The sequence below is a fragment of the Mastigoproctus giganteus genome, chromosome 9 (assembly GCF_048544385.1).
Source record: "Mastigoproctus giganteus isolate SK-2022 chromosome 9, ASM4854438v1, whole genome shotgun sequence".
Classification (NCBI taxonomy): Eukaryota; Metazoa; Arthropoda; class Arachnida; order Uropygi; family Thelyphonidae; genus Mastigoproctus; species Mastigoproctus giganteus.
This window is the reverse complement of record NC_143583.1, coordinates 68,521,704-68,653,954: the sequence shown is the minus strand read 5'-3', so window position 1 is coordinate 68,653,954 and position 132,251 is coordinate 68,521,704. Positions and strand designations below refer to the sequence as shown.

General features: G+C 36.2%; 1 protein-coding gene across 1 annotated transcript; it reads left to right on the top strand.

The window, feature by feature from the left end:
• Positions 1 to 16,064: 16,064 nt before the first annotated feature.
• Positions 16,065 to 115,679, top strand: LOC150080422 (toll-interacting protein-like). Its single transcript, XM_090381275.1, has 8 exons — positions 16,065 to 16,144; positions 25,750 to 25,920; positions 46,723 to 46,856; positions 52,017 to 52,065; positions 59,964 to 60,116; positions 83,388 to 83,466; positions 101,710 to 101,786; positions 115,354 to 115,679. The coding sequence occupies exons 1-8, from the start codon at positions 16,082 to 16,084 to the stop codon at positions 115,468 to 115,470; spliced, it is 843 nt and encodes a 280-aa protein (XP_090237401.1). The 5' UTR covers positions 16,065 to 16,081; the 3' UTR covers positions 115,471 to 115,679.
• The last annotated feature ends 16,572 nt before the right edge of the window (positions 115,680 to 132,251 follow it).

The window sequence follows — 132,251 nt, the reverse complement described above, 5'->3', positions numbered from 1 at the left end:
CAAAAAAGGGAGGCAATACTCTCGATCTGATTATGAGCAGCGATTCTTCGTGCATTAAGAACCTGCAGGTAAAAGGTCATCTCGATATTGCTGATCACAGGGTGCTGATGTGGGATTTGATTTCCTTAAACACATAAGTACTGTCCGTGCGACAGCACTGTTACCGTCCTCTCCAATCTCACACCTTGTGGAAATGGGCGGGTTCGAATCCCGTCAACGACTCAAGGAATTTTTATGGGCTTTTTTCACTCCGTGTCTGAGTTAGTCGGTCTCAGGCGTAGATAGAAAAGTTTTTCCCTCAGAAACTGGAGTTGCTCGTCCAACAAAACAGGCAAATCGACCAGAGAACACACTCAATTTATTGACACAATAAGCCGTCTGGGCGGTAGCAGTGGTATCGTCACCGTCCTCCCCACACCGGGTGGAAAAGGCCTGGGTTCGAATCCCGTCAACGATGCGAGGAACTTTAAGGGGTTTTTTTCATTCGTGGTTCAGTAAGTCGGTCTCAGGCGTAGATAGCAAGGTTCACCCCCCCCCCCCAGAAATTGGGGTTTTTTTCGTCCAGCAAACAGGCAAATCGACCAGAGAACACGTAATTTACGGACAAATAAATATATAGGTAGATGTAAGAAATTACGGGTGGCCCTAATATAATAATTTGAATTTGAACTTTGAATTTTTGACACAATACACCTCGGTACATGAATTAACTTTCCAGGTGATTCTAATGTAGTAGTTTTTTATTTTGGTTTTAAACACATAACTACTGTCAAGGGTAAAGGGTATGGCTTATACTTTTGTATAGGTGACTAAAGGGGCAAACTAAATGTCTGCCAGGGGCAAAGGTTGATGACGTTGTAGAGCGGATATCATCTTTTAATGGCACAAAAGGTGATATAGTTGTACACGTTGGCACTAATGATATTAAGAGTAGGAGACCGGCGGAATTACTCAGCAAGTACAGGTCACTGTTGAAAAAAAGCCGTGAATTAGGGTTGAACTTGAAAGTGTCTGCAATTCTGCCCAGACACGATAGGAGGGAGTATATGATGAGAGCCTTGTCGATCAATTCGGCCCTGGAGGGATTGTGCAAGGCTCAAGGGGTAGAATTTTTTTCAGCCTGGACTGTATTTGTTAACAGGAGAGATTGCTTCTACAGGGATGGGATGCACTTAAATAGAAAGGGTGCAAGAATTTTTGCTGATGCTGTCGAGGCAGTGTTAGGTGGGTCGGAAAACTGCTAGTTGGGGGGGATACAAGGACTAATAGATTAACAGTAGCCAGTGGCAGAGGTGGAAGTGATTCTTGCACTGCTTCTATTGAAATGAGCAGAAGTCTGAAAAACAAGATGCAGGATATTTCAGAGACTGCTGGTAGTCATTGCGGTACAAGTAAACACATGGGTTGTGTTAGGGTAGCTAAGAATAGAAACAGGTGCATGTATACCTGCGTGTACACCAATGCTAGGAGTTTGGTAAATAAATTTGATGAATTTGAGGTATTGCTCAAAACATCAAAGGCAGATATTGTTGGGATATCAGAGACGTGGTGTCACACAGATATAAGTAATGCGGAACTGGAATTTGGGGAATACAATGTGTATAGAAAGGATAGACAGGACAGGAGGGGAGGAGGGGTTATGCTATTAATTAAGAAACACATAAAGTCCAAGGAAGTGAAGCCAGTCGACATCGATGGACAGGGCAGTGTCGAGTCAGTTTGGTGTGACATAAGCATAGGGAAATCAAAATTGAGAGTAGGAGTGTGCTATAGGCCTAATGACTCTGATGAGTATAATAAGATATTGTACAGGGAAATAGAGTGGGCCAGTAAATCAGAGAGTCTTATAATGGGGGACTTTAATTTCCCAGATATTGACTGGAATTTGTGGGTTGGTCACTCGCACACTAGCAAGGCCTTTGTGGATTTATTGGATGATTGTTTTCTACATCAGCATGTTCGTGAGGCAACAAGAGGGAGCAATACTCTTGATCTGATTATCAGTAGTGATTCTTCATGCATTAAGAACCTGCAGATAAATGAACCACTAGGTGGCAGTGATCACAGTGTGTTGAAGTGGGATTTACTCAAGGAGGTAACTACCATCAGGGGTAAAGGGAAGGGTTTTTGTTTTCGTAAAGGCGACTATGATGGTCTGAGAGAGTATTTAAGTGGGACCAACTGATGATGTTACCAACAGCAAACTCAAAATGGGAAGCATTCAAGGAACTAATCTTGGAGGCTACCAGGCTTTAGATACCAACTAAGAAATATTGTTCAAGGTTTAGGCCTAAATGGTTGTCAGATGAACTAATGAGACATGTGGCAGAGAAGAAAAATGCATGGGATACATACAAATTAATGGGTGACATGGAAGCCTATGATAGATATAAGTTGGTCTGTAACCAAGTCACAAAGGAGATTAGGCAGGCAAAGGCAGACTATGAAAAATCCTTGGCAAAGGATGCAAAGAAAAACAGAAAAGAGTTCTTTACACGCTTGAACTCGAAAAGGAAAGGGATGAATCAGATTGGTCCACTGGATATTGATGGTTCAACAGTTGAGGATCCTGCTCAGGTGGCTAACAATCTAAACGAGTATTTTGCATCTACATTCACGCATGAGGAGTTATTCAGGAAGGAGAATGATGTAGGTAAAGTAAACATTGGCAGTGAGCTGGATGATTTTGTAATAACTGAGAGGAAAGTGGAGGAGAGATTGTTGAGGATAAACATAAAAAAGGCACCTGGGGTGGATTGGATCTATCCAGTTATATTAAAGGAGGCAGCAAAGGAAGTATGCAAACCCCTAGCCATAATTATGAGAGCTTCTTTGGACTCAGGGGAGGTACCCATAGACTGGAGATGTGCAAATGTAACCCCAATTCACAAAGGAGGATCAAAGGCTGACACAAGTAATTATAGACCTGTTAGTTTAACTTCTGTTCCAGGTAAATTAATGGAAGCACTGGTTAAAGAAGCACTGCAGGATCATCTAGACAAGAATTCAGTTATAGCTCAGACGCAGCATGGTTTTGTTAAGGGCAGGTCTTGCCTGACCAATTTGATTGGATACTATGATGTAGTCACAAAAGAACTGGATGCAGGGAATAACTTTGATATTATATATTTGGATCTTAGAAAGGCTTTTGATACTGTTGCACATGGAAGACTGCTGCACAAATTGGAGCAGTGTGGCATTGGAGGCAAATTGCTGCTATGGATAAGGGGATGGTTGAGTGGCAGAAGACAGAGAGTGGTAATCAATGGACACTGCTCAACGTGGACTAATGTTATTAGTGGAGTTCCTCAAGGTTCAGTGTTGGGTCCGTTGTTGTTTTCGGTGTTAATGAATGATATTGATGATGGGATATCAAGTTTAATGTCCAAGTTTGCAGATGATACAAAGGTTGGCAGGGTCATTAAGGACAATACTGACGCTATGCTGCTGCAACAGGATCTGGAAAGGTTGAACAGATGGGCTGAGAGGTGGCAAATGAGGTTTAACATCGACAAATGTAAAGTGCTGCATATGGGAAACAGTAACCCCAGAGCAACGTATCAACTCTGCGGTACTACACTGACAGTGGTGGAGAATGAAAAGGACCTTGGGGTAATTGTGCAGGCAGATATGAAGTTCTCTGAGCAGTGCAGACGAGCTGCAAGAGTAGCTCATGGTGTCTTGTCAATGATATACAGGAATTTTTCTAGCAGGGATAAGGAGGTGATTATTCCATTGTATAAGGCAATGGTAAGGCCACATCTTGAGTACTGTATACAGGTCTGGAGGCCTCATTTCAAGAAGGATGTAGAGCTGCTGGAACGGGTACAGAGAAGGGCAACAAGATTAGTAAATGGAACAAAGGGTTGCTCTTACGAAGAAAGGCTTAAGTTTTGCAAATTACAGAGTTTGGAGACTAGGCACCGGCGAGGTGATCTGATAGAGGTGTATAAGGCTTTGAATGGTTTGAGCATGCTCAATGCCAATGGGATTCTTCATCTTTCTCAGAATAATCACCTCAGAGGGCATAAATTCAAATTGAGGAAGGACGGATGTCGGATAGATGTGCGGAAATTTGCCTTTGGCCAGCGGGTGGTTGGTTGGTGGAACCGACTTCCATCACTTGTTGTTGAAGTTGATAGCCTAAACAAATTTAAAGCTCAACTGGACAGGTATTTCGAACGAACGGAGGGGTGAAATGGGAGTGGGTTTTTTTTTTTTTTTGGCTGATGCTGAATAAGCTTGCTTTCTTGCATAAAATGCCTCTGCTAATGCTAATGCTAATGCTAAAGTGCATTCAGGCTTTTTTTAAATTATACACAGGGGGACCATCTAATGACATTACCAACAGCAAATTCTAAATCGGAAGCATTCAAGTAAGTAATCATATAGCTACTACGCATTTCATACATAAAAGTGCGCCAACAATAAGACCTTTTTCAATGCCTGATAGATCGCGGGGCTTCCCCATCCTGGCTTCAGATTACTACACTCGAACAGCCTGTACAGAATTTATAATCAACGAGGAAACACGTCATCACCCCGCTACACAATTTTCTTCGCATTCATTTAAATTTCACATTTATTTACATTTCTCCTCTCTGTGACTGTCTTAATTCAGAGCTTCGTATTTGGTCAGTGTGTTTAATTTACATGCAAGACTATTGTAGTTTCAGTTGAGTTTTAGGAGCATCGGCAACTGAGGCCATATTGTTCCATGATACATGAAGCAATATGGCCTTAGTACTGTCTATAAATTGCATGTGTTCCGAAATCGATTTTCTGTTTGCTCAAGAAAAACCCCTAGTTTCCGGAAGAAAAAACATGTTACCCTCGCCTGAGACTGACTTTGTTTAGCGGGCCCAGCGCGTAGCGAGGCACTTGGCACAGGCGCCGCCAAAAATAGGCGTGCATTGTTAATAAACTACGTTTTACATATAACATTTAATATTAAATTTCTACTTTCTCTCTACCCCAAATACAAAATATCTATTCTCATTTATTGTTGTACTGTTTTCAATATTTACAATTATACCAATATACAACAGCGATGGGTCCCATAAGCCATAATCCCTTAATGACGTCGAGTGCGGAATTGTTGAGGAATTATTAATAAACTATTATGTTAAGTTCTTTCTTTTAAAGGTTCTGTGGCGTGAAAACGCTTCTCTGTGGGAGCGCGGATAAATTTGAGAAGGCTTTTTTAAGTCGTCAGTAATTTTCTCCAGGTTAAACCTGCACACCAAAATGCTGGATGCGCTACTACATATACACTGGTGTTAAAAAAAAGAAAGTGCATAACCTAGGAATTTCACATTTTTTTAATTTTTTACGATAGTATGTTACATTAATCACTAGCATCACAAATAGAAATATAAACGAAAGATATTTATTAATAGTTAAGGCAAAGCTAAGTAATATTTGATAGGTTCTCTCAAAATATTCCAAAATGAGCATTTGCAACCTTTATACAACAATTTTGGTAAACACGACAATTATGGCTGAAACATTATCAGAGGCCCTCAATTTGCTTCGGTTTATCATTTTAAATGGAAAACAAAATGAAAAGTTCACCAAGTGCAAACTAATATTTAATTGAACCCCCTCTGGCCCTGATGACAGTAGCACCCCATCAAGGCATTGACAAGATCAATTTCTGAAGATAATCAACTGATAGTTCGTGGTCCCAAACAAGAATTATGACTTCCTGAAAGGTCTTTGGTTTCTTTCTGTCAACCGCAGATTCCAAATGATGCCAACATTTCTCTATAGGATTCAGTTGCGGGCTGTTTGTTGGCCAGCTAACAGTTGTAATGTACCGTTCTTCAAACCATTTTTTTCACCTGTAACAAATGTAAACACATTACTGTCAAACCTCTAATGCAGAAATGAAGCTAAAGTAACTACAGAAGTGCCTGCTTACACTTTTCGCCCAATGACAAGAAGCAGAGTCGTCTTGAAAGATGCATTACTTGGCAGGTTGAAACGGTCTCTAATGGTTGGCAGCAGTTTGCCTTCCAATATAGCCAGGTATCCATTGCCATTTACGGAACCTTTTATAAACTGCAGGTGACCTACTCCGTGATACGAAATGTACCTCCATATCATTTGGCTGGTAGGGAATTTCACTGTAGACGCCACACAGTCTGGATGGTATTCTTCACCACATCTACGGGGAATCGTTATTCTCCCATCAATGCCGTGCACGTTGAATTTCTTCTCATCCGAGAAAATAACTGACTTCCATTGCGCGGATGTCCAATTGACATGTTCCTTACACCAAATTAATCGGGCCTTTTTCATTTTTTGAGTGAGGAAGGGGCTTCTTCTTAGGACGATGGATTACAAGTCCATTTTTGAAGAGATGTCTTCTGACTGTTACTGCACTTGCTACCACTCCTGTATGTTCTTCCGATTCTTTTTTCAGCTCAGACGAAGAAGCTTTACAGTTTCTAAGGCATAAGCACCTCAAAACGCGGTCCTGTTTTTGTGTAGAGACTCGTTTGGGTCCAGTTCCTTTTTTCCTTTCAGCAGAACCAGTGTTCTTGAGATTGGAAAGAAATCTACTCACTGTCGACTGATTACAAGACATTCTATAACAGAGCCGGAATCCATTGGCATTCCGGCTCTGTTATAGGTTAGCGACAGGGGCGCCAGCCCCAGGTGCAGTATTTTAAGGGAGGCATTAGACCAGTTATATATTTTTAAAATTGCTTCATTTTTGATTTAATTACAGTCCGACCTGAGTTTAACGAACTACTTTAATGAATTTTTTAAATCCATTTTGGTAATTACATTTAAAAGTTTCTGCAGAATGAAGAAAATTTCCGTATAACAGATTACGAGAGACTTAACTTTGTATGCTTTGTTTCCACCTCTGGGCTTTAAGCAATTTAAGCAATAGCGCTAATTAAGGGTTAAAGGGAGTACCTTTCCACAATGCAAGTGGAACGTAAAAGATATGCAGCCACTATCCCACATATCGAGAAGTCATGCTAGTCAACTTCTTTCTGTAGCCAGTCAAAAGATTGAGGCATATTCTCGACACGGATAATAGCTTCTGGTCAAATCGTGTACTTTGTTTAAAATAAAAAATAAAAATTCTATTAAAAGAAATACTCCATTATTTTTGTACGTGCTACTTGTGATTCCAGAAATTTTTATGATTTTGTGAGAGAGAAAAAAAAAAGGGGGGGTTTATAATCACTTACGGGAAAAAAATGTCAGGGAGGCACAGAGCTTTTTGGTTGTCTTGCAGTGCTAACCATTAGAGAACGAACAAAATTTTTCAAATATTTGTTCATATTTCAAGAGATATTTGAAAAATCATGTTTTATCAATTATGCAGGATATAAAATCTGTAACCCCTTTACAATTTCTTCAATTCGTTCATGAGTATTGTCAAATAGAATCTTATCTAAACATAGAAATAGCACTATGAATTTTTCTTACCCTGCCTGTAACAGTAGCTTCTTGTGAAAGGTCCTTCAAAGCGAGAAAAATTTAATTAAAATAATACACCTTCATTGCATATTTTTAGTTTATGTTATAACGTTAAAAGTACTATATTTCCCAATCTCCCAATGCTTATGTCACACCAAACTGACTCGACAATTTTGTTTCTATGATTTTATACTAGATATATAAATATAAACTATCTGGTTTTCTAATTTTTTTGTAGCTATATGTACTTTCTTTTTATATAGAATTAAATTCTCTTTTTATATAGAATTAAATTCTCTGTAGATATAAACAAATATTTGTAAGTTTCTTTTCCTTTGATATTTTTGTTTTGTTATATTCATTGTATTATTTAAATTGTTTTATTAATAAATACATGCAAATTGTAGACCGTTACAATAGTGATTTTTATAAATTCATAAATATTGCAGGAGCGTAGCAAGGGAGATGCGAAGGGGGGAATTTCCCCCGGGCGCCGAGCTTTAGGGGCGCACTGAAGGAATTACCTATCACAATCAGGGGTGCTAGGAAGACATGTTGCCCCCGGGCGTCAACGACCCTAACTACTCTACTGAAAGATTGACTACCTGCATATCACAGAATATCTTACTTCACTGTGCTGCATATAATAGGTGCGTATTTATAACAGTTTTGTCCTGTTCGTGATATTTCACACATTTTGGACTTTGTGCTCGTCAGAGGGGGGGGGGCTGTTAAATTTCTATCTAATTGGCATCAAAATTTAATTGATTATTATTTTTTTTTTCATTTAGATTTTCTAAATTATCTTAGAGGGTTTCTGCTACAATATTTTTAGTAGTCTTGTTGCCCTTTTCTCTTCCCTCCCTGTTGGTTTGATTATTATGTTTAATTTTGACTATTTTCGCTCTACTGTTTTGCCATGCTGCTGGCATGATTTTTATTTAATTTTTATTCTAATTTCTTTATGTATATATATGTATATATATTATTTTATTTAAAATATTGGATATATATATATATATATATATATATATATATATATATATATCCAATATTTTAAATAAAATAAAATAAAACATAAGCCAGTAGTATGGCAAAAACTGTAGAGCGAAAATTAACATAAAAATAACCCAAATAAACAAACGAACGAAAAGAAAGAATAGACATAAATAGTAGCCCGGATACATCTTTCATGATTTGGTTCTAGCTGTTCGAAATTTAGTAGGGAGGAATTGCAAGTTGCTGCCTCTAATGAATGCTTAATGATTTATTTATTTATTTTATTATAATTTAACTTTCGTCAACATTTAATATAATTTAATAGTAATGGGTCGATATGCTAATTTAGCAACGCCTGTGCCGCCATCTATTTTCCTTTTTTTTCTATATAAGCTGATTCAGCTTACAGTATGTCAGTGGTGTGGTTTTACTTTAGAGCGATGTCTGTTCTATAGTTTATTTTTCGCTGCATAAGGACCACCGCCGTGCAAATCCTCTGCATTGGTGGATCGATCGGAGGAGGGAGGGTGAATTGGTACTTCGATCTTTTCACCATGGTGACGATTTGTATAGCGATTGAAATGCAGCGATTCCATGACCATTATTGGCCTCGTGGTCCTCTGTCGATATGGGGCATAATGGTCAGTCTATTTTATTTTAATTTAATTTGATTTTGTATTGTATTGTATTGTATTGTATTAATATCCATATGATGCAAGGAAGCCTGAGGCTTATGCTGCACCAGGAAAAAAAAAAAAAAAAAAAAAAAAAAGTTCCCGAGTAACCCTGAGAGAGAGAGAGAGAGAGAGAGAGAGAGAGACAAAAGTAGAAGGGAATCACCAAGAAAGAGAAGAATGATGATATCCAGCTCAGGACCCTGGGTGTGCCAAGCCCATACTCACCAGATGTGAGCCCCCGGGGTTGATTGTTATCGTTTTGTAGTTCCTTTTTTGGTGATATTTCCAGTCTTTTGGAACTGGTACCTCTCGGGAGGGGGGGGGGTTCCGTTAAATTAATATGTAATTGGCATCATTCTAAAATTTGTATAGTTTTTGTTAATTGGATTTAAAACTCGAAATTATATAAGGGTTTCCGGCCTACTATTTATGCTTATTCTTTCTTTTCGTTCGTTTGTTTATTTGGGTTTTATTTTTATGTTAATTTTCGCTCTACAGTTTTTGCCATACTACTGGCTTATGTTTTATTTTATTTTATTTTATTTTATTTAAAATATTGGATGTATTTCAGCTTCATATGGAGGAATTGCATATCGCTGCCTCTAATGAATGCTTAATTATTTTTATTTATTCACTTTATTATAATTTAACTTATGTTAATATTTAATATAATTCAAGGATAGTATATATATACAGGGTGATTCACTACCAGTGCGACAAACTTGCAGGAGATGTAGGGGCACAAAGACGAATCGGAATCACATAGCATTGCCGGGTTCGAAATGCCTTCGTTATGCGGTAGAGGAGGTTGAACGGAAGGTCGCGTGAACAGCGATCCCGCTGGAAGTCAGCATTTGCGAACCGTTTCTGTTGAAGAAACCAAGTAGCAAAACTCCTCCGGAGTGGATAATCCGCAGGCTCCAATGATTGGACGCGTTGCACATGGTATGAACTCATTTGGTTTGTTGACAGTATCCTCCATACAGTGGATTGGGAAATACCCAATCGTTGGCCTATCGCTTCAGTACTCGTACTCGGATTGCCTTCTGCAAGATGTAGGATATTCTCCTCATTGTCTGGCATCCTCGTCGTTCGCTCTCGATTCATGGTACCTCTTGTGAAACAACCAGTCTCACGTAACCTTCTGTGCACATGTGCGAAAATCGTATGATGAGGAGCACGCCTGTGCGGGAAACGTTCCTGTTGCAAGGGCAGAGCGGCGCGCCCGTTACAGTCCGCAGCTCCATACGCAAGGTGCATGTCGGCCAGTTCAACGTTTGAATACTCGTCCATCCTACTGCCTCGGGAACCGGTTCGCAAATGCTCACTTCCAGCGGTATCGCTGTTCAAGCGACCTCCCGTTCAACGTCCTCTACCGCATGACGAAGGCATTTCGGACCCTGCAATGCTATGTGATTCCGATTCGTCTTTGTGTCCCCTACACCTCCTGCAAGTTTGTTGCACTGGTAGTGAATTACCCTCTGTATATAGTTATTATTGTACTATACAGCAGCTGAACGTGTATATAAACACATCAATATACAGCTAACAGTAAACCATTATTGCCAAAAAAAAATCAGAATATTATGCTTTCATATTTATACTTATCCCTATTGTTCTTATATATATATATAGGGATAAAATGGGATGAAAAGCTAAGTGATAGTAGAGAGATAGCATTAGTAGAGGCATATGATGCAAGAAAGCAAGCTTATGCAGCATCAGCCAAAAAAAAAAAAAAAATAAATAAATAAAAAATAACCACTTCCACTTCACCCATCTGTTCGATCGAAATACCTGTCCAGCTGAGCCTTAAACTTATTTAGGCTACAACTTCCACGACAAGAGATGGAAGTCTGTTCCATCTACCAACCACCCGCTGGCTAAAGGCAAATTTCCGCACATCTATCCTACATCTGTCTTTCCTCAATTTGAATTTATGCCCTCTCAGGTGATTATTCTGAGCAAGAGGAAGAATCCCATCAGCATTGAGCATGCTCAAACCATTCGAGGCTTTGTACACCTCTATCAGATCACCTCGCTGGTGCCTAGTTTTCAGACACTGTAACTCGCAAAACTTAAGCCTTTCTTCGTAAGAGTACCACTTTGTTCCATTCACTAATCTTGTTGCCCTTCTCTGTACTCGTTCCAGCAGCTCTACATCCTTCTTGAAATGAGGCCTCCAGACCTGTATACAGTACTCAAGGTGTGTGGCCCGACCGTTGCCTTATACAAGGGAATAATCACCTCCTTATCCCTGCTAGAAAAATTCCTGTATATCATTGACAAGACACCATGAGCTACTCTTACAGCCTGTCTGCACTGCTCAGAGAACTTCATATCTGCCTGCACAATTACCCCCCAGGTCCTTTTCATTCTCTACCACTGTCAGTGTAGTACCACAGAGTTGATACGTTGCTCTGGGGTTGCTGTTTCCCATATGTAGTACTTTACATTTGTCAATGTTAAACTTCATTTGCCACCTCTCAGCCCATCTGCTCAACCTTTCCAGATCCTGTTGCAGCAGCATAGCGTCAGTAGCATCCTTAACAACCCTGCCAACCTTTGTATCGTCTGCAAACTGGACGTTAAGCTTGATATACCATCATCAATATTATTTATAAATACAGAAAACAATAAAGGACCCAATACTGAACCTTGAGGAACTCCACTAATAACATTAGTCCACGATGAGCAGTGTCCATTAATTACCACTCTCTGTCTTCTCTCCCTCAACCACCCCTTTATCCATAGCAGCAGTTTGCCTCCAATGCCACACTGCTCCAATTTGTGCAGCAGTCTTCCATGCGCAACAGTAACAAAAGCCTTTCTAAGATCCAAGTATATAATATCAAAGTTATTCCCTGCATCCAGTTCTTTTGTGATTGCATCATAGTATCCAATCAGATTGGTCAGGCAAGACTTCCCCTTAACAAAACCATGCTGTGTCCGAGCTATAACTGAAGTCTTGTCTAAATGATCCTGCAGTGCTTCTTTAACCAGTGCCTCCATTAATTTTTCAGGAACAGAAGTTAAACTCACAGGTCTATAATTACTTGTGTCAGCCTTTGATCCTCCCTTGTGAATTGGGGTCACATTTGCACATCTCCAGTCCATGGGTACCTCCCCTGAGTCCAAGGAAGCTCTCATAATTCATAATTATGGCTAAGGGTTTGCTTACTTCCTTTGCTGCCTCCTTTAATATAACTGGATAGATCCCATCCACCCCGGGTGCCTTTCTTGTGTTTATCTTCAACAATTTCTCCTCCACTTTACTCTCAGTTATTACAAGATTCTCTAGCTTACTGCTAGAGTTGAATACACCTCTGGCATTCCCCTCGCTGAATAACTCCTCATGTGTGAATGTCGATGCAAAATATTCATTTAGTTTGTTAGCTACCTGAGCAGGGTCATCAACAGTTGACCCATCGATATCAAGTGGACCAATCTGATTCATCCCCTTCCTTCTAGAGTTTACATAAGTAAAGAACTCTTTGCTGTTTTTCTTCGCATCCCTTGCCAAGGATCTCTCGTAATCTGCCTAACCTCCTTTGTAACTTGGTTACAGATCATCTTGTATCTATCATAGGCTTCTGTGTCACGTGTTAATTTGTATGTATCCCATGCATTTTTCTTCTCTGCCATATGCCTCATTAGTTCATCTGACATCCATTTAGGCCTAAACCTTGAACAATATTTCTTAGTTGGTATGTAAAGCCTAGTAGCTTCCAAGATAAGTTCTTTGAATGCTTCCCATTTTGAATTTGCTGTTGGTGACATCATCAGTTGATCCCACTGTATAGAATTTAAATACTGTCTCAGTCCATCGTAGTCGCCTTTACGAAAGCAATACCCCTTCCCTTTACCCCTAATGGTAGTTACCTCTTTGAGTAACTCCCACTTCAGAACACTGTGATCACTGCCACCTAGTGGTTCATTTATCTGCAGATTCTTAATGCATGAAGAATCACTACTGATAATCAAATCAAGAGTATTACTCCCTCTAGTTGCCTCCCGAACATGCTGATGTAGAAAACAAATAATATGACAGTTGCACCTGACCGTGCCAAGCAGCAGCAGCAAAGGATACAAAAGTTTATATATATATATATATATATGAGGTAGAAGTAATAAATCTATTGAAAAGTGCGAAGATGGAGGCGTAAATTACTCAAAATACCAAAACTAATAGGAGATGGATAGTAGAAATTGGAGATATTGAAGGCGTGAGAAAGAACGTGAATATCCTATATGATGTAATGAATTAAATAAAATTATGCAATAAATTGGATAGCCAATTAGAGAAAAGGGAACTGTAAAGCAAAAACTATTTCATTAATATATGGAGTAATAGCAAGCAACCGATAAGGGTGGAATTCTTTGGTTATAAGTCCAGGAAATGGGGGAGAAAAATTATAAAATTCTGATGTTAGCTAAAAATAAATATTGGTACATAATTAGATATTTCTTCAGGTATTTCTGCACATGATCATGTATGAAAAACTGCGTTTCTATACATATTCCCTACTTTTGGGAGAAAAGCAATTTTAAAAAATAAGTGAGTGCAAATAGGAAGGTAAAGCAGTACACTGAGTCGACAGAAATCATGGGATACCTAGTAATAGGTAGGCCCACCTTTCGCCCGGATAAGGGAAGTCGCACGGCGAGGCGTTGAGTCCACTAGTTCACGAGAGCATTCCACAGGTATTTCCATCCATGCTTGTTGCATCGCTGTCCACAATTCCCTCACATTCCTGGGTGGAGGATCCAAAGCACGAACGGACCTTTCTACAGCACCCCAAAGATGCTCCACAGGGTTCATATCAGGTGAACGGAGAGGTCATTCAATGGTGATAAAATCTGCGTAATACTCTTCGAACCATGTTCTAATCAGAACGGCTGTAGGAAGGTGCATTGTTTTGGTGGAGGAGTCCATTGCCCTGTGGGTGCACGATGACCATGAAGGGACGCAGATGGTCTGCAAGGATGGATACGTAAGATGGACTGTTCAGAGACGCGCCTAGACGTACAAGAGGTGTCCCAACGTGTGCCAGTTTATCACCCTCCAGACCATTACCGACCGCCTACCTTTCTGAACAGTTCCTTGTTGATATGACGAGTGTATAGCTTCGTGCGGTTTCCGCTAGATATGCCCCCTCCTGTGCGCTCTAAATAACTGGAAACGGGACTCATCGGAACAGGAGACCCGTCTCCAATCATCCAAGGTCCAGTGCCGATGTTCTTTCGCCCAGTTGAGGCGTAGAGTCCCGTGTCGCGGTGTTAGCAATGGGTCTCTGGTGGGTCGGCAGCTCCCATAACCTATTGCAGCTAATGATTGCCTGATGGTCTTGGTGGAGACGTTTCTGGCACTGCCCTCTTTGAAGTCGGCGATGATTTGTTCCACTGTCGCTCTCCGGTTGGCTGAAACAATGCGAGACAGACATCGACGGCCACGTTCATCCACTGCCTTTCTTCGCCCACAACCCTGTCCACGCTGAGGTGTTATTCCGGAAATAGCTTATTCCTGATACATTCTTTATACTATCGAACGGGGAAAGTGCAATTTCTGTACCACCTCCGCGATGAGGTGGTACAGAAAGGTGGCAGGGCCTGCCAGAGTACCATTAAAAATACTGGTATTGCTGGTCTGCCTCCAGGGGGCCAAGTGTGGGCAACGGTGGGCCACAACAGGGATCCAACGGCTAAATGAGCAACGGTACACTATACTACACTTAACAATATCCACACACTTTTAAATCTCTGGCCTCAACGGTGTTCTGTGTCACACGAAAATTATATTATGCAGAGATTAGTGGAACCATTGGTGCTGTTAGACACGAAAACACTTTACACTTTACCACATCCGCGATAGAGTGACCCATGCGTCGGGCACTCACTATTATCCCCTCTTTCAAAGTCGGTTAATTCACGATGTTTATCTATACTGACATCGAATTACCGTACTTATATACCTGTCAAGAGGTGGGTTTGTCTGCTAGCGAGAAGAGTGACAGCATAGCGTTGCCCAGGAACCAGGTATCCCATGAATTCTATCCTTTCAGTGTATGTTCTACAACATGCACTGCGTTGGGACTACCTTGTCCATATTTTTGTGGAAGCTCTACTGCATTATTAATTTTTACATTTTTTACATTACATAATACTGGTGTTAGATAGTATGAATCAGAGCTGCAATGCTCAATGCGTTCTACGTTGATATCAATATTTGTAAAATAATAAGAGGAGTTTACCTCAATATAGTACGTAGAACACTTCCTACGTCTACGTGAAGTGTTCTATGTACTATATTGAGGCAAACTGCTCTTATTATTTTACAAATACTGGTGTTTATATAAATATAAAGAAATAATATAAATGTATGTTACTTTTATATTGATAGCGTAGCAGAGATAGTCGGAAGGGGTGGGGGATGGTCGCCGAGTTATTATTATTATTATTATCCATATGGTGCAAGGAAGCCTGAGGCTTATGCTGCACAAGCCAAAAAAAAAATTCTGAATTACCCTGAGAGAGAGAGAGAGAGAGAGAGAGAGAGAGAGAGAGAGAGAGAGAGCGAGACAGAGAGAGGTAGAAGGGAATCACCAAGAAAGAGAAGAATGATGATATCAAGCTCAGGACCCTGGGTGTGCCAAGCCCATACTCCCCAGATGTGAGCCCCTGGGGTTACCAGAAAATTCTACCCCCAAAAATCCGATTTAAAAGAAGAAGAAAAAAAAGAGCTGTTTACTTTGAAAGTAGCGAATCCAATCCTCAGTTTCCCTTAAAGAAAAGTCCCTTGTGCTACTGAGCGAAAGAAATGTATAGTTTTACTTGGCCTCTTCTTTTAGCGTTCATCACAATCAGGCCGACTTTCTGGTAGGCACCTCCAATACGCCGTGATACATAATATTTTGATACGAGATGGCACTGCTGCTGCTGCGAACAGTTGTTATCGTGAAAACATGGCAACGTCGTCATCGGATGGAATTGAAAAAGTGAATAAGCGTGACGAGAGAAAGCAGCAGGTTGATATTTAATTTTCCGATATTTTTTTCATTTAAAACATATTGCACTGGACAGAATACTGAATAGTCTGCTAACTTTTAAAAATTAGACTTCAGTTTTATTAAGTTGCAATTTTGATCTTTATGTATTTGCATATTTATGTTTTTTTTTTTTTTTTTTTGTTTATCAAGGGGGTAAGGTGGTTATTTATAAAAGTTATTAGAGTATTATTATTCGAGCTTTTGCTGGCCAAAAAAAAAAAAAAAAAAAAAAACCACCTACGAGCAGGTTCGGATTCAGCTGCTGACCTTTGAATTCCCCCAGGCTGATTTACCCATCTGTGTAATATGTTACACACCGAAATTGAAGTTATATATACAATTTCCAGTGACTTGTCTCTTTTGCAGAACTCAACTATGGGAGGGAAAAGGCAGTGCCGAATTTAGGTAGTTGAGGTCCCTGGTGCACATATATTAAAAGCTAAAAAATTTTACTCATTCAGTAATTGCTTTGGTCTGGTTACCTAGCTTTAGTGCGTTTCGGTAAATCCGGCCTTGGGAAAAATGGACCATCATACCTTAACAATAAACATCCTTCATGGGGCCTCCAGATGAATTTTACCCTTGGGCATAAATATTTATCCTCCTGCTACATAAATTCAAACCCCAGGGGCTCACATCTGGTGAGTATGAGCTTGGCACACCCCGAGTCCCGAGCTGGATTTTTTGTTTATCAAGGGGGTAAGGTTATTAGAATATTATTATTAGAGCTTTTGCTGGCCAAAAACGAGCAGGTTCGGATTCAGCTGCTGACCTTTGAATTCCCCCAAGCTGATACCCATCTCTGTAATTCAGAGGCCGTGCAAATAATGGGGGGGGGGTTGCATTGCATGCGGCTCACCAGGGCCCCGATTTAGCGGCCCCCAATTATAGGAGCCATAAAAGTCTCAGAATAAATAAATGAGGCCAGTTAACCCCCTTTGCATCCAGACCCATTTTAGGAAGGATGTAGATTTACTTGAGCATGTACAGAGAAGGGCAACAAGATTGGTGAGGGGAATGAAGGGATCCTTTTACCAAGAGAGGCTTAAGTTCTGCAAATTGCAGTGGCTGGAGACTAGGCACCTGTGTGGTGATCTGATTGAGGTATCTCCTCGAGATTATCTGATTGAGGTATATAATGCCTTGAATGGGTTGAGCATGCTGAATTCTGATGGGATCCTTCCACTTGTTCAGATTACAAACTTAAGGGGGCATAAATTCAAATTAAGAAAAGACAGATGTAGAATAGATGTGCGGAAATTTGCCTTTAGCCAGCGGGTGGTTAATTGCTGGAACAAACTTCCATCTGTCGTGAAAGTTGACAGGTTAAATAAATTTAAGGAGGAACTGGACAGGCATTTGGAGGGAATGGTGTGATTTTTTTTTTTTTTTTTTTTGGCTGATGCTGCATAAGCTCATACACTTGCTTTCTTGCATCACATGCCAACACCACCACCAGCACCACCACTACTACCACCCCTAAGTACCTTTGCACGACCCTGGCTGGACATCATCATTCTTCTCTTTCTTGGTGATTCTCTTCTACTTTTGACTCTTGTTCTCTCTCTCTCTCTCAGGGTAATTCAGAAATATTTTTCTGGCTAGTGCAGCAATAGCCTTAGGCTTCCTTGCACTGTATGGCTAATAATAATGGTTGCTTTAATGAATTATGGTTTGTAGCAATTTATTGATAATGTAGATGTTATGAAATATATTGAAAGTATCAAGCCTTTGCAATATGAATTTATGTAAAAAGTGCCACATTACCTTATTAATAACAGTAAACAAGTGAATGCTACAAAGTGTTAAGTTCAGAGGCAACAGTTAATGACCAGGGTATTTGAAATAATCTCGAGGAGATTAGTTACTCCTTTCCCCATGATTATGCTAAAAGAATAGCATGTCCATTATTAAAGGGTATTCTTATGCAGGCTGCAATAGTAAATATGATGAAAGACACTTCTCTGCAAGATTTTTTTTTTTTTTGTTTGCTATTGTGGAAATAAATTTAATAAAAAGATAACCAGTTTTCGTAATTTAATGGTAGTTTTCTTATTAAATTTATCTATTTATCTTATTAAATTTATTTATTTATCTTATTTATCCTTTAATGAATGTGAACAGTTAATTTACAAATGTGTTTTATTTATTTATATATTTGACTTGAAATAAGTAATTTGGAAAAGCATGAAAAATGTATTTGCATCCATGGTGGAAGAGATGGAATTAGAAAAATTAAATTTAACATTCCACAATTTGGCAATTATTTTGGAAAGTTCCAGTGCCATATGATTATCAGAACACAGTAGTTTGCATTTTATATCAAATTTGTCTAAACAGTAAATGTCTGGAATATATGCTGCAGATTTCTTAGCTAATGTGTGTGAAAACTAAAGTGGTGTAACCAAAGATCCTTGCTTGCTTCTTTTAAGTGGCCGCTAAACAGTTAGCAATATTGTAAAAGATTTTAGTATTACAGTATACATGGCAGGCTCAAATCTCCATCAAGGAAAATCTACACTGAAAAGATTTTCTATTGGGCGGTTTTATAAAGTAATGTATTATAGTGAAAGATATTACTAATAAGCAAACTAAAGTTTCAAGCATTGTATCTAAAGGTTTTCTAATTTTTGTTTTTAAATAACTATTTGTTTTCTATTTTTTTTTTTTTTTTTTTTTGTTATTTCACCAGATTGCATAGATTTTGATGTTTCCATAATTTATAGTGTTTCTGGATATACTCTTAGTGCTAATTCTAAAAGTCCAAACCATTTTCACTTATTATTTATACAGCTTTTTTACAAACAGTATAAATTGTTTTTTTTGTAGATACCTGTTGCTGCTTAAAACTGTATGGTAGTTGTTCCCTATGGTAGGTCATTGTTAAAACCAGATAATAGTCATCCTGGGATGCATAACTCTTAGCCGACCTTGAACTTGACTTTGAAAGTTCCTCCTGTCTCGAGATGTCATAACCCAGGTTTGCATTTAAGGCTCTGGTGGCCTCAACCTGTAACTGTCCTGTTGTCAATAACTATATATCTACACATTCCATGTATACATGATATGTATACATGGAATGTATACTACTTCCTTTGTTACCAATAGCTATAGATATGTTGAGACCTGGAAGTCAGAAGTCAGGTAGCTGTATAAACCTTCAAAGTGTTTCATCTGCATTAGTGCTTTTCTGGTACAGTCACGCTAACTAGTATCAGCTTCTAACGTGATTTTTATATTCTGCCTTTGACAGTTTCAACTCATGTTTATGTGAACAATCCAAATATATATTTACCCCCCAGGGGCTCACATCTGGTGAGTATGGGCTTGGCACACCATGGTCCTGAGCTGGATATCATCGTTCTTCTCTTTCTTGGTGATTCCTTTCTACTTCTCTCTCTCTCTCTCTCTCTCTCAGGGTAACTCGGGAATTTTTTTTTGCCTGGTGCAGCATAAGCCTCAGGCTTCCTTGCACCATATGGATAATAATAATAATAATATTTTGTTACATTTGCAGTAACTGTATTATGGCAAAACATGCAAGATATAATATTATTTGTGAAAACGTGCTGCATATTTGGAATTAAATTAGCTGACCAAGGTAAAAGTTCAGCCCCATAAAGTGTGGGTCACTTGCAATTCTGGAAATGGGGTAAAAAGAAAGCCATAACATTTGCCATTCCCATTGAATGGAGGGAACCTCGGGATCATTTTAATGACTGCTGCTTTTGTTCCCTAAATGTAATAGGTTATAGCACGAAGAATAAGCAGAGCACTGTGTACTCCAAGAACATTACTTCAGCTGTAAGGCCAGTACCCCATAGACTTGAACTACTGGTACTACCTCTACCAGTTGTACCACAATTTTGTACCACAGCTGTTTATACAAAGTGAACTTGCTAATATCATGAAAGATTTAAATCTATCCTGAGGGTCTGCAGCACTTTTAGGGTTAAGACCAAAATCCAAGAAACTGCTGACCCCAGGATCTCTCTTTTCATGTTGACATCATGAAGAAGAATTGGTTCCCCATTTTTCTGAAGATGGTTCGATAATATATTGCAACAACATTCCTGCAGTTATGAACTTTTTTTGGAATTTCTACCAATCAGCGGAGTGGAGCCTACTTATTGACTCATCAAAGCAAAGCCTTAAAGGAATTCCTCTATAGTGGAAACAAGTATGCATCCATTCCTGTAGCCCATTCAGCATGCTTAAAAAAAAAACTATGAAAATGTTATGGCTCTTTTGGAAAATACAATAAAAATTAATTTATGCAAAAATGCCTTGCTTTCTGTGCAAGTGGGATAGTCAAGCAAGATATGATGGGGAAATGAAAGTGTGGCCCCCCTAGTGATAGGCACAATCAAGAGGTCACAATCATTCATTTCGTTTTATCTAATTATTCGATTATCATGTGACTATTCATTATTGATTCATTAATCAGTAATATTCATTATCGATTATACTCATATCATGTGAATGATTCATTCGATTATGGAGAATCATTTGCTCATTTCATTGAATTATATCATTCGAGTGATATAATCAATAGTTACTAATCATTTGATTATTTTAATTATTGAAATTTCTAGATTACCAATCATCTGATTATTCCTATCACTAGTGATCATCAAGATGAGCCTCTGACATGAGGTTTGAAGAACATTAAAGATGTCCAACTAGATTGTTAGAAATATAAAGCTAGGTTTAATGAGTAGTTCGTCCAATCCCTGAATAAAGAAGGAAATTTTTTCGCAAGAGTTTCAACAGATTTGCAGGATTTTATGTAAAGTGACCAGATCCTTAGCATTCCAATGTAGGACATCTGGGGGAGGGGGATTTTTCAACCCTCTAGAAACACTATACACGTTTTTAAAAATTTTTTTTATATAAAAAATATTCACATACAAAATATAAATTAAATATATTGACTTCTTTGAACTAAACTTATAAAATAAAATATATATATATTTAAAAAAAATTTTTTTTTTCACAGAAAGGCTGAAATTCAGAATACCGCACCCCTCAAGTTACACTACATAACGGACAGAGGGTTGTGTGAACTGAGAAAAATAATTGTAATTAAAAGGGGAAAAAACACTTATTAGAGGGGTTATTGGGTACATTTGAAAAAATCAAAGCAGAAATCTTTGTTGGACCTCACCTATTGCTAGACTATAGTTGAAGAATCCATGATTAAACTGAAAGAAACACTTGGATTGGCTTTAAAAATGTAGCATGCACTTTTTTTGGTAAACAAACACCCATATCATGAGTTGATTATGAATGACACGATGGACATGAGTGACATGAAGTTTAGAAGACAAAGCTACAAGATGTATGTTAAGGTACACTTCCTTCACTCTTATCAGCTTTTTCTCAGAAAATTTAGGTAGTTTTTAAGTGAATAGCAGGGGAGAAAATTATATCATAATATAAAAGAAATGGAAAAAGGTATGAAGAAGGATGGAATGTCAGTATGGTGGTTGACTAGTGCTGGGTGCTGAAAAGAGGTGCCTACCAAAACAGATGGTTAGCTGCCTGAGGAAGTTAAAAAGAGGCAAGTTTAATCCAGTCTAGTGTAGAAAAAATCGTTTGCATCCCTCTAAGCTTGAAAGTAGGATGTAACCTTAATATTTCTGTTTTTATATATTTTCATATAAAAATAACATATTTGTAAAATCTGTAAAAATACAAAATAAACCAGATTTATTTTTAATATTTTTATTTTTTCACATCAGAATTTTTTACAAATAAATTCATAAAAAAACTCTGACATGATAGAACAAATTTCAAGTAACTTTTAAAATTTCCACTTTTGCTTATCTGATTTTTCTTTTACTTTTGCTTATCTGATTTTTCAAAAGAAAATTTTCCATTTGAAAATTTTTCAAAAAATTGAAAAAATATTCAAATGAAAATGAATATTTTTCAATTTGACTTTATTGAAGAATATTTGAGAATGTGTACTGATAAATGTTAAGAGTCAGTTATAAGTTTTAATATTCTTTTTTCAAAAAAATGCATGTGCGAGAGAGTACTTTAAATCTTATCTGGTGGTACACAGTCAATTTAGTTTTTTATTTTCTAAAAATTTTTTACTTTTTTTTTTTTAACTGCCTCTAACTTCTTGGATCCATCTTGTCCATTGGAAATTCAGAATACTTAACAATAATGAAGTGGAAGTTGCACACCTTTTGTTCATCCTTCCGTTAAAGTTCTCTTAATTTTCCATTCTTCATCTAAAGTCATGACATTTAACTTTTGAGAAGGTTTTCATATTCAATCATTGGCAAATATGGAGGCTTTTGATTTTTGTTAGTTTTAACACTCAGATAAAACATCCTCTGCTAGTCATTTAAGACCTTTTTTTTTTATATATAATAATATAGTCAATTATATTTTTCTTCTTTCTGTTATGCCCCTCCACATAAATTTATGGTTATTTTTTATATTGAAATACTGTTTGTAATTAAGAGTGGATGACCTTCACAAAATTCTAGCAGCTTTTTACCATTATTTTTTAGATTTACCTTTCTCACAAAATTTTCCTAAAATATCTTTGAAGATGTAGTCTTATGTTATGTGAAAGACATACATACAACTAAGAAATGTAAATAAATAAAATACACTAAATGCAATTTCTTGAGCCTTAAAATATAAATAAATCACCTAGACAAGGCCCTGAAACCAAATCATTCAAGCATGAATTGTATAGTTCAGCTGTTTCTTAGATATTAACCCATTCACAAGTGAGTTGCCTGAATGTGTGTTGACTCCTTGTAATCAGTTTCCAATAGGGGTGGACTGTGGAATGAGTGTTTCTTCAAGAAATTTTCTAATGAAAACTAAATACATAAATGTTAATTTTTATGGTTGTCTCACATTTATATATATATACAGCATATATATTTTAAGCAGTAGTATCCTCTATGTCTATATATTATTTAATTAGATATCATGAACTTCTGGGTAATTCCCAAGAATTTCTTTGAAATTTGACTCTTACAAGCTAAAATCGGGCAACTGTTGACATCGCATCAATGGCCTGTCATGAATTTCAAAGCTATTTTCATGCTGCCATCTAATATAACTGTGGCTACTATTGGAAACGGATAAGAGATGGTGGTATCTCTGGATTAGATGAGAACATGTCAGTAACAGGAGTGCTCAATTCTCACTATTCTGTTAAAGCATACCCATTAACAGTTTGGTTTCAGAAAATGCATCAACATCACAAAGCTAGTGAGTATTACCAATTGGAGTAGAGCATATGGCAGTAAAGAGGCTTGCTATAAATATCTCAACATGACATCATCAGTCAACATGTGCATATAATTAGGTTTAACTCAATCAGTTAAACAGGCGCCTCTGTAGCCAGGTGGGCAGGAGCAGCAGTGCGTAGCACATGCTTCTTGATTACACCAGGGTTCGAGCTCGTGACCACCAAATACGGAGGATGCGGAAAAGTCAGGGAATGACCACCGCATATCCCCGGAGCAATATGGCCTTAGTTGCTAATGCTCCTAAAAACCAAACAACAACAACAACTCAATAAATTTTTCCTAATTGTGTTATAATTAACAGATGTTCTTTAAATTTTTTTGCAGAGAATTCAAAGAAAACATTTTCAAAAACAGCTGTTAGGAGTTTCAGCTGTATGGATGGAGTAGAGGAAGCACAAGAAGCACAATATTTTCAGTAAATTCAGGATTGGATAAACTTGACATGACTGATTTCAGGCTAAGTTCATTATGACAGTACAGGGTACCTAATTGAGAAAATTAGGTTTTTTTTTTTTTTTTTTATGAGAACCCCAAACACGAGAGGTAAACTTGCCCTATACTCAACAGTCAAGAGTAAAGAATAAAGTAATTCAGAAAAAAAAGAATAAAAAATAATATCAGCAGCTGCTGCCATTCTGCATTACAGTTCCAAAAAGGAGTTTAAATTTCACAAAAAATACAGTAACTAAAAAAAAAATGTATTGTTTATACTCTTTTGTGATCATATTAGTCAGAGGAGTTTACAACTAATCATTTTTTTGATAAGAATACAGCCGTATTTAGCAGTTGTGTGGGCTTGAACCATAGTAAATGCAAATATATGTGCTACTGCATTGCCACTTGACTGTCAGATGCAAAAAAAAAAGTGTTTTTTTTTTTTTTTTTTTTTTTATATACTCTTAACACTGTTTGTATCTGCAACCTTCAAACAAAACAAAAAAAAGAAAACAAACCAACAAAAAATTAAATTTGATGTATTAAGAAAATTTGTCTTAATTTTTTTATATATCAATATTTATGCAATATATCACTGGATCAACAATATTGATTTTTTTTTATCATATATAATTCACAAAAACTTAAAAAAACAAATAAATAGAAAAATGTAGAAATTATATTCATAGCTTAATATATTAAAATTTTGAAATTATTGTGAAAAAATTACATTAAAAATCTGAAACCACAAAATTATCTGAGACCTAGCTGCTTGTGGGTAACTCAAGAGTTTCTGCAGGTACCCGACCTGATGCAGGGCACTACTCTGACAAAGCCACCAGTAGAGGAGAGGAGTTTAGCACTGTTTGTTTTGGCAATGAATACAATCATTAATTGTATTTAGCATATGTGTTAAATATGATTAATCATATTCACATGGGCTTGAATTACAGTCAACTTGAACATGCATGCTACAGCACTCTAATGCTGACCATTTGGCTATGTCAGAGCATAAATCATTGATTATCCTATTATTGAATGTCTGACTTTTTATATTTTCCACCAATCACTTATGAGTTACACCAGGGCAATAATGGTTATTCATAAATCACATATGGAGCATATATATAAAAGCATAGATGGAGCATTTGTTGCTCAATATATGCTTTACATTCATAAAGTATATATAGAGCAGTAATATGAATGCACATCTGGTGTATTCACATTTATTGTTTATTGTAAAGACAATCTCTTATGTCTTATTTCATAAGACATAAGAGATTTCATATGTGTGTTCATATTTTTGTTTTAATGTAAAAAGCAAAATACATACCTGTACATTTTTCAGTTATTGTATATGTATTTAATTTCCCCAACTAATAGCATTTTTGTAAGGCAGTATTACTGGCAGTATGTGACAGATTGAAAATAAATACTCACTCAATTCACAATAAAAAGAATAAGTAAATAAAAAATCAGCTCACTCACAATGGCTTTTAAGTGCTATAGAAAGCTTTCTTCTACATTTCTTCTTGTTGATAGTGTTCCCCCCCCCCCCATATGTATGCAGCTAAGTGGATTTTTGGAATCCGTGGCTGAATCCTGAAAATTTTTAAGATTGATAAAATAAATTTAATATCTAGGTAAATAATTTATTTTGACTTATAAATGTGCCATGAGGTTTAAATGGGATTTGTTATTAAAAGAATAAGAAATACTGGTCTAGATAATATAATAAATTAATGTATTAATAGTAGCATGAGCCATAGCATTTCTTGTCATAGGTTATTTGTACAAATGAAATTTTATTTGTTGCATTCACTGGGTAGGTATTTTACTGCCATTTTTTAATTTTACTAGGTTATGCTAGGTGAATTGCCAGTGGACTTCTTACGTGTTAATATTAGTTCTGAGGAACAGCAACTGGAAGCTGATGAGCAGACTGCAGTGGCTTTGCAACAACATTTAACAGATGGTACTACTTCTATCCCAGCTAATGTTTCTGGAAGACTAAGTATAAGTGTTATTGAGGTAATTGTGCTAATAAGTATTTTATAACAAATCTTTTATGTTATAGTGTAATGAGCTTTATATATATATTTGTACTGAACTTACCCTAAACTAAATGATGTACTTAAAATAAACAGATGACATAAGTTGAGTTTAAAAGTATTATACTTGTAAGTTATAAGATATAGCAAAAAAATGTGTACACCTTCATTCATATTTCATTGATTAAAAAGATGTTATATAAAAAAAAAAATTAGCCAAGAAGCATAATGAGTTTAAGAAAAAGTTTTAGGAAAAAAGTTTAAGTAAAAATATGCGCATGAGAAAGTAAAAATGAAATTTTCAGAAGTCAGGTCATTTCATGTGGAATTTGTTATGTGTAATTGCTCCCCCCCTTAAAAACAATTGACATGGGCACCATATTGCAAGATGTTCACCAGGTCAAAAGGGTTTTGTTGGAATAATTTAATAGCTAGGGATTACATTTTTGTGATATGTTAACCATTACTGGAAATTTTGTTTTTCTAATTTTATGATTTTCTTAAGAATGATCTGATGCATAAAATTTATTACTAATCACAAATTGTTATTTTTTATTAAATTACATATGCAGATATTTTACATCATTGATGTTGCAGTGGTGTTGGAAAAATTATGACATGAATCATTTGTACCTTTGGCACTTGAAATGCAGATTGTGAAAAAATATGAGCTGGTGCAATTTATGCATCAAGGAATATTCTGAAAATACAATTAAAATATATATTAATTTGTATTTGGAGATGGTTGAATTTAAAAAGTTTATTTTTATATATGAAAAAAAAAAAAATAGATACATAGTACAAAGTAAAGAATAGTTATATAGTAACTATTTTTTACTTTTGTGAATATACTTTACAAAACTGTTTACATAGTACACAGTAAAAAATTAGTTACATAGTACTTTTACAAGTACATATGTATGCTCTGTACTTGTGAAAGGGTTTAACATAATTCTCTCTTATTTAACTCTATAATTCTTTATAATTTAATAATAGAGAAATTCTCTATTATTAAAGTAATAATAATTCTAAGTACTAATAATAATTCTATATTATTAGAGTAAATTAAGTCTCTCTTGGTAAGAGTACCCTTTCGTGCCCCAATTTATTATAAGCATCCTATGGACCTGGGAATTATAAAGTGTTTTTGAAAGCATATTATTTAATTTTCACTTTTAGGAAATCATTGCCAAAACTGACTTGGCTAATGAAAATGTGGAAGATTTTTGGAAAAAATATAATATTTTTTATTGTGTTAAAATTATTGGACAAGCTTATCTTTTCCATAACTTGATCTCAAAACTTTTCTCTTCTGATATCTTCCATTCTCAAAGTCCATGTCTCTTAATGAAGCATCACACTCCATATAAGACATCATACTAATCTTTTCCTTAAACCAATTCCTCATCTCTCATATAATATTCTTCTTAGCTTTCTTCTTTTCTTCTTAAAACTGCAGCCATTATCAACCCACTGCAGGATGGAAGTCTCCTCAACAATTCATGCTGAGGGAAATGGACCATAATCTGCCAGCTGGTCCAGTGCGGGTTGTTTGATCGACCATATTTAGCAGTTAGGGGCTTGAACCCTTGTCTATTCAAAGAGTGTGTGTGCTACTGCACTCCTGCTCTGACAACTCAGCTATGGAGGCTGTACCTTTTCTTCTTACCAATTGCTATTCTTATTTCTCTGCTGCTCTTGCTTCTTCCATCATTAGGCTTCCCAAATATGTACCCTGTTCTCACCTTGTGCCCTTCTCTTCCTCTTCTCATAACTTAGGTTTTCTCAGTATAGCGCAACCTCAATGTAATGTGGTGTCAGGCAACAACTTTAATACCTGTGTTAAAAGCGAAATGCATTATAGCCGAAAAATTTTACCATTTTTTTCCCAGATTTTTTAACATAAATACACTTTACTTAGTAAATGAATATTTTATTTACTAATGTTTTATGAGTATACAGACTAAAAGACAAAGTATTAAAGGTTATATAATTCTCTTTACATTCTATGCCAGGCCTGCCCAACTGAAATCATTTTGCAGGTCACCTTGATGAATTATGATTTTCCCTGGGCCACACATAAAATAAAAACAATTTTTTAAAAAATAAAAAATCAAATGCCATAAAATTTATTTTATCCATTCCTTTTTATTATATATATACATCAATGAGATATTTGCTTTCCTTGTGGTCACTCAGTTTTTTTTTAAATCTACTTTAATATTGGTAGTTGCACATCTTAATTGATTTTCCAGATTTTCAGCTCTTATTGAAGCTTGATATTTACTTTTAATAAATTTTACTTTTGAAAAGAAAGTTTCACACACGTGTGTGGATCCAAAGGTGCTCACAATTTTTTGTGCAAAAAACCTTAATTTGGGATACTTTTCCACTGTCACATACGTTTTGTGTAAAAGTTGATTTTTGATGTTGTAGCTTGAATGTGTTTTAACTCATTGTTGCACTGTAAATCAATTACTTCCATCTACAGAGTTTCCGGTTTGAAGAAGGGAAGGAGTGGTGGGGATTTGGGGAAGTACAGTTGGTCTAGTATTATATTTCTCGTTATTTATCATTCCTAGTGCAGCTAGTAAATGATTTCTTACTGATGTAGTCAGTAGTATAAAAATGATGTGGCAGGCCACGGGCTGGCCAGGCCTGTTCTACGCAATGCTATTATGGGCTTACATTTTATGCATCTATTCTGAAATAGTCATGTAATTTAGTTTGCCAGAACTGATGATGGCGTTTTTTTCGGTACATAATTCTTAATAGTGGTCAGATGCAATAAATGAAAACGTTCACTCTGATGTCCTAACCATGCCATCACCCCATTAATGTTTTCAATCACTTTTTTAATTTTTGGTGCTTTTTCCTTGCACAAGTCATCCATATTATCTTCTTATGTCATGTCACCTCTTGCAGATAATGACAAAAGAAATAATATTTAAGACTTTTTTAGAAAAATAATATAGTGGAAAACAGCAATTTCACAAAATAGAAATTCAAGGAAAAAAATTTTTTTAATTTCTGGTGCTTTTTCCTTGCACAAGTCATCCATATTATCTTCTTATGTCATGTCACCTCTTGTAGATAATGACAAAAGAAATAATATTTAAAAGACTTTTTTAGAAAAATAATATAGTGGAAAACAGCAATTTCACAAAATAGAAATTCAAGGAAAAAAAAACCAAATGCATAATAATAAATTCATTATCAGGAAATTGAAAAAATAATGCTCAATTGGTGCTTAACTTTCAAACTTTGACCTTTTGTTATCAGTAATTTCATTATTATTTCCACAAATGAAAGGTAACAATGTAACAATAACAACAGGGGCAGATTTAAATTATTTTAATTTGCTATTAAAACAAATAATTTTATAACAGTAGATACACACCACACAAATAATTTATAACATTCTACATTTTTTATAGGAAAGAATGTAACATTAAGTAATTTGGTCTGATTTAAATGTGGGGGGTTGTCAATTTCAATGTTCCATGAATTGCCATTTTCTCGCCTGCCCACTGGGAATGACAAATACCTTGCAGTACAGAATTTTATCCAAATATGGATACAATCTGACCTTTAAATTGATGCAACAGAATTCAGAATACACACTGGCACGTGGCAGAAGCATGTAATTTATATATCACGGTGGTGATGACTAAACTAAGTCAACATTGTGATATATGAAGTGTGCAGAGAAATTCATTAAAAACACAACTCCTTGGTGTTTATTTGGATGCACATTTATAAAATTGCATGAAAGCATGTTTTCTTAAAACAATTTTTTTTTTTTTTTTTTTGTTTTTTTTATGTAAACTCCAAACACGAGAGGTATTAGAACCTGTAGTACTTAGTACTGCTGAGTTGGAGGTTGAGAAGATGAAAGAAGATATTTTTTTGTTGATATTGGACTTCAACTTCTGTAGACTGCAATTTTCAGGAAATACGTATGAAGGTAGGTTGTTCCAGAAAATGGCAGTTGAATAAATGAGGAAGATGAAAAGTTGGGTTTGAAGTTGGACAGTAAATGGATGTTGGCTGGTGGCTGTACGTGTTCAGACTGCTTTGAAAGAGAGAGCAGGAAGAGATGGTATTACTGTATGGAGAGTGCAGATAAAATGCTAGAGCGACAGCAAGGTTATTAAATACGTTAATCCCGTGAACTTGGTATTTAAGGATGTGTCGCTTAAGTTTCATTATTGCTGAGGAAGTTAACGTATTTACTTATTTTATTTTATTTTTGTCTTAAACTAGTTTTTTTGTAAATAATCAATTTTTGTAAATATTATTTTACAGTCTTTTGTATCATTTTATTTTATTATTAAATCAGTTTTAAATGGTGCGTGTATCTGTTTAAATTTGTGGTATGAATAATCCCAACCTTAGAGGCCTTATTGCGGATATAGACCTGTTAATTTAACTTCTGTTCCAGGGAAATTAATGGAGGCACTGGTTAAAGAAGCACCGCAGGATCATCTAGACAAGACTTCGGTTATAGCTCTTACACAGCATGGGTTTGTTAAGGGAAAGTCTTGCCTGACCAATTTGATTGGATACTATGATGCAGTCACAAAAGAACTGGATGCAGGGAATAACTTTGATATCATATATTTGGATCTTAGAAAGGCTTTTGATACTGTTGCACGTGGAAGACTGCTGCACAAATTGGAGCAGTGTGGCATTGGAGGAAAATTGCTGCTATGGATAAAGGGATGGTTGAGTTGGAGAAGACAGAGAGTGGTAATCAATGGACACTGCTCTTTGTGGACTAATGTTATAGTGGAGTCCCTCAGGGTTCAGTGTTGGGTCCATTGTTGTTTTCTGTATTTATAAATGATATTGATGATGGTATATCAGGCTTAATGTCAGACGATACGAAGGTTGGCAGGGTTGTTAATGACATTAATGGCAGTATGCTGCTGCTGCAACAGGATCTAGAAAAGTTGAGCAGAGGCTGAGAGGTGGCAAATGAAGTTTAACATTGACAAATGTAAAGTACTACATATGGGAAGCAGTAACCCCAGAGAAACGTATCAACTCTGAGGTACTACACTGACAGTGGTAGTGAATGAAAAGGACCTGGGGGTAATTGTGCAGCAGATATGAAGTTTTCTGAGCAATGCAGACGGTTTGCAAGAGTAGCTCATGGTGTCTTGTCATTGATATACAGGAATTTTTCTAGCAGGGATAAGGAGGTGATTATCCCTTTGTATAAGGCGATGGTTAGGCCACACCTTGAGTACTGTATACAGGTCTGGAGGCCTCATTATAAGAAGGATGTAGAGCTGTTCGAACAAGTACAGAGAAGGGCAACAAGATTAATAAATGGAACAAAGGGTTGCTCTTACGAAGAACGGCTTAAGTTTTGCAGATTACAGTGTTTGGAGACTAGGCACCTGCGAGGATCTGATTGAGGTGTATAAAGCCTTGAATGGTTTGAGCATGCTCAATGTTGATGGGATTCTTCCTCTTGCTCGGAATAATCATCTGAGAGGGCATAAATTCAAATTGAGGAAAGACAGTTGTAGGATAGATGTGTGGAAGTTTGCCTTTAGCCAGTGGGTAGTTGATTGGTGGAACAGACTTCCATCTTTTGTTGTGGAAGTTGTTAGCCTGAATAAATTTAAGGCTGAACTGCACAGGTATTTGGAATGAACGGAGGGGTGAAATCGGAGCGTTGTTTTTTTTTTTTTGTTTGTCTGATGCTGCATAAGTTTGCTTTCTTGCATCATATGCCTCTGCTAATGCTATGCAATGCCAATTCATCTACTTTGGTAGTTTATTGCATATAAAAATTATTTGAATGCACTAACCCATATGTCACTAAACTCCTTCACAGTCTAAGGCTCTAGCCACAAAGATGCCCTTTGGTGTTATTCCCTTTTTTTTCTCAAATATTGAATGACTGATTTTGTCCATCTTTCCTTATTCACACAACTTTGTTGACTTCAGGACCTGTAATTAAAAAAGATGTTATTGAAACTTCATGAACTTGATGGGTTACTATTTGAATTTATACATTTTTTAAGTACAGAAATTTTTAACACCATACCACTACCCTTTTTACTCACACCATGAAATTTCAAATGCCCCTTGCATTTAAACTAATAAAGCTGATATCATGTGAAAAGGGAATATCCATGTATTTACTTATGAAGTCACAAAACTGAATAGCTGAACAGATGTTAATGACTAGACAAGTTAGGTGTACACTGTAATAGAGAGAACATATAAATAAACATATTTGAGCATAACAAGCTGCTAGAGATCATAAGAAAATTAACCTTGAGAGAATGTGAACACATGAAACTTTCCCAAAGCATGGAAAGTTTCACATTTTCACAGTGATTATTAAATACAGTTTTGAATCAAGATAAAGTCCCAGGTACTTATTTTTGTCTCGCAGAATAGGAAAGGATTTTAACAGAAATGAACAAAGCCAGTGTCACAGTACCAAGAAAAAACCTAATATATTTGGTTTTGATGGGATTTCCGAGTAATGAGTGTGGGTATGCAGTTGCACAGGCGTTTGAGTTGATCATTTACAGTTCAACTGGCACACGTTGGGGCTCTGGTACGTCTAGATGCATCTCTAAATTCCAAATTGTGTCCATCCTTGCAGACCATCTGCATCCCTTCATGGTCATTGTGCGCCCGCAGGGCAATGGACTCTTCCAGCAGGACAATTTGCCTCCCCACAGAGCCATGGTGACTAGAACATGGTTCGAAGTTCATTCCGCAGATTTTACCACCACGGAATGGCCTCCCTGGTTACCGGACATGAACCCTGTGGAGCATTGTTGGGCTGCTGTGGAAAGGTCTGTTCGAGCTTTGGATCCTCCACCCAGGAATGCGATGGAATTATGGACAGTGATGCAGCAAGCATGGATGGAATACCTTTGGAACGCTTTCTTGAACTAGTGGACTCAGTTCCTCACCATATGACTGTCCTTACCCATGCAAAAGGTGGGCCTACCCATTACTAGGTAGGTATCCCTTGATATATATATTAAAAAGCACTTTGTGTAGTCTTTTTTTTCTTTTATAACTTCTTATTTGTAGTAAGTTTGCTTATAATTGTATTACTCTGTAAATTACACTTCTCAAAAGGGAAATGGTTCCTGTTTATTAATAGACCGTTCTTGCAGTCTTTATTGATACTGCCATTTTGATGCTGCAGAGATAATTTGGTAATGTTGTTATGCCAGTTTTTTGTGTTTCCTCTTTCATCGCTATAAATTCCAAATAAACAGGAATTGTTGATATTGTCGGCTGTAATTTATATTTCAATATCTCCTGATTATTTTTGTCAGTATATTTAATCATTAATGTTTCCTATTTATTAAATAATTAATTTTTAAAATTTTAATTTCTATACAGGAATCCTTCCCCAACCATAGGTGTGCCATCTATAGATTTTGTAATAACACAGTTTCTTATTCCATACTAAAATTTTATAATCCACGATTTTTGATATATATACATGGTTCAATCCAGTCTCCTTAAACAAAATAACATGACAGTTATTTTCATTGTAATGATTATTGTTTCTACCTCCTATAGATCACATGGGCAGGTCTAGTGGGTAGAATGCTTTAGTTTGGTAATCTGGAACTCCTGATAGGCATTTTTAGAAACCCTAAAAATAAGGTGGTGTAAGTCCTGGATCTGGTGATCCCCAATGACCTTGGGGACTGGAGCAACTGTGCCACTGTATCCTCATAAATCTTCCTTTCTAGTGTGAGGCGCAGAGGCAGTGGATTTCTTTATGTAAATTCTGCCCTCTCACTGACTTTCTTCTTATCTGTATCATATATACCTATATATTATAGAGGTATATATGATATATAGGTATCATATATACCTATATATCATTATTATATGGTTATTATGATGTGGTTACAAAGGAACTGGATGCAAAAAATAATTTTGATATCATATATATGGATTTCAGGAAAGCTTTTGACACTGTTGCACATGGAAGACTATTGTACAAATTGGAGCAGAATGGTATTAAGGGTAAGTTGCTACAATGGATAAAAGGATGGTTAAGTGGGAGAAGACAGAGGGTGGTAATCAATGGGTGCTGCTCTTCGTGGACTAATGTTATTAGTGGAGTCCCACAGGGTTTGATGTTGGGTCCTGTGTTGTTTTGTATATTTATCAATGATATTGATGAAGGTATATCAGGCTTAGTGTCGAAGTTTGCAGATGATACAAAGGTTGGCAGGGTTGTTAATGACAGTAATGGCAGTGTGCTACTGCAACAGGATCTAGATAATTTGGGAAGATGGGCTAAGAAGTGGCAACTGAAGTTTAACCTTGACAAACGCAAAGTACTGCATATGGGTAGAAGTAACCCCAGAGAAACGTACCAAGTGTGTGGTACTACACTTAAGGTGGTAGAAAATAAAAAAGACCTGGGAGTAATTGTGCAGTCAGATATGAAGTTTTCTGAGCAATGCAGACAGGCTGCCAGGGCAGGTCATGAGGTTTTGTCAATGATATATAGGAATTTTGCTAGCAGGGAAAAGGTGATTGTCCCTCTGTACTATACATGTCTGGAGGCCTCATTTTAGGAAGGATGTCGATTTGCTTGAGTGTGTACAGAGAAGGGCAACAAGATTGGTGAGGGGAATGAAGGGATCCTCTTACCAAGAGAGGCTTAAGTTCTGCAAATTGTAGTGGCTGGAGACTAGGCGCCTGCACGGTGATCTGATTGAGGTGTATAAGACCTTGAATGGGTTGAGCACGCTGAATTCTGATGGGATCCTTCCACTTGTTCAGATTACGAACCTAAGGGGGCATAAATTCAAATTAAGAAAGGGCAGATGTAGAATAGATGTGCGGAAATTTGCCTTTAGCCAGCGGGTGGTTAATTGCTGGAACAAACTTCCATCTGTTGTTGTGGAAGTTGATAGGTTGAATAAATTTAAGGAGGAACTGGACAGGCATTTGGAGGGAATGGTGTGTTTTTTTTTTTTTATTTTTTTTTTTTGCTGATGCCGCATAAGCTTATACACTTGCTTTCTTGCATCACATTCCACTACTACTACTATATGACACAAGGGATACAATTAATTTTCTTTGTGGTCCATATTAGAAAATGTTACTCACTGCAGTCCAGGTCCCATTTTTGGCATGCAATTAATAAAAATCAAGTAAATATTATATTTTTATTCCCTTTTATTACGGAACATGAAGAGAGTTGCATCCATTATAATGCATGATTGATTTTTGAAATGTTACATATTAAAGGAACTTACAAAAAAGCAGTACTAAAATAATTACTTTATGCTCAAATTATTGACTTGGGTTCAGATCACTCCTGATCTGTGAAAATCTTTGTTGGTCTGTACACAGTCCACTAGTTAGTGACCCCTGATATATAGTTTTGCATTTGGCTGTGTTGCTGCCTCTCTAAAGGCCTAGGTATGTGGCTTTCCCTAACAATTGAACATGGATGACAGTCACTGTATTAAGTGCTGAAAGTGAAGACGTGTATCTGGTTGTGTCACCTTGTTATCTTGTCTTTCTTATTGCATTGTCAATATTTTCGTTTTTATGTTGAATAAATGGAAAATGAAATTTCCGTTTTTTTTTTTTTTTTACATATTTTATTGGTATAATCATTGTTTTTTCCCTATCCCTCAATTTTCTATAGGGCTTTAGTCATGCCAACTACAATTTTGCCAAGTGCAATATTTTTCAGGAGTATTCCCCCATTACTAGCAATTTTGGAGCCTTATAGATCTAAACTTATGGCTATAATGGCAAACTGAATTTGTTTGCACACATGAGATGTGTGCTCCTTTTATGTACTCACTTTGGCTTGTAATTATAGCTACGTACACAATCAGGCATTCACCTTTTAATTTTCATATTGGTGATCATTAACTTGGCAGGTAATTTCAAGGTTTAAAAGTTTATTTTTAATGGATTTTTTTATTAATTTAGAAAGAGGTTTTGCCATCCAATTACTGATCCATTTGTAATTGGATCAGTAATTGGATGGCAAAGATTTGTGTTCATTTGTAAAGCAGTAGTTTAAAAATAAGAAGAGAATGTCAATGAACTAATACCTGCTTCTGGAATCAGAATTGTGTGAGATTCTTTTGCTCTTCTTTTGGTAAAAATCAGAGGCATTAATCAGAATATATTTGATATTTAAATATATTGAAAGTTGATTTGCCAAGGCAGAAGAATGGTTGGTTCGGCAGAACTTAGAAGAATTGACACAAATGTCGATGAAATTTGGGCCACTCTTCATAGGAAATAGAAATGGAAAGTAAGGTTAGTTATTACAAATATAATATGAACAAAAAAAAAAAGAAAAAAGCAGGATAGTTGTTCACAGGGCTGGTTAATGAATTTAAAACATGGCATTTATCAGACAGCTTGAAGTCCATGGTGAAAAATTAAGTGGAGGCTAATCGGCAGTCACATTTACTGCAAATTTTTATGATTTTTGTGATCTCATTCCCTTAACAAATTTATAATGATGACAAGTCTAGCTTATTTTTGAACATTCTTTCTACAAAATGCTTCCTGCACAAAATTTAAAAACAAGTGTAAGTTGAACAAAGAAAGGATAACAATGGCATTTGTAAAAAAAAAAAAAAAAAAAAAGGAGAGGTACTCATAAATTGAAGCTGGCTATTTTTGGGAAAGCAAAGAAACCCAGGTCTTTCAAAGGGAACAGTATTAAATTTTTTCATGACTATCATAAACCAAACAAATTTTGAATGAACCACGATGTTTCTGATAGCTGGTATTTTTAATAAATTTAAAAATACCAGCCATCAGATATCTCACCCTAATCCATTGGATTTCTTGAAAATGCCTTGCTTGTCCATTGGAGTCAGAATATTCATATATAAAAAAAAAAAAAAAAAGGTAAAGTGCAGCCATTATCAACCCACTGCAGGATGGAAGCCTCCTCAACAATTCATGCTGAGGGAAATGGACCATAATCTGCCACGCTGGTCCAGTGCGGGTTGGCAGATCGACCGTATTCAGCAGTTAGGGGCTTGAACCCCGGTCTACTCAAAGAGCGTGTGCTACTGCACTCCCGCTCCTGACCACTCGGCTACAGAGGCCTATATATTCATATATCATATACTTTCATATGTAACTTCCTGAATACAGCCCATCAACCAAGGAATTGTTGAGTGTTTGTAGAGATAATATCAACAAAAATTTCTTTGTTTCATTGCAAAGGAAGACAACAATAAAAAAAGATGTTAAAAATGTGGACATTAAAAATGCAATATTTTCTGTCAAGAATGACTAGAATGACTTATCACTATCACTTGCTATTTGAGTGGTCATTGGAAAAAATATCAAACCAAAATTCAAGAGAGCAAGATGTGGAAATGGAAAGAGAATTAGTGTTGGGTCCTCTTCTATATCTAATTATCATAAATGAAATTAATGAGGGTATCCAAGATAAGCTGTCAAAGTTTGCTAATGATTTGAAGGTGGCAAGTGTGGTTAATAACCTGAGCCAGGCCATGTTGCTTCAAAAAGACTTGGATTGGTTGCTTATGTGGTTGAAAAAATGGCAACTAAAGTTTAATGCTTCTTAATATGTTTATGCATTTGGAAAACAGAAATCTTGGAGTCATATTGTTGTTGTTGTTATTTGGTTTGCAACTAAGGCCATATTGCTCCGGGGATATCTTGGAGTCATGTAAATGTTAGGAGGAGAGAAGCTGAAAGGGATTAAAAAAAAAAAGACTTTAGGTGTTATGATTCAGTATGATATGAAAAAAAATATAGAACTTCTTGAGAGGGTTCATAGAAGGGCAACCAGATTGGTGATAAATGCAAAGTGATGCACTTATGATAAATGGCCAAGAAGGTGTGGACTGCAAAGTTTGACAACTAGACATCTAAAGGGAGAACTAATTGAGGTGTATAAGGCAAGAATCTCTGAGTACGACCAGGCTGCCATGCACGGAAATTGAACTTGGCCTGTTATAACGTACGATCACTCATCGGTGAAGACAGGATATTAGAGCTGGAAAAGGAATTAGAAAATGTGAATTGGAATATCATTGGTTTGGCTGAAACAAGAAGAAGAAATGAATCACTTATAAGTTTATCAAGTGGAAATCTGCTGTACACCAATGGAAACAGTGAAAGGAGTGAAGGTGGAGTTGGGTTTCTGGTCCATAAAGATTTTAAAAACAACATTTTGGAATTCAAAAGTACATCACCAAGGGTGTCAAGACTAATACTCAAGATTTCTAAGAGGTACAAGCTAAAGATTATAATGATTTATGCACCAACATCGAGCCATGATGATGAAGAGGTTGAAGAAATGTACACCGAAATTGAGAGTCTTCTAGATGAGCAGAAAACCCACTACACTATTATTATGGGGGACTTCAATGCTAAGGTTGGAAAAAGGCAAAACAGCACAGAAAGAGGAACTATAGGAAATTTTGGAATTGGTGAAAGAAATAAAAGAGGTGAAAGACTTGTGGAATTTGCAGAATCTCAAGGAATGTCAGTAATGAACACTTTTTTCAAGAAAAGGGTGAACAGAAAGTGGACATGGAAGAGTCCAAATGGATTAACAACTAATGAAATCGACTTCATCCTCACTAACAGAAGATATATTGTGAATGATGTTACCGTCCTGAATAAGGTAAATGTTGGAAGTGATCACAGAATGGTAAGATGTACACTTGATATAGATGTAGGACAGGAAAGGAAAAAACTGACTCGAGTAAATAATACAAAGGTCTTTGAAATAACAGAGGAGGAGAAAAAGCAGTATGTACTGGAACTTAAGAACACGTTTGAGCTTCTGCAGACTGCTCAGGACCAAGATATTGATGAGGAATATTACAACTTTCTGAAAGTGATAAAGCCCAAGAAACCTATAGGGAAACAGAAATCCAAAGAAGAAAAAATTAGTCAAGAAACACTTGTCATGATGAACCAAAGACGACAAATGAAGAGCAAGAAAAACACTGACAGGGAGAAAATTGAGTATACTGAGTTATGCAAAGCCATTAGAAAGAGACTCAGAGAGGACATAAGAAGATTTAACACAAGAAAAGTAGAACAAGCATTAAGGGAAAACAAAGGATTTAAATCAGCAGCCATGAGCAATAATACAGAAAGACAAATGGTACTGAAACTGAAGAATAGCGATTGTATACTTATAAACAGCAGAGAAGGCATAATTCAAATAGCAGAAGACTACTATAGAGAACTATACAAGGAGCGAGGGAATGATACCAGCAGTGGGGAAGATGGATTGCAAAGTAGCAACACATACGACATACCCGATATTCTTCCTGATGAGGTAGAACATGCATTGAAGAAAATGAAGAATCGGAAAGCCCCGGGGGAAGATGAAGTTACTGTAGAGTTGTTAAAATTGGGAGGAAGAGACATAACACAAAAACTGGCAAGGCTCTTCACAAAGTGCATTAGAAAAGGTGTGATGCCTAAGCAGTGGAATAATGCAATCATAGTTTTGCTGCATAAGAAAGGAGATAAATCAGAAATTGGCAATTATAGACCAATTAGCCTGTTATCCCATATCTACAAGTTGTTCACAAGGGTCATTACTAACAGATTAGAAAGAATACTTGATGAGAATCAACCGAAAGAGCAAGCTGGCTTTAGGACGGGATTCTCAACTATGGATCACCTTCACGTAATATCACAGCTAATGGAGAAAGCAAATGAATATAAAACACCATTATGCCTGGCATTTGTGGATTATGAAAAGGCATTTGACTCCATACAGCATAAGGCAATGTTTCGGGCACTGGAAAGACAAGGCATAGATACTCCATATATTATGATTTTGAAGAAAATATATGAGAGTGCTACATCCTTTATTAGACTAGACAAAGACAGTAGCAAATTTAAAATCGAGAAAGGAGTTCGACAAGGAGACACAATATCTCCGAAGCTGTTTACTGCTGCCCTTGAGGAAGCTTTCAGAAGATTAGACTGGTCGCAGAAAGGAGTCAATGTGAACGGAGAGTACCTAAACCATTTACGATTTGCAGATGACATTGTGGTCATAAGCCACGATCCCAAAGAATTAGAGGAAAATCTTAATCAGTTATGCACAGTTAGTAAGGATTTTGGACTAAAGATGAATATGGCTAAAACAAAAGTAATGATGAACAAGTATGCCACGGAAAGGGAAATAATTATTGATGGAGCAGTAATTGAAAAGGTGGAGTCATATACTTATCTGGGACAAGTTATTAGCTGTAATAATGATAAATGGCTGGAAGTCAAGAGAAGGATAAATTTTGGATGGATAGCATTCAGGAAATATAGTCACATACTGAAGAGCAATATCCCAGTTTGTCTGAAACGTAAAATAATGAATCAATGTATACTCCCCACCATGACTTATGGAAGTGAAACTTGGGCGCTCACCAAAAGAATGGAAGAGAAGCTAAGAACTACACAGCGAAGAATGGAACGAATTATATTGGGAATCAGACTGTTAGATAAGAAGAGAAACACATGGATTAGGCAGCAAACTCAAGTAAAGGACATTCTTATCAAAACTAAAGAACTAAAATGGTCTTGGGCAGGACACATAGCTCGAAGACATGACGACAGATGGACTAAGAAAATAACAGAATGGTACCCAAGAGGAGCTAGAAGAAAACCTGGAAGACAAAGGCGGAGATGGATAGATGAAATTCATGAGTTTTTGAGTAGTAAATGGATGGCCAGTGCTCAAAACAGAAGGAACTGGAAAGTTGCTGGAGAGGCCTTCATCCTGCAGTGGATTGAAAATGGCTGATGATGATGAAGGCAATGAAGGGATTGGCTGAAATGAATGAGGAAGGGCTGTTCTTCCTCAGGTGAGACACGAACCAGTGTACACAAATATAAAGCTTCAGGGAATAACAGAATATTGGCTCTCGTGAAGTTCACCTGTCTTCAACAGGTTGCCAAATATTGGCACAAGATTCTTCCTAATGTTGTGGAGGCAGTAATCTAAGTATAGGAATAAGATGAATATTCTGTTTTTTTTAATTTTTTTTTTTTTTATGACTGATGCAGAAAAAAAGTTTACTTGCATTTAGTGAAAGATGTGTCCAATTCCAGAATGCCAATGAATCAAATTTTAATTAATCAGTGCTTTGACAGTGATCATAAATGATAAGACTGGTCTGATATGTAACAAACAAACCTTTTTTTTTGGTTGAAAATAAATTATGAGAAAAATAGCAATACTGATGCAGAGCATCCCCCCCCCCAAAAAAAAAAAAAAAAAACTGCAACCAAGGCTCTTTTCAGGTGATGGATGTATTGCTCACATTCTTACAAATGCAGGACTACAATGAACTCATGAAGATCTTATGCTTACCAAAAATTAGAACCAATATATGGAAACAGTTTTGAAATCAAAAAGAACAAAAGTTGATATTAGATTATTTCCTGTAATTTAATTTTATCTTCTGATCTTGTTTTAAAATATGTAAAATTAAGTTATATACAGTATATACAAACCTGAGGGGGCATAAATTCAAATTGAGGAAAGACTGTTATAGAATAGATGTATGGAAATTTGCCTTTAGTCAACGGGTAGTTGATTGCTGGAACAAACTTCCATCTGTCGTTGTGGAAGTTGATAGCTTAAATAAATTCAAGGAAGAACTGGACAAATGTTTAGAGGGAATGGATGTGTGAAATGGTTTTTTTTTTTTTTTTTGCTGATGCTACATAAGATTGTTCTTGCATCACATGCCTCTACTACTACTACATAAATAAATTTCTTTTATAGGTAAGTGTACAAACTGGGCATTTTCTGTGATTAAATTGCTTAATTTCTTTTGCATTTGATTATGTGAATCATTTGAAAAGTTTGTGTGAGTATGGAGGGTAATGGTGCTGTGTTAAAAATTTGTCTTTTTTAATTACAGGTCCTGAAATCAACAAAGTTGTGTGAATGAGGAAAGATGGACAGAATCAGTCATTCAATATTTGTGAAAAAAGGGACTAATGCTAAAGGCAATTCATGAGGATATGGTTACAACATTGAAGAAGGATGCCCCTTCCTATTCTCTGGTTAAGAAAGAAAGAAGAAAGGGCAACAGTATTTAAATGAGAGAGGGAGCACTTGAAAAATGATCGATTCTATGGAAGACTTACAAGACCCATCACTCCAGAAGTTGCCAACAGTGGACATGATTTGGTGATGAATGATAGTTCAGTACATCGTCAGTGTTTTGGGCATTTCATTCTTAATATGTGTACCCCATAATAACAGAGGGTCTCTCTATGAAAAAGGTGTCAGCATGATAGGTTGCAAAGTTGTTGACAGCAGATCAAAATTGCACAACAGTTGTTAAGTCAAGTGAACATTTTCAAGCAGAACCAGATTTCCTTGCAAATTTTGTTACTGTGGATGAGATGTGGGTCCATTTCTTTCAGCCAGTGACAAAGGAGTTGTCATAACAGTGTAAACACACCTCTTCTTCTTCTTCTCCCTCCAAAGACAGGTGAGTTGATTCCTTTTACTGGCAAGGTGATGGCATTGGTTTTTGGGATGCTGATGGAGTGTTGCTTAAGGCCAGTCACAGGGGTATATTATACATACCTTGTGAGAAGTTTGCATGATCATATCAAAGACAAACACCAAGGAAAACTCAGAAAAGGAGCCTTGTTTCAGGACATTGCACCTGCTTACAGGTCTGTTATTGCTATGGCTGCACTGCATGGCTTTGAAAGCTTGGACCATCCCCCACATTCCCAGATCTAGTACCATTGGACTTTCACCTATTTCCTAATATTAAAAAATATGGATGGCATCCATTTTCCCACTCACAGTGATGGCACTGTTGCAGTGGATGCAGCTTCTGGAGGCCAAGAGAAAATTTCTTTCACAGCTGAAATCAACACATTGCAGCATTGTTAGGAAAACTGTATTGACTCCAAAGGAGGTCTGAAAAAGTAACATGTTACTGGACTCCTCAGATAAAATCATTATACTCTGGCCACGAACTTTTCAAATGCCTCATATATTAAAGTAGCACCGCTTAATTTTTAGCACTCACCTCTTGATGAATCCACTTGGATGTGATGAGTTATAGAAGGCACATAGTTAATAAGAGTGAGAGGCTTACTTGCACTAAATCATTACTGTAGTCGTGGTTCAATTTAAATTTAAAAAATTAAACATGAAATTTAAACTCATTAAAATATGCTCTTAAGAAGGGAATGTACATTCCATTCCACAGTTGTCAATTAAAATTGTAAAGGTGGGATAACTTTGAATAGATTAATTATTAATAAAAAGCCAATAGTTGTGCACAAGCAACTTTCGATATTTGTCTTCAGTTAGCTTGTGAGAAGAGGAACGTGAACATTATTAATAAGAAGAGCTAGTAACCGAGATGCAATTCAGAGCATGTGGGAACTTTATTTGTGCCAAGTCCCAAATTTCAAATTTGAGTTCAAATTAAATTTGAACTCAAAAAGGAGATGTCACCCACAGGTTGGTCTCTATTCATAAATAATACATGTATACATGTATAAATAAACAATAATACATGTATTAAGGCCAAGATTAATTATATTGCACATAGACACTCTAAGAAGTGGGATGAACTCACTAAGAAAGATAGAAAGATAAGAAGACAAATAAAATGTCTGTCGTAAGCATCATCTAAGTATCGCGGCATTGTCCAGTTTAGAATACAGTTTTAATTTTGCCATAAGTTGCAATAACTACCCTATTAAAGACACAATAATTGAGATACAGGGCAAACTGGATAACCATCTAGATTATTCATGAAACTAATGCCATTTTTAACTCCCGATTAACTAATAAATCTAATATTAGTCAACAACAACTGGTTGATATTCGGACATTAAAGAAGAATCCCAATATTGTAGTACAAAAGGCAGATAAAGGAGACACCATAGTAATTATGGACAAAAGCACGTATGTTGATAAAATTGTACACATTTTTTCAGATACGACATAGAATAAATGACATTTTTGATATTAATAAACTTAAGAATAAATTAGACATGACACTAAGGAGACTTAGAAGTGATAAACAAATTTGTTTATGCACCCTTCAACAAATTGACATACACAACAATGTTTTCCCTCACATTTTTGGTATTGTTAAACTACATAAATTGGATTATCCTTTACGACCCATTGTTTCGTTTAAACGTTCCGCCTATGTGAATTTATCTGCATTTCTGGTCAAAATCATTTCTCCTCTCATGGGGTTTTCCAAATTTCAAGTGTATAAGACTGAACAAGCACATGAATGTATCAATTCCATTACCATTTCGGATAGCGATATTCTTACATCCCATGACATTTTATCTTTATACACGAACGTACGCATAGAAGATGCTTTACAAGCCTTAACGGAATTATTAACTGCAGATGACACTTTGATTAAATGGACTGGCTTAAATACTAGTAGTATTTTGGAACTAACATTGTTCTTTCTTAAAGCAAAACAATTTCGTTTTCAGGACAAAATTTACGAACAGGTATACGGTCTCCCTATTGGTCTTGGTATATCAGCCCCATTTTCAGAAATTTATTTGGCGTCCATTGAACAAAAAGTGCTTCAACCGTTTCCCTCTAATCTTAGACTTTACATGAGATATACGGATGATATTCTTCTAATTGGTAACAAGGAAACTATCGATGTATTGCTTAACACATTTAACACAATACGTGAGAGATTAAAGTTTACCCTTGAAACGGAAATAGATAATTCAATCAATTTCTTAAACCTTACCATCTATAAAGTTGGCACAAGATTAGGTACCAGGATTTACAGAAAAAAAAACACACACGGGTAAATTTCTACATTTTCATTCTCATCATCCTCTATACGTTAAAGAAGCAGTTCTTTTTAACCAGATACATAATGCTGTTAAATATAGTTATACAGAAGATGATCTTGGTGTTGAACTTAAATCATCATCATCATCAGCCATTTTCGATCCACTGGAGGATGAAGGCCTCTCCAGCAACTTTCTAGTTCCTTCTGTTTAGTGCAATGGCCGTCCATTTACTACCCACAAACTCGTGAATTTCATCTGTCCATCTCCGTCGTTGTCTTCCAGGTTTTCTTCTAGCTCCTCTTGGGTACCATTCTGTTATTCTCTTAGTCCATATGTCATCATGTCTTCGAGCTATATGTTCTGCCCAAGACCATTTTAGTTCTTTAGTTTTGATAAGAATGTCCTTTACTTGAGTTTGCTGCCTAATCCATGTGTTTCTCTTCTTATCTAACAGTCTGATTCCCAATATAATTCTTTCCATTCTTCACTGTGTAGTTCTCAACTTCTCTTCCATTCTTTTGGTGAGTGCCCAAGTTTCACTTCCATAAGTCATGGAAGTCACTTCCATGGTGGGGAGTATACATTGGTTCATTATTTTATGTTTCAGACAAACTGGGATATTGCTCCTCAGTATGTGATTATATTTCCTGAATGCTATCCATCCAAAATTTATTCTTCTCTTGACTTCCAGCCATTTGTCATTATTACAGCTGATGACTTGTCCCAGATAAATATTATTATTATTAGCCATATGGTACAAGGAAGCCTGAGGCTTATGCTGCACCAGCCAAAAAAAAAAAAAAAAAAAATTCCCGAGTTACCCCCTAATAAAGAAAGAAGAGAGGGGGGGGGAGAGAAAGAGAGAGAGAAGTACAAAGGAATCACCAAGAAAGAGAAGAATGATGATATCCAGCTCAGGACCCTGGGTTTGCCAAGCCCATACTCACCAGATGTGAGCCCCCGGAGTTATATGACTCCACCTTTTCAATTACTGCTCCTTCAGTCATTATATCCTTTTCTATGGCATACTTGTTCATCATTACTTTCGTTTTAGCCATATTCATCTTTAGTCCAAAATCCTTACTAACTCTGCATAACTGATTAAAATTTTCCTCTAATTCTTTGGGATCGCGATTTATGACCACAATGTCATCTGCAAATCATAAATGGTTTAGGTACTCTCCATTCACATTGACTCCTTTCTGCGAACAGTCTAATCTTCTGAAAGCTTCCTCAAGGGCAGCAGTAAACAGCTTCGGAGATATTGTCTCCTTGTCGAACTCCTTTCTCAATTTTAAATTTCCTACTGTCTTTGTCTAATCTAATAAAGGAGGTAGCGTTCTCATATATTTTCTTCAAAATCATAATATTGTTGAACTTATCGTTGTGTTGTTGTTGTTGTTGTTTGTTTGTTATTTGGTTTTTAGGAGCATTAGAAACTAAGGCCATATTGCTCCGGGGATATGCGGTGGTCATTCCCTGACCTTTCCGCATCCTCCATATTTGGTGGTGACGGGCTCGAACCCCGGTCTAATCAAGAAGCGTGTGTGATACACACTGCTGCTCCTTCCCACCTGGCTATGTAGGCGCCCCAACTTATCGTTGTGAGGTATTTAAGTTCAACATCGTTGAACTTAAATACCTCACAGAAAAATTCTTAAGAAGTTTTTCCTTGAGGAAGCAGTCACTTCTGAACTTCTTGAACTTCAGTCATTCAAGTTATAAGATACCCTCATGGACAAAGCATCCACACCAATAAACTGTAACATGCAGTGCATATAGGTATATTACACTGATGCATCATTGCTTAAGTTGCCTTTGCAATAGTATAAATAACTCTGTCCAGGTTCTTAGTCTTATAAAGTTCACAGATTCACTATTTTTAATGTAAAAAAAATGGATGGTATCGCAGTCTTTTTTTTTTTTTTTTTTTTCTCTCTATATTTAGGCAAAATTGACAAAGAACTATGGAATGACAAGGATGGATCCATATGTTAGGTTAAGAATTGGACAGACAGTTTATGAGACACATACAGATTATAATGGAGCAAAAAATCCTAGGTGGAACAAGTTGTTTCATTGGTAAGTGGTAATATGCATATTTATGAGTAGATTTATTTTTAAAATCCGGCATTTAGTATATTGCACATGAATTGTGTATATATATTTTGAAAAAGTTGGTTTGCTTTAAAGAACTGTTATTCTTATGTCTGATAAGTCTTTAAGAATATAACACAGCTACAATATATGAGAATAAGTTGGAAGATAAAGAATAAGTGAACAATTTATTTTATATTCTGGTGTAAAAGTTGGTGGGTGTAAAAACTAAAAAAAAATAAAGATATGAAACTTCCTGGAGTAAAAAGAGTAGACTTTTTATACTAGGCTTTTATTTCTTACCTTGAAAAGGCAAAAAATAAAAGTCTACTTATATGCTATGCTTAATGATATGTTCACCCTATAATTCATTTTCCTTTTTTACAGTTAGCTTTCACATCTATATTTTATTACACAACATAGTACACTGTAAAGAAAACAAAAAGCATTTATAGTGCTCCCTCGTGCAGTTTACAAAACTTATTTGCATAGGTGATGAAGTAACACTGCTCTTATTGATAATATATGTGTTCATAGGAGACAGAGGGCTATAGATAGGCCAAGTGACTGTGATGAGTATATTGAGCAAGTATACATGCGAATAGATAGTTAGCCAGCAAATCAGAATGTTTTATCTTGGGAGATTTTAACTTTCTAGATATTGATTGGAACTTGTGGCTTGGCAGCTCACTCAGTAGCAGAATATTTTTAGATTTGCTTTCTATACTCGCTTTCTAGCTGGATTTGCTTTCTATACAAGCATGTCAGGCAATAAGATTTAATAAGACAAAAGGCAGTTTGTTTTGTTGTCTTGTTAGACAACAAGAGAAAGCAATATTATTTATCTGATTATTAACAGTGATTTGTGTGTGAAATTTTCAAGTAAAAGAACCAGTAGGGTGGCAGTGAACAAAATGTGTATTGATGTTGGGATTTATCCAAAGAACTGACCACTTCCAAGAGTAAAGGGAAAGGATTTTGTTTTTGTAAAGTTTGAATATAAGGGGGCCCAAGCATGTTTTATACACTTTTCAGTGGGACCAACTAATTTTGTTAAAAAATGCAAATAGTGTGTTCAGGGAGGGTATCATAGAGACTACTTGGCTTTTTATATCAACCAACAGATTCAAATGTTATTTGAGTTTTAGAAAAATGGATGTTAAATGAACTGATGAGTTTAGTGACAGAGAAGAAAAATGCATGACATGGTTATAAATTGCCAAGGGACAGTACCCTAAATTAGTCTGTAATCCATTCGCTCAGGGGATTTGGGTATACCAAGCCAGGTTATAAAAAGACTTTGGCTAAGAGTGCAAAGAAATGTAGCAAGGAATTCTTTGCTTAATGTTAACACTAGATGGAAGGAAATTAATCACATTAGTCCACTTGATATGAATTGCATAGCTATTGATGTCTTGTGTTCACTGATTAACATAGATATAAAATAAAATGTTTAAGAAACCACAAAAACCAAAAACTGTAAAATACAATAAAAAAGGTGAAAAACAGTTAAGAACTGATAAAATATAATGGTTAAAAGTGATAAAATACACAAAATAATGAAGTAGCATCAAGCAGAGTACCTCTTTCTCAGCTCTGTTACATTTTGCTATCTTGGTTATATTAACTTTTTTATTTTATAACTATTGATTATCCTGAGCAGGTTTCTGACAAACTGAATAAATATTTTGCATCTGCATTCATACATGAAGACATTTATAGAGATGAGGTTAGCAGATGGCTATATAATGCTGATTGAGAGGTAAACGATTTTATAACTGAAAGGAAGCTAGAAGAGATGCTGCAGCTTATAATGAACAAAGCACCTGGAACTGATGTAATCTATACAATTATATTGAAAGAAGCAGTAAAGGAGTAGTCAGACCTTCTTTAGCTATAACACAGAGTGCATTCTTGGATTCAGGGTAAGTCCCTACAGATAGAAAATGTGCAGTTATATCTTCTATTTGCAAGGCTGTCTGGTGCCTTCGTAGCCAGGTGGGAAGGAGCAGCAGTGCCTAGCACATGCTTCTTGATTAGACCGGGGTTCGAGCCTGTGACCACCAAATACGGAGGATGCGGAGAGGTCAGGGAATGACCAACGCATATCCCCGGATCAATATGGCCTTAGTTGCTAATGCTCCTAAAAACCAAATAACAAACAAACAAGCAAGACTGTCTTAAAGGATGAAGTGGATAACTACAGACTTGTAAGTTTAACTTCTCTGTCAGCCAAAATAGTGGAGTCAGTAATTAAACAAGCAGGGCAAGTTCATTTTGATTAGGAGTGGAGCTATAAGGTAATCATAGTTTAAGTCAAACTAAATGTAGCAAGGTATCATAGGTTCAAGAGTATAAATTATCTATATATAATATCAGTTTAAATACACTATAGATAGCTCTTAAACGAAAAAACTACAATTAGTGTAAAAAGGGCATTATTTTATCTGTATCTCATATTGTGCACCTCCTTCACAACAAATTGCCATGTATTGCACTACTTCGAATAAGTAACACTTCACTAAAAGAGATGACTATTGTTACTTATTCTCAGTGGGCAGGTACCCTGGTATTGCAGACAAGACAATCGAGTTGTGAAGATAATTCCGCAATATGAGAGAATCCCACAATATAAATCTACAAGTCAGTTCTTTGGTAAAATCTTCAAGTAATTCATCTGTAATTCTACTAAATAAGACTGACTCGAATCTGTAAAACGTCCTTATTATGATAAAATAAAATAAAATATATGCGTACTGATTGTATAACTATATGTTAAAATATTAAAACAAAATAAAATGTATAACAAGAATGAAATTCAATAAAATATATAAAATTAAAAGCGATAAAAGTTGTTTAAAACCATTAGTACAAGCGCTTTCGGCAGCAGCCGCCACCTTCATCAGCTATAGTGGTTGCAGGATGACTGACAATCTATATCAACCTGCAACCACTATAGCTGATGAAGGCGGCCGCTGCTGCCGAAAGCGCTTGTACTAATGGTTTTAAACAACTTTTATCGCTTTTTATTTTATTGAATTTTATTCTTGTTATACAACATTTTATTTTGTTTTAATATTTTAACATATAGTTATACAATCAGTACACATATATTTTATTTTATTTTATCATAATAAGGACGTTTTACAGATTCAAGTCAGTGTTATTTAGTAGCATTACAGATGAATTACAGAGTTCCTGACTCCAGAGGCCTTTTCAATGAAATCTTCAAGTGTAATATCAAAATCTTTCAGATTTTTGAAGTAAAGATCTTCAATAAACTCTTCTTTGGATAAACAGTGGTTAGGCCACATCTGGAATACTGCTTGTGGGTTTGGAAACCTCATTTTAGGAAGAACATAGGCCAGAAAAGGGGGTGCAAAGAAGGGCAACAAGGTTAGTTGGTGAACAAGAAGATATTCTTACCAAGAAAGACCAAATTTCCACCTAGTGTTGTGAAAATAGGTTAAAGATTTATTCAGTTTATTAGAAAGACTAGGTGAATGAAATGAGTAATTTTTTTTTGCATCATCTGTAAATAAGTCTGCATAGTGACATCATTGAAGTGTGTAAGGCTTTAAAAGGGTTAACTAAGTATATAAACTAAATAGTGATGTCATCTTTCTATCTTTACCTGATGACACACACACACACACACACACACACACACACACACACACACACACACACACACACACACACACAAGGGGACATAAATTGGAAAAGAGGATGGTTTCAGAATAGATGTGTGGAAATTCAACCAGAGAGTGATTGTAGAATAAATCACCACCTAGTGTTGTGGAAATAGGTTAAAGATTTATGCAGTTTATTAGAAAGACTAGGTGAATGAAATGAGTAATTTTTTTTTCTCTTTCTGATTGAGGCAGCCATGATAGATGGTACAGAATTCAACTGTTTTGTGTGTTTCTTCAAACTAGTATAATACTGGCAAAATTCTGAATAAGCTTTGATCCTTACATTATTTTGCCAGTACTATACTAGTTTGAAGAAACATAAAACAGTTGAATTCTGTACCATCTGTCATGCCTGCCTCAATTTCTAGATCTTATCCTTTTTAAGGATTTGGTAGATGCTTTGGAACATAGTATTAGTATAGCTATACAATGCAAGGAAGCCACAGGAATTTGCTGCACTGGCAAAAAAAAGAGAACAAAAGTAGATAAGAAAATACGAATTATGCACTTCCCTCCTCATGTAGATAACTATTCACTTGACCTTTGAATTTCTTCAAATGGTCAGCCTCAACTACCTGCAGATGCAGCTTGTTCCAGTAGTCAACAACTTGAAGATGGTGGAAGTGCATAGAAAATGATTGTCTTTGTGGAAAAATAACAGTGTGTTTATTAATGATTGAGGATTAATTGATGTAAAAGGCAAATTATTTTTTGAGGGGAAAAAATAGGAGGCCTTATCATTAATTTCTTTCATACCTCTCCTCGTATATACAGTTTAGAAATAAATCAATGAAAAAACACCTGTAGAACCCTCTGAAATCTCTTTCGGCAGCTTCAAGATTCCATTGAACACAGTTTGAAAACCTCGGGTCTGGTCTGCTTTTAACCTTTTGATAAAAATAAGAGACATTTTTATCAAAAGGTTAAAGGGTGGGTAATATTGTTAAAATAACAGTTACACCATAAATCATAAGACTATACTAACTAAAGACAAATATTTAATATATTAAAAAATATATATGAAGACATATATGGTGTTATCTAAAGAGGATGATGCTTATGAGTTGCTACTGCTACATGCTAGCATGCTGTAAATGAAAAGCTGTAGCACTTCACAAGCATTAATATGTTGCAGTTTGCAGGAAAAATTACCATGTCCTTTAAAGGTATTCATGTGAATTGTTAATTTTTAGTATTAATATAATTAAAACTTTTATGCCAAGTGGCTTAAATGTTGTCTGAATGGCTTAAATATATTTATTTTGGACTTTCACTGTACTCTCATCTTTCATTCTACTATCTTTTTTTTTAAGGTGAGCAGTATGGCACATAAAGAAAAGTGATCTCTACAAAATGTGCATTAAAATGGCAATGTAATTGAAAGTGATAGAAATTATATTTGTGTACATTCTGCTATTAGTTCACATTCTTGTTTTATTTTTTCTTTTAGCTTTGTTTTTCACGGAGTAAATACAATTTATCTTGAGATATTTGATGAGGTAAGATATTTTTTACTACAGCTGAGAAAGACTAAATGCATGTTTAAGAATTAATAGCTTATATAATGAAATTGCCATATAAAAGAATTAATACTTTAAAGTAGATTTTATGATGTTATCACTCTTTTTATAATTTTCAGTCAGTGTATTACAGAAGCAGTGTAACAAATTTTAAATAGCCATTCATTTATTTTAGAAAAAAAGGGACACTAAATATAGTATGAAACTAATGTGGAAAATTAAGATATCCTAATAATCAAAATAAAATAATAAAATCATAAAAATAAGAAAAAGACAAAGGCACACACCCTCAGAAGTGCAGATATATGGCTCATTATTTTCTCCTTTGTGTGATTGCTCATGACCATGATGCCAGACCACCTTATGTGAATATAATTTTCAAGCTACGATGGGAGAATTTCTGTAACACTCATCAGGCTGTCAACTGCCCCTTTGGTATTTGTATCCAAGAGCTGCTCAGAGAGCATAATACCATGGTAAACAATGTTGCTCAGTTGCCAAGGCACCTCCTACCACTCTGGCGTGCTCACTTTCTACCATGCTTCTCTATTAATAACTGGAAAAGCCAGCACTACACGATCTGTCTACTTACAACTCTGTGTTGCCCACCGAGCTGCTTACTCTGATTTCCTGCCTGTCTTCACTGATGGCTCGAAATCAGAATAATCTGTGGGATCTGCTGCACTACTTCCCAGAGAGTACATTATCTGAGAAGATTCTCCATGAGTGCAGTATGTACATCACATAGTGGTATTCTGTAGAGTTAGCCTTGGATTACATTAAAATTAATAATTATCAAAGATGTATGGTATATACAGATTCTTTAAGTGCATTACAGGCATTTATCAGTGATGAAATATAATCCTCAGTCCAGTGCTGTCCAGGGTTCAGCAGAAGTTACATTCTCTTTGTGAATCAACATTTGACATCCACGTCTACTGGAACACAAGCTGCATCGGGATCATGGATAATGATCTGGATGATGTTGCAGCCAGATCAGCACAATCCCCGAACAGTTCTGGCCTATTAGTCCCCTATATAAACTTCAAGCAGGTAATAAACACTAAATTACTTTCCAGTGACAACAGTCTTGGTTATGGGCAGGTCACAAAGCCATATCAAATAAACCCTGTAATCCAATACTGGCAGTCTAGTCTGTGCAGGAACAGTAAAGATGAAGTTGTTCTTGCTCACCTCCGCATAGGATATGCCATCTTATGCATTTGACTCCCCTGTGTGTGAGAATTGTGGCAATTCTTTTAACCATCCAACATATTTTAACTGAGTGTCCACATTATAGGCATGAACATGTTTTATATTTTTATGCTTTGTCATCTGAATGAGCCTTGTACACTCAGTCAGGTTTTATCCAACAATGACCACATGTCAGCTGTTTTTGATTTTTTAAAAGCTTTAAATCTTTTTACTCTTATTTAAAAACGAACCTATTAGACATACTATTATCATTATATCTTTTTGACATAGTGATCTAATTTGTTAGGTCACTGAAATCTTTTAATCTTTTCCATGACCTGGTTTTGGCCTATGTGCCAATAAAACCCAAATCACGATCATTGCTTTCTTCATTATGTTTTCTTTTAACTTATTCTGTTACTTGATTTTTTATGTTAATTCCGTTTATTATATTATTTAGTTTTTAATGTTAATTTGCATACTTTCATTTGGCTTAGACCTGTATGGCTTAAAAGGCCTTTGAATATTAATTGGCTGTTTGAAATTCAAATGTTTTCTTTTTTTTGTTATGTTTGCTTATTTAACCTATAGAGTGTGGAAGCTGTGGCAGGCATTATGAATTTGAGTACTTTGCTTGTTATTTTCTTTCTCTGTTCAGATTGTTATAGTGGTATCCATTGACTTTTGGCTGGATAGCAGTCAACAACTGAAATGCAATCCTTTTTGGAGTTCAAAAGTGCTGATGTCCTTAAAGAAGTGGTGCTTGTCATTTCCCTATTTATTTCATTATGACAGTGGTGCTCATACTTTAACAGGTGTAAGGGATGTGTTTCCTTGAGCAGGAAGTTGTGAATTGGCACTGCTGAAGGTGAGTGTTACTTTGTCTTTTTCATCTTTATCTTGGTACTCGGGGTAGCAAAATTGCACCTTGCCAGGTATAACCCTAATTGTAGCATTGATTTGCCACATTATTTTCTTGGTGTATGTACACCGATGAGCCAAAACATTATGATCACCTACCTAATATGATGTTGGTCCTCCACGTGCAGCCAAAACAGCTCGTACCCGGCGAGGCATGGACACTACAAGATTTCTAAATATGTCTTGTGGTATCTGGTACCAACATATAACTAGCAGATCCTTTAACTCCTGTAAGGTCTGTGGTTAACATGCCGCAGATCGGAGTTGCTGTTCCAACACAAACCACAGATTCTCGATGGGATTGATGTCTGGGGAATTTTTGGAGGCCAGGGCAATACCTGGAAGTCTTCCTCATGTTCCGTGAACCAGTCTTGAACAATCCGGGTGGTGTGGCATGGTGCATTATCCTGCTGAAAGACGGCACCACCAGAGGGGAAGACCATTGCCATGAAAGGGTGTACCTGGTCAGCAATGATGTTTAGGTATAGGTATATTTGTGTCTAACGGCTCCTGAGATTTCTCCCATCTCTGCGTATGTACACTGTATCAGACAAGCCAGGGATTTAAAACTATATGGGTCATGTGGTATGTAGCATGTTGTGCCCTTGTTCATCCGGCCTGTTAGCCACCGAGCCCCTAATGGGACCTGACGTTACCATACCTCGCCACGGGGAGGCTGGCTGGGTGTTAAATATATAGTACTCTGGTGGGTCCTTCCACCTACTTTCCTAGGATTTCAGTGACTAGAACCTAAAAAAAAAAAAAGGTGCTGGCGGTTAGTTATTAGTGTTTGTTAGAATAACTTAGAAGAAGCTTGCGAGGGGCTACATGCTGAAATAATATTTTCTATATGCTTAAATGGGTTGGGCAAGAAATTTTTATGTAGTTAAATTTGGATGCATAAGGCTGAAAGCACTGTGAAAGTCAACAGTAAAGGGGTGGGAACAGAGGGAGGAGATTTGAGGAAGGGGAGGAGTGGGGGGCAAAGCCCCCTCTCCCCATGGGAGGAGAAAGAAAGCACCGTTCAAGAGAGAAACAGTGTATGATGAGTCATATGACCACCTTGGATGTCCTTTAGTCCAGGTGCCCAACGAGGCAAGATGAGGGTCTTCTGTGGTGTCTCTGACTGAGTTGAGTCAGTCTTAGTTGTGTTTCCATTACTCTGGGCCATTGAGGGATGGCTGTTGTCTCGTGATTGATATTGTCCTATTCGTGGATTTGTGAACCTTTGGGATACCTTCACTCAAGGGAAGGGTAGGGTCCATTGTCTTGTGAACGGATTTTGCGCAAAAAGTGTGAAGGCTTTGTAAGTCTCTTCCTCTTGCAGAACGATGTTCTCCTGGTTTTGAAGAAGCGAGTGAATCTTGGTGTATAGTTGACATCTGAGGTCCTTGTTAGTGGTCACACTCGTAGACCAGGTGCTCCCAGGACTCCTCCTGTCAACAGGAGCACTGCGGAGTAGCTGAGATTCCAAAGTCGTATAGCCTCTTTCTAAATGAGCCATGTCTGGTCAATAGGTAGATGGTTTGGAGTATGGGCGAAAACCAGGCCAGGGAGAGTGGATGAACTTATCCGACATCCAGTATAAACCTCTTAGTAATGGAGCCTTTGTTAGTGAGGTTCCAGCAATTTTGCCATAGTGATTTCATGTGTTGTAAAATCTGTCTGTTCTCTCCATGGTTTTGGAGTTTTCTGGGTTTGTGGTGAATCCTATATGGGAGATTATTTTTCCTTTGGAATGTTGATACAGCAACCCCAAGCATGCAATCTCCAAGTCCAGAGGAAGGTATCCCACCAGGACCTGGAGTGCGTGGTGCTCGCAGTGCAGCAAGCTCTTGTCATTATGAGTAATATCGATCGGTGGGTCATCTCCAGTTTTTTCTTGTTGACAGCTGCATTAGTCTTTGTGTACCAGGCCTCAGCTGCATAGGTTAGTTTGTTTGTTTGTTTGTTATTTGGTTTTTATGAGCATTAGCAACTAAGGCCATATTGCTCCGGGGATATGCGGTGGTCATTCCCTGACCTTTCCGCATCCTCCATATTTGGTGGTCACGGGCTTGAACCCCGGTCTGATCAAGAAGCATGTACTACGCACTGCTGCTCCTGCCCACCTGGCTACGGAAGCACCTCATAGGTTAGTGCTGGGATAAAGAATGCCTTATAGAGGACGTCAAGGACCCTCTTCTTCAGGCCCCAGTCTTTCCTAGTGACTTCGGCCAGTAGGCTCACATATCTTCTTATTTTTGTTCTCAGGTAGCAGAGATGTGGCGTGAAGCTAAGGTTTCCGTCAAGTATCACTCCAAGGTATTTTATTTCTGTTAGCAACTTTATGGTTTTCCCATTTATCTTAATCTGCGGAGGTCTTCTAGGGTCAAGGAATTCTTTGAGAAGTATTGTTGTTTTATCTGAGGAGATAGTAAGGAGATTTGTGCTAGCCCAATTTTGCAAGTCGCTAGTGGCCCAGTTTGCTATGGTCTCCAGTAATGCCCAGCTGTCAGCCTGCAGCATCAGAACCAGGTCATTCGCATATGCCTGAGTTTTAATATTTGGAATATCCAAATTAAGGAACTCGTCAAGGACCAGGTTCCACAAGAGTGGCCCCAGGACAGAACCCTGAGGGCAGCCCCTGTGGACTGGCCTAGAAACAGAGGCATACGGAGTGGTAACAGTGATTTGCCTGTTTTCAAGATAGGATTTGAGGCATCAATATTAGTCTTCTGTGATATGAGCCTTCCGGAGCCTGGCCAGAACAGCAGGCCACCAGAGAGAATTAAAGGCTCCTGCGAAGTCAATCAATATTAGGGGGCAGTATTTTGTGTTGCTTATGGTAGGTGGTAGACGTCAGAGTGCCTGGCACATGGATGGCTGGACCCAGGGTATCCCAGCAGAACATCGCCCAAAGCATGACACCGCCACCACTGGCTTGTTTTTGTCCCACAGTGCATCCAGGCTCCATCACTTCCCCAGGTAAACGATGCACACATACCCAGCCGTCCACATGGTGCAACAGGAAATGTGATTCGTCGAACCATACGACCTTCTTCCAATCACTCAAGGTCCAGTTTCGATGTTTGCATGCCCATTGTAGGTGCTGTTGCTGGTGAACCGTGGTTAGCATGGGCACTTGGAGCGGCCTGTGCTACGCAGCCCCATTTTCAGCAGGGTTCGATGTACTGTGTGTTATGACACATTACTCCCATCACCAGCATTCCAATTACCGGCGAGTTGCCCCACAGTCGCCCTTCTGTTGCCACGTACCATCCCAGAGAGCCTTTGCCCACCTCAAGCATCGATGAGCCATGGTTGTCCAGCACCTCTCCGGCGGTTCTTGAGTTTTCTCTCCTTGGACCACTTTCGGCAGGTACTAACCACAGCTGGCCATGAGCATCCCACCAGCCATGCCGTTTTGGATATGATCTGACCCAGTCGTCTGGCCATTACAATTCAGCCTTTGTCAAACTCGCTTAAGTCCACTGCCTTTCCAATATGAAGAACAAGAATAACACATTAACAGAGCTTAGTATCAGGTGTTTTTTATACCGTGTCCTGACTTGTGCACGTGTCATAGTTCACCTGCAGTTGCTTCGATTTGCATAACGACTCTCTGGTCATAATGTTTTGGCTCATCGGATAGTGTTCTTTTTTTACCATTAGTTGAGGGTACATAACCACATTTGTTTATAAGGGATATTAAAATTGTTCATTCGGTTTGTTGATTTAACCTGTCCCCACCTCTTCTTTTATGACATATGTAGTATGATTCTATCGTTACGTGCAACATAAAATTAATAGTTAATTTGGTTGAGTTATTGATTCATAAGTAATCAATAAGTAAATTCATGTCATAAGTAAAACATTATGACAACATTGGTTAGAGTTTGCTGTTAACATGTGTTATCAAATTGTTTTCAGTATCCACACTTGCGCAGATCACTAAATGTAATATTAAGCTTGCAGTGTTAGTAGCTCCCAATTGTAAAAAAAGCAATAGTGCAGCACCTGGCAAGTGGCAACCTTTTTAATTTCTGGAAAAGATTTTTGGATTTTTGAATTCTGTTTGGAGTGTACCAATATTTCATCTTTTTTAAATAGATTACAGTATTTATTGTATGTAATTTTTTAGTTTTTAATAAAAAATAAATAACTATTTAAAAATTCTGTGTTTTACACCTTTTTTTTTTTCAGAAAAACAAGAAAAATATTAATTCTGCTGAAAATTAAAAAAAATATATATTATTACAGGCATATTCTAGTAAAAAAAACAATAATATTAAATGCATGACATTTCAAAAATGTGCATGCACATATTTCGGATCATTATGTGTATAAATTGCACATATTTCGGATTATTATGTGTTTTAAAAAATATATATATATATATTAGATACTATTATTCACTTCGATTTTAAAATATTTTCAAAATTTATTTTGAATCTGGCACTCCATGAAGTGTGTGGTAAAGATTTTTGAAGGAGTCGTTATTTATATATTTTCTATATTTATCAGTGATATTGAAGAAGGTATATAACGCTTAATGTCCAAGTTTGCAGATGATAGGAAGGTTGGCAGGGTTGTTAATGATAGAAATGACAGTACACTACTGCAACAGGATCTAGAAAAGTTGAGCAGATGGGGTGAGATGTGGCAACTGAAGTTTAACATTGACAAATGCAAAGTACTGCATATGAGTAGCACTAACCCCAGAGTAATAATACCAACTGTGCAGTACTATACTCAGGGTAGTGGAGAATAAAAAAGACCTGGGAGTAATTGTGCAGTCAGATATGAAGTTTTCTGAGCAGTGTGGACAGGCTCCCAGAGCAGCTTACAGGGTCTTGTCAATGATATAGAGTAGTTTTTCTAGCAGGGATAAGGAGTGATTATCCCTTTGTATATGGCAATGATCAGGCCACACCTTGAGTACTGTATACAGGTCATATTAGGAAGGATGTAGAGCTGCTGGAACAAGAACAGAGAAAAGTAACGAGATTGGTGAGTGGAACAAAGGGTTGCTATTACCAAGAAAGGCTTAAGTTCTGCAAATTGCAGCATCTGGAGACTAGAGATACCTGTGAGGTGATCTGATTGAGGTGTATAAGGCTTTGAATGGTTTGAACAATCTCAATACTGATGGGATTCTTTCTTGCTCAGATTATGCACTTGAGGGGCATAAATTCAAATTGAGGAAAGACAGTTGCAGGATAGATATGCAGAAATTTGCCTTTAGTCAGCGGGAGTTTTATTGTTGGAACAAACTTCCATCTGTTGTTGTGGAAGTTGATAGCTTAAAAAAATCAAGGAAGAACTGGATAAACTTTTGGAGGTTGAATGGATAGGTAAAATGGGAAGTTTTTTTTTTGTTGATGTATTTAGGAATGTATAGAAAATCACAGATTTTTATATTCAGCCAATAGTTAGTGCAGGCCCGTGATTTTCAAGCATAATCTCACTGGTCCAGCACTTAACACTGCAGAGTTAACCATGATTTTTTGCTATAATAAAACTTATTGTGAATTAGTGAAAGATGACCCTTTAAACTCTTCAGTTCAATATTATATGTGTATTTCGATTAGCAACTGTATAATTTATTCTTCATAATTTATTTATAATCTCCCTCCCCCCTCTGTGGCTTGTTTGTAAAAATTGACATGTAATTTCACATAAGATTATGAAAATAAAATTGTTTTTTATAAGTATAATATTTTTCACAATAATGATTATTTTTTGTTTATTTATTTAATTGTCAATCAATCAAAATCCAGTGTGCATTTACTTTGGATGAAAAAGTTGCTTGGGTGCATTATACTATACCAGATAAAATATTTGAAGGAGAAACTTTAGGTGAATGGATTCCTCTAAATGGTCGACAAGGAGATGAAAAAGAGGGCTTTATCAGTTTAATATTGTCATACACTGTAAGTATAAATGTTCTAGTATTTATTATTATATAATATAATATTAGGACTCCAATAAGATAAAATCGGTTATTTTCATTATAATGCTTTTCATGTATAATTTTATTTTTTTCCATTGACCTCATTATATCATGGTTACAATCATGTCTGCCAAGACGAATAAAAAGAATAGTAAGTAAATAACCACTAATTTCTGATGGGAAACTGGCAAAAGAAAATATATACTACATCCCTTAGAGAAATCAGTTACTGTATTCTCTTCTGCAGTTTATTCAGTTGCAATAAATTTTTGTAAACAGCAGTACTTATCCATGGCTAATTACTGTAAATTCACAGTTTCTCCCTAATTCATCTCCTTAACTAGATGATGTTAAGTATTCTATCTCAACTGGAGATACAATTTAAAAGTGTGTGCACACGTGCACCAGTAGTGAATTGTAATGTCGTTCTAATGCTACTAAAGTAATGCTACGTTCTAATGCTACTAAAGTAATGCTACGTTCTAATGCTACTGTCGTTCTAATGATACTAAACATTACCAGTCATTAATTAATAAGGTAGTTATAAATATGGTGTTATTATATTTATATATGAAACTTAATCATCAGATTACACAAAAGAAATGTCCAAACTAAAGATAAAGACAGTCACTTTAGTTAGAATTACAATGATTCACAACTAAAAATATAAAATCGTGGAGCACTTTAGGGCTATAAGCCTCAGGTTGTGAAATAGTTAACTGACATGCAGGTTAGTGCAAGTGCATAATTTCTGCATGCAGCCGACTACTAACTAACTCGGAATTGGCATCATTTAAGTATATCTCATATCGTGAATACCTTTGCAACGAGTTATTCGAGGTAGTGCAATGATATTGCACTACCTCGAATAGGTAACACTTTGCCAATGGAGAAGACTACTGTTACTTATTCTTGGTTGATACCACCACCCAGATGGCACCGTTTCGGAGCTTGTTTGCTCCTCATTGGCGGGTGGGCAGGCAAAAAGCACCTTGGTGTTGCAATGATGACAACCCAGTTGCGAAGTATAACTCCACAATATGGGAGATAAAAAATAAAATTAAATTAAAAACTTTGCAAGATGCAAAATTGATAAAAATCCAGTTACTAGCTGTGCACATTGATGGTTATATTTATAGTTTAGGTATCCATCAATTTGCAAATTGGAGAAATTAGAATAACACTAAACAACTTTTCTATGAACTTTGTACCAGTTTAACATAGGCCTGATAATAAGAATAATAGTGTACGTAGGGGAAATTAATATATATATATTAAATTACTATTGAATGTATGAAGAGTTGCACAATATGGGGGGAGGGGAGTTTGATATAATTGTTTACTGTTATCAAGTGGTTGAGCCTGATAGCATATAAATTAAAACTAAAAGAATGGAAACAAACTAAAAATTAAAGATTTGCATAGTAGCTACTGATTTTTACAATGTACCAATCAGTGACTATTATGCAGATGGCATGTGTATTTCAGGCCTGCTTTATGTAATTGAATTGACTGTTCACTTATTATAAACAAATTTTGGATGTTATGCATGCCACTCCTGGAATCAGCACACGCAGAATAGCAGTGCAACTGGCTGTCAATGTTCGACTATTTGGAGAGTGTTGCAAGAACACCAACTGTATCTTTACCATCTGCAACGGGTATAGGCCTTGTCACCAGCAGATTACCCTGCACGAGTAATGTTCTGCCAGTGGTAAGGATACAGTTGGTGTTCTCGCAACACTCTCCATATAGTCGAATGTTGAACAGCCAGTTGCATTGCTATTCTGCATGTGCTGATTCCAGGAGTGGCATGCATAACATCCAAAATCTCCTCTACTTCAGGAGTCATAGATCATGGTCATCCTCTGTCAGCAGCATGAGGTGTAAAGGTCCTTTGTTCACAAAGGCGATGATGGATACCTTCAAATGTTTTCCTATCTGGACATCTTTGTTCTGGGAACCTTTCGTTGTACAAACGATGAGCCTCCAGAGCATTGCCGTCCCCCAAACTGTACATAAAGTGCATATCCGCTTGCTCCTGATTTGAGTACATGGTCGGAATGGAACACCACCAGATTCTGTCAGTGCCTTGTGATGAAGGAAATCATCTGCGGGATATAAGACATTCCGGTTAATAACTCGGGAACCAAGCATTTCGGGAACCATGTTGATATAAAATATTTTTATTGTCTACATATGGGGAACTCATTCCTGAAGTTATGCCGTGTATTTTTGAGACACCCTGTATACTCATTATGGCTGTAAGGTACGTTTTGCTAATGCAGTGTCCCTGATCCATAATCAACATTATCTTCCTTTTCGTACTGTTACACTCCACCCTCCATGGTTACTTAGCTTCTTAATACTATTATTCTTTTATTATGAAATATTCCGTTTCCAACTATTTTAAACGTTATTCAAATATATGTATATATTATATATACACACACACACACACACACACACACACACACACACACACACACACACACACACACACACACACAAACAAACAAACACATAGAGTCATCAAAAAAGGTGTTGATTTCCCTTTTGATTATCTTCGGAAATATTTGATCGATTGCTGTGATTGTAGCAGCAAACAGTGTGGTAACTCACTAAGTTTTATTTGACACTGCAACAATGACCTTGGCTGCGCCGTGAGTGTGCACATAATGACTCCTATGTGCCCTGCCTCAGCCAGTGTCAGTAAGATGGCCGTGCAACAGAAAGAGCAGTGTGTGTTGTGGTATGCTGAATTTCAGTACTGACATACGTCGGTATTGACGTTGCACTGTTATGACAGATTTAAATTCAGTGCAGTGTGTGTTGTGTTGTGTTACGCTGAATTTTACCAACATACACTGCACTTTCTGTTGCACAGCCATCTTACTGACACTCACTGAGGCAGTGCATGTAGGAGTTATTCTGCACACACTCACGGCGCAGCCAAGGTCATTGTTGAGGTGTCAAATAAAACTTAGCGAGTTACTATACTGTTTGCTGCTATGATCACAGCAATCGATCAAATATTTCCGAAGAACTATAATAAATTGAGGAAAGACAGTTGTAGGATAGATGTGCAGAAGGTTGCCTTTAGCCAGCGGGTGGTTGATTGCTGGAACAAACTTCCATCTGTCGTTGTAGAAGTGGATAACTTAAACAGATTCAAGGCAGAACTAGACAAACATTTGAAGCGGGTGGATGAGTGAAATGAGAAGGGGGCGTGTGTTTTTTTTTTTTTTGGCTGATGCTATATAACCTTGCTTTCTTGCATCATGTGCCCTTGCTAATGCTAAATATAAAATGAAACTAATGCCAGTAGCATGGCAAAACTGTTGAGCGAAAATAATAAATTAAATGTAATAATTAAATCAACAGGGTGGGAGAAGAAAAGGTAACAAGACTAAAAAGTGTAGCAGAAACTCTCCAAATAATTTAGAAAATCCAATTAAGAATCATAAAAATCCATTTAATTTTAGTACCGATTACATAAAAATTGAGTAGCAATTACAAGGGGGGCACCGTTAACGGCATTCCCCTTGTAAGGTGCCAGTTCCAAATTGCATGAAATATCACAAATAGAGACTATACTAACTACAATAAAATAAAACCAAATTAACAAAAATACTGACCATTATCCCCCATATCGACAGAGGATCACAAGGCCAATAATGGTCAGGGAATCACTGCATTTCAAATCGCCACATTGGCAAACCAATCAAAGGATCAATCCACCATCCGATCCCCCCGATTGAACCGCCAATGCAAAGGATTTGAATAACGGTGGTCCTTATGCAGCGAAAAATAAAAATATAGAACAGACTATCACTCCAGAGCAGAGCCACACCACTGACACAATGTAAATTTTACCAGCTTATATAGACAAATAAATAAAGTAGTATAGTAAAGAGTTGAAAACGGTAGAAAAAAAATTAAGAAAATTAAGAAATGAAGCAATCATTAGAGGCAGCAAAATGCGTATTCCTCTACATCAGGGGTGGCCAACAAGTCTATCGCAATATACCAGTTGATTGCGGCTTTAATTTCAGTTTAATCATGTCACGGCGAATTTTAAATATACAAAAAAAATAGATTAATCAAAATCTAAATGTTGTTATTATTATGCACCCCACTGCATACACTTATTACAAATCCATTGAACCACGTGACTACTCTTGTTGCCGCGCAGCCACTAGGCTTCTCTTGTGAAAATTCCCGCAGTTACGTTGTGGAGAGAATAGTGTATGCGTCGAATTCTTATTTAACTTACTTAATATTAATAACTGGACAACACTTATACGTTAATTTAATAACCTTTGATTTAAAATGAATACTACGAAAAACAGTAAACCGTATAATTTTCGTCAAGAGTGGGAACTAGAATACTTTTTTGTAATGATAAAAGAAAAATGTTTGGTTTGCAATGCTTCCGTGGCTACTCAAAAAATAAAATTTTGAAAGGCACTTCAATGCACTCTATGGTAAATACCATTCGAATTTTCCACCTAATAGTGACCTTAGAAAAAATAAATTAAAATAACTTAAATCCAGATTATTCGCACAACAAAATTTCTTCATAACAGCTAATTTACAATCTAAAGTAGTAACTGTAGCATCATTTAAAGTGAGTCATCTTCTTGCAAAAAAATGCAAACCATTTTCTGATGGTCAATTCATCAAAGACGCAATTTTAGAAATAACAGATTCTCTTTTTGAAAATTTTAAGAACAAAAATTAAATTAAAAGTGCCCTTCAAGTTCTGCAATTATCTCGAAATACTGTGATGCGACGCATCAAAAAATGAGTAAAAATGTGAGTGAACAATTGCATGCTCATATTGCTCATTGTGTATCCTTTTCTTTACAACTGAGGCGCCCCCGTAGCCAGGTGGACAGGAGCAGCAGTGCATAGTACATGCTTCTTGATTAAACCGGGGTTCGAGCCCGTGACCACCAAATACGAAGGATGCAGAAAGGTCAGGGAATGACCATCGCATATCCCTTGGAGCAATATGGTCTTAGTTGCTAATGCTCCTAAATACAAAATAGCAAATAGCTCTTTACAACTGAATGAATCTACAGATGTCAGTGACACAGCTCAATTGTTCGTTTTTATTCGTATGGTTTCGATGATTCTGCCACTAGAGAAGAACTGCTGGGCCCGTGACCACCAAATACGAAGGATGTGGAAAGGTCAGGGAATGACCATCGCATATCCCTTGGAGCAATATGGTCTTAGTTGCTAATGCTCCTAAATACAAAATAGCAAATAGCTCTTTACAACTGAATGAATCTACAGATGTCAGTGACACAGCTCAATTGCTCGTTTTTATTCGTATGGTTTCGATGATTCTGCCACTAGAGAAGAACTGCTGGGTGTGGTTTTGTTAAAAGAAAGAACTAGATATCTTGATATATTTAACACATTCAAAAATTTTATTGAAAAAATTAAATTACTACTATTTAAGCTCATATCAATAACAACAGACGGAGCTAAAGCAATAACGGGGCATCTTAACGGATTCATTGCATTGTGCCAAAAGGATGATGAATTCCCAGATTTTTTGAGTTACCACTGTTTCATCCACCAATAAGTGTTAGCTAGCAAAAGATTAATTACTAAAAGTGTTATGGACATAGCTTTCAAAATCGTGAATTCCATCAGAGGACAGTCTCTTCAAAGGAAACATTTCAGAATGCAACTCGATGAAAATGAACCAGATCTGGTATTACACGCAGATGTGAGGTGGCTGAGTCGGAGTAAGTTTCTACAGAGATTTCGAAATTTACTGAATGAAATTAAAAAAATTGTTGATCAAAGGAGAGATGATTATCAGCAGCTACAATATACGGAGTGATTGTGTGATTTCGCTTTTTTGGCAGATTTTACCAGTAAATTAAGTGATCTGAATTTGGAATTACAAGGAAAAAATAAAAATATGGGTGATATGATTAGTAGTATTTCAGCATATAAATATCAGTTTTTTGGCAATGGCTAAGGATCTTAAAGAAAAAAAATTCGATCATTTTGCAAATATGCAAGATCATTTGCAGAAATATTATTTATTATTATTATTATTATTAGCCGTATGGTGCAAGGAAGCCTGAGGCTTATGCTGCACCAGCCAAAATAAATTTACCCTGAGAGAGAGAGAGAGAGAGAGAGAGAGAGAGAGAGAGAGAGAGAGAGAGAGAGAGAGAGAGAGAGAAGTAGAAGGAAATCACCAAGAAAGAAAAGAATGATGATATCCAGCTCAGGACCCTGGGTGTGCCAAGTCCATACTCACCAGATGTGATATCCTGTTTTTGAATTTAATAGTGAGAAATATGTTTCTGAAATTGAGAAAGTTGTGGATGATTTTGAAACCAGATTCAGTGATTTTAAAACAATTGAAGAAACATTGTTCAATATATTTCTTATCCATTTAATGTCGACCTTGACACAAAACAAATTGCAGAAAAAATCGCTGAGATTTTTCACGTGAAGAAAATATAACTTGAAAATGAAATTATTACATTGCAAAACGATATCTTCCTAAAAGCCAGACAATCAGAAAAAGACTTTTAGAAATATGTTTGTCGAGAGAAGTACCCAAATGTTAAAAAAAATGCTGTCAACTTTTGAAATTCCTGTTTTGGTTCCACATGTCTATGTGAATCGGGCTTCTCGTATTTGAAACAAACAAAGACGAATCACTGTACTCTTACGGACTTGCATATAGAAGGTTCTTTATGGTTGGCCTTATCACAGTATATCCCCCATTTTGAAAGCTTGGTAGATGACATGAAGACATAAGCTTCACATAAATAAAAAATTTAAATATATGTCAATTTAAAATAAGAATTCTGAATTGTATTTAATTTTAAAATTTATAAACAACAATTTTCAATGTGTTGATTAACTTTTTTAACCATGTGCAATGAAATTCTTGAGATGGTAGATTGTGGCACATTTTGAAGAAAAAATTAGATCGCATCACAAATTAAGTTGGCCACCCCCTGCTCTACATGATGCCCGAAATATAACTAATATTAAATATAAAATCAAACTAATGCCAGTAGCATGGCAAAACTGTTGAGCGATAATAATAAATTAAACAATAATTAAATCAACAGGGAGGGAGCAGAAAAGCCGATTTGCCGATTTGTCTAACGATTGAAATGCAGCGATTCCTTCACCATTATTGGCCTTGTGGTTCCCGTTGATATGGGGCATAATGGTCAGTCTATTTTTGTTAATTTGGTTTTATTTTATCTCTGTTTGTGATATTTTACGCAATTTGGAACTGGCACCTTACAAGGAGGGTGCAGTTAAATTTTTATGTAATTGGTACTAAATGTTTCTTCCCCTCCCTGTTGATTTAATTATGTTTAATTTATTATTTTCACTCAACAGTTTTGCCATGCTACTGGCATTAGTTTGATTTTATATTCAATATTAGTTATATTTCGGGCATCATGTAGAGGAATGTGCATTTTGCTGCCTCTGATGATTGCTTCTTTTCTTAATTTTTTACTACCATTTTCAACTCTTTTTTTTTTTTTTTTTTTTTTTTTACTACCTTTTTTTTTTACTACTGTTTTCAACTCTTCTTTTACTACCTTTTTCAGCTATTTCGTTATTCTAATATATTTAAATCAAATGGTAGTAATGGGTTTGATGTGCTAATGCTGCGCCCATACCACCATCTATAGTACTTTATAAATTTAACCAGCTTATGCTGGTTAAATTTACATTGTGTCAATCGTTAGTTGTTGTTGTTATTTAGTTTTTTAGGAGCATTAGCAACAAAGACCATATTGCTGCGGGAATATGCAGTGGTCATTCCCTGACCTTTCCGCATCCTCCGTATTTGGTGGTCACGGGCTCGAACCCCGCTCTAATCAAGAATTGTGTGCTATGCACTACTGCTCCTGCCCACCTGGCTACGGAGCTGCCGTGTCAATCGTTAGACAAATCGCCGTATTGGTGATTGGTCTAACAATTGAAATGCAGCGATTCCCTGACCATTATTGGCCTTGTGGTCCTCTGTTGATATGGGACATAATGGTCAGTCTGTTTTTGTTAATTTGGTTTTAATTTATTGTAGTTAGTATACTCTCTATTTGTGATATTTCAATCATCAGAGGAACTGGAACCTTACAAGGAGGGGGGCACCGTTAAATTTTTATGTAATTGGTACTAAAATTAAATGGATTTTTATGATTCTTAATTGGATTTTCTAAATTATTTGGAGATATTCTGCTATAATTTTTAGTCTAGTTATCTTTTCTTCTCCCTCCCAGTTGATTTAATTATTATGTTTAATTTATTAGTTTTGCTCAACAGTTTTGCCATGCTACTGGCATTAGTTTGATTTTATATTTAATGTTAATTATATTTCGGGCATCATGTAGAGGAATGTGCATTTTGCTGCCTCTGATGATTGCTTAATTTCTTTATTTTTTACTACTGTTTTCAACTCTTTTTTTACTACTGTTTTCAACTCTTTTTTTACTACTGTTTTCAACTCTTTTTTTTACTACTGTTTTCAACTCTTCTTTTACTACCTTTTTCAACTATTTCATTATTCTAATATATATATATATATATATATATATATTAGAATAACATATACAATAACGGTTACAATTGAAGAAGGACGTCCCCCGTCTGACAGTTTTTGTGTTTATTACTTTTATTTTTGTTCCTATTTTAACTGTTTCAGTTTATTAAACGAGTTTTTAACTTCAACCTGTTTCTTCCCGGTGACACTAGATGTTTGCATTAACTATATATACAGGGTGTCTCAAAAATATTGGTACAAACATTTAGGGGAGATAGGTAACCTCTAAAGGAATGGGAATCGCATAGGAACCCATAACCGGAAACGTCACCGTAAGTCGGTAGACGGCGCTGTTCATCAATTTGCGAGAGGGAAAATTTCTGGTTTACTCATTCAAGCAGTAGTCGCCGCACGAAGAGCATGCATCGATATACAAACTATGAACTGGCAGACATGCACCTAGTGTATGGATTAGCAGAGGGCAATGGACGAGCCGCTGAACGAATTTATGGAGAACGCTTCCCAGACAGACATGTACTGGACCACTGTTAGTTTGTGCATGTGCATCAAAATTTGTGGGATTATGGGTCATTTAGAGGTAACAGGAGTAGTGCGGACAGATCACGTTCGACGCGAACTCCCGCCATTGAAGAAAGTGTGTTGAATGCCGTCCAGAATAATCCTACTACCAGCACACGTGCCGTTGCCTCTGCCTTAGGAGTGTCTCGTTGCAGTGTACAGCGTGTCTGGCACAACGATTCCTTACAACCTTTTCATCTCCAAAGGGTTCAGTTACTGCTCCCCCAAAATCATCCTGCACATGTGGCTTTTGTGCAGTGGTTTCTCCAAGAAAGTGTTTAAGACTTGAATTTTCCAGCCTATGTTTTGTTCACAAATGAGGCTTATTTCACTTGGGAAGGCTTATTCAATCAGCACAATGCTCATGTGTGGGCTCATGACAACCCACACGGTGTGCATCCCCATGCGGCACAACATCGCTTCTCAATAAATGTGTGGGCAGGTATGGTCGGTGACTGCTTACTTGATGTTACTTGATGTTCCAACAAATGTGAGATGCAACATTTTGTTTCAACATGATGGGGTGCCTGCCCATTATGGAAGGTGTGTTCGTGACCATTTGAACAGGTGTTTTGGGTGTCGATGGATTGGTCGTGGTGGACCCGTTGCTTGGTCCCCACGCTCACTTGATTTATCGAGCCTTGATTTCTTTCTATGGGGGCCCTCAAATCTATTGTGTATGAATCTCCTGTGGAGACGGAAATGGATCTCATGGCGAGACTCGTCTGCGTTGCTGCTACTGTCAAAGAAACTCCAGGTGTGTTCGACCGTGTCTGCCAATCCATGCTGCATTGGTGTCACGCATGCATCGCGTCTCATGGTGGAACCTTCGAGCATCTGTTGTAACATCATGAAATGCATCCATCTCGTACTCCATTGTTAATATTATGTCAAATAAATGTTTGCCACTAATTACTATCTTGTCATTTCTGCTTCTTGTGCCTCTGCTACTACTTTCCCATGACGTTTTCGGTTATGGATTCCTATGCGATTCACATTTCTTTAGATGTTACCTACCTCCCCTAAACATTTGTACCAATATTTTTGAGACACCCTGTATATATATATATATTTTTTTTTTTTTTTTGACACTCTATTGTTTACACTATATATATATGTGTGTGTGTGTGTGTGTATATATATATATATATATATATATATATATACACACGCACTTTTTTTTTTTTTTGAAATGTTACAGTGCCAGTCGTAGATTTTTTGCTTGGAATTTGAATGCTTCAGTTTTATCATAGATTTTTGTGCTAATATTATTATTCTGGTATTTTAATATAAGTATGTGTAGGTAGTGGCTACTGTCAACATTGGTACATTCAATAGTTAGGTCAGATAGGAATATAATTCCAATTTCATCACTAAATTTTGGCCAAAAGATCATCAATAATATGGATCTAAATTCTCATAGCATGCACATATAGATTTTAACTGCACACGAACAGCTTGTGCCAGTAACAGTGCGCTTGCTTTGAGTGAATAATGATGATCCGTTAGATACATAATTGTTCAACAGACATCACTTTACCAACTCCAACAAATAAGTTTAAATTGTTTCAATTTAAACTAATTTAAAATATGGTTATATTTTTTGAAATAACATTCAAACTACAATGACAAATTATCATGCCATATGGTAGTGAACAAGTTTTTGAAGTCATAAATGCCACTGTGAGAAATATCATTACCCAGTGGTTGAATAATTCTCATTACCCTAGAATTATTAGTAATGAATTTAGCATTATCAGCATTTTTAATTATAAAATTGACCTTTTTTCAAATAATTTACTAGGTAATTTAATAACTATCTTTACATAATGCAATGGACCTAAAACTCACTGGTGATTTAATGAAATTTTCTGTTATAGTTTTTTATATTTTGCTACTTTTGCATTTCTAATATATATATATATATATATATATATATATACACACACACATACATACATACAGTAATACCCCGAAGTTACGCGATAGGTGGGTCCGACGAAAATCGCTTAAGTCGAATTCGCGTAAGTCGGGGTACAACTTTGCATATAAATACATATAGATTTTGTTTAATTGGGACCAAGGACTAATAGAAACACTAGTTCAGAAGAAAAATATTTAATAAAATTGCAGTTCTTTATACATTTTAATACAAAATATGTATTAAAAAAATAAACGAGTTACGTAAAAAAGTTATTTCGATGTGTTGATGGCTTCATAAAATCTAACAAATTTGTCTGACGACACAGCGCCTTCTTTTTTTCATGAAGAATTTCTTCGTAGCAAGCTAATAATTTTTTTATTCCTTGCTTTGTAGCTATAATGTGTTCTTTGTTGGAGTCTTATGTTTTCTAAAATTTTTAATCCCTTTTTAATTGAGCTGAGACCTTCTGTCAAGCTTGTAATTGTCATGTGCTTTTCTGGTGGAACTGGGTCTGAAGTCTCGGATACTTCAGTGACGTTTTGCTCACGCATCTCTATGAGCTCATTCATTGTCAGCTCCTGACTATGTGAATCCAACAGCTCATTGACATCATCACTATTGACTTCCAAATCTAATTGCCTGGCAAGATTAACAACTTCTTCTATCACATGAGCGACATGATCAGTTTCTGGCGTTGTTTTTCTCGTTTTTGAAAAAAAATGGACAAAGTTTCTTCCAGACACCAATTTTTTTTGTGAATTTCATCCCAAGATTCTTCAATGATTCTTACAGCATCTAAAACATTGAATTGTTTCCAAAAGTCTTTAACAGATATCTCACTATTTTGTCTCATAGCTTCATTCAGACGTGCAAACGAATGCCTCGTGTAGTAAGCTTTGAATGTTTTGATGACTCCCTGGTCCATCGGTTGAAGCAAGCTGGTTGTGTTTGGAGGCAAAAACACAACTTTCACACGTGGGTCGAAATTAATTAGGGTGGCAGGAGGGTGACCGGGTGCATTGTCAATAAGAAGCATCACTTTAAATGGAATCTGTTTAGACTTGCAATAATGTTCGACTTCGGGTATGAAGTTGTGACCAAACCAGTCCTCAAAAACGGAAGCTGTCACCCAAACTTTATGATTTGACTTCCAAATTACTGGTAAGCTAATTTTAGATATACACCAAACAAAAAAAATCAAAAACCGCGTAACTCCGAGTTCGCGTAAGTCGGGGTATTACTGTATATATATATATATATATATATATATTGTAATGATAATTTAATTGGAACTAACCACCTAGTAAGTAGTGCTGCTGTACAACTCATTATAGTGTTTCTGTAATAGAATTTTTTTTTGTATACTGTAATTGTTTATGGCTTTACCTGCCAGAGTTTATGATATAAAAGTACTAAGTGTGTTAGTTGTCTGACAGCACCAGTGGTTTCCCCCATCTCCGCATTGTATTCGTTGTGAGTGACACAGAACTCTGTGGAGGCCAGAGATTTAAAAAGTGTGGGGAGTGGTCTGTTGGGTAGCATTATGTTCCGTTGTTTCTCTGACCATTTAGCCATTGGGACCCACTGTTGCCCACACTTTGCCACGAGGAGGCAGGTCAGGCACCCGGTAGATTATTTAAGTACTCTGGCAGGTTCTACCACCTAATTTCCAAGGATTTCAGTGGTAAGGCCTAAAAAAAAAAGGGGGGGTTGCACTAGAATTTGACCAAAAGAGATTTACAATAAAACGGTAGAATTTAGATGTTGATTAGAATTTGGTGGCATTGTTAAGGGGTGTACTCGGTCAGTTTAGTGAGAGAAGTGGGGGGGAGACTGAAGACTGGGTGAAAACAGATAGAAGAATAGGGACGATAGAGTAGGCATCCCCAAAGAGGTCAGTGGAGACTAGCCCCACCAGGCAAAGTATGGGGGGTACGCAGAGAGGAGAGGAGACAGAGAGCTGTCTCCTCCCTCCCCTACCCAGGGAAGGGGTTTTAAAGAGAACTGGGTTAGAGTACCCAGTTCAGATCACCAATGGCGTGTTGGCAGCAAAGCCACAGAATGTCTTCGCCGGTGTCATGTCCAAGTAGTGTCAAATCCGGTAGGAATGTCAAGCTGCCCATCCTGCTCCGTGGGTGGGATATGTTAGTTGGCAGTGGGGGAACCCACCAGGCAAAGGGGCAAAGGGAGAGACACACATTTACTTCATTCATAATCTGCATTCTCGCTCTACTTGCATTCTATTTTTATACTTTTTTCTTATATTTTATATATATATATATATATATAGTGCTTTTTTTGGGATGGTACACAGTGGTATGCCTTACTGGCACCTTTATTAACAGTGACATGTGACATTTGGAGGCAGTGCACTTAAAAATTTGTAATATTCCATAATTTTTTTTCACATATTTACCTACTATTCAAATAAGCTTAAAATTATTTAACTAAATTTGCATTTTTTACTGTCTATATTTAAGATATTTTCTATATAAAACCTTATAACCATTTTTATAATTCTAAATTACTCAGTCGGGTCTCTGTTTAACGAAGACCTTTTATAGTGAATTATTTTGAATTCCCCCTGGAAGTTACATTTAAAATAGTTTCCGTTGAGTGAAAAAATTTTCATATAGCGAATGGATTAAGTGAGAATTAACTCGGTAAGCACTGTTTGCATTTCTGGCCTTCAGGCAATTTAGTCAATTAGTGCTGCTGCATGAATTAAGAGAGCTAACACATTCTACAACTTAGTGGTACCTGGTAAAACCTATCCAACCACCTGTCCCACATGCTGAGGAGTCACGCTAGTCAAGAGTGAGCAGATCAAGGTGTATTCCCAATGGGCTCTGGCCTACCTTCTACTGCAGTGGTGTCCAACCTTTTCCCGTACAGGGGCCATATTCAAAAAAATTCAGTTAGATTTCTTTAGTGTGTTATATTTTCCATATCTTGTTGCATGTAAAAGTAAAATTGAAATATTCGAAAGTTTTATTAAGTACAAAACACAATTACATTTGCTGAACAAAACATTTCATGAGAAATTTTTTTTTGATAATTAATAAAATTTAAAATGCTGTTTTAGTTCACTTTCTTCATGGGCCATAGGTTGGACACCTTTGTGAATCAACCCTAAGTGTCCCATTCGAGAATTAGAAAAGTGATTTTCTTTTACCCCGACAAATAACCACCTGTTGTTTCGCGGAAGTGGAAGTGTGTTATCCACATTTTTCCGTAAAATTTCCCTATTTCTGTTTACATGGTCACAGTACCTCCAAAGAATATCCAAATGACACCGACATTTTGGACAGTTTCAAAAAAAAAGAAAAGAAAAAATTCAAATTTAAGAACTAGTGACAATACCGAAGACGAGAGAAGGAAAACGAGGACAACGAAGGTATTAATGCTTCTAAACAAGAATTGTTGGCATTTGGTGAAAGTGAAGTTAGAAAATTGTCAATAGATTACAGTTAAATGAAAGAGATGCAGTTCGTGGATTTCAGGGATAATTGATAAGAAGGTTTCAGAAGAATTGAAGCATTTGATGAACGTTCTGAGTACAATACCAATTTCATCAAGTGAATGTGAACGAGGATTTTCACAAATGAATCTCATCGCCAGCCCAACCAGAGCTTCGTTGATGACAAAAACAGTTTCTTCACTACTGTTTCTTAAAACTGCCACTGCTGACCCGCTTCGATCCAGCAAAATATGTCGATTCGTGGCTGCTTCGGAAACATCATTCAGCAACCGACACACAAAGAGGAAGAAAAGAAGTCTGCATAGGACAGGGATCGGCAACCTGCAGCTCGCGAGCCGCATGCAGCTCTTTTAACATGTAACTGCGGTTCTTTAACTTTACAGCTCACATGAAGCACAATTTGAAATGGAGTTAGAGGACTTAAAAATCAAGGACATGTGAAGTGCAAGACTAAAATGCCTTAAAACTGAAATTGAGGATTTGGAGAGGCAAAAGGCTGCCCTTGCAATTCTACACAAATGGACAGCGATAGATGAGTTTAAAATGCAGACCAAATTGAGTTCGATGAGTGGAGTAGCTTACCGGACACACATAAATTTGAAAATATTTGCGTTTGGACTTCTCTCAGTTTTTGGTTCGATGTATTTCTGCGAGTAAATATTTTTGAACATGAACTATATTAAAAATAAATCAAGAAACCGTCGTCTGAACAATGCGAGCATGTTTAATTATGACATACTCGCATGATGTTGGAAGACACTTGCTCAAGAAGTTCATTAGCAAAAGTCACATTAATTTGTACCTAATTGGATGTTTGTTACGGTTTTTCAGTATTAATAAATAATATTTCAAAATATATATATATATATATATATATATATATATTTTTAATAAACACCTTCCCACTCTATTCCATTTCTTAAACAACTCTCGCCCAACCCCCTCCTCCCAGCGTGAGATGTGGTGCGGCTCTTCAGATTCTCTGTTTTTTTTTAATTGGATCAAAAATGGCTCTTCACTCAAAAAAGGTTGCCGACCCCTGGCATAGGGTGTCGGATGAGAACTTAATAAAAATTTGGAATATTCTACAAAACTTTATTATGAAATTATTTTTATTTATGTTATTATTTTTTACTTATACATTTTACTTATTTTTTTATATACTTGAATAATAAATGTATTCTTAATAAACTGGTGTTAATACACTTAATTTGTTGTTCTTATTCTGAAAACATTAGTAAAAATATCAGGAATAAAAAAAATTTTCAGAGTACTTTTCATATCCTTTTAATTTTCAATTTTTCCAGATAGCAAAGAATGAGTACTGACACCTATTTTTTCACAAAAAAAGCACTGTTAATATATATATATATATATATATATATATATATATATATATATATATATAGTGTATATGTAATGTTTAAAGTTTATAATGATAGAATTGTATATTATAGTTTTTGTCATATGTGCAACGTTAATGCCATTGTACATAGGGCAATTCGACATTATACGTGCATGATTTACTATAGGTCGATAATTTCAATAAAGTGGTATTTTTATACATATATGATTAAATATCGGTCGATTAATTCAATGAAGTGGTATTTTACTATAGGTATTAGTGTGTATACGGATCAGGTAATGAAGTTAGCATATATAGGCTATCTTAAGTCTGTTTGGCCTATAGACGTTAAGTTAATGTAAACACATTAAAATTACTATGAAGCAGTCAATACAAAATGATAATGAAAATTTCAATACTAAGTGATTATGAAATTGAAAATGATCCTTTAGAGAGCCGTGACCTGTCAATATAAATGTTACAAAAAGTCCAGGGGCATACCACTTAGGTGGCTTTGGGCTAACAATTTCCACCCATGGTAGAAACTGTTTGGTAACCAGATCTCTGGTTTCCTGCCCCCACTTTGTTTGCCCTAGCTCATGGAGCTTTGTGGCTATTATTTTTTTTCATCAATGAAGGTGAAAATCTATAATATAAATTCTTTTTAAATCTATAATATAAGCCTCTTTTGGCTACTTCCAAGTAAAGTGGGAGAGCTCTGGCCAGCAACTGTAGCGCAGGTGTGCTTAATGTGTGACCTGCTCTGGTAATAGTGAGTAGTATTGTCCTTTGTATTGATCCTAATTTATTCCTATTTCTTACTATGGCCGAGCAGGTGAACCATGCACCGGCTCCATAGGTGATAAGAGGTAAGAACATTGCACGGTATACGATTGCCAGGATCTTTCTTTTGAGCCCCCAGTCTGCTCGACTGATCCTGGCAATCATACCTGTATAATTTCTCACTTTCTTAACCAAGTAGATCAAATGGGGGTAAAAAGTTAATTTTGAATCAAAGATCACTCCAAGATATTTTAGTTCTGTTATCATTTTTATAGTGGTTGTGTTAATTTTGATTTGTGGACATCTTCCTATGTCCAAATTGCCTTTTAAAAGTATTTGGTTTTTTCAGGTGATGTTTTGAGCATGTACATTTGTGCCCAGTCCTGCAGCTGCAAGAGGGCGGCATATGATCTTTTCTCTACAACCACTCGCGTGTTACCTTTTACAAGGAAAATCATATCATCTGCCAAGGCCAGACTTTCTACGGGATCCAGATCCAAGACCAGAAATTCGTCTAGAACAATGTTCCAGAAGAAAGGGCCAAGGATTGAACCCTGTGGGCAGCCTTTATTCACAGGGCCTGTCAATTCCTGGAACCTTGTGCGTACTGAGACACTACTGTCTGTAAGGTAGCTGTTTATTACCTTATAGAGGTTTTGTGGGGCATTTGCCTGGTGGAGTCTCCTATGGACACTAGGCCACCACGCCTCCGTGGGCAGGAGCAGCAGCGCATAGCACACGCTTCTTGATTAGACTAGGGTTCGAGCCTGTGACCACCAAATACGGAGGATGCAAAAAGGTCAGGGAATAACCACCGCATATCCCCTGAGCAATATGGCTTTAGTTGCTAATGCTCCTAAAAACCAAATAACAACAACAACAACAACTAGGCTACCAGAGTGAGTCAAATGTCCCAGAAAAGTTAATGGAGATTGCCAGCATATATTTCTCCTCTAAGTTTTTAACTGTTGTCAGTAGGTGGTGCATGGCATCCTCCGTAGAGTTGTCCTGCTTAAAACCATACTGGTTGTTGCATGTAAATCTGCTTCCCTGTAGTATTGAGCTAATCTACTATATATTAGTCTTTCATCTATTTTCCCTAGTACAGGGAGTAGGGTTATTGATCTATATGATTTGGGATCGGTAGGCAGTTTCTTGGGGTTTTTGAGAATTAATCTTAACACAGCTTTTTTTTCCATATTTTTGGGAATATACCTTCTGTCATACAGCTATTATATAGTGCTATTAATTTTTCTGTTGCTATTTCTGCTAATTTTTTGATAATCTCAACCTCTAAGAGGTCAAATCCTGGGCATTTATTGTTTTTGGTTTTAGATAGTGCTATTTCTAAGTCTTGTATAGTAAACAGAGGTTCAATATTGGCTTTGTCATATTCAGTGTTTTCTTTTATAATGTCTAGCTGGGTGGGGGAACGTTCCCCAGTGTCAGTCTAAATAATAAAATCTAGGATGTTATTTACAGAATCTGCCCACCACAGGGTTGGGGTTCCATCTGGTTTGACAGTAGTTCCAAGACATCTCCTCTTGGCAGCTTGTTGGTCACTATTCTGTAAACAACTCCCCAAGGGTTATTGTTTCCAGTAGTTCCCACCAAGTGCCTCCAGCATTCCTTTTTCTTGTCTCTTATGAGAGCTGTGTACTGATTCCTGAGAGTTCTATAGAATCTCTGAGTGCATCCACCTCATTTTGTTGCCAAGATGTTCTGGCTCTTTGAAAATTTCTCCTTGCCTGATGCACCCTTCTCCTGAGTATAGTCAGTTCAGGGCACCACCAGGGGACTGCCTGCTTCCCCAGCTTTTTCCGTGGGATAGACAGGTTTGCTGTTTTTGTTAAAATGTTTGTCACAGTCAGTGTTTGCTCGTCCGGGCTACAATTGCCTGATCTAGACCACTCATTTTTCTGTTTTTGCAGCTCAGCTGCTGTATGTTCTGCAAAAATCTGCCAGTTTGCCCTTTTGAGGTTATACCTTTTGGCATCCAACAAGGAGTGTTGGGTTATTTGTAATTGCCTGTTTAGTTGAAGGCGATGGCTCTGTGATCTGATGTGGTCCAGGCTAGCTGGACACACCAGTCTGTAATTTATAGGCTATTGAATTGGTGGAGAGAGAGTATCAATGTCACTCTCCCACATGGTACTACTAAAAGTTGTTAAGTTATTAGGTAGATTTATCACTTGAAAGGGTGAGGCGGCTATAAAATCTAATAATATCTGGCCATTGTGTGTGTGTGCCTGTTCTGTCTTCTGTACCGCTATGCCATAAGGCTGACTGGCAGTTGACATCAGCACACACTGATATTTGCTGTAGGTAGCAGGTCTGTGACTGCTTGTAAATATTCTATTGTAAGATTTATATTTTTGCCAGGTCTGGAATAAAGTGAGACAACATAGAACTGTCCCACAGCACTAGTGATATGAGCACACACTGCTGTTGGGGAGCAGAGGTGACCCACCTTTGTGACTGTAAGGTCAGTGTTTTTCACTACTATTGTTGTAGAATGGACACCTGAGGTGCATTCTATGATTTTGTAGTTTCTTGGGTATCCTTGAACCCTACTCATATGTGTGTATGGTTCTTAGAGTGTCTATGTCATTTTCTTATAATTTGAGCTTGATCTGATCTACAACAGCTTGCTCTTTGAGCATTCAATTGGACAAGATTTAGAGCCCTAGTCATGTTTATACTTTCAGTCTGGTCCATAATTGGTCCTAGATTGTTTATATAAGTTTTACCATTTTTTTGTAGCAGGAGGATTTGTAATCCCTGATGCTGTGTGCATAGTCAGTCAGCCGTGCTGCCTTGCAGGTAGCACATTTTGGCTGCTGAGACTTATTTTTGCAGCTTTTGTAATCGTGGCCAATGACTGCACAGTGACCACAGACAGGTTCTTTTTGACTGCAGTCCCTGGCAGTATGACCATACTTATGACATTTGAAACACTTTTGTATGGGGAAATGTTCCCTAAATCTATGAATTAGAAGGAATTCAACAAATTCATCTATTGTCATTATACTACTGAAGTTTTTATAGTATATATCCCTCATTAGGTCTTTTTCTAATGTTGCCTCTGGTACATCAAAAATTAAGATGTGAGGATTTTTTCATTTTGCTTTTCTGTTTTATGCCCAAGTTTTATGACTTCAGGTATTGCCTCCACCTTTTTTAAATCCTCTTTATTTGCTACTTCCAGTAGCACCCCATTTCTTTCACTTTTCTCATACTGTTAATTTTTATGTCCTTTGAGTAGGGCTTTAGTTGTGTCATCACTTTCTTTGACAGCCTCACTGGATTTGTGGGCTGAGTCAGACATTGCTTTTAGTATGACAATATTTGTTTCTTTATTTCTGGATGTTTGCTTTGTCTTGTTAACCTCTTTCAGCTGTGTAGCCACTGTTTCATTTGCCCTTGCTACTTGGACATAACTTAATGTGTTGATCTCTTTATAATTATTTTTTTCTTCTGTCACAGTTTCCACTTTGGTTTTTAAAACATTTTGTTTTCTGTCTTCAACTCTATGACTCTTTGCTCCAAGCCTGTCCAGCATTTGACTATCTGTAGTCTTGTCGCAAACGTTATTCTATTTGTTTGCTTGTGGAGAAAGTCTTCTAGGTATAGTTTTAATTCTTTAATTTGTTTGATTGGGTCTTGAATCTAGTTAATGGTTTCAAACCTTATTTCCTCTTCTGTTTTGTTCTCTATATTTTCATTACTATCTTTTATTTGTACTCTTTATTTTCTGTTTGATTTCTCCCTTTTTTCCCCTTTTCATACCAAGAGAGCCTGAGGGACATGCTTCCGTGTCTTTGTTATTTATTTGCTCATTTTTGTTGGGGGTTCTTTCCCTTAAAACTGATATCTGAGTCTGGGATATCCTCTATATTTAAGTCAGGGTGTTTCCTGGTTTCTGCATTTTTTTGTCCATATTTAGGTCCTTTTCAGTCGTTCTGACCATATTATATTGTTTCTTCCGTTGGGAGAAATAATTTGATGTGTCTGTTCAAAATTAGACCTGTTATAACCCAAGTAATGGGATTTCCCGGTTTTGGCGGGAAAATCGCCTTGAACAAAGAAAGCTATCTTAAAAACTAAAAATATCTTAAATCTATTACTAGATCTAAGTTCCATTAAAGATAAATTTGATATAACTTGTTTTCTGTCTAATATAGTTAAGAATTTTGGGCCCTTGAGGCATAGGCAAGTCAAGGGTTCTGACAGTAAGATTGCTAGCGCTATAGCGATCGCACCGTGCAGAAATATGCTCAAAAACACAAAAATATATATGCACTATCAAAAACAAAAAAAAACTCTTACCTCAAATCAATTACTTCTCTTCATCGATGGTTACCTTAAGAATCAAGGGATCCATGTTAAGTACTTAAGGAAAATACACAATCCAGCTGAGTTGTCCTACGATCACTGTCCACCGTCTACATTAAATGGAGCATCGTGCAAATGCGACTGTTGACCTCGGCGACCACAGCAATATAAAAGCACTGCAGAAGCTTCTCCCTTTTTATGAAATGGAATGCTCCTTTGATATCATGAGTTTGTACTGTGTAGCATAAAGCAAGTGAGCCTTATATTGCATGGAAAATGGCATAGTAAAAAAAAAAAAAAAAAAAGAAAACTGCAGCTATTATCAACCCACTACAGGATGGAAGCCTCCTCAACAATTCATGCTGAGGGAAATGGACCATAATCTGCCACGCTGGTCCAGTGTGGGTTGGCAGATCAACCGTATTTAGCAGTCAGGGGCTTGAACCCCGGTCTACTCAAAGAGTGTGTGCTACTGCACTCCCACTCCTGACCACTTGGCTACGGAGGTGGTTGGCATAGTAGTCAGCATTAATATGAGTATCTCAGGAACTGCAACCCATGCTGGTTTTCATTTATAACTGTCTTGGATGTATCAAGATTGTTCCATAACCAAATAACATGATCCTTTCTTTGGAAACAGCTTGTTCATGCAAGAGGCCAACAGAATCTGACAAAACTTGTGCAGGATAACAACAGCTAGTACAACAGCAGTAATCAAATAGACATTTCAGAACACCGAATTTACCATACCTTATCATGAGTGAGGTATCAAGCTGAGGCATATCCTGTCAGCAAAAAACAAGAAAGTATAAACACCAGCACTGGAGGATTGAAAATATGTTGCCTGGTCTGAAAAATCCTGGTTCCAGTTGTTTGATGCCAGTGGGAGGGCCAGAATATGGCAGAAGTATTATGAGTGCATAGAGCCATCCTGCCAGGTGTCAACAATGCAGGCTGGTGGTGGCAGTGTAATATTATGGGGAAATGTTTTTGTGGTGCGCTTCAATGGAGTAACAACTGGATGACACATGTTATCTGGAAATTGTTTCTGACCAGGTGCATCCCTTCATGGCTGCAGTGTATCCACCTGCAAATGGGCTTTTCAGTGGGATAATGCACCATGTCACAAGGCCAAAATTGTATAGAACTGGTTCCAAGAACATGAGTCAGTTCAGCCTACTCTGGTAGCCTCCCATTTGCCAGATCTCAATCGAGTTGACCACTTGTGGGACAGGGTAGAATGAGCTCTTCAGAGTAGAGATCTGCAACCATCCAATTTCTGGCAGTGCTGTGGGAAGCATTTATATCAACGGACCAACATTCCTTGGGCACATTTTGAACACCTCGCTGAATCCTTGTCATGACAAATCCAGGCTGTTCTGAGGGCCAAAGAGGGACCTTTCTCTTGTAAGTTAAGTGTGCCTAATAAAGTGGCCACTCATTCTATGTATGCTACCTATCTTTACTGTAATAAACATTCATTTCTGTCTATAATGGAAATTGTTTCTGAAACTTCTTTGCTTGATGAAATAAATAAAATAAAATAAATATATGAAGAGATACCACTTCCTGGGTTTGTCAACATTAGAACTGAATTATTACAGTCGATTATTAGAATTTATCATTACAATCTGTTTTATAGATTTACTGTGTGTATAATTATATGATTAAAGTAAAAATTATTATATTTGGGAGTTTTTATTTTATTTATTATTTTTTTGAGAGTGATTCTACCCTTTCCCCTTTCTGGATAGGAAAGTTTCCAAAAATAATACAAAGCTGACATCATAAGTCAGTCATGATGTAAATTGTTTTAAGGGCCCAAAAAACTTTTGAATTGAAAATTAATGCTCAAACGAAGCTAACACTTGTAGTTCATAGTTTTTTTTATTTAAATGCAATTTTTTAATTTAAATGTCCTAATAGTTTTAACATTGACTTCCTGTTCTGCATTGAAGATACTTTGAATGACAAAGAGGCGTACATGTGTTTAGTATTTGCAAATATAGTTGTGAATGAGTCATCTACTCTGTGAAGGAAATTTACCCATACATTGGCAGTATGCCAAGATAAAGAGAACCTGTTGAGCCTGTTTCTTAATATGTGATTAGATAATGTCTGTATGTCCCATGAGAAAGTAGTCTGTAGTTTTTAAACCTGATGTTCTTTTTTTATGTTTTCCCTATGCCAGTATTCAGCCGTTCAGTTTGTTTCCGTAGATATCCTCCAACATCTGTATGTTATGTTTTTCAGCCTATTCCTGCAGGAACTGTGGTATATCCCTCACAGTCTATGTTGGTTGTATCATCCTCACCTTATTATGTTGCACCAGGTAATTTTGTTGAATTTTGAATGATATAGTTTTTCATGCTGTATTTATTAGCATAAAAGAAATATGAAAAATTTAGTTTTCAGTAATGTTTATATAAACATTTATGTAGCAGACTGATTTGTTAACCCTTTTCTCTCATTAACTCATTATCCTATTAACTGTTCAGATGAGATTTAACATGAAAATATGTTTTATATACATAAATTTTCAATTTACATGCATATTTATTTATTTATCATTATTTTTTATTGAAAAGTACGTACTATAATTACACAACTATTGTATTTATTTTTTTGTGTTTTATTTTGCTTTTTGGGTGATTCCATGTCAAGTGGCCTAATTTTGAAGATGGTCCATGCTCGACCACGTTCAATTTTGTTGAAACTTGGTGTAGATGTTTAAACAGGTTTCCAAAGAAGCTATGCAAAAATTCAGTTCAAAATATAGTATGCTTGAGGCACCAGCACCTTTTTTGTGGAGGTCACTTGTTTTACCTGGAGCAAATCACAAACAATTTTCAAAGTTTTAAGTGTTACTGTTGCACAATATTGAGAGATAGTGCTCTGAAACTTGGTATACATAGTTAACTTTTGGAAAAGAATGCAAAACCTTTGGTGTCCAGGCTCAAAAACCTTCACATTTTTTACAATGCGGTCTAAAACTGGCACCAAAAATTAGTTGCAACAAATTTAAGCACGACTTTTGTAAAATTGTAAGTTTGAAATAAAAACCTCTGGTACCTTCTTCTTCTTTGGGCATTCCATTTAACATCTGCATGAATTCAGCCTAACTAAATATGAGCTCTTATACTTATTTGCTGACTGAGATATTTTCCTTCAAAGATAGACTCAAAATTTGACCTATCTTTAGGGGCAAATATCTTAATGTGGGACACCTTCAATTCTCTCATTTTTGCCACCACTGGAAAGAGCAGATTTTAAACAACAAGAATCATGGTTTTCAATTTTGTGTGTTGCTACTTAAGCTAAAAAATGGCCTTAAACATTTTATATATTCCACGTAATATTTGCATACTTATTTGATGGTGAGGTTTCACATCTCGATAAGGACAGAACTATTACATTTACAAGAGTAAAATTTTCTACAATTACTATGTTCTTTGGTTTAAGGAGAAAGAATATATTGCCAATGCACAAAAATATCTGTATTTTTTACAATGGGGGTGCAAATGGCAAAAAAAGAAATTGCATGAGTTTCTTAAGTGCAAGTTCCCAAGCCTGAAAAGTGGTCTTTATTCAGCATTCCAAGCATAAAGATGATGTTCTATTGGTTTCTAAGCTTGAAATAAGTTATAACTGCAACAAAATTTATTTAAAACACAATACAATTTTTGAAATAAGCAAGTGAGTGTGAAGATATTGAATCACTGCTTCGTCGTAATGGACTGGAATTTTTCATTGATGGTTCATATTTCTACTTCAGGGAAGCTATATTGTCATCCCATTGTTGTTGTTTTTGGAGCTGAAAGATTGGCAATAATTTGTTGTTCAGGAATCCAGCAGACATCTTGTCTAGCAGGCCAGTGAAATGAGCAAGCTGCTCCATGAGGATGCATGAAATTTACTAATACATCATGTTCTTCAAATGAAATTTCACAAATATTTCCAATCTGCCAATTATTGTCATAAATACAGGAAATGTATTGGCCAGGTTGTAAATTAATAATTGGCACATATTGAATATTGGTTCCACTAGTCTGATTTACATGAGCTACAAATGATGATGATGGTGTGTCATTTGATACTCTGCAAACATGAATCTGTCTTGCATTAATAGGAATGAAGTGATGATTTTCTCTTGTTCCAGAAATAGTATGACCATCTATGAATCTTTTCTCTTGAAATGGCCTTTCTTGCTCAATTTCGTCTTTAGAAACAAGACAGAATTTTATTCCAATCACATGCTTGTCACAAAATTCAAACGTGTTTCTTGGTGTCAGGATTTGGTTTTCAATTGGGTGTTGGAGACTTGCACTTGCTGCCAATCGTTTTATTGTTCCATCAATTCCATCACGTGGTGACTTGCCATGGCTAATGTCAAAGAAATTCCATTCAGCACTGATATCAAAATCCTTCTGATGATGACACAAGTTAATAAAATTCTTGTATTGATCTGCAGAACCATCACTGAAGTAGTAAATGTGCCTGATTTCTCTCATGAACCTCTTCAAATATTCAGTCAAGTTGGTTAGAAAAACATGCACTGCAATTGTGTCATGTCGAAGGCAGTCACTGATTTTGCAGAAACTTATATTCTGAAGTTCAACATCCTTGTAATAAATGACAAATGGGTGCAGTGTAGCCTGGCTATTCTCCCAGTGGAACCTTTGAACAGCATCTTGCACAACAAATGAATAATTTTCTGTAAAATCCATCGAGATGACCAATTCTCCTGTCATTCGGCTTTCCTTTGTTGACTTCAAATGGTATCTTTGATGTTTAGCAATGTGACAGAAAAGGTTAAATATCTTTGTACTCAACTCTTCAATCAAATCTTCTGTTGTTAATTGCTTTGTGTCCAGTGTGTATCCATTGCTCGAATTCAATAATATCTTCTGGTTCATTGTTTTCAAAAATATTCTCTAGAAACTTTTTTAATTCATCTATTCCTGGACATTTTTCACACTGATGAAGCACAATCTTTTGACTCCAAATCACAGACTGTTTTACCAATGTAATCACATTCAACAGGACTTGCTACTAGCATTAACTTGACAATTTGATGAATTGTTCATACACATACAGAATGTGTTCCTGGTGCACCAACTGTGACACCACCACTTGGGTCGAAGTCCACAAAATTTAGAAAATCCAATGTCATATCTATTTCTATCTCGATAAGTTATTAACATTTCCTTCAGGTTGCTGAGTAGTAGTTGCATTTGCATTTTTATTCCATCTGCATTTCTAATGGTAATATAATCTTTCTTTCCAGGGCATATCCGACTAAATTCATCATCTTCAAAAAATTCCATCACCTTTTGCTTTACTTGCTCAGAAAGCTTTTTTCCAGGTATGGCCATGATTCCTTCTGCTTTAAGTTTTCTAGCTTTCTTGACCATTCTTTCTGAGACACTAAACTCTTCCATTGTTTTCTTTATGGACCAACTAACTGGAGCTAGTGTTAATATTTGAAGTATTTTTGAATGACTTGATACCATCAAATTTTCTTTCAATTCTTTCAGCAGCTCATTGTAATCTAAGCAATTTCCACATTTATGACTTTCACTTGGCTCCATGATGTCATTTGGGTCAAAGCCACAATAGATTGCAATTTTACTGGCAATTACATCTTGTACTTGACTTGCCTTCCTTTTGGCATAGCCTTGTGAGTTTCCTCTTAGCCATTTGCTGAAATTTCAGAGGAGAAATACCAGTAGCCATCAAACTTGTGTTCAAGCTTTCAGTCACATGCATTTTGTCATCATGGTCTGATCCAGATGAAATTGATGTTCCTGTTGCTGCTTTTCGGCTGTTAGACTCTTTTCGGCATGATGGGCACAGCTTCTCTCCTGGTTTTATGTCTTTCAGGTAGTCTGCCATTAACAAATTAATTGGATGTAAACTTTTTTTTTTCACCATATGATTTTTCTTCTGGAAAGGATTACAACATGAATGCTGCAAAAATTCAAATTTTGTGAAAAGCAAAGCTTCATGATGTAGACAAATTGTGTCTTCTTCACCCCAGTTTTAATCCACAACATCGACCTATCAGCTGTGTTCTTCAAATTCAAATTCTTTAAATAATTTTAACCCAGTTTTGTGTGTATAGGATAACACATGACATTTAGAATTATCCATATGACTGATGGTGCATGAGTCCAGCTTATCTCCAGCAAAATCTTCTGATTCCATTGCTTTCATGCTAACTAATAAGTGGACGCTTCTGCGAGCAATGAAAACTTAATTAACTTTATTACAGTCAAACAATAAAAAATAGAGGAACAGAATAAACAAACTGTTCATCATGAAGATAAAACACATTAATAACAGCATGGTTTAAATATCAGCTATTTATACTTTTTTGTATGATTCTAGAATATTCCAGAGTTCTAGAATGTTCATCAGTTTTTTTGGAATTCAAGAATATTCTATAATTCTTGGGTATTCTTCTAGAATAGTCCAGAATTCTAGAATATACTCTGTTTCTAGATTATTCTAAACATTAGCCAGGATTAAGGAAGTGTTCTGTAAAAAAAAAAAAAAAAAAAAAAAAATCTCACAAAATAACAATATGGCACATAAAACGACTTGATGTTTAGGCTTAATTTTAGGTCGTCATTTAAAATGTCACATTTTTTCTGAGAGAGAGATGACATGTTTTGTGATTCCTCTGTTTCCGTAGCCAAGTGGTCAGGAGCGGGGGTGCAGTTGCACCCCCGCTCCTGACCACTTGGAGCGGGGTTGCTCTTTGAGTAGACCGGGGTTCAAGCCCCTGACTGCTGAATACGGTCTATCTGCCAACCCGCACTGGACCAGCGTGGCAGATTATGGTCTATTTCCCTCAGCATGAATTGTTGAGGAGGCTTCCATCCTGCAGTGGGTTGATAATGGCTGCACTTTACTTTTTTTTTTACTATTGCTGCAGGAGATCATGAAAATTTAAAACAGCTACACACAAATATGTATATTGTAATTGAGTTATGCAACTCGCAGATAAACTGTAGTGATACCACTGAATCCAAATGCTAATTGTGCACTCTTTGCTCAGTGAAGAGTGGGTAATTAGTGGTAGTATAGAAAAACTGCCAAAGTCAGCAGTCTTTTTATGCCATTGAGTATCTAAAACATTGAGAACTTTCCTTCGTTGAGCACATACAGACAGCACATAATTGACAGTTCTGATTATATTCAGACTTTAGACTCTAGTTATATTCATGATATTCTAAGAAAATTCTTAGCGTGCTTTTTTATTAATACAAAAACATTTTTAAATTAGTGGGAAAAATCATTAAACCAAAATGATTTGCTTTAGTTGAAATGCATTGTATTTTCAAATATTATCTGATCATTGAAAAGAAAAACAGTCTTTACTGAACTATTATGAACTTAGAATTTCTTAAACTTTTTGAGGTACTGCTTCAACTTTCTACATATTGTATTTATTCATTAAATATAGATCAGAGATGTCAAGTTTAGATTGGTTAGCTGCTGGTATTCCTTATTTTGCAGATGTGCATTGACTGTACTCAAAATGTTTTTTCAACCAAATGTTCAAGTGGTTTTCACCATCCTCACTTTAAGACATGCCAAATTTAACTTTTCTCATCAGTGGCAAGTGTTAGTTTAGAGTCATAGGTAGTTTTTGACTTGTGTGGATTCAATTTATGTTGATTTGCACTTATGCCAAAAGCAAATTTCCATTCATATTATTGCTTACAGCAGCAGCATAACTTTCATATATTTTTTAATTTCATTTCAACAGTACAGATCCAAGCAATATTTGTGATATAGCAACTCTCTCCGTGATAATCTAGTTGAGATTATCACTGCAGACAAATAATATGCAATTATTTATCTGCATTGAAATTAACTTTGAAAGCCCACAAACTCAAAAATAATAGAAGTTACTGTAAAATAACTGAGGGACTTACCCAAAATGAAAATGTTAGTTTTTAACTAACTGGCTAACTGCTGTTACTACTACTCCAGAAAAATAATGAGGCTAACAATTAAAAGATATAATGCAGGATCATCTTCACAGGAATGTTGTTATTCAGCTATCATAGCATGCAGTTGTAAGACAGGCCTGACATAGCTGAGTGGTGAGGAGTGAGGATGCAATAGCACTTGCTCTTTGAGTGGACCGTGGTTCAAGCCAGTGACTGCTAAATATGATTAACAATTCTATTCTTGATTTATTATACACTCCTTTGGCATGGAGTTGAGCAAAGCGTTTTTTTTAAGGGAATATCTTGTCTGATCAGTCACAAAAGAATTAAATTGCAAAATATAATTTTGATGTCATGTATAGTAAAAGCTTTATTATCCAGCATGTGCTAGGAATAGGGTGAATATTCTGGTTATTACCATTCTTGATTTTCTTTTTTTTTTTTTTTTTTAATGAAAACCCCAAACATGAGAGGTATTGGAACTTATAGTACATAGTGTACCGTGCATGAGTTGGAGGTTGAGAAGATGAAAGAAGATATTTGTTGACATTAGACTTGAACTTCTGTAGACTGTAATTTTCAGGAAATACGTATGAAGGAAGGTTGTTGCAGAAAACAGCAGTTGAATGAATAAACGAAGAAGATGAAAAGTTGGTACTGTGAGTTTGAAGTTGGACAGTAAATGGATGTTGACTGTTTGCGGCACGTGTTCGGACTATTTTGAAAGAGAGAGCTGGAATTATAGAAGCAAATTCAGAAGAACGGTGCCCATAGAAGTATCTGTATTAGTATTAGCCATATGGTGCAAGGAAGCCTATGGCTTATGCTGTACCAGCCAAAAATAAATAATAAAAAATAAATAAATAACAATAATAATAAAATAACAAAAAAAATAAAATAAAATAATAATAAGAAGAAAAAAATAAAAAATAATAATAATTAATAAGTACGAGAAAATAAAATGGACAACCTAAGTGTTTCTCTTCCCCCCTAGGTAATTAACAATTGACCCTTGAATTTCCCCAAACTGTCAGCCTCTACCACCCATGTAGGTAACTTATTCCAGTAATTTATAACTCTCTGGCTAAAATAAAACTTCCTGCAATCCAATTCTAGAATCATTTATAACTGTGAAAATTTCGTCCTCATTCATTTTGCTTATGTCTCTCAGAGCCATAAACACCCCAATCAAGTCTCTTTTAAGGTGCCTAGTTTCCAAGCTCTGCAACCCACATATTCAAAGTCTTTCCTTATATGGACGCCCTTTTGCCGATCTCACCAAGCGAGTTACCCATCTCTGGACCCTTTCAAGAAGAATAGTGTCTTTCTTTAGATGCGGTCTCCATACCTGAACACAGTATTCCAAGTGTGGTCTAACAATAGCCTTATACAATGGAATTATGACAAAAAGACATGCAGAAAAGGCAGGATTCTGTAGAAAAGGCATGCAGCAGGAACAGTACATCTATGCAACAGTGAGTGGAGAGACTTTGTTAAAGATGGTTCATTAATTAACCTAACTGCCCTCTTCTGAATGGAATCTAGAAGCCTGAGAGAGATTTTGGGGGCACGGCCCAGATGTGGAAACAATATTCCATGGTAGGGTGGATTTGCGATTTGTACAGAGGGAACAGCTATTTGGAAGAAAAGTAACGCCGAGAGCGAAAGAGAAAACCTAGTTTTTTTAGATGCAGAGGAAGCAATATTTGTAATGTATTTGTGCCAAGAGAAATTAGAAGTCAGGGTAATCCCCAAAAGAGATATATCACCTTGCTTACAAATCGGAGTGTCATCAAAGATAAGCATAGGAGCAGAAGAATCTTTTTTGCGAGATATAAGATAGGGCTGAATTTTACAGGGATTGTAATCAACTAAGTTGTCTTTCCTCACTGGAGAATTACCTGGAGATCGGTATTTAAGGAATTGGTAGCGGATATTCGAGAAGTTGAAGCTGTTCAATCTGGAAAGTGGAATGCAGTGTGCTATCATCAGCAAAACTATGGTTAGGATTTCCAGTCAATGGAAGAAGGTCATTAATATACAAGAGGAAAAGAGTGGGGAAAAGAACTGAACCTTGGGGGACACCAGCATTAGTGGAGAAGTTAGAAGACAGAGAGCCATCTATCATCACCCTCTGTGAGCGGTCAGAGAGAAAATTGGATAACTAATTACAAAAAACAGTTGGCAAACCAAAAGATGGCAACTTCTTTAAAAGACCTTTATGCCAAACACTATCGAAAACCTTTGAGATGTCAAGAGCAACTGCTTGTGTTTTACTGAACTTTTCCATTGAATTTGTCCATAAATGGGTAACATAAGCCAGAATATTACCAATGGATCGACACTGACGGAATCCATACTGGCGATCGTTCATCAGATGGAAGGTTTCTAGATAGTTTAAGAGTTGGCAGTTAATTGATTTCTCCATTATTTTAGAAAGAGTAGAAGTAATTGTAATGGGACAATAATTGGATGGGAAGGATACGAGCACATTTTCAAGCAGAAGAAAAAACACCTGTGGAATAAGAAAGTGAAAAGAGGCGGCAAAGAACAGGAGTAAGTTCAGGAGCACAGGTTTTGAGAACAAGTGGATAAATACCATCAGGCCCTGGACCATCAGGAGAAATACCGTCATCCTTTTGATGGAAGACCACAGGAGGCATTGAATGGAGAGTGTTGGGAATGGTGGGAGATGTTTTACCAAGATCATTGATACAGGAGTTGGAAGAAAAATGGGATGCTAGCAGATCAGCTTTATCCTTGGCTGAAATGACAACAGAACTATCTGGTTTTGGCAGAAGTGGGAGCACAGACGGGCAAAAGTTGCAGCCAATAGCTTTCGCAAGAGACCAGAATGCTTGGGCAAGAAGAAAGTTTTCTATTCTTAGCCTGTTTAAAATCTAGTTTGGACTGATTAATAACTGCTTTACAACCGTTGCGGGCTTTGGTGTAGGCAGAAAATGAAACTGAAGAATTAGAAACAAGCCAATTATGATATGCAACATTCTTCTCTTGAACAGCCTTAGCACATTTATTGGTTTATATTGTTTATGGTCTTTACGGCACAGGGGCAGCAAGGCCATAATGCACAACACACATTTATTGGAAAACCAAGGTTTAAATAAAGGATGAGATTTTAAAGTGGAGTTTGGAATAAACGATTCCATTCCTACAAGAATAATTTCACTGACACAATCTGAGTAAACTTTGACATCAGAAGTTTTGAAACAGTAATCTGACCAAGGAAAAGAAGGAAAGAAATCTCACAGGTCATCCCATTTTGCATTCTTGTAATACCAAACAACACAAGGTTGGGAATAGCCATGAGATAAAGGCTCCATTGGAGAAGAGACCATTACGAAGTTGTGATCTGAGGTGCCTAAAGGACCACTCACTTCGGCCGTATACTTAGAAGGGTTGTTTGTGAGAAAAAGATCAAGCATGTTATGTTAGTTGTATTGTTAGAAATGTCCAGTATTCTGGTAGGTAAACGAAGTCTGTGCAAGGTCATTAGTGATTGCAAAAGCCTCATCATTTCAGTCAGCTGGGGCTGTGTGACTAGAAAATGGAAGCCAGCTGGAGTTGTGAACATTAAAATCACCAAGGAAAATTACCTCACTGTTAGGAAAGTTGGACTGGAGAAAGTCAAGTCAAGTTGCAAAGAGAGGAAATCAAAGAGTTCCAAGTGATTAGTGGAGTTGGGAGAACGGTAGAGACAACAGATGAATTTGACCGAATGAGGTAGAGAGATTTTAAGCCAGAGAAGATCGAAAAGAGGAGATTCCAGATGTTTCCGACAGGGAATATTGGAACAGACATATACACAAGTACCACCTTTGAGGCGAAAGGAATCATACAGCAAATAATTTAGGCAACTGAGACGAGCAGTGGTTGAATCCATCAATAACTGAGATTCTGTTTAGACAAAGTGCATGAGGTTTCGTAGACTTAAGTGGAAATGGACATCAATGGACATCATTGAGATTAGAAATGAGACCACGTATATTTGTGAAATGAACTAGAAGTGTTTAGGAGGTTTAGATCTTTTCGCAGATAAGTTTGCTCTATTATTCCATCAACATAGTAAAAGCCAGTCAATAACAATGGCATGGCACAACATGACAATTGACAGTTGCAGCTGTGGGCTGGAAGGTATTTGCTTCTTTTTGTAGTCATCTCCCACTTAACCTCCACCTATTTAAGATCACCCATATTTGTTGACTGATCTTAAATGCCAAACATGTGTCTCTTGTATTTGTTTGTTTGTTTATTTATTTGGAATAGTGCGTACATTACAGTTCTTAAACAGTAATGCAGCCGTATGCAGAAATCCAAAATAAGAATGAATATGAGTGCATGATAATCAATAATATGCAATTAGCATTAGTAGAGGCATATGATACAAGATAGCAGGCTTATGCAGCATCAGCCAAAAAAAAAAAAAAAACCACCTTCCACTTCACCCCTCCATTCATTCGAAATACCTGTCCGGCTGAGCCTTAAATTTATTTAGGCTATCAACTTCCACAACAAGGTATGGAAGCCTGTTCCACCAACCAACTACCCACTGACTAAAGGCAAATTTCTGCACATCTATCCTACATCTGTCTTTCCTCAATTTGAATTTATGCCCTCTCGGGTGATTATTCTGAGCAAGAGGCAGAATTCCATCAGCATTGAGCATGCTCAAACCATTCAAGGCTTTATACACCTCTAATTTTTGGCCAGTAAGTGGCCAAAAACTTAGAAACCTTTTGCAACAGATAATTAAATGTATGCTATGCAAATATAAGTTGTCTCACGTATGATTGCAAGTTCCTTAATATCATATAAATATTGTATGCCTTCCTGGAGCTTTTTAGTCAATTCGGTCTTGGAAAAGATATGTGATCTTTCCAATTTTCAGAAAGGTGTTATTGTCATAGCACATTTAGCATGAGCCACAATTGAGAAAAAGGAAATTACTGGCATGTCAAAAGCAGCCATCTCAAACATATACAGTGAGTGGAAGATGAAAGGAAAATGCAACTCTAAAAGGAAGAAATGTGGCAGAAAGTTGGTAATCCAAGAATGAAATCACAGGAATTTAAATTGATTGTGAATCATAATAGAAGGTCCAGTGTTCAGCAAATGGTTGAAAATTTCAATTTAGGCAAAGAAAGACCCATTTCCAATCAAATTATGTGGCAGGAGTCGAAGAATATGTGCTTTGGTAGTCATGTGCATATACAAAAGCCACTTCTTTCTGTAAAAAAATCAAAATAGAATTCCACAGTCCAGTGGAACAAGACTGTGTGCTGGCAAGTCTTGATTTACACTTTTTTGTATCAGTGTTTGGTGAAAGTGTGGTATGAACTTCATGAAGCCATGCATTCAGCCTGTCTTGTGTCCACTATTGAAGCAGTTAGAGGTGGTATCATGGTTTGGGGTATGATCTGTTGGTATGGATTGGGTCCACTCTTACCATTTAGATGGTCATGTTATCTCCAATGAATATCTTTCTGTCATATCAGACCACTTCACCCCGAAATTCTGCATTTTTACGTGGATTGTGATAAATTGATTCTTTCAAGGTGACAGCACAACTATCCACTGTGCAAAACTTGTATTTGAATGGTTCTAAGAATATTCCCAAGAATTCTAATAGCTACCCTGGCCACCTAATTCCTAGGTATGAATCCAGTTGAGAATGTTTAGGATATGTTGGAAAGGGCAGTTTGGCTTTGAAATTTTGTACCGACCACAATACAGCATCTGACAAATAACCTAATGGAGGAATGGTGAAATATGGTACTAGACTCCCTCAGACATCTAATAGAATCCATGTCAGAGTGTGTATAGGCTATTATTATTATTATTATTATTATTATTGTTGCTCTTATATTATTTCTCCCTGATTGGGGGATTCCACTCCGTGATGGGTACTGCTACCAAGTACACAGGGTGGTTGTAATGTCTGGTGTTACTGTTGGTCAAGGAACTCTCTGACTATCTTACAGGTGTTCAGGATTGCAACTTTCTGGAGTTCATTGTAGGTATTCTCTGGAAGACTTATTGCTGCTAGGCTGCTATGTAGGGTCTTTGGCGCACCATACTGGTGGTCGACACGATGATCAGGATGGTCGTTACTTCTTGCATATGCCACATCTCCTTGACCTCGTGTCTCAGGTTCATGTACTTCCTAATTTTTTCCTCATGGGTTTTCTGGACATTGCTAGTGTTGGGCACCACTATGTCAATCAGGTAGGTAGCCTTTTTCATCTTGTCCACAAGGGTTATGTCTGGTCTGTTGTGCAGGATGGTCTTATCCATTATTATGGCATGGTCCCAGTACAGCTTGTGGGTAGGGTCTCTAGTACTGTCTGGAGTTCATACTTGTAGTAGGGTACACTTTCTTTGGTCAACTGGTATTATTATTGTTAGCCATATGGTGCAAGACAGCCTGAGGCTTATGTTGCACCAGCCAAAAAAAAATATTTGAGTTACACTGAGAGAGAGAAAGAGAGATAGCAAGAGTCAGAAATAGAAGGGAATCACCAAGAAAGAGAAGAATGATATCTGATATCCAGCTCAGGATCCAGGGTGTGCCAAGCCCATACTTACCAGATGTGAGTTCCTGGGGTTAATTCGGACAAAAGGTGGCCCTACTAGGTCCCGAATAATGGTTTTAATTTTTCCAGTGAGTGTATGTTAACATTTGCATGTTGCGTTTAGGGAAGAATATGGAATAACTCACTGGATTGGAATCCCTTCTCTCTCCATCTGCAATCTGCTAACTACAGCCCCAGTTTAAGAGACTCAAAGAATTCCTTTGGCCTCAAACAGAAATCAAGCCCAACTTTTCTAAATGAGTAGCATATATCAATAGATCAAACCGACTAAGCTTACCATATTGTAACCAACAAAAGTATATGTAGGACAGTCAAAAAAAGTAAAATTTAATCGTTTTAAAAATAAAATTTTTAAATTTTATTTAAAAAAAAACAAACATAATCCATAATTACTTACTGCCACCATGCAGTGAGTAATTAAATTAGTTTTCAATTTTTTAAGTTCCCTTAATTTGAAGTTTGACATTTAAGAAAAAAAAAATCTGTTATACTTTAGGCATATTTAATACAAGGCGTGGCTATTAAATAATGAGACGCAGTAAAATAAATATAATGAAATATTTTGTACCTTAGAAAATATGCTTTGTGCGTTGCGTTGCATTATATCATCCAAGTTTCTTGCGACGACCGACTAACTGGTTTTAAAATAAATTTATTAAAATAAAAAATGATATGTACATAAGATAAAACAGAAATAAAATAAGATAAAAATGTTAAAATACAATAAGATAAAAGCATTAAAATACATAGCTTTCGAAGCGAAGTGCCTCTTCATCAGCTAGTCGATGAATGGTGTACTTCAGTATGTATGTGGTGCCTCCGTAGCCATGTGGGAAGGAGCAGCAGTGCGTAGCACACGCTTCTTGATTAGACCGGGGTTGGAGCCCGTCACCACCAAATACAGAGGATGCGGAAAGGTCAGGGAATGACCACCGCATATTCTCGGAGCAATATGGCCTTAGTTGCTAATGCTCCTAAAAACCAAATAACAACAACAACAACTTCAGTATATATTGATGGTTACAATAGCACAAGTCAGCTGGGCATGATCATGTATCACGAGTCTGGTGTCGGTAAAGCAGAATTACGTACATGTGATGATTGCCAGCGCTCATCGCACTGCAATACAGTACATTCTATAATAGGGTGTAAGTATATTCCCCTCATGCGATTCATAGTACTATTATTGGTGGCTATGTGTAGTGCTTCAAGCCATGAGCGCTGGCGGTAATCACGTGAATAGTCGACGATTTCAATATCCCTGGGTTGAGCAGCACAATCTTGATCCCCAATGGGATATTGAAATCGTCGACTATTCACATGATTACCGCCAGTGCTCATGGCTTGAAGCACTACACATAGCCACCAATAATAGTACTATGAATCGCACGAGGGGAATATACTTACACCCTATTATAGAATGTACTGTATTGCAGTGCAGTGAGCGCTGGCGATCATCATGTGTACATAATTCTGCTTTACTGACACCAGACTCGTGATACATGATCATGCCCAGCTGACTTGTGCTATTGTAACCATAAATATATACTGAAGTACACCCTTCACCGACTAGCTGATGAAGAGGCACTTTCATTACCTTGTTTTTCTGGCAAGTTTCAGAAAAACAGGGTAATGAAACCTGTTTCACTACAAAGCAAATGAGCATGTTGGAATGTGACTTGGCAGACTAGGGAAAGGTATAAGGTCAACTGCTATTCCTTTGTCTCACAGTTGGCACTTGGTGTGTAGTGGCTGAATGTGCAGTCTCATTATTTAATAGCCTCACCTTGTAAGCAAATACATGTGTTCTGTGATAAAAGAAATAAAAATATATTACTCGTATCATAATATGTACATGATATTTTAATTAACTTCATACTAAAAAGAGATTCAGGCCATAGTTCCCTCTAATTTTTTTACTCAGTGGATGGAATAAGTATCATTTTGCATGCTTACCTCATGCTGTTGCATGACTGATCACCATACAAAAATTATTAATAATTCGTATTATATGTTTACGATTTTTACATGTGAATTGGAAAATAAACATAAATGATATAATCACACAGATATTTATAAGTATAAGGATTAAATAGATTTTACAAATAAGGCATAAATACATAAAGGCATTTTTAAGAGTGAAGTTGGTAACTACAAACCAGTTAGTTTGAGTCCAAATGGTAGGGAAAATCTTGGCAGCAGTGATTAAGAGTGCAATCCAGGGACATTTAGATATAAATGGCATTCTGATGAAGGACACACAAAATAGTTTTTTTGACAGTTATTCACGAGTTGAATGTAGGGAACAATTTTGACATACAAGTATTTATTTCGATTTTAGCAAGGCATTTGACTTAGTCCCTCATGAAGGCAGAAGGGGGTGATTAATAGATATTCTAAGGTTCCCCCAAAGATCAGTTCTTGGACCACTGTTGTTTCAGAATTTCATAAATATCAACAAAGGGATAGAGGGTATAATGCCAAACTTTGCAGATGTAAAGATGGGAGAGTTGTTAATTATCAGTGCCAAGCAGTACTCTTTTAGGTTTACTTGAACAGGCTTCAGGAGTGGTTAGAAAAGTGGCAGCTATGTTTTACTACATCATAATGCAAGGTCTTTCACTTGAGGAATGACAACCCCAAAATAACTTGTACACTTGTTGGAGCTGAATTAAAAACAGTGGAGGAAGAACCGGATTTGGGAGTTATGATATGGGCAGATATGAACTTCTCTGAGCAGTGTAAACAGGCAGCTAGGAATGCCATGGTGTACTGTCTATGATTTATCAAACAGATTTATCACAATCACTATACATAAAAGAACATTTCCAGCTGCGAGGTTTCATTCCAAATTGTAAGACTGCATTTGGAATACTGTAGCCAAGTATAAGGACCTCATCTGAAAAAAAAAGACACTGAGATTCTTGAAAGAGTTCAAAGGCAGGCAACTTGCATGGTGAGATTGGCAAAATGGAAACTGTACAAGAAAAGACTGATTATGTGGGCTACATAGTTTGGCAACCAGGCATCTTAGAGGGGGACCTGATTGAGGTTTATAAGGCTATGAGAGGGGGTAAGTAAAATGGATGAAGGCAGAATTTTCACTGTTATAAAGAATTCATAGGGGCCATTAAATTCAAATTATAGAGGAAGAGTTTTAGTCTACATTGTAGGAAGTTTTATTTTAGCCAGTGAGTTGATTATTGGAACAAGTTGCCTCTGCATGTAGTTGTGGATGACATTTTGAAGAAATTCAAAGGTCAAATGGATAGATACTTGTGCGAGGAGAAAAGTGCATAATTTGTATTTTCTTATCTACCTTTTACTCTTGTTTTTGGCCAGTGCAGAAAAAGCCTGTGGCTTCCTTGAACTACATAGCATATACTAATACTAATATAAAATTATCACTTTGAAAACCAGTCTTGACAGTTTTAATAAATTTTATAAGCTGCGCTGTGAACATCCTAAAAATAATCCTTGAATTGTATGATAAATAAAAGTTATGTAAAAGTGCTCGTGAGTCTTGAGTCAAGAATATCTCGGCCTCCGTAGCCAAGTGGTCAGGAGCGGGAGTGCAGCAACACACGCTCTTTGAGTAGACTGGGGTTCAAGCCCCTGACTGCTGAATATGGTCGATTTGCCGACCCGCACTGGACCAGCGTGGCAGATTATGGTCCATTTCCCTCAACATGAATTGTTGAGGAAGCTTCCATCCTGCAGTGGGTTGATATTGGCTGCACTTTACTTTTTTTTTTTTTTTTTTTTACTGCTTATTTTCAGTAACACAAAAAATTTAATTTAATTAGTCTTTTTGAAAAGGCAAACTTGTTGAGTTTTAAAATAAAATTATTGAAGAGTATTGGCCTGTTAAGCCCAAAATTATTTACGTTTTTAATAGAAACTAAGGTAGAATATACATATGAATCGTGCCTTCTGTCTATTTGATAAATATTTTTACAATAATTAATTTAAATAATTATTTAAATTTTATTTTATGTAGTCAGTAAAAATCCAGTTTTATTTACATATTTTAGATGTTTTATGTGCACACGCACGCATGCACGTGCAAACACGCACGCACGCACGCACGCACACACACACACACATGCGCGCGTGCATTAGGAAAAAAAAATTATGTGCAGAAAAATCACTATACATAAAAGAACATTTCCAGCTGCGAGGTTTTATTCACCAAATTTACAAAGAAAATTAATCTATTTTAGACGAAAATAAAAATTAAAGTAATAATTAAAATCTATAACCAAAGTTATGTGTATGAAAGAATCATTGATTTTTAATCACAGTGCTCGAGGTAGATAATTCCTGATTTAGATTTTTTTAAATAAGACAAGGCAATGAAATCTCTTATTAGTAAGGGTTAAAAGGTATGTTTTCCCTGAAAAACAATTTCTTTGAATTGTTTATTCTGTGGTTCTACCAGGTTTTCCTGCATATATAGTCCTAACAGATATAACAGAACATAATTTATGTTCCAGTAATAGAAATCTCTGGCAGGTGTAGCATATCCAGTTGCATTCCAGAATGTAGTGTGCACTCAAAAAATTTAGTGTGTGACACTGCTCAGAGAACTTCTTGTTAGCCTATACAATTACACTCTAGGTTTTTTTCATTCTCTACTAATCTGAGTGTAGTACCACCCAGTTGATAATAAAGCTTTTACAGTTACTTGTAATTTAGTAAAGCTTTTGATAGTGTTTCACATGAACTGTACAGATATGAGCAGTGTAGTATTTAAAGGGCAAGGTAGTGTAATGGATAAAGGGATGGTTGAATGGTAGGAGACAGAGAGTGATTATTAATGGACACTTTTTTTGATGGATTAATGTTATGAGCTGGATTCCACATGGTGTATAGTTATTTCAAGATTGAGGTCTAAGTTTGCTGTTGATACAAAAGTGTGCAGGTTAGTTAATGAAAGTAATCTGGGTATGCTAGTTCAACAAGATCCGGATTTCAGCTGGGTTTATTAGCTGAAATCCAGTTGTTGCCATTTTTCATCCCATTCTGCCTTGGGTGGACCTGGCTGAAAAATGGTAATTGAGGTTTAACTCTGATAAATGTAATTGGGTAGTAGTAATCCAAGAATATAAGGATTTAGTGTTAGTATTAGCATGGAAGTCACAGGCTTTTGCTGCATCGGCTTAAAAAATAATAATAATAAAACTAAACTGTAATGTTTTAAAAAATAAAAATAAAATAACCTATGTGTTTCCTTCCTCACATAGTTAACTTATTCCCATAATTAATAACCTCCTGGCTAAAAGAAAACTTCCTTTTAGATGATCTCATAAGTGTTACTTTCAAAAAATTTCCACTTATGAAATGCGTATGTAACAAAAATTAAATTTTCTTGGAACGGCACTGTTTGAAAAAACAAAACTCTTTGAACATGTGCTGCCTCACTCATAAATGAGTTGACATCATTAAGAACAGGCTGTCTGGCTGGCTTGCCTTAGACTGAAGAGGGTGTTGGGTTATCTGCAGCTTAGTTTTCCTCATAATCATGTTATATGAATTATTTGGTATTAAAAGAAATGGGAGATCCATATTATAAGACCTGTTATGGGAGGATGATATAATCTCAAATTTGAAAAATAATTATCTATTATTATATTATCTATTAACTGAACTAATAGTTATAATCTATTAGTATAGAAGATTATCTATTAACTATTTAATAGAGTTTTTAATAGACAGTACAGTTAATAGATAATTATCTATTAACTGTACTGTCAAAATTAATTGAGAGAATAAAAATTATCACTATTAGTTAATTTTGACAGTATAGTTAGTTTCATAGAATTTAGTATCAAATAAATATTAAAACTGTGTAATTAGTTAAAATTTTGTATCAGTTTAACTTTTACTAGCTAGCTTTACTAAACTTATTTATTTTTTATTGTAAAGTTTATTTATTTTTAATATAACTTTTTTAAAATTTTTAAATTAATGACAGAAATATTATATTAATTTTTTTAGTATATGGAGTTCCTCATTATCCAGTGCAAAACCAGGTCAGACCCCCAGTGCAAATAAAAGAGGAAGATATCAAACAGGTATTAAATCTCATTTTCAGTTTTATTTCAAAATTAGTCCTGAAATGCAGTTGTTAATGGCATTATTAGTGTTATACTTTCTACTGAAATATATCATCATCTTATTCCTATTCAGTGTATGAACACAGTATTTTTAAGTTTTGTTCCTACTGCTTTCACCAACACCACAGGGCTTTTAAATTCTATAAATATTATGTAATAGCTAAGGTAGTAATAGTAATGGTAAATAATGCAAGAAAGCAAGCTTATATAGCATCAGCTAAAAAAAAAAAAAAAAAAACAGTTTACCCATCCATAGCCTCCAAGAATTTGTCTAGTTCTCCCTTGAATTTATTAAACCTGCCCACTTCAACAACAACAACAGATGGAAGTATGTTCCAACAATCAACCACCTGCTGGCTGAAGGTAAACTTCTACACATCTATCCTGCAACCATCCTTCTTCAACTTGAATATATTCCCCCTCATGTGTGTAGTCTCAGCAAGTTGAAGAATACCGTTGACATTCAGCTTGCTGAGACTACACACAGATTCTTGAGATGACGTAATTTGCAGAACTGAAGTCTTTCTAGTTAAGAGCACCCTTTTGTTCCCTTCACTAATTTGGTTGCCCTTCTCTGCACCCATTCCAACAGATATACATCCTTCCTAAAGTGGGGCCTTTGAGACCCGTATATAGTACTGAAGATGCAGCCTAACCATGTCCTTATACAAACGGATAATCACCTCCTTATCCCTGCTAGCAAAGTTTCTGTATGTTATTGACAAAACATGAGCTGTCCTGGCCACATGTCTGCACTGCTCAGAGAATTTCATGTCTGACTGCACAAGTAACCCCAGGTATTTTTCATTCTCCATTACCCTCAGTGTAGTACCACACAGTTGATAAGTTACTCTTGGGGTTACTGCTACCCGTGAGCATACCTTGCAATTGTCAGTGTTAAACTTCAACTGCCATTTCTCAGCCCATTGATCCAATTTCCCTCAATCTTGTTGCAGTAGTTCACCCTGATAACTGTCGTTAACTACCCTACCAACCTTTGTATCATCAACAAACTTAGACATTAAACCTGATATACCTTCATCAGTATCATTGATAAATATTAAAAACAACAATGGACCCAGCATTTGAACCCTAGGGAACTCATCTAATAATATTAGTCCACAAAGAGCAGTGCCCATTCATAACCACTCTCTGTCTTCTTCGACTTAACCATCACTTTATCCATAGCAGTAACTTGCCCTTAATGCCACATTGCTCCAGTTTGTATAGCGGTCTTTTATGTGCAATAGTATCAAATGATTTCCTGAAATCGAAGTATACGATGTCAAAATTATTTTTTGAATCCAATTCTTTTGTCACTACATCTTAGTAACCTATTAGATTTGGTTAGACAAGGCCATCCCTTGACAAATCCATGCTGTGATTGCAGTTTAATTGCATGCCTATCCACATGGTCCTGCATTACTTCTTTAACCAATGATTAAATTATTTTTCCTGGAACAGACATTGAGCTAACGGGTCTGTAATTACTCACGTCATCTTTTGATCCCCTTTATGAATTGGGGATATATTCGCACTTCTCCAGTCCGTGGGGACATCCCCTGAATCCAAGGATGCTCTCATAATTATGGCTAAGGTTTGCTTACCTCCTTTGCTGCCTCCCTTAATATAATTGATAGATTCCATCTGCCCCAGGCACCTTTTTTTTGTCTATCTTTAACAATTTATCCTCCACTTTCCTTTCAGTTATCACAAATTCATTTAGTTCCTTGTTAGAGTTTGATAAGCTTCTGGCATCCCCTTCCTTAAAAGAATTCCTCATGTATGAATGTAGATGCAAAATACCTATTCAATTTGTCTGCAACCTGAACAGGGGTATTGTATATAATTTTACATTCCTTTGAGAGAGAGCTGAGAGCTCTACTCATGTCCAGTGTGGATAAAGTTTTAAAAATGTTTGAATACAGTTGTGAAAAAAAATTTACCTTGGTTGTTATTTATTTCTTCATTATTTATTTTAGTGTATCATTGCATGTAATATTTTTCTTTCACATGGCTTCCATGGTTAATGGATTAGTTTTTTTGAAATGAACCACTTCTACCATGTGGATAATGCAGAATTAGTTTATTAAGTGCTTTGACCTAATTCTTAAACTAATTGCAAAGACAAGCCACAGTCCATCACATTCAAGACTTTTAATAAGTACTTAATTAATAAACTAATTTTGCCTTATCCACAAGGTAGAAGAGTGGCTCATTTCAAAAATTAATCCACGGATAGTTGTCATGTATGCCATTTCCAAATACAGTCAGTCCTCATATAGCACGATAGTTGTGTTCCTAGAAACCCTAATGCAATGCAAAATTGTGCAATATAAATAACAGGCCTTATGGGAAAAATATGGTTAGGTGCCCACCACCCAAGATTGAACACACATTTGTAACCAAAACATTACCAAACACAATAAATAATTGTAATAAAATACGTATTTTATTAAAACTATTACGTAATAAAATATTGCTAATGCTTTTGCTTCTATCGTAAGCAAACTTGTTCTTTGTTTGATCTTCTATCCAAACAGATGACAGCCGTTCTATCTCTTCCAATTCTTTGTGTCTTGATCTAATGGATTTTGTTCCACTTTGAGTTGTTCCTGCTTGAAAGTTGTTTTTATTGTCCCTGCATTCTTTCTAATTATCGGCATTGCATTAGCATTAGCATTAGTAGAGGCATTTGATGCAAGAAAGCAAGCTTATGCAGCATCAGCCAAAAAAATTAATAAATAAATAAAAAATAACCACTTCCACTTCACCCCACTGTTCGTTCGAAATACCTGTCCAGCTGAGCCTTAAACTTATTTAGGCTATCAACTTCCACGACAAGGGATGGAAGTCTGTTCCACCAACCAACCACCCGCTAGCTAAAGGCAAATTTCCTCACGTCTATCCTACATCTGTCTTTCCTCAATTTGAATTTATGCCCTCTCAGGTGATTATTCTGAGCAAGAGGAAGAATCCCATCAGCATTGAGCAAGCTCAAACCATTCAAGGCTTTATACACCTCTATCAGATCACCTCGCTGGTGCCTAGTCTCCAATCTTGTTGCCCTTCTCTGTACTCGTTCCAGCAACTCTACATCCTTCTTGAAATGAGGCCTCCAGACCTGTATACAGTACTCTAGGTGTGGCCCGACCATTGCCTTATACAAGGGAATAAATTTCATATGTTTTCATATAGATTTCATATTTTTTCTCTATCGACAGAGGCAGACTGGCCATAAGCCTTACCGGGGAAACCCTGGTGGCCGGATACGCACACCGGGTGGAAAAGGCCCGGGTTCAAATCCCGTCAATGACGCGAGGAACTTTAATGGGCTTTTTTCACTCCGTGGCTGAGTTAGTTGGTCTCAGGCGTAGATAGCAAGGTTTTCCCCCCAGAAACTGGGGTTTTTCATCCAACAAAACAGACAAATCGACCACAGAACACATGCAATTAACAGACATAAGACACACAGCACGGCAGATGAATTTAATTATTTGGGTGGCCTAAATATAATAGTTTAGTTTTAGTTTTTGGAGGCTCGAAGATGATGGAGGCTAGTGTAATTTTGGCCATAAACGCTAGTATGAGGCTGCAACAAATTTTCCCTGGTAGGAATTTTTGACCCAGTCCGTCTCTGTATATCGATATTGCTTTTCTTTTTCTCTCTGAATCTGTAGTGTCTTCACCAGGATGCTTCTTTTCACACCTTTTAAGTATTTTACTCATTTTTAGGGAATAAAGCACAATCACAAAATGAGGAGGCACGCTTGATACACATAAACAAAGCTGCGCATGTGTAGCAACTGAATAAACAACACCATAAAGGGAGAGACGCTATTAACACCTCACTAGCTTACATTTTCTTAAAGCACATTTCTGGGGGTTACTGCCATAAAACAATAAAAACAATTTCCAGTTGCTTTTCTGCTAGTGGAATCTGTTATAAACTGTTGGTAAAATTGATCTAATTGCATTTGCAATAATACCGATAGCTGGAATTGTGTGGGTTTTTACGTTATTAGGGTGAAATGTTTTTCCCATTCACTGATGTAAAAAACATAAATACTGTACATTTTCAGAATCTTCTCTTCATTCCTATCATGTTGCATTCAGTTGGGATGATTCCACATTTGACTGCAATTTTTTGTAAACACAAAGGCAAATCGTGCATAAGCAAATTCGGTTCGTGTTATATACGATATTGTTCCCCTATTTGTAAATCGTGTATGATCGAATTCATGTAGTGTAAACACATGTTATACATGGACTGACTATATTATATTAATTCCATGATTAATCTTCTTCACAAAAAAAAAGGTAACAAATGATTTAATTCCACAACCAAAATAAAATTTTGTACCTGTACTTAAACATATATTTTTTAACTATACTCAGACACTGGCTTTTTTATCTACCATGTCACACACATGGTCATGAGCTGGATATCATCATTCTTCTCTCTCTTTTTCTCTCTCTCTCAGTAACTTGGCAGGGACTCCATAGCCAGGTGGGCAAGAGCAGCAGTGCGTAGCCACACTTCTTGATTCGACCGGGGTTCGAGCCTGTGACCACCAAATACAGAGGATGTGGAAAGGTCAGGGAATGACCACTGCATATCCCCGGAGCAATATGGCCTTGGTTGCTAATGCTCCTAAAAAACCAAATAACAAATAACAAAATCAGGGTAACTCGGGAATTTTTTTTTTTTTTTGAAATCTTCAGATAAGCCTCTAGGGTTGGGGATATTCGAATTCTTAATAACTGCACAATCTGACACCAACCGTCATTAAATAAAATAAATAAATAGCATTGTGTTATATTAAAATAATAATGATACAAATAAATGAAATAAATAGAATGATATAATTACACCGGATAAAACTGATAAAAAGCTAACTACAATAAAATATGAAATTTTAAACTGCAATGAATAAATTATAATAAACATTGTAGATAAAACACAGGATGATAAAAGCGCTAAAACACCGTAGCTTTCAGAGGCATCTGCCTCCTTTTTCAACGGTGAGGTTTATTGTACAGCACATCCTTTGTCAGCAGGCTCACGGTTCATAGCACGTGTTTCTACAGGAGCATGGGCAGTATTTTCTCCATGTGCCCTGGAACCGGAAATGGCTCGAGAGCATGCCAGGCAGAACCACTCATCCTGTCCAAGAACTACCACCTTGAAGAGGGGATGAATGTAGATTCCCCTATCTCTATTAATGGTATTGCTCTCAGAGGAGCAAATCTGCAAGCTCTCGAGCCATTTGCAGTTCCAAAGTCTGTGTACCTGGTTGACGATAACAGCTTCATCTGGGGAGATTTGGGTGCTCTTCCCAAAAATGTTCTGCCACAGCAGACTTCCCATAATCCACGGTCTTTGTCACTTTCATATGCTCCCCCAGATGATCCTTAAACCGACGTTTCGTTTCACCAACCTAACATTCCCCACAATCCGGGCACCTTATCTCATACACAACCCCACTTGTACATTCCTTTGGTATGTACAAGTGGGGTCATATATGAGGTCCTTGACCTGTGACACAACTGTGTGCAACCTCCACCCTGGCAGCTGCACACACCGTGTCTGGCAATCCCCGAGCTATACGCTCAATTAGGGAGGCGCCTCCGTAGCCAGGTGGGGAGGAGCAGCAGTGCGTAGCACACGCTTCTTGATTAGACCAGGGTTTGAGCCCGTCACAGCCAAATACGGATGATGTGGAAAGGTCAGGGAATGACCACCGCATATCCCGGAGCAATATGGCCTTAGTTGCTAATGCTCCTAAAAACCAAATAACAAACAAACAAACAAATGCTCAATTAGGCCTGGATAGTAGGGAATGTATGCGGTGGGAACCGGTCTCTTCGTTCGTGCTCCACTTCTCAGATATATTTATCTATGATTATCTGTGAGTAGCTACATTTTCTGAGATCCGCTGTGACACGTTTAATTTCTTCTTTTCTATCCTCGGAGGTGCTGCAATGGGACCCAGCCCTATCCAACAATGCCCTAATAACACTGTTCTTATATGATGGTTGGTTTGTGCCATATTGTAATGTGTATATTGGCCCCAGCACATGAGTTTCCTATATACACTGGTTTTCACCCTAGGGCCTTCTCTATGTACCAACACATCAAGGAAAGGAAGGTACCCTCTACTTCCACCTCCGAGGTAAACTGAATAAATGGGGAGAAGCTATTAAGGAAACCAAGCACCTCATCCTCTCTCCCCCTCCAAATAATTGTAAATGTATCATTGACATATCCTTTCCTCGTGCACATGGGGATTGATTGATATTTATTACTTAAAGCAGTCCCAGCCATGGGGAGAACCGACCCATCAAAAATCCTGGCTTCGAGCTCCTCCATAGCTAAATTTGCTATGACAGCACTGATAGGGTCACCCATTGCTGTGCCGTGAACCTGCTTGTACACTGTGGTTTGAAACACCATGGTGGTACTTTTTGAGAGAGACAAATGTCCTCCATGCTTAACAGAGTCCTATTGCTTAGGGTATCATCCTTCTCCAATGCCATTTGTGCACATTGCACCCTGTGGTCAATAGGAATGCATGTGAACAAGGATTTCACATCGAATGATACCATGGCCTCGCCCTCTTCTATAGCCTGATCCCTTATGAATCGCACTAAGTCTCCACTATCCCTGATGTGGAGACTTCGTGCGATTCATAAGGGATCGTTTTTTCGATTTTACCGCACGAATCGCACGTGCGGTAAAATCGGAACTTCCAACAATAGGAGAAATTAGTCTGGCTAAGAACCTGGACAAAGCATGTGTAGGACTGCCTATAAATGATACAGTCGGCCTAAGTGGAACCCCCACTTTATGAATCTTTGGAAGGCTGTAGAACTTAGGTAATTGGCATCCTGTTGCATGCAATGTCCAATAAACATCTTTAGAAATCTTTTCAGCCTTCAACCAACCTTGTAGAGTCTTGTTTACCTGCCGTTCCAAACCCACCAGTGGATTCCTACGAGTAACCCTGTATGTCGCTCTATCATTCAAAAGTTCCAACGCTTTGCTACAATATTCTTCTTTGTCAAGGATCACCATTGACCTACCTTTATCTGTGGGCAAGACCACAATACTACCATCTTGTCTAAGCTCTTTAAGCACTTTCCTCTGACTAATGCTGAGGTTGGAGGGAGCTGCCTGAGCCTGACTCAAAATGGCTGAGGTTCTTGTACGCATTTCATTGGCGACAACAACAGGTAACTTCCTCACAGCTGTTTTGATTCCTATAGCCACTTCTGCAGTTGGCGGATTAGGAGGGATCACCACAAACTTTGTACCTAAGTTTAACACCCCATCTTGTTCCTTAGTTAATTGTTTGCTGCTCAAATTGCATATAAAATTACTGGTCACATTACCACTCTAATACTACGTTCGGCTGCGGCCTCCATTAACCTGTTAAATTTGCCTTTGTCTGTAAATATCTGAAATTTGGGCTGCTTTGGTGGACACTACCCTCATAATAAGCAAAAAATGTACAGGAGTCGCACTACCACTTATTACTCAAAAACAAACCTTTGCGTCTCCTAATATAGTTAAGACTACTATGTAGTTTTCCAATTCAAATGTTTAACACTTTCTTATGGTACCACTTGGGAGCATTCAACAGACGATCATCCTCAAAAGGCAACTTAGCACAAATTCCATGCAGTATAAGCCCATATTCTTTGCAAAGATGCACAAACCTCAAATGTTGTCTCCGCTTGGTTTCCCCAACACTGCATTTCTGTAATTCTCAGATGTACTGTAACACAGGATGGCCATAAATCCTAACCAAATATTCAAATAGGCCTCTGGGGTTGGGAATATTTATATTCATAATAACTGCACAATCCTACACCAACCGTTATTAAATAAAATAAATAAATATATTAAAATAATAATGATACAAATAAATGAAATAAATAGAATGATATAATTACACCAGATAAAACTGATAAAAAGGTAACTGCCTGTACAATAAAATATGAAATTTTAAACTGCAATGAATAAATTACAATAAACAATATAGATAAAACACAGGATAATAAAACCGATAAAAGCGCTAAAACACCGTAGCTTTCAGAGGCATCCACTTCCTTTTTCAACAGTGATACTTCCCATAATCCGAGCTTTATTGTACAGCACATGCTTAAATATCAGCAGGCTCATGGTTCACAGCACGTGTTTCTATAGGAGCATGGGCAATATTCTCCCCCTGGAATCGGAAATGGCTCGGGGGCGTGCCAGGTGGAACCACTCATTCCATCCAAGAACCACCGCCTTGAAGAGGGGATGAATGCCGATTCCCCTGTCTCTATTAATGGTATTGCTCTCAGAGGAGCAAATCTGCAATTTGCAGTGTTTTTTTTTAGGAGCATTAGCAACTAAGGCCATATTGCTCCGGGATATGCGGTGGTTATTCCCTGACCTTTCCGCATCCTCTGTATTTGGTGGTGACGGGCTCGAACCCCGGTCTAATCAAGAAGCGTGTGCTACGCACTACTGCTCCTTCCCACCTGGCTACGGAGGCACATTTGCAGTATGTGCCCAGTCGACGATAACAGCTTCGTCTGGGGAGATTTAATGGTGCTCCTCCCAAAAATGTTCTGCCACAGCAGACTTCCCATAATCCGCAGACTTTAAAGCGTTCATATGCTCCCCCAGACGATCCTTAAACTGACGTTTTGTTTCACCAACATAACATTCCCCACAATCCGGGCTCCTTATCTCATACACGACCCCACTTGTACATTCCCTTGGTATGGGGTTCCTTGACCTGTGACACAACTGTGTGCAATCTCTGCCCTGGCAGTTGCACACAGCGTGTCTGGCAATTGCGCAATACCCGAGTTATATGCTCAGTTAGGCCTGGATAGTAGGGAATGTATGTGGTGGCAACTGGTATCTTCGTCCGTGCTCTGCTTCTCGGATATATTTATCTGTGATCCTCCAGGGGTAACTGCATTTTCTGAGATCCGCTGTGACACATTTAATTTCTTCTCTTCTATCCTTGGAGGTGCTGCAATGGGACCCAGCCATATCCAACAATTCCCTAATAACACTGTTCTTATGATGGGTTGGTTTGTGCCGTATTGTAATGTGTATATTGGCTCCGGCACATGGGTTTCCTGTATTCACTTGTTTTCACTCTAGGGCCTTCCCTATGTACCAACACATCAAGGAAAGGGAGGGTACCCTCTCCCCAGACGAAGCTGTTATCATTGACTGAGCACATAGATTTTAGGACTGCAAATGGCTCGAGACCTTGCGGATTTGCTCCTCTGAGAGCAATACTATTAATAGAGACAGGGGAATCCGCATTCATCCTCTCTTCGAGGCGGTAGTTTTTGGACGGGATGAGCGGTTCCGCCTGGCACGCTTCCCAGCCATTTCCGGGGCACATGGGGAGAATACTGCCCATGCTTCTGTAGAAACGTGCTGTGAATCATGAGCCTGCTGATATTTAAGGATGTGCTGTACGATAAATCTCACTGTTGAAAAAGGAGGTGGATGCCTCTGAAAGTTACGGTGTTTTAGCACTTTTATCATCCTGTGTTTTATCTACATTGTTTATTGTAATTTATTCATTGCAGTTTAAAATTTCATATTTTATTGTACAGACAGTTACCTTTTTATCAGTTTTATCTGGTGTAATTATATCATTGTATTTATTTCGTTTGTTTGTATCATTATTATTTTAATATAACAAAACGCTATTTATTTATTTTATTTAATAATGGTTGGTGTAGGATTGTGCAGTTATTATGAATTTTTTTTTTGGCTGGTGCAGCAAAGTCTCAGGCTTCCTTGCACATCATGTGGCTAATAATAATAATAATGTCTCAGATACTCTGAAGTGACATCAACACTGGTTCATATAGCTAAAGCAGTTTGTGCTTACTGAAAGTGATAAAAGAGAAATGTCGTCCTTTTTTTATCTGAATTAGAAGTATTAAACAGGAAATAATATCTAAAAATATGGATATTATCTCTTTAGAAGTTAGTTTAACAACACAGCACTTGTTGAATGTATAGTTCATATACATGGAGCTGCATGATTAACTTATGGTGGCAAAAATGAAACTTAGCAATCATGACAAATTTGCTGAATTTCTTCACAGCACAAATATTATTTTTCTCACATTGACTAAATTAATGTATTACCCATCTATTTGTGAATGTCTGCCACAATGAAACTAAAAGGTTAATAATATTTTAAATGAGAATTATTAAAATTCTACACAGTGTTAAGGGTAATTGATTAAAATTTCCTTTGCTTAATTAATACTTATATATTATTAATTTGTATAGATATATTGAACCAGTTTAAATTGACCTAGTGAGGGGTCTTTATCTGCTTTCATTGCAGAGAGTGTATGCAACTTAACTGCCAAGGCAGTGTTCTGATGGGCATATATGAGGGCTTCAGAAATAGGGTTAATGCCTTTGAAGAAATTGAAAAAAGTGCCTTTTAAGCACTCCCCCAGCACAGTTCTGGAAACCACACTCATGCAGCACAAAACACGAGATCCTCCATGTCAGAGTGCAATATTCCTACAGATGGTAGCAATTGTTGGTGACTTTATTGTCAAGGAAATGGGAAATATAATTTGTGAAAAAGGATAATTTTAATATTAGTATTAGCCGTATGGTGCAGGGGGACAAGAGGCTTTTTCTGCACTGGCCAAAAAAAAGAGAAAAGGAGATTAGTAAAATAAAATAAAACAAACCACTTATTTCACTCCTCATACTTCCACCCATGGATGCAACTTATTTCAGTAATTAACAACTCATATTGTTGATTGGCTAAAAGGAAGCTTCCTGCAATCCATTCTGATCTTCGTCCTTTGTAATTTGATTTTATAGCTCTGAGTTCTGGAATCATGTATAACAATGGAAATTTCACCCTAGTTCATTTTACTTTCTTCACTCGGAGTTTTGTACACCCCGATCAGATCTTCTCTAAGGTGCCCGGTTACCAAACTCTACAGCCTACATATTTGAGGTCTGTACTCATATGGATGGCCCTTTGCCAGTCTCATCAGGTGTCTTGCCTATCTTTGAACCCTTTCAAGAAGGTCGGTGTCTTTCTATACGTGTAGTCTCCATACATGAACACTGTTCCAAGTACAGTCTTCCAATTGCACTATACAGTGTTTTACAATTGCCTTATGCAGTGGGATTATGACATCCCTATCTCTGAAAGTAAGTGTACTTTCAGCAGAACTTAAGCCTTTCTTGGTAAGTGCACTCCTTTGTTCCCCTTACCAATCTTGTCGCCCTTCTCTGTACTCATTCCAGCAGATCTACATCCTTCCTAAAATGAGGCCTCCAGACCAACCTGTATGCAGTACTCAAGGTATGGCCTGACCATTGCCTTATACAAAAGGATAATCACCTCCTTATCCCTGCTAGCAAAATTCACTTTGCATTACTAGAACTCTTCTGTCTAAAGTCCAAATTATCTAATTCCTTATATTTATGTAAATACCAAATAACAATTGTAAATATTTTTGTAGATCAATACTGATATTGTATATAATATTGTAACTGTATTTTGTAAGTATCCTTTTGGCACCCTTATAGCTTGCATGCTGATCAGGAGGTGATTATAAAAAAGCAATAAACAATAAATAATGATAATATTTAAAGCCTTCAACACTTCGATCAAATCTCCTCGCAGGTGCCTGGTTTCCAAGCACTGCAATTTTCAGAATTGAAGTCTTTCATAGTAGGGTGAAAGTAGAGTCAAGGACAAAAAATAATCTATTTTTGTCCTTGACTATTCTTGTTATTCTTCTGGGCACCTGTTCTATGTTCTTAAAATGAGGCTTCCAGACCTATGTGTAGTACTCAAAATGCAGCCTAACCATTGCTTTATATAGTGGGATAATTGCTTCCTTGTTCCTGCTATTAAAATTTCTGTATATTATTGACAGAAATTGCCTTCTTTACTATCATTAATAAATATTGAAAATAATGAGCCAATCGCTGAACTCTGGGGGATGCTACCAATAACATTAGGCCAAGAAGAGTAGTGCCCATTAGTAACCACCCTTTGTCTTCTACCACTCAACAATCTCTTCACCCATAGCAGTACCTTGTCCATAATGCCACACTGCTCCAACTTGTAATCTTTTGTGTGGAACATTGTGTCAGAAGGTTTACTGAAATCTAAATATATGATGTAAATATTATTTGCATCCAGTTCCTTTGTTATTGTGTCATAGTAGCTAATTACATTAGTCACACAAACTCCTCTTAACAAGTCTGTGCTGTAATTTCTATAATTGCATTCCTTTCATGATGATCCTGCCATACTTCTTCAACAACTGACTCCATTATTTTCCTCGAAACAGAAGCTTACAGGTCTGTAATTGCTTACATTGTCCTTTGATTCCCCTTTGTGAATAGGAGAGACATTTTCACATCTCCAGTGCATAAGTACCTTCCTTTCCCTGAATCCAAAGATGCTCTCATAATTATGGCCAGTGGTTTGCTTATCTCTCTCTCTCGCCGCTGCTTTTAATATAACTGGATAGTTTCCATCAGCCCCGAGGTGCCTTATTTACTTTTAGTTTCAACAATTTCTCTTCCACTTTCTTAATGATGTAATTACTTTCTCACAACATCATTTAGCTCCTGGTTATAACTTTGTTACTTCTGGTGTTCCTGTACTTAAAAGGTTCTTTACATCTAAATGAAAATGCTAAATATTTAGTACTGTAGATGCAATATTGACTTCATTAATCCAGTTCACTACCCCACTTAAATTTAAAAATATCTATTATAATTATGTTAGTGTGAATTTTAATATGCATCCAGTATAGTCTTTTGTTTCAGCCAGCATCATTGATTAGAGAAGTATAACTGTGAAAAAAATCTAAATAATTCCTGCTTGTGTATAAAATATGTTATGCCTGCACCTGTTTAATTTTTCCATAGAAAATTTCTAGTTTCAGCTTTGATTTCTCTTGTGTCATATCACTATTCATTGGAAATGCACAATCAGAAAAAAATTTTTTAGATAACAAGACTGCATTTACTAAAGATTTCTTTTTACTATCCAATATAGTGTCAAAATAAAGAATAAAATTATAAAGCATGCTATTATAAACTATTTTTTTTTTTTTCTTCTAAAAATGAGCGAGTGTTTCTCACTGTGCTGTTGTACTGTTATGACTTTTTTTTTTGTGTACTTGTTAAGAGGGTTGACATTAGAATGTAGACCATTCATTTATACTAGTGAAGTGAAATTTGGAAGTTATTGGAACATTTGATCTTTTTTTTTATGCAGACTGTTAATTAAATGATCATTCATCTCTTTATGAGCTTTTTTTATATTTTAATTTTCAGAGAATGATTGAGTTCTTTATATTAAAATCCAAACTTTTTTCAAAGTTATTGTTACCCTTTTGTTTGCATACCTATTCTCTATATTCACCTCTGAATGAGGTGAATATAGTCATGGTGATTTTCTACTCTAATCATGGTGATTTTCTACAGGTTGAAGAAATGTTTCCTAATATGGATAAAGAAGTTATCAAAACTGTGATGGAGAGTAATGGGGGTAATAAAGACCGCACTATCAATGCCTTGTTGACCATGAGTTCAGAGAGCTGAACTACTCCATGTACCAGCAGCTACTTTTTCAACATTGTTAAACAAATGAGATTTTGTATGTAGTTAATATTTGTGCAGAGTTTTGCATCAGAAAAGGACTTGTGTATTTATGCATTGCTCTTGAAAAATCATAAATGCAGCTACAAAATAGTTTCTTTTTATGGATTGTATAAAGTTAGTACTTTCATATCTCCTTTACACCTTTTATAATACGGTTGTGAGTTCTTATATACAGAATTACTGGTATGTGTGTGTGTGTATGCATGCACACACAGATACATATATCTTCAGAGGTATCATTTAATAAAAATTTATCAATAATCCTATCAAATTGATAAAACAGTTACAAGTATTCTAAGAAAACTATTCTATAGGGTGTATAATAATGAGTTTGTCTACTTCTTATTATATTCTTTTGCGTTAATATCATATAAGGATAAGTGTTATTGTTTGCACTTTATATTTATGAGCTCTCAAAAGGGTATTTACAAAGTTTCAGTTGGTGTATTTGATTTTTTAAAATATATTACACTTTCTATTTATTATTATTATTTTGTAGATTGCTTGCATGGTATTTGGTTGCTATTTGTTTAAATGTCTATTTATTTTGTTAAGCGGCCAGTATCTAGAACACATTCTGATAATCATAATTAATGATTATCTGTTTTGATTGTTGTTGTTAATGTTTTAAAGTTAATTTTATGCGTATTAAAGTAATAGTTTCGTGTAAATTGTCATTCCTTTATGAGAAGGAATCTAAGTCATGTAAAATAATAATGATTCATCTACAAACCAAACTGATGTTTGAAACCAAAGATATGTGAATGAATTTGGAGAGTAAAAATTTACATCTGATTAAATATGTAAACATTTAATCAGATTAAATTACTTGAACATCCATGATTTTCATCAGCTTATGTCTCATGAGTAAGTCAATAAATTAAACTTTATAGCACGATTTCATTTATATAAAAAAATTTCAGACTTGAAAGGTATTCTGATATCTGTGGAAAATTAATACCTCTGTGAAACATAATAAAATAAAATTAAATTATAAGCATAAGTTAAATCTCCTTAGTTTAGTACGTAGCTATACTATTGAGAAAAGTTTGAAATAATCTTTGAGGTGCCTCATGATTATAATAGTAATATTTGTTAGTGCTGCCTGCTTATGAATCATAAGACTGTTTGAACTGTTACTGAATACTTGAAATGAAACTGCAAACAAAATAATAATATTTGTAACAACAAATAGTATTTGAAATAGAAAGAAAATAGTACTACAAATGGTGATATTCCAAACAGTAACCTGAGGAGGTTTCAGAGGAAAACCCTGAGGCAATCTAGAGCCTAACCCCAGAACCAAGAAATCATTACCTAATCTTACACAATTTTAGCCAGTCGATAAATAGTGACACCTGGGTCCAGAATACCTGGTCAAGCATATATAGTTGTAATGAACATACATAAGAAATAGTTGTTGGTTTGGTTTTTTGGTGCTTTTGTGATGATGCAACAGCAAGATCACAAGTAAATGGTTTATCTTAGTACCTCTATTAAATATTTTATGGCAACTTTGTTTGAATTAAATTAAGATTGAATAGTAATGACAATTAAGAGGTAGACCATCTTATTTCTAATTTTGCAGTCACTGAAGATGTAGAAGAGAAAACATCTGCAAAATGTATGATTATTATATTCTATTAGTAAGAAATAAATTCTAAACTTTACACAAGTGAAGTGCATTTATTTCAAATATTTAGATTGAGATAACTTGTGCAGCATGCCATTCAAACATTATATTAGAACTGTTGCCGTTCATTATTTTTATTAAGTTATTTTAGAGGAATGATATTTAAAAAAACTTTTCAATAATTTTTAATTGGTAAATGACATAAAAAATTCATAAATTAGTTGTATATTGGACATTATGCAAAAAGCAAATTTTTGGTATATTGCTGAAACTATTTTCAAACAATTTCTAGTATATTTTGAATCTATTAAGATGACTTGGGATATTACTTTTTATAGATTCTATTCTGAAAATAGTAACATTGTTCTTCAAATATATTGTGTCTGAAAAATTCTTTTACCTTTAACTACAAACAATGATATCCCAACCTGTTACCCTATTTTCTTTATTATTAATCAGCTCCTTTTTTTCTAGTTTTCATTTTTGTCATATGCTTGGTTATTTTGTTGGCTGTTAAAGGCTTTTCCTCAACGAAGACAGAATCTGCTCATTGGAATTGTACTATTTGGGCTTTTCTGAAGAAAACTTTGATTCATATTTCACATTTTTCACATTCATTATTCATTATTTGCAATCAGATATATTAAATATTTGTCACCAAATTACTTAGTTGCTTAATTTTTTAACTTACTTTTTTGTAATGTATTTTTTGTGCACTGTCTTGTAACATGATTGTATATCAGGATTGTTTTGTTATATTGTTTCAACAAAGAAAATCCTCCTCTTCTCTTGAATCCTCTCATGAATATAGGCCTGTTTGCTTGATGATCTCACTTTTACATTGCTCCAAAGGCCCTATTTGATTTGTAGTTTAATGTTTTTTTGTGTGTTTCCATTAAATATTCTTATAGCTTGTTGTTTTGACCTGTCAATGGTTATGCCCAAAAACATTGTAGTGGAGATGGTGCAAGACCTGACATATGGCAAATTTTTTTTTTTTTAATTTATGGACAAATTGAATTTTTTTTTTTTTTTTTTTTTTGAATTCTCCTTGTTGCTTACCAGCATATATCTTTTTAATATATTTCAGTACATTTGCATCATTTCTGCATAGGTCAATTTTTTTAGACAAACTAAATTGTCTAAATTGGAAATTTTGTCTATATATTCTTTTTTGTCACATTTTTTTAGATAAAATTTGTATAGTGGCATCTTTATTGTAACATCTCATAGTGTGCCACTGTACAAACTTCAATTTGTTTAAAAAATTCACCTATGTACAGTGGTGGATTTAGCACTTGAGAGGCCCCAGGCACAATTCAGTTTTGAGGCTCCCCTCTAAATATTTTTGGTACCACTACAGTGTGCATTCTACGTGCATGTTTTTACTATAGCGCACGCTCTAGATTTGGTGTTGCAGTTTTAATCATTTTGGTTGCGCATATCTTTCATACATATTTTAACTAATGTTTAAATGAAAAAATGGCACAACTAAGCATTAATGATAATACGTATTCTACTTCAGATTCACTTAGTTCGCATAGATATTTCATATAATATGTAGGGATATTCACATAAGAGTTTATTAACTTCTCATATTAAATTATAGTTTTGTTCAGTAACGGTAATAAAGATGAGTGTAAAAATTAAAAATGAAACAATTTTATTTTTTTTTCGAGACCAAATAAAATAGAGGGGGCCTCAATTTTATTTGAGGCCCCCTCTATTTAAGAGCGCCTGTGTGGAAATCCGCAACTGCCTATGTATAAATGATGCAAATGCACTGAACAGTCCCATAGTCTGAATTTTATATAGTTTGAAGCTTTCTGCCTTAAAATATTATTAGATTTCAGTACTTATTTAATGTAACTTTTTAATTTTTAATAAAAAAATTTTAATATTTAAAAAATGCTGTGTTGATTTAAAAAAAAAACCAAAAAGTTTCTTTTGAAAAAAAAAAAATGCCCATAAAATATAAGCATGAAATTAATAGTCACCTCCTTCTACAAGAAACTGTCAAGAGCATGACATTTGGAAAATTGTGTGCTGATTTTTTCCACTTAGAATTCTGTTTAGTATACTTCTGTTTTTCTTTTTTATGAAAACCCCAAGCATGAGAGATAATAGGACCTATAGTACTTAGTACTGTGCATGGGTTGAAAGTTGAAGATGAAAGAAAATACTTGTTGACTTGAATTTCTGTAGACTGTAATTTTCAGGAAATGCATATGAAAGGAGGTTGTTCCAGAAAACGGAAGTTGAAGTAATAAATGAGGTAGAATAAAAGTTGGTTCTGTGAGTTTGAAGTTGGAGAGTAAAAGGATGCTGACTGAACATGGCATATGTTTGAACTTGTTTGGAAGACAGATTGGGAATTTTAGAAGCCAACTTGGAGGAACAACCTCCTTTCATATGCATTTTCTGACTTTGTTAGAGATGGGTCATTAATTAACCTAATTGCCCTCTTTTGAATGGATAAGCTGAATTAGTGTTATCCCACTAATTCAGATTTCAAGTGATGGCATTGCATTGGCAATTTAATTATTGAAAAGGAAGTTTGGTTTACTTGTACCACAGAACGAAAGTGATTCATGGCAGTTGCATCACGCCTTGAGAGATCAAAGCCTTAACGGACTTCTGCCTTTTTACACAAAGTTTATTTGCATGTTGCTGTGCTTTATTGCAAATGGGTATACTATTTTAATGAGGTGCAATGGTTTGAATATAATTTTTGTATAGTGTGTTGCACAGGAAATGTTAAGAAATGCTCTTTTTACATTAAATTCAATGTAATGTAAAAGAAGTGGCATCCTTACAAGAAGGAGTGCCACAATTTTTAAGCTATGTTTCCCATTATTTCATTAAGATGATCTAAGGAGGGCAACACATACCGTAGAAGCAAATTAGGATACAATGCAAAATATCTGTGATCCAGTTTTAACTTTGTTGTGTATTGTTGCATAAATATGTACAAAAAGAGTTTAACTTTTACACAGGAAGAATGCTTCTCCCTTATTTTAATAGAATTCTGTACTTTTCCTTATTTTGTCAGAAAATTTTATAACAACCAGTTGAATGGCTTTTATATTTGCCAAAACATATTTTAGGCAAAATAGTATTTATTAACGTACAGAAATATTAGTTTCTGGAGAAAACTATTCTCATTGTGTAGTGTGTGATATAATTTTTTTAGTTTAAGTGATTAAAATATTTTTTGCTGTGTGTAGCTTTCTTTTTATATGTTACGAGTTATGGCCGTTTCCCTTCTGTAGCAAATCTTCTGTTCACATATGGCAGTAGAAATATAGCAAATTTTTGTACTCGCATTTTGGCAGATTTCATTGGAAAATCAGGATAATAACATTTAAGTTATGAATGCCAGAAAAGCTGTGTTTTTGTTCTTTTGATAAAAAGAAAAATAATTAGAATTTTAAAATATTTTCATTACTTAAAATATACACTAATTTTACTTTTTGGCCTGTTGCAAAAACTACTTAGAAGTCACTGGCTGAGGTATATTAAAAAGTTTTGGGAACTTAACTAATATTTGGGAAATGATGATGCTTACCAACTATTTAGATGGATCTGCTACAGTATCCTTGAATACACTTCTGCAACTTCTGGAAGCATTTCTGATAGGCATTCTTTTGGAATGTGCCAATAGTTCCTGAATAATTTTCTTAGTCATTGCAAAATTCTTTGACTCTTCAAAGGGGCTTTAACAAGTCCACTGCCTTTGCACCTATAAGCATAAAATGGTACTAGGAGTGATGTGTCATAACCGATTCAAGTGGTCAGCCAGAAAACATAAATGCACATGAAAGTAATAACTACTCAATATTAGCACACTAATTGAACACTTTGCAGTAATGCTTGGCTTTTGTTTATAGACATGGCACATAATTTTATTTACTCTTTGCTTGTGCATGTACATGAATAAACATTTTATAAAATTTTAAGATTTGTTCTGATTTACAGCTCAGCACAAAAGTAAGTGTTTGCTTTTATTTGTGAATCCCAATCTTAATTTTCAACTGTTATGTATGAATTTTCAGATAAAATCATGGCACATTGAACGAGTTCTCTCTCTCTCTCTCTCTCTCTCACACGTGTGTGTGTGTGTGTGTGTGTGTGTGTGTGTGTGTGTGTGTGTGTGTGTGTGTGTGTGTGTGTGTGTGTGTGTGTGTGTGTGTGTGTAAATTGGTGGTAGCTACTTCCAGGTAGCTAAATTGGTGAATGGGGCAGATGGGAGCTACAGTGATGGAGTGTTTCACGAGAAACACTTGAAATGAAAGTGCCTAGTGCATGTGCAATATCATGATGCAAGCCAATTCCTCAAAATTCACTTTTCTGGCTGTTTTATATAAATGGTATTGTGCAGCACAACTGTTTTGTAGTATTCCTGGTTCACTGTTTGACCGTGCAGGCACAAATTCATAATGAACAATGCCCGTAAGTCAAAAAATACGATAAGCACAATCTTTGCATTTCATCCAGATTGTCTTGCTTTCTGGAACTTGGAGGTGAGAGGACTTCCAGTGAGAGGACTTGGCTCGTTTTTTTTTTCCCTGGTCATAGCTATATACCCACAATTCATCACTAGTTACAATGAAAGAAATGGTGTGGGTCAGTCAGTAGCAGTAGGTTGATAAAAATTCTAATATGTAAGAACTTACCACTGTGTGATCATCAGTGAAGATGGAGGCACAAACACATGAATGATTTGTCATATTTCCAAATCTTGTGTTAAAATTGATTGACATATCCCGTAAAAAATACTAATTTCACTAGCTACTTTGCAGATAGTTAAAACATTATTCAGTTCTCCTATGATGAACACAAGTAATTGAATCATCTTCAATGGACAAGTGGTCCTTTCTAAATTTTGTAAACCACTGAAAAGTCTCCAAATGAAATAGCATCTTCTCCAGAAGCTGCTTTTAATATTTCTTAGTTTTTTTGCACTTTTTTTGCTAATTTGAAAACAAATTTGATCCAAATTTTCTCTGTCAGATCATTCATTTTAAAATGCAATGAAATACATAAAACACATCCAACATGTGCTAATTCAGACTGACTGTAGATAAACAGTTGATTTGTGTGTTACTACATGAGTCACTGGACACATACAACTCCCAACTTTCTACAACATTGCATTTCAAGTTACAGTTAATCGCTGAGTTTTTTGATCACAGGTTATACTGCTTTTCAAGTACAATTTTGCATTTATTTGTTTATAGAATAATTGTACTAATTGTATTAGAACAATATAATAATATGCAGTTTAAGATAAAGTAAGCATATCAAGTTTTAATAAGTACTTACCTTATTCAGACATTTTCCTTATAATCATATATATGCCATGTGTATATAGAGATGATTATATTTAATACACATGTGCAATTTAATTTAATATATATGTTAACTAAATTTAATATATATGTTTACATAATATGTCGTAAAGATGTATATTTGATTTTGTATAAAAAGGCTTGCTTTTATTTATTTTTTAACATACACTTTAAAAAGGAAGATAGCCTTCTGTGCAAAAAGGTTCTCAGTCAGTCCTTGCAGGGAGTCTGCTAACTGCTGGTAGAGAGAGAGAAAAAATGAATAATTATCACCTTATATAGATACAGACATTATTTCTTTATAGTGTTAGTTTTATCTACTTGGTGCCCTCACAAAAATAAGTTGCCAGTTTTCATTATTCTTAAAAGTTATATTTCCAAAAGTATGGCTAATAAATAAGGCATTTCTACATGTAATATATTATAGGTAGATTTATATATCATAAATACTCTATTCATATCTCATCATGGTTTCAACACCCAGTATTTCCAAAAACTTTAGATATTCCTGTTGCACCTTAGTCACATTAAGAAAGCATCTCTGAAGCATTTAGTTCTTTGATGACCTATTCATTAGCACACATTGACTCAAAAACTAATGGTGCTTTCTTTCTCCTCACCCAAAATTTTCATATTTGAGGATGACAGGGAGATATGTTTTATACATATATTATAAATGACCAGTTTTTACAATTCTAATATTTGAACTATTAAAATGTATTTACCATGATGTAACATAATCGTATAACTTAAATTGCTCAACAATTACAAAACTGCCATTGTTGATAACACCAGCTTTATTTTATGTTTATTGATGCCCTATGAATTAAAAATTCTTAATTCTGTAATTTGGTAAAATATTCAATAATTTGCAATAAGTAAAAAATTAATCCTTGGTGTGTCATCATGATATCCTACTCACCTGCATGCATATAAATATATTAGATAAAAGACATTAGGATTTTTCCAACTGCTGCCATCTTGAAAGTGATTTTTCCAAGACTGTTTTCCTCTTGTTAACATTGAATATTTTGGAGAATATACTACTGAACATAATTACTGGATTAGATACAGTTTAGTAATCTATACTATAGTTTGTCTTTCACAAATAAGCAGATTGTTATCAAAGACATTGCAGTTTGCAATCAAAATGATGTGCTTAGATATAAGGTAAGTTTGCTTCCATAACTTATTTGTAATTAGCATAAAGAGAGAGAGAATGAGTCATAAAACTTGAATTCCAAGTATCTGTAAGCACAAGTATAATATGGGATTCATCTGCCAGGGTGGAAGAAAATATCAAAATTAATTTTTTTATGTGTAAAGCTATCAAGTTTTTTTTTTTGTTGTTAACATAATCTTAAAACATTCTTTTTATTTCCTTAGCAGTGGGATGTCCTCTGTTTCTAATTAAATTTTCCTTTCAGATTTCTAATTTTGCAGTGCCTTAACTATAATTTGACTACAGTTATCTTTAAAAAATGTTTCATTTTATATCCTGATTATTAAGAAGCAATGTTGTTGCTTGTATGACATAAGTACATTGAAATTGAAATTATGCTGCTTCCCATTTGTTTTCATTTTGCAAAAATTGTTTATTTCTTAAAGGAGAAGCAGAACTGTGGAAATAAACCTAAACATTTTGAAGATGATAATAAAGTTCTTTCAGCATAAATTGCTATTTATATGTAAAGGAATATGAAGAAAGTTGAGAAAATAACTACTTCCATGATTCTGAAGATAATAAAGAATTGTTTAGCTGGATAATTGATGTTTCTTTCCACTTTACCCAAAAAAAAAAAAAAAAGTCTTCAACATTTTCTCTGGTGTTGATACCTTAGTTGGTTTGCTCTATAATCACAGCAAAACCAACCAACCTTTTCTTGATGAACTGTTATAGAACATTAGTATCCAATTGAAGAAAGTTGTGATTTATCAGTTCTTTATTGTCTTCAGTAACATAATATTATTGTAAGTAAAAAGATATGTATAATTATTTTTTCAGATTAATTTTTCTTGACATACAACTACTATCCTCTACTGATGGAGATGGGCACATCACTCAAATATTTTGGCTTATTTCGACAAGTTTCTTTTCTTCTTGAAGAAATAAACCTTTCTTTCAAAATATAAACAAGTGTTGAAGAATTATAATATCATTATCTCAGTTTATTGTATTTTAAGAGAATTTTTTGTATGTCTAAAGCTGTTTTAAAATTCTGTAATCCGCTTCTACATGTGCTTATTTTCACTCATTGAGATTATCTAAGTTGTTCCTAACTGTAGCCGAAAAAAATCATTGGAATTAATGATGCTTTTTCAGATAAGGTGTTGTGGTTGATATTCATGGGAATACATTGCAAAATTATTCAGTTGAGAAAGTACTATGCACCAAAGGTTTAGAAACTAATGACCTTTCAAATGTCTTTAAGTTTTTCAAGATTTGTTTTTAATGTAATTAAAGACAAATCACCATAAATCTAAATTGAATGTGTTTTTAACTTTCTTCCATTCTTTGCTGTGATGTGTAGCCATCAGTTATCAAACCTCATAATGGCTTGTAATATCCTACTTGTTTTTTCTTTGTTTTAACATTCTACATTTGAATTTGCAATGATGTTCCTTGATGAAACAGAAGTTTAAAATTTGAATTGCAGGAATTCATGACCCACTGTTTCTTGAATTCAAAGAGAAACAAGAAATAAATATATATATTTAGAGTGTACTGTAATAATATATGAAATATGTATTATTAAAATTACACAAGATTAGTTTTATGATTACTGTGCTATTGTACTATTTGTTGTACAAGTTTAAAATGTGAGAGCTACTACTTAGTTGTTAAGCATGAATGTTGATGCAAATATATAAAAAAATACATTTGAAATCCCGTAGAAATTCTCTGACATTTTTTATATAAAAAAGTGGGACCAGGGAAATAAATTTCATTTATATATACACTGTTTCCAAATTAGAATACAGATTTTATACTGCATCATGAAGTATTTCTTAGTTACATATGTTCCCTTAAAAAATATCTAAAATGTATAAGCATGCAAATTTTTTTTTTTTGCAGGAAGATTTGCATTCTGTTATAGTGTTTGTGCATTAAAATTCTAGATTCTTCCCTATGTAAATAGATTGTTTTATTTCTAATATTACATTTAAGAGGTATAAATTTTATATATTTGCAAGTTGACATAAATTCAGAATAAAATGATTAATACAAGCATTGATAATTTTAAATAGTTTAATTGTTGAATGGTAATGTTTGGGTAGCTTTCTAAGGAGTTCTTCCAGGAAAGAATTAATGTTTTTTAATCAAACAAGAAAACATATCTGATGGGTTTTTTTTTGTTTGTTTGTTTTATGTGTGTGTGTGTGTGGGTGGGTGGGGAGGTGGATGTTATGTATATAAATACAAAACTTTTCTTTTGTGTATATGTATGAATGCTGTAAATTCATTTCTGTAAAACAGGAATAGCTGGTAATTATATGGTACCTAATATCGTTGGTAAAATAAATGTTTGTCTTTTTGCAGAAGTGGCTTAGCTAATTTCTTTGGCATTTCTCTTATAAAAGATGTTTTCTGCTTTTTATTTCTCTAAATTACTGTATGCTTTCCAAATTGTTTGAACAGAAGCATTTCAGAAAGCACTTTCTTTTAATTATATGTTCCTTTTAAAGTTAAATGAACTGGTTAGCTTGTGATGTGAATTATACGAAGATATATATTTATGTCACAATATAGTTGCTCACTGCTGTAGTTAAATCCTTCTTTGTTCCACCTGCTTGTGCCAATGTACATAACTATTTTTGGTGACTTTTACCATGTCTGTATCTGAAGAAATAAAAATCTGATCTGTTATGAAGATTCAAGTTATCTTTAATGAAATCACATATTTCAGAGATTATTAGTGTAGCTTATTAAGTTATAATTTTGAGATGCTTTTATACAGTTATTAAGCATTATACAGGGATCAGAAAAATCCCATCTAAGAGTCTAAAAATCTAAATTAAATTAGGCATACACTGTTAGGTATATAGTGTATGCTTAATTTAAATATTGTGGGATGCCTTTTGTAGAAGGATGGTCTCATGGTTTCTCAAAAATGCATTGATAGTATTATTGGTAGCAGCTTATGCAACATCAGTAAAAAAAAAAAAAAAAAAACACTATCCACCTTATGTGCACATCTGCTCTAACAATTTGTTTAACCTAATCCTTATACTAATCCTTTGTGTACCATTAAGCATTTTAATTTTGAGGCACTCTTATACAGATAACATGATATAGGGATCAGAAAATTCTCTCCTAACAGTCTAAAAATGTGAATTAAGCACTTTTAGGTATATAGTGTATGCTTAATTTAAATATTAACTGAGGGATGCCTTTTGCAGAAGAAAGGTTTTAACTAAACCTTAAATTTATTGAGACTGCACACTTCCACAATACCAGATGAAGGCATATTCTAACAATCAGGTACTCTACGGTTGAAAACAAATTTTCACATATCCTGCATTATCTGTATAGATATATTAAATCAGTTTTCTGTTTATACTCTGGGACAACCACATGGTCAGAGGAGTTCACAAGAAATAGCACTGTATTTAGCAGTCATGGGCTTTAACCCCAGTCATTCAAAGGCATGTGTACTTGTGCATGACCACTTGGCTAAGGTGGCCGCTCATTAGTATATATATATATATATAAAGCTTGCTATCTTTATATACACTGAGTGATCACTGAATTATGACCACCCCTATGAAAACTGAAGGTGACCCGTTGACCATGTGAGGTACGAGAGTGTGGAGTTAGTCAACCTATGTAATAGGTTGACTAACTCCACACTCCACATTAATAGATAAGGTGTCAATGGTTCAGTAGGTAGTAAAATTCCGAGCGTGATGAGTAAAAGGAAGGATTTATTGGACTTGGATAAAGGACAGATTGTGGGTGCTCGACAAGCTGGTGCTTTGATTTCCCAAACGGCTGAACTGGTGGGGTGTTCGAGAGCTGCCATAGTTAAAGTGTACTGGGACGAGTCAAAAAATGGCAAAACTGCAAAGGTCAGCGAAAGGTTGATGTTAGAGGTGAGAGCTGCGTCTGACGACTCATACAGGCAAACAGGTGCAGCACTTGGAAGAGTTGACTACCCAATACAACATGGGCCAACTCAGAACAATATCTGGCATGACCATGCATCGCACGTATGGACTATACCAGCAGACAACCCCTACAGCATCCTCTCCTGACCAAGGTTCAGTGTAAAAGCCTGGTGCAAAGAGCATGCAAGTTGGACATTAGAAGACGAAGGTGTGCTGGTTGGATGAGTCACGTTATTTACCCCACCGTGGATAGCCATGTACGGATTTGGCATCAACAACATGAGTTCTTGATCCATTGTGCATGGTATCAAAATTGCAGGCTGGTGGAAGCAGTTGTATCGTGTGGGGTATGTTTCACTGGCAGGAACTTGAACCCCTGGTGCATGTGGAACACCGTATCAGTGGTCTCCGCTATCGTCAACTGCTTGCCGACTGTGTACACAACGCTATGTTACACTTTTTCCTGAATGACGATGGGGTCTTCCAACATGACAATGCGCTGTCATCAGGCACTTTTGCAGGAATGGTTTGAGGAACACAGTTCTGACTTCCAGCATATCGATTTGCCTCCAAACTACCCCAATATTAATCCCATAGAGCACTTGTGGGATATTATGGAAAGGCATATCAGGTGTCTGGATACACCAATCTCCTCCATACCTGCATTGCTGACTGCATTACACTCAGCTTGGTTTGCCATACCTCCCAAACGCTTACGACATCTTGTTGAATCAATGCCACGGATAGCTGCTATATTGAGGGCAAAAGGAGAACCTACGAAGTATTAGGTAGGTGGTCATAATTCAGTGATCACTCAGTGTATGTACTAATGTGGAATGTTATATAACATATACATTTTTTTATCTGGTTGAAACAGAAGATAACCCACATAGAAGAAAAAGCCTCTGGAAGTAAGCCACAATTAGGTTTCCAAAGAACTTTTCTGTGTAAAATGTAGAGGTATGATGGAGTATGACAAAGACACCACAATATGCAGTAACGTAGCTACGCTTTTTTCAGTCCTGGAGTCAAAAAACATGTTCGGGCCCCTACTTAATTAATGAAAATTGCAAAAACAGGAGATGGCCAAAGATGCCGGGACCTAAAGGGCCTGGAGGCAATTGCCTTGCTTGCCTACATGTTAGCTATGCTACTGACAATATGAGATGCTTGATGGTGTGCATAGTTTAATTTAAAAATATGATCACAATATGAGATATGAATAAACGATGCATTCATACTACCTGGATATGTGGCACTCTGGGTAGTAGAGATGATGGAACTGCCCCACCCATGCATAAACAACCTCTTTCATACTCTGGCATTCAGCCAGGAATATTTTTTGATTAAACTATGCACACCATCAAGCATCTCTCATATTGTGGTGTTATACTTCATAACTGGGTTGTCACTACTGCAACAACAGTGTGCTTTCCCACCCACCGATGAGTAAGCCAACAAGCTTCAAAACAGTGCCGTCTGGGTGGTGGTATCTGCCGAGAATAAGTAACATTAGTCTTCTCCACTGGTGAAGCATTACTTATTCAAAGCAGTGCAATACCTTGGCAACTTGTGAAGGTGATCACAATATGAGATATGAATAAACAATGCATTCATACTACCTGGGTAGTAGAAATGATGAAGTGCTGTACCTGTGCATAAACAACCTCTTCCATACTCAGACATTCAGTCAAGAAATATTTTTCGATCTGACAGTACTAATATACTGTTGTGGAGGGGTATGAATAAAATATTATTATTATTATTAACTGAACTAATTATCTGCAATTCACTTAACACTACTGACATTTTTTACAACCCCACATACGAAAAATCTACACTTCTTGTCTTGGTTTTGTTGAGTTTGTTTTGGTTTGACCTCCACCCTTCTGAAATCACAATCCCACCCCGCAAACCTGACTGCAATTTACAGAAAATTCCCAATTCTAAAAGCGGGTGTTAGCAGAGCATTAAAGACACATTTATTTACAAAAATTTACAAACCTTTAATGAGCATTATATACAACATTTACATAGAACAAACAAACTACCTATATGCATGTCAATTTCCATATATATAAACCATACTATAATTCAATGCACTACCTCTCTCTCTCTCATCAACTATTCACAATTTACGAATTATTAACATCAGTTGTATTTTACTTAATTTGAATCCTCGATGATTACAAAATCATTCTCTTACATTACCAATTTTTTTTTTTTTTAATCTCTTACATCAGTAATATTTACTTCAGCTCTTATTACTCTTTTAGAATATTCGTTTCTAGCCTTTAACACATGAAATGATTTTACAACTGGTATCCTCTTACATCAGTAAAATTCACTATTAATTCCTCATTCTACCTTAATTACTCTTTAGTTAATAGCTTAGTCATCCCCTTTACCACCCTTGTGTTAATTCATAATCATCTACATCCATAACAAAATATCTCAACCTTAGTACTAACTTGCCTATTTCAAATTTAACTTCGTTAGAACTATCAATCTACTTCTTACAGGAGTTCAGATTATGAGTTCGGGGTTCAATAAAAAAACAAGGAACAGACTTACGTTTCGAAATGGCCGCTGATTCCACATTCCTTGCGTTCAGGCTTCCTTCTGGCTGACAGGCTTACTTCAGTTATGTGGTACTCTGGGTTTCTCCGCGGCGAACAGGCTTACTTCAGTTATGTGGTACTCTGGGTTTCTCCGCGGCGAACAGGCTTACTTCAGTTATGTGGTACTCTGGGTTTCTCCGCGGCGAACAGGCTTACTTCAGTTATGTGGCACTCCGGGTTTCTCTGCAGCGAACAGGCTTCAGTTATGTGGCACTCTGGGTTTTCCCATTTCTTGGGCACTCTGCTTTCCTTAGTGGCGGACAGGACGCACCATCTCAGGTAGGCTAATAGGCACATGTGTAGACTCTTGGCTCATTCTCTACGGGTGGGAGCTGGAACCCACATGAGCGGTTCCTTCGCGAGCTACTCTTCAGACTTTTACATTACCAAACTCGCCTACATCTACTTCAATCCGCAACTCACGACCTTCTCCCCTTAGACTACACCACACAGAAGTCATACAGAATGGACACTCCTCAATTTCCCCCCCCCCCCGAACTTTATTCTTTCCCTCAAGTTTAGAACGCCTCCTCCATGGACTCCAACCAATCCCCATATTCTGTTTAATTTTCCATTCTTTTCTATTTGCCAAAACAACTCTCCCCAGCTGTCTCCCTAGCGCACAAACCAACCCTTCTCTAGACATTTCTTTTCTTTTTTTTCACATGGCAGTATGACCTTTCATGTTTGCCTGTAACCTCCAAAAACACTCATTTTCGTTTTCACACTTTTCTCTCTAAATATATCAAAACACTCGAATATCAGTCAGTCTGACGCCGTTTTCTTTTGACGCGAACACTGGACGTCCACTCATTTCCTGTTTAGTTTCTAACAGTGGCTTAGGTCAAAAGAGACGCTTCGTAAATCCCGTTTCATATCCTATTGTTCTTTCCCTCAGCAACCCTTTCACACCTGTTCTCAAATGGCACCCCTTCTGTAGTCATTGCGTTGTCTCTGTTTGTTCTCCTGTATTATTTACATTACTTGTTTACCTTTTTTCCACTATTTTAATTCCCATGCCTAAAACTGTCCTTTACTAATTCCAGTGTTCTTCAAACTTTAAACCTTATTTGCATTAAAACTAAATATCCAATGTTAACATTTACTATCTTTAATTAATACTCTGGCATTAATGCTAATTCTCACTTTCCATTGCCCTTCCTGGATTCAATTTAGCAAAACAAATATTTCTATTTTAATTTGTAAGATCTACTCTTACACTGTTACCTCCTTGCATCATCTGACAGTTCTAATTTACTGTCAGATGATGCAAGGAAGTGAGGTTATAAAGCATCTGCCAAAAACTTTTTTTTTTTTTACTGTGCATGACTTCATTACCCCTAGGTTGCTTCCATTCTTCACTGCCTTGAGAGTGGTACTACATAATTGGTAAACTATTCTGGAATTATTGCTGCCCATATACAATACCTAGTATTTACCAATATTAAACCTCAACTGCCACTTCTCAGCCCATCTGCTCAATTTATCTATGTGTTTCTGCAAACTTAGACCATAAGTTTGATATGCCTTCATCAATATCATTAATAAATACATTAAAAAACAGGCTTCCAGGACAGCTCGTGGGGTTTTGTTACTGATATACAGGAATTTTGCTAGTAGGGATTAAATAATTATCCCGTTGTATTAGGCAGTGATCGAGCAACACTTTGAATACTGCATCAAGTAATGCAATATTCAAAGGATAATAGATGGGTGCTCTTACCGAGAAAGGCTTCAGTTCTGCAAATTGTAGCATCTGGAGACTAGGCATCCGTGAGGTGAGCTGATTGAGGTGTTTAAGGCTTTGATTTGAGCAAGCTCTGCAATTCCTCTTGCTCAGACTACACGCATGGAGCATAAATTCAAATTGAGGAAGGTTGGTTGCAGAACAGATGTGTGGAAGTTTGTCTTTAGTCAGCGGGTGGTTGATTTCTGGAACAAACTTCCATCTGTTGTTGTGGAAGTGGATAGCTTGGATAAATTCAAGGAAGAACTAGACAAACTATT

Bases quoted from the DNA above. Each gene is read 5' to 3' on its own strand.
- LOC150080422 (XM_090381275.1), top strand. From the start codon at position 16,082: ATGGCAACGTCGTCATCGGATGGAATTGAAAAAGTGAATAAGCGTGAC. The intron at 52,066-59,963 runs GTAAGATATTTT...ATCAAAATCCAG, and splicing joins ATCTTGAGATATTTGATGAG to TGTGCATTTACTTTGGATGA. The intron at 101,787-115,353 runs GTATTAAATCTC...GATTTTCTACAG, and splicing joins AAGAGGAAGATATCAAACAG to GTTGAAGAAATGTTTCCTAA.